The sequence below is a fragment of the Manacus vitellinus genome, unplaced genomic scaffold, assembly GCF_001715985.3.
Source record: "Manacus vitellinus isolate BGI_N305 unplaced genomic scaffold, ASM171598v3 scaffold_3_pilon, whole genome shotgun sequence".
In the NCBI taxonomy this organism is placed as follows: domain Eukaryota; kingdom Metazoa; phylum Chordata; class Aves; order Passeriformes; family Pipridae; genus Manacus; species Manacus vitellinus.
This window is the reverse complement of record NW_021940535.1, coordinates 34,698,866-34,811,446: the sequence shown is the minus strand read 5'-3', so window position 1 is coordinate 34,811,446 and position 112,581 is coordinate 34,698,866. Positions and strand designations below refer to the sequence as shown.

General features: G+C 37.8%; 1 protein-coding gene across 1 annotated transcript; it reads left to right on the top strand.

Annotated features, from left to right (window-relative positions):
• Nucleotides 1-2,139: 2,139 nt before the first annotated feature.
• Nucleotides 2,140-110,545, top strand: ITGA8 (integrin subunit alpha 8). Its single transcript, XM_018075165.3, has 30 exons — nt 2,140-2,731; nt 2,945-3,070; nt 14,198-14,298; nt 16,721-16,844; nt 18,321-18,382; nt 19,365-19,410; nt 20,372-20,497; nt 21,621-21,665; nt 23,567-23,610; nt 24,582-24,638; nt 24,825-24,877; nt 30,319-30,524; nt 32,668-32,859; nt 45,603-45,648; nt 47,563-47,670; nt 53,497-53,552; nt 54,090-54,244; nt 55,374-55,511; nt 55,975-56,042; nt 57,001-57,148; nt 62,414-62,506; nt 68,853-68,932; nt 71,967-72,047; nt 77,205-77,310; nt 79,118-79,276; nt 84,184-84,309; nt 87,552-87,665; nt 99,869-99,970; nt 108,058-108,180; nt 109,436-110,545. The coding sequence occupies exons 1-30, from the start codon at nt 2,140-2,142 to the stop codon at nt 109,520-109,522; spliced, it is 3,564 nt and encodes a 1,187-aa protein (XP_017930654.3). The 3' UTR covers nt 109,523-110,545.
• Nucleotides 110,546-112,581: the final 2,036 nt, after the last annotated feature.

Here is a 112,581-nt window from a genome sequence, read left to right as displayed (position 1 = left end):
ATAGAAGATTTGACTGATCCGTTTTTAAGATTGGAAAGATCATAATGACATATTAACTTCACCAACTGCACATAGTCTAAGCTGTAGAAATCCACACCATGAATCTTACATTTATCTGCCTAAATTATTTGGTCCCACATCTGGCTTTCCAGTTATTCTGTAAGATAGATAATGACTTTTGGACTCTTAGCTAAATGATCATAAGAAAGCTTTCTATTCTGGCTTCAGGTCTGGTCCTAGAGCCTGTTAAGACTTTTTAGTTTGATATTCAAAGCAATTAATGTATCTTTTAGGCCACAGGTATGGTGAAGTCCAAACTTCAGTAAGCAGTTGCTTACCCTTGAAGTAGTGCAGATCAGTGTCCACTCCAAAGATTTCTAAGGTCTGAGGAAACTGAAATAAAGTTCCAGTGATCAGAACAGGTCCAGGTTATTTAGAGAAACTGCAAATCCTTAAAAAACAAAAAATAATATTCTTTTTATTTCTCTCTTTGATTTAGAATATCCTACACTCATGTATCTCTTCTTTATATGAAGGGAGAGGGGGAAAAAAAAAGGAAAAAAGGGGTAAGGGGAGGGAGACTGCTCTATGTTAACATTTTAGAGGTAACAGGATCTTGAAAGAGATTTCCTTCTTTTCATTCCACGCTGCCCTCCATGTGGGTTTTAGTACTTTTAGCCACTTGAAGCACTTTTTTCCTCTTTTAGCTCAAACCAACCAGGTTAGATGCCATATTTTTCTAACTATACCCCTTTGGCTTTTCACCTGTGGGAATACCTATTTCCTATTGTGCTCGTTACTGAATTTTAACTCTGTTTTGGATATGTCTTACAAGATGGCTACAGTACCAGAATGTGCTGCCTTCTCACTCCTGAGTGCCACAGGTCTGGAGTGCAATCTGAGCAGTGCTCCAAGCCCCAGAAACTTCCTTTGTGACACTCAGCCCTGTCACGGACTGTTGTGCTGAAAAATAACAAGGCATTATTATTAGCATAAGGCAACACAACTTTTAAATGCCTTCAATTGCCTTAAAGTTGAATGATTTTTAAGAGTAGGTTTTAGTCCTACAAGTGATTGAGGTCCTTCTGAATTTATTACTGGTGCTTAGATCTCTAAGAGATACTTGTTCAATGTAAAAGAGTGAAATAGCATCAATGGTGATGTTTCGCTCCAATGGCAAAAGTAAATTTCATATAACTGTAAGGCAAGTAGAATTAAGGAATATTACAAACCTGTGAGGACAGCTAAGGGTCATACAGTTAATGCTGGAAATAAACACACAGTTCTATTTTTGTGAAAAGGAATGTTAGTCTTATCTGAACAATCTTGCCATAAAGCACTTAAAATAAAACAAACACAGAAGAAACCAGAACCTCACAACAAAACTACTCTCAGCTGCTTTCATAGGTATGCTCTACTGTAACATGTTTATAAATGGGTTCTCTGTCCTTCTGATCTTTCTCTGATATTGTTTTGGACACATCTGTGTTTTAAATTATGAAAAACAATTCTTTTTTCCTTGTAACAGTTGATTATGTGGAAAATAAAATGTTTCTCCTTTTCTTTCTAGCTTTGAGTTGGCCAGGAAAAATACAAATCATGCTGTCACCTCAATATGTGGATGTGACACCCCATTTAGCTTTGTAGGGGAAGGGAGCATTTCAGGCAGTCAGGGATTTTTTTATATATTCTTAAGCAGTTAAAACTCTATGGTGGGGCTTGCAGGGGGCAGAACAACTCAGGACGGGAGTTACACAGCCTCATCGGTTTTAATTACTTTTATGAAGAAATCACAAGAGGAGCCTTTTAAAAGTGCCATTGTATGCCCCGTGCAATGTACTAGTATTGGTTATTTCTGCGGCAGAAGAGGCAGGACACCTGCTCCTGCACGGAGCCGTGCTGAAGGCTCGCAGCAGTGCAAGGTTTTCCTCCGGTGCGAGGTGCCCCCTTCAGCTTTTGAAAGCTTTACGTAGCCAGGCGGGCACCCACGAAGAAACTTGAGAGGAATGCGTTTTCTAGTGCGTTCAAAACTGTGTGACTGGGTTGACACCTTTCCAGTGGTTAGAAGGGGTTTTTTCATTGCTGTGGTTGTTTGGGTTTTGTTTCACAACAGCCACGCCGGGCGTAACAGTCTGATGAATGTCTACGATTTTTTTCAACGCACTCCGATTTCCCAAAAGGGATTTTCAAGTGTCAGGCTCTGATACTTGTTTAAACTCAAGAGTTGAAACTCTTGAAAATGCTACAGGTCCAGAGAAACTCGACTGGAAACCACCCGCCCTCACTCGGTCGCCTGAGGGCGAAGCCCGCTGCCCGGGTCTGCCGGGTGGGCGCCTGGCGCGGGCCGCCAGGGGGCGCCGAGCGCGCGTCCCGCGGAGGGTGAGCGGGGCCGAGCGGGGCCGAGCGGGCGAGCCTCCCGCGCGCCGCGCCCGCGCACCGCGGCAGCGGGCGGCGCCGATCGCTCTGCTCCGCTCAGCTTCCGCTCTGCAGTGCTCAGCTCCGCACTCCCCAGCTCCGCTCCGCTCCGCTCTGCCAGCGGGAGCGGCGAGGATGCTGCGCCTCAGCCGCGGGCGGCCCCGCCACCGGCAGCGCCCGCTGCTCCTCTTGTCAGCGCTGCTGTGGGCGCCGGCGCTGGTGGCCTTCAACCTGGACGAGGAGAAGCGGACGGTGTACAGCGGACCGCCGGGCAGCTACTTCGGGTACTCGGTGGACTTCTACATCCCCGACCCCAGCACGTGAGTGCGCCGCCGGGCTGGGGGGAGTCCGGGCCGCCCGCCCTGCCCGGCCGGGGCCGGGGGGCTCACGGCTCGGGAAGTCGCTTTGGGAAGGAGCCTTTGGGAAGGCGGTGGGCCCAACAGTGGCGACCCGGCCACGGGGTGACAGGCGCCACCCGCCGCCGGGTCCCCCCCCCCCCCCCAGTGACCCTGCTGGTTTTGTTTGGCAGGTCAGTGCGTCTGGTGGGCCCCGCAAACAGCCAACACCACGCAGCCCGACATCGTGGAAGGAGGAGCGGTGTACTACTGCGCCTGGCCCGCCGCCCGCTGCCGGCAGATCCCCTTCGACAACACCAGTAAGTGATCGGCTGGTCCCAGCGCAGCGCTCGCTGTGCCGCGGTCCCTTCACTTGGGTCACTTTGATCCGAGGATCTGCACTTGGCCGGAGAAATCCCCCTCCTGGGGGTCCGAATGCATGTGCGCTTGTAGAGAAGGGCTTAATGGTCCCCAGGGAAATAATAGGAGTATGACCTCCAGGATCGGCACGTAGTTCATCTTAATAACTGCCCTTTCTTTTTCCTTTTTTCTTTTTCTTTAATGAAAGGTATTTGTGTCAGATTCCTCCTTTTGAAAATAGTTTTGAGTGTTCAGAAGGCAAAGCCCCAAAACCCACATCTCACACTTCTCTGAGTCTTGGAAATAACAAGATTTCTAGTCTTTGCTGTTATTTTCAGCAAGGGGCTTTCCGGCTCTTCAGATGGATGAAGGACCTCATGCGGCATGCTTATTTAATTCTTTTCAGAAAGCAGGAATTCTGTTTCAGAACATTGGAAGCTAGATGCAAACCCATTTAGGCACAGTGTGGATAGATGATATCCACTTCTAAAATCCCAAGACAGATGTTTCTTATTTAATTGGAGGGAACACACATTTTAAACAATTCAGGCTGTTTATGTTTTCTGTTGTCTCTTTATAGGTCTTGAAAATAATTTAAACCTAGTGTTTGCAGAGACTTTAAAACAAATTCCTTTATTTAGATAGACTTTGGTAGTTTGAGCATTAAGCGAGAGTTGGTATTCTTTAGGTTATATTTAATCTTAATATTTGTGGTTTATTGAAATGGAAACACAATATAACTCCGTTTTTTTCTGAGAGCACAAGTTAAATAAGAGAAGCTTACTTAAATGTAGCAAGTAAGCAGTGCAGTTCTTTACCCCTCCCAGCTCCAGCCACCCACATCCTATTACTATATTAGTGTCTAGGAACTCTGATCAGGATGACTGTCCAATCACGCTGGGAATTCTTTAAAACAGAGTAAGTGGTAGTTCCTGAATGTGTATATGGTTACTTGGGCATATGAAACTATGTACAGCATATTGTAATATATATAAATGTAAATGCACACAGACAGTATGCATGCATTATTTTTATTGTAATATGCCCTGAGTGTACGTATTTTAAATAAAACCAGGAAATAGAGAAAACATTCATGTATTTCCATCTATGATTAGATAGTTCATGTAACAAAAATGGAATGTTTTATCTATACAAACGAATTGCAGGTTTGAATAGAAAACTTACAGACCAAATGAAAACTCTGTCATGTTTTCAAAGAGGCATTTTTGAAAAATGAATGAAAACCTATTGATGAAACATACAAGGACATCTAACTTTCCTGTGGGAAACTCAGGACAACTCTATACTCTTGACAGAGATGTCCTTTTGCAGATACTGTGTTTTGAATAAAGGCACAAGCAGACTGATAAGTACATCAGTAAGGCTTTGGACTGTATCACACAACTATTCAGCTTGGAATCTCCAAAGTGTGGTTCATTCAGTCTTCCAGAGATGGCTGTTTGTGTCCTCTAGATACAATCCTGACTTGTAGGTAGCTGAAGTTAAGCCAGAAGGAGCCCATTGTGTAGATAAAAGTGCATGGTCCTTAGAGAAGGGGTAGCAGCATAGGCAGGTTTAGCAGTGTTGTCATTGGCTGTCTAATTCCAGTTCTAAGGGCAGTTAAGGTGTCATTTCACACAATTCAGCAGTGTCCAGCTGCCTTTATAGACAGGGACCCCAGGAACGTTTGCATAGCTTGTACCAACCTCTATTCTTCATTGCCAACAACAGAAAGGCCACCTCCAGTAGGCCTTAGATGACAGGTTTTGCTGATGTATGGATGTGTTTTCATGTAATTTTTTTTCTCTCCAAAATCCACTGTTTACAGGAGCAAATCTTCCTTTTTTCCACTTTTCCCTCAAGCAGACATACAGTCCACGTGAGCTCTATCCTGGATGAAACTATTTCAAATAGTCTGTGACACACAGTTCCTTTTGAAGCCTTTAACCATTTTATGCCTAGTGGGACTTAGTCCTTAGTAAATGTGGAGAGTGTTTTCAGTTCATGGCCCTTTCTTGTACAAGCGTCTTCTACTCACTATGTGTTTTCCCTACAACATCACTAATAAATATTGCTATTCCCATTTCATATTTATATTCCATTTTAATACTTATTCTAGTAAACAGAGTCATTCTGGGTTGTCAAAGATCATACAGGAAGTTGGTGATGATACTGATAACTGACCCGAGATTTTTTTCCTTCTTCCTCCTGTTCCTGAACCACAAGATAATTCTTTCTTCCAAAGCAGAAACACCCAGAAGTTGTTAGAAGACTGAAAATTCAGCTCTAGCAGCTTTAATTTTAAAGATTAATGCTTCATGCCTCATAGGAGATCTTTAAAAGTCTTTTAAAGCTTTGGGAATGTTTTCTGAAACAAAACAGAAAAACGACAGAGGCTGATACAAGGCTGGAAGATTTCACTTTGATGCATTTTTATACAAAGCTTCCATTTTTAAGTACTTTTTTCTTGACTCTAAATAATATCAGCTCTTTCAGTTAGATTCACTAAGCACAATAAAATAAACAAAACTGCTGAATAATTGGAAGCATTCTAAATTAAGTTCAGACATAAAAACTAAGTGGAACTAGAAAGAAAGGGAGAGTATAATGTAACATTTAAAGGCAGTGTGAACCAACAAGTAGATAAAGAATTTGTTAAATCAGTATTTTTCAGCCAAGAGTTCAATGGAGGACTTCTAAAGAATTTGTAAAAGTAAAGCAGATATATACTCTATCCAACGTTAGAGGTGTGAAATTGCTTCAGGTAACAGAAACTGTGAAATTTCCACTATAACATAAAAATTCAAAAGATTCAGTCCAAGAGATTGACAACCACTGGCTTAAACTGCGTATGAGCATGAGGGCTCATGTCTTCCATTTCTGCAGACTGGATGCACAAATGAAGCTCAAGTATATTACATTCAATGCAAGCTGTGTTCATACTTCTACTGCCACAAATAAGTGTGCAAGTGGGCATCTAATTGGTAAGAAATGTGTAGCTGTACAGATTATTTCACTTTTTCCACAAGACCAGTAGACCTAATTTCAAGAAAGGTTCATTTTTTTTTGCATATACTTTGATGTTATTTATATTAACACAATATCTCTGTCCTACTAACTGAAAATAGTGAGAACACTGACTAGTAACATGTGATGGTTTAAGTCAAGATTCTGGACATTTTCAAATATCATGGTGTTACAGATGTGGGGTTACTTTGTAGTAATTTATAGTTATAATGTGTTTTACAGATATTGAGGTGTTCATGTAATGAAAGGGTAGATATGCCTTGTTATGGAGGTGTAAAGTATAACAAACTAAGAAAGAGCAAAATCTCTCTTCACCAATATTTAAGGCTTGTTAAGAGGCAACAGTGAACAAGAACAAGCTCATGAGTCAGGGAAGGGAAAGAAGAAAAAAAATAATGTGTTGGGTTTCTAAAGTATATATTGCCTTAGACAGAGGGGGCATTTTTTCAAGAAGTGATATCAGGGAACCAAGTAAGTAACAGACACCTTCGTGAAAAATTTAGTTGTGCTTAGGTTAATTTTATGATGTTATGTGCTGAGATAGGATGGTCTTTGGTCCTGTAAAGGCTGTTTTGTTGAGGAGTTTTATTTATATTGTCGTTGTTGCTATTATTATTATTATAATAACTAAAGTGTTAGTTTAAAGAACCTTATTCTATATCCTATATGCCATGGAGTCCTGAAGGGAGAACACGAATGCTAAGCCTAAGTGAACATGACATTCTGATATTGGTGTGAAACAACTGCCATGTCCCAGTGTAGATCAGGGATATGACACTGCAAGGATTGCACCCAGAGTCATTGGCAAGGTGTAGCTAACCTACCTGTCACCACAAAAGACTGTGGCACTCAGTCCTAAACTTTTTTTTTCTGGCTCATGTAAGTTTTAAATGACAAAAGAAAAATCCTTATGGTTTGTGAAGCCCTCTTGCTCTTTTTTTTCTCCTCAGAAACTAAGATCACATGAGGGAGTAGACATTGCATTGAATAACATATACCCAACAGGAACACACAGTGTTCACCCACTTCACGATGAAAGATATCAAAAAAACTTTAGAAAACATGTTATTACTTCTGAGTGCCATGTTCTACCTGTCAAACACAGACTGATGAGTCTGGGCACCTTAATACCGGCAATGATATTCAAAACCAAGTGTACTCCTGAAATCATCTCTGTGGCCCTGTGCATACGTCAGGAAGCCCAAGCTAATCTGAGTGCTGTGGGCAGCTGCATAACTTGTGTTAATGTGGAAATGCATATGGGCTAAACTACTCTGATGAGAAGATGGTTTAATTGAAGTTAATAGAGGTGCAGGAGTATCTGCAGCCATTCCAAAAAATCATACCACCTAACTGAAATTGTTCTACAAGTAGTTGTCCCAGATTGTCACTAATTTCTCAGATCACAAGGAACATATCTCTGTTCTTCATAGTAGCTAATCCAGAGATTTCCAAAGCAATGAGATCATTTAATTGCATCCATAATTAGTCCTATTGCTGAAATCTAGTTCCTGAAATGCAACAGAGGGGCAGAGGAGGGAAGGAGGATAAAGTTTTGACATGCTGTAGGATTTGAGCCAACCCATCCATAAGCAAGTCATGTAACTGGACATTCCCATATGGGTTTGCCAGTGATATGGCCTCCAGCCAAGAAGGGGCTTTAGCAGGAACTCTGTGTTTCCTGCTATTGATACAGCACTGACTCTGCAGTCCCATGTTTGCAGTTCTTTAAAGCTCCATAAGTCTGTTCGCCGGGGTCAAGACCCTGGGAAGAACCTGCCCCTGAGAGCAAATGGGTGCTTTAACCTGCTCCATTGCAGCAGGTAGCTGAGGTAAAGTATAATGGAAGGGCTTTTAGTATCCACTTACTTCAGGAGATACGGATTGAAGGGCAGAGACTCTTCTCCCTTGTTTCCCTATTTTGTAAAGCTGTCTGGCTGTATTGCAGTGTACAACTGTGATACTCTTTGAAACTCAATGAGAGGACAGAGAAACAAGCTTTGGCATCATATTAAAGGCTTGTGATCTGTCTTTCCTCTCTTACCTACACAAAGCTAAGTTCTTTTGAGTTTCACCTGTATGAAGTGAGGTTTACAATGACTTTTTCTGCTTTAGCATTGAGGTAGAATTACCAAGACTTTGTTTGAGCTGTGTGCTCTTCCAGTCAGCCACCAGGAGAGGTAGCAGGAGAGCAATATGAAGGAAACTTTCTCCCCACTTGATTAACTGGGGAACTTCTGAACCATTCAAAACCTCTTGCAGCCAGAAGTAAACTTAAATAGCCCCTAAAATGCACTATTGCATTTGAAATCTGGTAAAAAGCTACTAGTTCAAATTTCAGAAACTCATTATAATGGTCACTTTTAGTTATAATACATTACAGAGTGCATCAAGTTCTTATGTTTTAAGTTAGCTCCCTAAGGCAGAATTTTAGATCCTACTTCCTCTGAGTTTCCAGAACTCACTGAGGTGTTGTCTTTGGTAACTATACCAATTTTAGTAAAATAGGTTATATTTTTCTAAACTGGCTGGAGAAAAATCTGAACAGCCTCTGAAGAGGAGCAGGGGAGGGGGATGTAAATCAGCTCTGCCCAAGCGTGCAGTTGATAAAAAACATGAGCTAATCTGGCCAGCAGTTGAGCTGATTGTAACAGAACCCAGGTACTGTATAAGGAAAAGATGTATTGTGGGACTCAAGAGGTTCAGTTACATGAAAAAATCATTAGCTGAGGAGATGGTAAGATTCTGGGGAAAACTTAGAATCCCGTTATAAAAAAAGAATTTGCATCTCAAGAGAAATTGCTGAGGGAGAACTTTGTTGTACTTCTAAACGTTGACACTTCTCAGTCCACTCTGCCAATAAGACCTTATCTGTAGCCTCATGGTGCACTTGTAGCATTCCAATTTATAATAGACTCTCATGAGTTTCTTTTGTAAGTCTCAGCCTTATCTAAAGAAGGGAAAAAAATACTCTTAGCTATGTTAGTTCAAGCCCTGAGGTCTTAATTTGGTTTTGATCAGATTTTACTTACGGGAAAAAAAATCCTATTGGGTTTGATGATTCTTTTTTTTTTTTATTCATGGAATGACAGTCCTAATAAAGCTCCCTAGATATGATCTATCAAATTAAAATAACTCATATGAATGAGTTAAGTTTACTGCAGCTAAGTTGCAGTAAAAACCAGGAATTAAATAGATGTTTGCAGAACCAGATAAATCTAAAAATGGAAGCAACTCTTGTCATCATGCAAGCATTTTGCATATCCTTACTGTCTCTAAACACCATGGAGTCCTTTTTTCCCCTCAGCATCAATTAAAAACAATTGCTTTGCTTGGTTCCCTAGACCATACATAGTGTTTGGCTTTGCATTTGAATTCTGTCCCTATGGTGAGGGTCTAATATCAATGACCCTGTGAATGTTACTGAGTTACCTTTGCTTTGTAATAGGTGGTATCATTGAACTCTTTTATTGTAGTGATATGAAAAAGATATCACTGGTAATAGGGTTGACATGATTCCCTCTTTTCCCTCACTTCTAGAATATGGGAGCATGTATGCCAGATCAAACCCTTCCCTCTCTCTCTTCCCTTCTATAAACCAGAACCCTTATGATGCTGCAGATCTGATTTCAACGTTAAATGAGGTTACTCAGAGCCTTGTGTAGTCAACGTCTGAAACCACCCAAGGGTGGAGATACCACGGCCTCCAAGCCAAGTCTTCTACTGATGTCTCAAAACTGTACATAGCATTCCAGGTGTTGACTCTGTTTCAGAGGGATATTCCTTTTCCTTTACCTATGTAAATTTATATAAATGTTTGTTGGTTTTATATGTTTGTATTCCCATTTTATATAAATATGAACAGATTGAGGTGATTATTCACCTCTACTCTGTATATATATAATTACGTAGAAATATATGAAATATATATATTTCATTTTATGGTATCTATGTTTTTGTATATATGAATGTGCATAAGTACGTACACACATATTTCAAAACAGGTATTTGAAAGGGATTTGCCATCCTGGATGTAGGTACAGATTTGAGGGAAGAGTATAACTGAGCCTGCTGCAGCTGCCTCATCAACAGCCATTTGTGTTTATCCAGCACATACAGGCAAATACACATAGAGCAAGTAAAGATAATACTTTTCAAAGTTCCTGGATGGTGAGAACTTACTTGAAAGAGTTGCAGGTTTATTGCATAGACAGATTTGTTGCTTTGATTAGAAACATTGTTTTCCTGTGTTGTTTGATTAAAATATTTTCACAGAATCATTTAGTTTGGAAAGGACCTCTGAAATCCTCAAGTTCAACCTTTGACCCATCACCACCTCGATTTGCTTTTGTTCATTTGAATATTTTCAAATTATAAAAGATGATGCATTTTTTACTTATTGTGTTCAAGATCCGAATGAATCACAATAAGCCACTACCAGCGTTCACAAATACATCTGTTTCTTATGCAGATCTTGATTAGTACAAAAAAGGGAAATGTTTGTAAGAATAATGTTTGATTCATGCTTATTAAACTGTTTATAATGTGCTGACTCAGTGACTGAGAGGAGACCAAACCCCAGAGAAAGCACCAAATTTAGTCTAATGTGTGCAAATAATGGATTTGCATTAACACTTACTCCATGTTCAGGATTTAATTCCTGCAAATGATCCCTGTACTGTTCCTCTTAACATGGGTTTGCTTTTAACTGTCTAAAGTCAAATTTTTCTACTTGTCCAGCTACTACTTTGGCAATGTAAAGGGCCCCTTTTCCCTTTGGTAGCCTTTAGGTACCTCAAGACTAAAAGACTGGGTAAAGAATCATGTTTCACTATCTCCAGAGACGCTTCTGAAGCTAGACTGTGGGGAAGTACCATGGATAGGATTCATGGCTCCTGCAGTAGAAAATAAGGTCCTTTGGGTTGCTGAGATGCAGTTTAAGGATGTCCTTGCACCTAAATTCCTATTTATAAGTCTCTCTGCTCTTTGCATGCTCCTGGTTGTCTCGGCCTTAGTCTGCAATACAGTCTTAGGCAGTACAGTCATGAGTGACTCCAGAGCTGCATTTCAAGCCAAATTTGCGAATCATCCAGACTGTTGACCATCTGGAACAGATCCTGGCTGGCTCTGAAGCAGTCCAGCTGGTACTCAGGCACTCCCTGGACCGCTTTGTGGACAGGCTCAGGCGTTGTGTGCCCAGCCCAGCTGCTGCCTTGTATTCCAGCTATCCTTGCATTAGTGTCACATATCGTGATACAAGATAGCTTGGACTCCTTCCTAAATGGGGCCAGGCGTTCTCTTCCAGAAGAGAAGATGACATTTGAACACAATCTGAATTCAAGCCAACTTTTTGCTGTTCACAGAAATATAGCTTAGTCCATGGGTAAGGTACAGTATAGACACATCCTGTAGGCCTCAGATCCCCATAAATAGCACAAGGAAAGATATCTCTCCATCATATAAAGTTGTTGTCAGGATACAGACATGCTACTTTTTGAAATGCCTAGGTAACGCTGTTTTGAGGAATGTACCAAAGACAGACTTTTTTATTTTTGTAGCTGGAGTGGGATTTATATGGGTAAATGGATAGTTTTTATCTGAGTCTAATCTAAGCTGGTCATCCACGGTTATCTACAGTTGGTTAAAAAAAAAAAAAGTACTTTTAGGCCATGATTCTTCTGACCTGCTCAGGTATTGGCTTTAGGAGAAGAACTAGCCTAGATCATGTCCTGAGATGCAAGTGGATGGCTAGCTCAGAAATGGACAATTATAGTACAGCACAGTAATGACAGCCCATGTGTATTCAGACAAGTTAGTTGTGTATATAGCTTCATTTTGATAAAATTATAGGGAAAGCAGTAAATGGTTTACAGAAATCCGAAATACTGGCTGGTGTTTACATACAAAAGACTGAACTGAATTTTAAGGCACAACCTTAGAAACTGGGAGTATGAATCCATAGCTCCAGCAAGGATGCCAAACAAAGGTGATTAGAAAATTTCTATCAGAAGAGATTATCTAGGGAAAAAACTATTTATTAATTTGTTTGTCTATGATATTTTGCTAATAATTTTATAATGAAAATCCCATGCCACGTGACAAAATATTCCTACTACACCATGGGCCACTAAACAGGGTGGGAGTGTGTGTGTATCTGTCTATAGTTCTTGCAGATTTACTGGTGAATTCAGCTGTGGTTTTATAAATCCTGTGAATGGCTGTCCTAGTTTTAAAATTTAACTTCTTTTCAAATGTTGGTATACTTTGCCAGTAGACAAGTATGTTGTTTTGATTGAAAATGTAAGCTCCTTTTAATTTAGAATACTGGTTATGACTATCCTCAGAGCCAGGGTAGGGTTGGCTGCTGTAAGCTGGCCATGGCTGATTTTCAAGCTTCAAAGCCTTTGTTTCTATCAAGACCTCATCTGTGGACATTGATCATGTTCATATCTGTTGGAGCGTTAAAAAAAGAAAAGAGAAACCTTTAAAATTTGAAAAGGTCTGACTTCACTGGAAAAATTAATCAAAAGAAGTATTGCCAACTACAAGGTAGAAGTTGGCAGCTCTTAAAAAGTGGTGTGTCAGATACACTGTCTCACACTTCACACGAGTTTAGGCCTAACTTAAATAAAATGTGTTTTTAAAATTAATACTTTTAGAGTAATTTTTAAGATCTAAATATTCCTGAAATTTCTTTCTCTTTTTTCACTAAGCATGGGCTTCCATAGTAGCTCCTGTAATTGGCACAATTACAATAAATACTTATAAGAAGGCAGATGTTTCCTCAGAGACTTTCAAACTTTAAACGATTCATTCTTACTCAACTTTCCTTCATGTTTATTAGAAAAAAATACAGAGAGAGAATACCCTTTTTTCTCCAAATATGATGCATTTTTCTTCCCAATTCAGTTTATATTTACATTTATTATACATTTATATTACATTTCAGTTCATTTTACTATGAACTGAAGTCACTTGCAATCTGATGTCCTAGAAAAGCATTCAGGTACCTCCTGTATTCCTGTTGTGGAAATCCCAATGAATGTTGGCTTTTTAAAGTGTTGGCTGCATTTTTTCTGTTATTTAAAAATGTGTGGAAATCCATAGACTATAACATGACACTACTTTTTTTTTTTTAACATTCCAAGATAGACAGTATATGGCTTTATTTTCACTTAGAGTGAATAAAAAGGATTGATTCTTCTGAAATCCCTCCTGATAAGAACCAGAAACAAACATAAGAGAATGCAGATACAAGAGGGAAGGAGTAATGCCCTGCTTATGTGTAAAGTTCATTAGGAATGACTGGTAAGGGAAGAGCATGGCTCATGAACATATGGGAAATCAGTTTACTTCAGAAAACTGAGGGCGAAAGGAAGGGATGTCTGCTTTTTATTAAAACCTGAAATGCATTATAATTGTCCTGAATCTTTGCCCAGATGGCTTCTCTTATGCTGACATCTGCAAGAGTGTATATAAAGCAACATTAAGAAGCTGTCTCTTGTGACACTGTGTACACATGTAATTCTGTTAAAAACTAAGTCGTTTGCTATCTGTAGTGTTGGATTTTGAATAAGCATGCTGAGAAATGTCATTTGTTTGACAAAAACTAATTATGGAACATGCTTTTTTCATGGAAAGTTTCTACTACATCTGAAAAACTTTTAGGGCTTTTCACCTAGTTTTGTAGATTCTTTTTCATTCTTCATCATAAATTCCAGGTAAAGTGGGGGTTTTTTGTCTCCTTTTGGTTTGTTTTTTAGTTTGTTTTGGAGTTTTTTGTTGGGGGGAAACACAGCATTTCTTATTGCAGTCCTGTGTATTTTTTCTAAAATTTAAGTGTAATTATTTTGAATGTTCACATGTGAATTTAAGCTGTTTTCCACTGACCAGTGAAAAGCTTAAATGATACTAGGATGTCCATTTCCTATTAAACAGGTTGGATGATAACAGTGGATGCAATGTAATATATCCATTAGTCTGTTCACTTATGTCTGTAACTCACAGGATAATACTTTTTTAAAAATAAGCTGTCAATATTCTGCTTCTTCCTCTGTCAGACAACAGGAAAATTAAAGTCAATGGCACCAGGGAACCTATTGAGTTTAAGACAAATCAGTGGTTTGGAGCAACAGTCAAAGCTCATAAAGAAAAAGTTGTGGTAAGTCTTATGCATTTAGTATTCATTTGGAGATAACATTTATTTTTCTCAAATATGTATCTTTAATAGCTCTCTATGTGTATATTGTGGAAATAACTTTGATTATGCATGAATTATAAAACAGATGATGTATATAATTCAGAAAATGAAAGCAACTTACAGAATCAGGTTGAACTGATCAAGTGAAGATGATTTTGTTGCCATATGAAAACAGCAGAATGCCATATTGTTATGAAAGTGAATGATGATATTTTTTAAACAGATAGTGGACATACTTTAGAGATACAAAGTTACTGATAGCTCTATGCTATAAAATGTTTTGTATTACAAAGGTATATTTGGAATGTTAAATACAGAATGTAAAGAAATTATATGTATTGGAATGTAATGAAATGTAATGAAAGCCAAGAACCTCTGCTGAAATTCAGTTAGTAAGAGAAAGCACTGATCTCTTTTGTCACATTTACATTGTTTTCAGCAGCTATGTCATAGTCATGCTAAAACAGCTGAAAAAAGTCATCAAAAAAAGCTCCAAACAAGATGGTGTCAAACTGTAATGTCTGTTTTCCAGTTTCACTGAACATTTTTCCTGTATTGATAGAGGCCTTTAGCAGTGAGCAAGTATTTTTATTGTTTAGTAAAGTGGTGGTGATGCTTCTTATACACAGAGATTTTATATTTCCAATATATGCACTCATTGAAAATGGCAGTGAAGTAATTGTGATAAGAAAAATTAGTTTGGTCATTAGTTTTATTCATTTTTACAATTACAAAACCAATAATTTGGTTTTGGATTTGCTTAAAACTCCCAATTATTACTTTAAAAAGCAGTCATAAGGGAGGAAGTATCAAAAGGAAATACTTTCCCTTGTATCGTGTGCCTTGTGGTTAACCTATGGAAGGATTTTGACATAAAATAGGTAATGAATAAAACATCACCCTATTCTGTTACAGAGCTAAGTAAACATAAAAATTCTAAAAAATTCTAGAAATAACTGGAGATATTTCGTTTTAGTACAACAATTCACCAATGGAAATCTTTACCACCATTTGCTAAGTCATAATTAAGTGAGCAGAAAACCTCATCACCTGAGACAAACTGATGTGCTGTCTCTGTACCAACAAAACTGTTTTATTTCTGATAACTCTTCGCCGACTGAAACGGAGATAGAGTCAATACTTTTCAGGCAAAAATTTGGACAGTAAAGCTCAAAAACTTTGTAGGCTGAAAGGAAAATAACATCAAACTGTCAGCAACTTCTTAAAGCTACAAATATCAAATGGACCTAAAATCACCCACGCATGACATTACTCCTCTTTCCTGCCTCCAGTTTTAATATGTAAGGTTTTCTAGGCAGGGGCGTGTTAAGAGTATCTGTTCCTTCAGCAATTGCTCCAGAAGCTCTGACTTTTATGGCAAGCTCTGAGTAGCACAGTGATTCATCTAGCTGGAATTGATTGCAAATCAAAGGCTTATACAACAATGTAAATAATAGCAATACTTTGCCAGAGACAGACGGATTTCTCGTTGAAAAAGTAGGATAAGGTAGGACATGAATGAAGAATTTATTTGTATCTTGCAGAGGCAAAGTTGTAGGGAGAGGTAGTGTCTTCACCCTCCCAGGAAGTGAAAAGTTTTAGGGCACAGGACCCACTGAAGCATGACTTGCAGACCTGACAGTTTATTATTTTTATTTTTCTAATTATCTGGATTACCTCAAAAAGAGATGCCTCTCTCTACACAACTTATATATCATTTATTCTTACACTGTCATGTTTGTAACGCCACTAGTGTAACACAGATTAAATATTAGTTCTCTAGCCAAAACTTAAGTAGCTAAAAACTGTTTGCTCAGACTTTTGAATGCATTATAGCTGTATCATATCTACAAAGATTTGAACCAGGGATTTATAGGAAGGAAGACAATCTGATGATTGTCATAGATAATATGACACAAAACCCTGACAAATCTCCTTCTGCTAAGTGGAGTAGAGTGGTTGTGCTGCAATACCTTCTATCTTAAGACATATCAGCACAAAACTGGGATTGCCTTAAGCCACATATATGTGATTTACATCTTAAGCTACAGAATCAAGTCCTGTGCAATGAGCAATAATAGAACAAAGATATTACTTGTGGAGCAGGCTTAGAGCATATTTGTAACATGCTTAAATGTGCCTTGTAGTCCCTCACAGATTTTACCTGCCAAGGGCTATAAGTAAAAATCAGTGTGCTTTTCAGGTAATAGTGAAATTCTCTGAAGCAGTGGTCCTGCATTTTCTTCTGTCAATGTCTTGTGATCGTTGCTGCATGAATGATTCAGTACCAGAGAGAGTCTTTGTACACAGTTTACTAAAAACTGCATTTGCCAGATGCATGAACATGTAAAAGGTATGTGTGACATTGTTTCTACTTTGATAGGCTTGTGCTCCTTTGTATCATTGGAGAACCCTTAAAGATAGCCCTGAGAAGGACCCTGTTGGCACCTGCTATGTAGCAATTCAGAACTTCAGTGCTTATGCAGAATATTCACCTTGTCGCAACAGTAAGTATTAATATGAACAAGCCTTTGTTGAAGGAACTGATATTGCACTTAATGTTTTCATCCTTTTAGTCTTCACACAGTCTTAGTTGAATGAATGTTGCTATATGATGTTATTGCATTGAATGAGAGTGTAAAGAAAAATCAACATTAAATTATATTCCTGTAATTGGATGCTTTATTGTATAATTAATTGAAAGAGGAGAAATCAAGTAAATTGTGTGCAGTTATAGTGATGAGCTATAATTGGTTCAATTTGAATGGCTTTAAAATGTAGCTAGATAAGACAGATCTAGATAAGAACCAGACAGCATTTTAAACCAATTATTCCTACTTATGCTGAGTATAAATCTCTCATCACAAGATCATCATTTGAAGACCAGACCCTGCACAGAAACACACAAGCCTGTATCATCATTCATGCCAATACCATCCACAATATCTCATTTGTGAAGAACGTTCAGCATGGAAGAAAGACATGCAAATTAGCACTGCTGCTGCACACTCTTCTCTGTGCTGTTCTGAGGATGCAGTAGCCATCCCTGGGCCTTGCTTCTTGGGGAATAGGGAAAAACTGCATGTATACTTAGAACCACATTCAGTTACCTAGAAATCTGGAGAAAATACCACACATTAGATTGTATCAGTCATTCATCTCATTCAGCATCCTATGTCTAAGTGTTTATGATGATTATTAATGCCCTCATTACCTCAGTGCTCCATATTATTAAAAGCAATATGAAGTATCCAATGACTTTACTGAGCTTTGGATTGAGCTGAATCTATGGCAATTTCTACAGTACAAATCAGAGAATTTTTTTTCAGTTACTTTTTCTAAAGGTGGCATGTGTAAGATACCAAATATGATGGGCTTACCTGTCCCTTCACAGCAAAGCTATGGTGGTGTTCAGTCTCACTGATGAGTAGCTGCTTCAAGTTGTGTGCACCAGCTGATAACACAGGGAGTCTAAATGCAGTTCCTTGTCATGATACCCCTTGTAAGAGACCCTGCTACTGCAGATAATGTTCTTGCTGTGTGCACATGGGCTAATTTGAAATCACACTTTTTAACTGTTCCTCTGCTGCAAACTGTGCTCCTGCTTTAAATTTTCTCATGGATTATTTTGCCAAGAATGTAACAGGCATTTTACAGAAAAATTAGGCATAATTAAAAGGTCTCTTTTTCATCTCCAACGAAATTCAAACTTATTCCCTGATAGTTGTTGCAAGGGTCCTTCCTTGGCAGTGAGGGGAGAAAGCCCCAAGCAGCAGGTCCTATTTTTCAAAATCTTCACAAGGGGCTGTGTGTTCAGGGTACTGTAGAAGGTCTTGATTTGCTCTGCCTCTTCTCAAAAAGAGTACATATTTTCACATATTTTGGCAGATTTGCATTTACAACCTTATAGCTCCAGAGGTGTGTATGCTATCTTCCACATGCACTGGGAAATCAATAAAATGCTTCTACCTTCATAATTGCAGGCAATGCGGATCCTGAAGGACAAGGCTTTTGTCAAGCAGGTTTCAGCTTAGATTTTTACAAGGTGAGATTCTGCTTCTGAAGTATTTTGATGAAATGTAGTTGTGATATATCCCTAGTGTTCAAATGCTGCCTCACTGATCATGAGTTTATCCCCATGCTGTTGCATATGGAAGGTTTCGTGACGTTATTGCAAGGTCTTTCCTGCTTTTCAAGTTCCAAATTTTTGGTTTCATTAATATAAGAAATATTCAGTCAGCACCTGTTTATCTCTTTGCAGCACTCCAATCTAACTCTGCTCAGTCTATCTTAATAGATAATTAGGCAAACAATTATATGTGCTTCGATCTCAGTCTGTCCCACTTACAGTGCTTTACAGGGACTTGACTTTCAGAAAGTAATGGGTGGGCACCAGCTAGTTTTAAAAAGTTTAAATAACTTGTATAATGATGCTTTTGGAGGCAGAGTAGTCATTAAGACCATTCATGTGGCGGTGAAAGTGCTTAAGGGAAAGAACTAGTTTTTCTTAATGCCAATATTGTGGGACAAAGGATAAACTTTGCAACTATTGTTATCATCTGTGCCATTATTACAGCACCAGGACCTCACATAACTTTGACCATTGTCATTGTTTTCAGTGTTCTGCAGCTGCATTTTTATTTACATTATTAATAGCTATGAGGCTAAGACTTCCTTGTAGGGTAGACAAAAGTATACTTCTCTATAAAATATTGCTGTTGCTTCATTAAATGTAAAGACACTCTTTTATGATAACTTTGTTTTGTTACAAATAAGCAGCAATTTTTAGAATGCTATGTTAGCAGTAAAAAAATTACAGCTTTCATTCAAGTTGCACAGGGTGATCTTAACTTTTTTTAACTCTGAATTTTTCTGTACATTCATGGACATCCTTTCCTTGAACATAACTATTCTCCTTTATCATGATTCTGATATTATTTTGGTCATTTAAATAGTTTTATCCCGTGCACGCTTACTTTTGTGATGTTCTTTCGTTGTGTAACTTTATTCAATTCTACTTTTTGTAGAATGGAGACCTGATCGTAGGCGGACCCGGTAGTTTTTATTGGCAAGGTATGTTCATCTGGATGGGTAACTTGATCTAAGAAGTGAAGCAGAAAGTATTGTTGTTCTAGATTTCCATTGTTTTGTCGGTTTAAGATAACCGGTCCGTGATCTTATTTTCAACAAATGTAAATCAGAAGAATTGCTTAACAAGCAACTGAACATAAAAATAAGTCAGGGAAAATTCAGGATGTAGGTTATATAGCAAGTGAAACAAATACAAATAACTATTTTTATGTTGGCATTTAAGCATACTTGTAATTTAATTAATAAATTGTATTTTTCCCTAGAAATAATGCAGATTTAAAAATACCTAGTATTTATACAGCAAATGTACTTTTTTTAAAGTTTTTGTTACTGTTTGTTTCTGAGCACAACCCTTTATAGTTATCTGCATATATTTGAAGTTCATTTGTGGCATCTCTGTAGTTTCCAAGATGTAGTTTCTCATGTAGATAAAACCTAAAGTTGTTTTGGTAAAGGGTTAAAAGGTTATTTTTGTTTTAACCTGTTTTGACATGTATAATATAGCTGATTCCCAGCCTCTGCCTCCCAACTTGCCCGTTGTCAGCCTCTTTGATGTGTGTTTTTGCATTGTCTTTAAAGAAGGAAGAGCTAATTGATTGTTGTAGTAGGGAATTCATAGCTCTGAATTCTCCACTGAGAAATTGCTTCCATTGGTCTACTACATTCATGCAGTGCAGTGACTTTAGTTTGAATCAACACATTGAAATGGGTCTGGAGATGTTTTTGTGATGGTTCAATAGAAATTCAATGCCTTATTGTATGGATTTATGTGTACTCTTGAGATTTTCAGGGTAATAATGGACAAAGATTGAGAGAAGGTATCTATTCTTCTCATCCATGTTGTATTATCCCTTCAACTCTGTTCTGATCTTCTGCCAACCCTATTTTATAGACTCTGGCTCTCTTCTATGCTCCTTTTATTTATGAAGCTGTTTGAATCCAGGTCAGGTAATCACTGCAAGTATTGCGGACATCATTGCAAATTATTCCTTCAAGGATATTCTGAGGAAACTGGCACGAGAGAAACAAACAGGAGTGGCACCACCCTCGTATGATGACAATTACATGGGTAAGCTAAGCTTTACATAGGATAGCAATATGTTCTAAAAGCATGAGTCATATAAATACGAAAACAAACCCTAAATTACTACTGTCACAATTGTGAGAGGGTTTGAACATGTTTTACCTTAAGCACAATAGCAAACCAGTAGTTTGCTGGTAACTTCAGTAAGATTATTAACATTCTTAAAATTATGCACAGCAACAGGGTTTGAGGGTTGAGATCTTAAATGACTCATTAGGGTTCTTATTATTTGATCTTAAATAATTAATCAGAAATACAAATTTTTTTTCATTCCAAGATGATGGATTGAACTTAAACTAATCAAAGACTATTTTAATTTTTAATAGATAAATGAAAATTCAGTTCTGTGGTATTTTGTACAGTGCTGCACAAATACCTAATTTACTCTTACTGGTATTTAAAAGATACAATTGAAGTAAGCAATAATAAAAGTCAGTTTGAAGACATTGTGTAATATATAGAAAAAAGGCTCCTTATCTACCTTATATTAGTACTGATCTGTAAGAATTTTCGTGATGTTCACATGTCTCTGCATGTAAGGCAGGTTTTTCTTCACACAGTTATAGAAAAGAGTCAGTGGAATTGGAAGGCGAAGATGCATCCTTTCACCCCTGCTCATGGATTTGAAATTACACTCTCTGATACCATCCAAAAGTCTTTACTGTGACAATAGCAACTATCTCACAGTTTTACTAAAGTTCCAAGAGGTGCTTAACTGCATCTATGGAAATCTGTCTTCCATATAAAGCTCAATCAGGACACTCATACATTATAGTACAGTAATGAAGACTTAAATTGTGTCAACAGGTGTTGAGGTAAAACACCATAGTACCTGCTGTTTTTTTCAGATAAATTATTAATGATTTAGAAGCTCATTTTTGGAGAAGAGGGATCAATTTATTATACATTCAGACCTACCATTAATTTAGTCATAATTATGTGATTAAAAATTTTCCTTTTTTTCCACACAGTTTTAGTATACTAATGATAGAAAACTTGCATTTAGATGATCAGCTAAACATACAAATTTGATTGGTCTCGTGTATTTTTTGAAAGAAATTGTTTATCAAGGATTTTATTTTTTTTTTTGTAATTTATCTTTAAACAGGATACTCAGTGGCTGCTGGGGAATTTACTGGTGATTCTGAACAAGGTAAGAAGCTATGTAGTTGAATGAAAACCATATGGCCATGCACCTAATAAATTCCTGGGTTTGGGTCTCTACACAGGAACATACCTATTATACATTTGAAACACTTATGAGACTTAAGCTGTCTGTAAGGCAAATATTTCCTTAGACAGTGTAGCACAACAAAATAGAATGTAAGTACACAAAAATCTGAATCTGTTTTTATGGTATCATGATCATGCATGTGGTCAGAAGTCAGTGCTGTGACAACATTTTAGATGGAGCCATTCAGTCTCACCTAATTTAGCCAGTTTGATGTGCTGAACTCATAACATGAAGTGTTGTGGCAGGAAAACTATAACCAAGCTGAACATGGTCTAATTTTTAAGTTGCAAAGTAAGTTTTGCTTGTGTTTTAGAAACTGAACAGTATTTTCCCTATGTCTCTGCAAGTTGGTTCCAGTTTAGAAGAAAAGCTCCTGTCAGAGCTCTCTGTTTAGTAAAGTATGTTAAAAATAACAATTTATAAATAGAAATTTGCTCATGATTTAGCTATTTTCAGATGTTCTGATATTGCAAAGGATTTAAAAACACGTAGTTAGTTAAAAATACCTGTGATCCCTGGTGTTTCATACCTGAAGAGCTGTGTTTCTTGTGTGAGGCTGACAGTCAGAAAATATTCCTTAAATATTCCTTTCCTGAGCAGGTGAGCAGCTATGTGGTCCAGACTCACAAAGCCAATAGAGACATAATACATTTCCCAAATGAACCCAGCTCTCCAGAACTACTACTGCTTAATCCCTCTAAAGCTAGAATTGCCTGTCCTGTGTTGAGAAGCATTTAAAAAAATAAGTAAAAAAAGACACAGTTTTGAGCCAAACACTATGATATGTGAAATGATATATCTCTGGTAATGGAAGGCTGTATTTTTTTTGTGGTTTTTTTAATGCATACTCAAAGTTTTATAATGGATGATTCTTGAATCAGTAAGTCATGTGAATGACTGTCACAGAAAATTGCATAGGTGGCTGACCTGAGCCAGTGTCCTGTTCGGTCCTTCTTTTTTACTTCCATTTCCCCTTGACCAAACACATTCAATCACAGGGAAATATATAAACCCAGAGAGGAACAGAGGAATGGTAGGTCAGTGCAGGAGTCTGTGGTGCTCTCTCTGAAATTCCTTTGGCTGTCTTCTGGCAAGGATATCCTAATGAGGGAAAGTTTAGACAATAAGTCTGCAGGCTGTGACTTAGCTTTTTCCTTCTGATTTTTTTACCCATTTTTTCTACTGGTTGTTTAAAATTTCACCATTGAGCAGATTTACTCGTAGAAGGCACCTTGGTCCAATGTTTCATGTTCTTGTTCAATGGATGTCTCCAGTGCTGCTCACTAAAACTTCCTTGTAACACTTTTAGACAGCCTGTGCAGAACTTGTCAAACACTTCCATGGCATCAAGCAAAATAACGGATGAGACAGATTGTTGTGTAGCCAAAACAAAAAGAAGTATTCAGCTTCTGTACTCTAGTATGGGATGCTAGGACTAATTCTGGTTCCAGCAATCCACAGCTGTCAGGTAGCAGGCTGAATTGTACCAAAAGTACAATTTTGCTAAGTAATGCTAGGCAGAAGGAGACCTATGGATGAGTGTGTTCAAAAGTCAAGGTGTAACTTTTTATGCAAGTAGATGCACTGAATGAATGTTAAAATCTTATGAATTAATGTCTTGAAGTGATTTACAGATCTGATACATATCACAAATCAAAATCCTTAGGGGTTTGAGATAGATAGATAGGTAGATAGATAGATAGATAGATAGATAGATAGATAGATAGATAGATAGAGAGGGTTTAAGTGGCACAGGATGCATGTTGCATGCACCACTCAGATAGCATAACCAGTTTACTGTCGATCATTTATCCTTTCAGAGCTGGTTGCTGGAGTCCCGAGGGGAGCGCAGAACTTTGGCTATGTATGTACTGGACCCTCATTTTATCCTTTTTATAGTGAGAAAGCAATTAGACTATTTGAAAGGTTAAAAGCTACATTATATTTTCTGTCTCTTTTATAAAACACTTCTAAATCAGAGAAAACTGCCACTGACTTTCACCCTCGGTCTTACCTGGCTGGGTTGGAATGCCTTACTGGTTTAGGCTTTGAATGGTAAGCACTTACTACCTTCCAAAGTCTGTTTTCAGTAGGCAATTACAAGAATGCTTAGAGTGTGACTAGTATCTCTATACTCACCAAGTGTTATCAGACCTAAGCTTACCTTTAGGTTAGCACATTTCATGTGCAAGGCTGTGTCTGCAGTGGAAAGGAGTCCAAGTTCAGATTATTCATACCCAATGTTTACCTTCAGTGCTGTAAGTATATACACTGAATACCAGATGCAAAGAATCATGATAGGAAGTTAGAAGCGAAGGGAGAAAACAATACACATTTGTGGATACAGCTTTTACCTCACAGGAAAAAAAGTTTTACAACTAACCTGACTGGGAAAAGAGATCCCAGCCACAGACATATTCTCTAGTTTTGTGGACCCAAAATTCCAGGTATCTCTGGAACTTATTCTTAAATTTTTTCAGAAGAAAGGTGTATATGTATATATGTATTTATGTATATGTGTATATATTTCTTTATGTTTTAAGTTCATGTTTTCATGCCTAGTTACTGATTAGCTGATAGTCTGTGATTTGCTGCTGTTCAGTGATTAATAAGGAAGGGAAGTAGTCTTTTCCTTATTTTATTCATGGGGAACCTGAGTCATAAAATCTTAGTGATTTGTTCAAGATCATACAGGCAAACCGTAGTGAGACAGAAAATAATTGTTTCTTCTTGGCCACTTGGACCATCCTGCAGCATGTCAAATTGTTTTGCATTGATGTCATGTTGTAGCATCTCCATGTGGGCTTGAAACTTTCTATATTTTTCTGTTACCAGGTCTCAATTATTAATTCTTCAGACTTGACCTTTATCCAGAACTTCACTGGTGAACAGGTAATGTCAAGCAACTACGTGATGAAATATTATATCTCTAGAGGATATAGTTTCATTAACATAGTTTCAAGAATATATAAAATAATTTTTGGTATTAATGACCATAAAAACAAAGAGGATTATCAGTAAAAACATTTTAAAATTGATATCTGATATGAAAGCCTATCTGTTGTTTTTTATTTCCAGATGGCGTCTTATTTTGGGTACACAGTTGCAGTATCTGATGTTAACAATGATGGGTAGGTTACCAAATATATTCAGCTCCACTGAACATTCATAGAAGCAATGCCTGATATTTATTAATAAATGCAGGTTTTCAGGTGCTTCATACCTCAAAATGCTTTTCTTGGCTTCTCTGCTTCTCTAGTTTTAATTGTTCACATAGGCTTATCTTTGTGTAATCATAGTGGCACGAGTATTTGCCACTATGTGTGAGTTTGTGTGAGTTTGTCTTTTGGGATATTTATTCATAGGAGTGTGTCAGAGTGGGAATGTCCAAAGTCTTAGGAAACAGATCCCGGTAGGGAAACAGTGAATAAACAGCACTAGCTACAATTGGGAAGAGATGGGTGAAAGTGAAAAGTTCATTCTCCCATTCTCAAAAGCAGGTAAGTCTTCTCACATGTGCGCCATCCATAGCTTCACTTCTCAATTTTAAATCTTTCCAATATCATCAGCTCCTCATTCCTCATTCCAGCACCTGTTGGTTGGCCATCCATTTTTATCATCCCAAGGACTAACAAGTGTCTGTGTCCCATAGCTGTTATGGCAGGCATTCTGCGTGTCTGAGGGAGAACACTGCTCAGCTCCCAGGGTCATGCCTCAGACACTTGGATATTTCAGGCCCTGTTGAACAAAACACTTGTTAACTTTCAACTCATGTAAAGTTTGATTAAATATTTCAAAATATTAGGACTTTAGTGAGGTAATATTGATAGTGGCTTTTTAGCAACGAGATAAAGATCTCTGAAGCTCAGAGTCTTGGTAGTCTGCACAAAAGGTGAGCCAGGACCGTAATTTAGAGATGTGGCATACTCTTGTCTATAGCGAAGTGTCTCAGATGTGTCTACCTCATATTTTTTTCTTGTGATCATTTCTTAATAGGTGCTTAAATGTAGAGCATTAAATAATTTTTCTGGGCTAAATCATTGCTTCCCATCATTGACTAGTGACCCTTTAAAGAGTGAGGGGTACAAGAAAAGAGAAAAGTAAAAAGGTGGTAAAATCTTATTGCAGTTACAAAACAAAACAACAAAAACCCAGAAGTTTCAGCAGCTTCAGTAGTGGCTTCATTGTACTCAGATCTTTCAAGCTGCTGAGATCAAATTTTCATAGTACCACAGCTTTTGAAAATTCATGTTTTTGTGATTGTATAGTGAGTCAGGATTAATTTTGTCCTACTAATGTATTACGAATGTGAAAGGGTGGAGAAACATTAATCTAAGTTCCAATAGACAGTCATTAGACTTCCAGGGAACTTGCTATTTAACTTCTCATTGAACCAAACTATTTCCTTGGCAGGTTATTTCCTGTTAACTGTAGGGTTACTTGGCAGGTCTCATATTTTCTGTGTACCTCTAAAACCACAGTTTAGTCAATAATATAATCAAACTGTTATTGAGGCCTGTGTGGTCTCCCAGTCTATATCTTAAAAGAAATCTAATGACTCTTCCTGAGATCCAAACATCCCACAGAAAACAAAACACAAAAAGCTCTACTTGATAAACATGTCTGATTAGATATGTAGTCTGTCTTTGCTGGTTTGCACATATTGTCAATTGAAATATTTATCTGAAGAGTAAAAGAGAGAAAAAAAAAGCAAAAGGGAAATTAACACTTCAAATGCACTTAGGCTTTTTGCAGCTAAATATAAGAAGGTAGTGATAGCCTTATCAGTATGAGAAATCTAATTATTTGCTGAAAAGATTAATAAAAGATTAATAGGAATGGCGCTTTGCTGTAGCTCAAAGATTAGGCTCATCCTAGGAAAAAAACCCTTCTGTATACCTTCTGCTCCAGCAGTTCTGCAGGTATTCCACGGTGACTCTTGCAGTTTTTTCTGTACCACATCAGGATTGCAGGCAGGACAGGGAAATTGAGGATACTGTTTGAACTAGTGTTTAGTTGTCTCCTGCTAATAATGAGAAATCCACAATGAAACTTAACAAATCAAGATTTGCCATCAACTCACAGGCTACATTCCTAGTAAAGAGAGAAAAAGAGAACACTTTCAATTTAGGCTGAAACAGTCCAATAAAAATAGTGAAATAAATTGTTTACTGGTTTTTTTTTATTTGACCTGTATCAAAGCTTTCTGTAGTTATACTTTGACCTCTTGACATTTCCCATACTCCTGCTTTTTATTACTCGGCAGGATACAAAGGAATGGCATACAGTCTCAGCAGGTGGTCAGCTTTGTGCTTTTTAAAGATTTTTTTTTTATCAGAAGGGAAGTCATACTGGCTGGTTACCTTTCTGTGTTAGAACAAAAAATAATATATAATTTATGTTAACTGTAACATCTTAATGCAGTAATGAAATAAATCCAATGAACCAGTTCAAAATACCACTGCAAACTGAACTGCACTTCGTGGTTGTCCAAGGGCTTTTGCTTTTGCTTTACTCTTATACTTTTTAAAAGGAATCACATCAACCTGAATTTGGCTCAAAACTCTCAATTTTGTAAACATAAACTCCTTCAGTTTAAAAGACCAATTGGAATACCCTCCTTCACCAACAAAAATGCATAATACTGATCACATAGGTACTTAGAACACAAGTACACACACACCCCCACACCTCCTTGGCTGCTTGTTATCGAAATAATTAAACTGTAGAATCTGAGAGGCAAAATTGACCAAAGTATGCTAAGAAGCAATTCCTTGCTCATTTTATCCACTTGGAGAGGAACGAGAAATAAGTAAATGAGGATTAGGGAGAACTGGCTAGCTGACAAATCCTTCCTTTTTAGCTATAGTACAGTTATGTGTTAGCTCAAAAAAACCCCAAACTCTGAACACAAACCCTTAAAATTGCCTGAGGGAGAATTCCATCTTGCAGAGGATTTGCTGAAGCAGCTTGCCTTGACCTACAGAGTTCAGCACTGGCAGAGAATGAAAAAATCAAGAGAGTAAGGAAAGGAAGGCTTTGGTAGGGGTGGTACATGTGAAGACCTGGAGGGAAGGCAAACCAAGTCCTGCGGGTGTTCCAGGGAGCTCTGCTGCCCATAACCAGTTTAGAAATAGGTCAGTGTATTGGATGAGTGCCTTCCTTTCATCTTTCCCTCAGTACATCAGATGATGAGCCATCTTAGCTACTGAGTTCTGGTCCCTGCTCTCTGGACTATTCATGCATTTTTTACAGTCATTGTCATTTATTTTAGCAAAGTACAGATTTTCCTAGAAAATTAACCCAGCACTGTGCCCTTCTAGCTGAGATGCTGTACTCTCTGCACAACAAGCTCCAGCTCCTGTCTCCTTGCTTTCTGTCTCAGCTGGTGGATCTTGTGTTCTGGATTAGGCTTCTGCTTAGAGAATTTTAGGCCGTGATGGATAGTCTGCCTCTCTTTTCACCATTTTAGGCACTCTGGATATTGCTCTATGAACTATAAAGTTACCTGGGTATCTATATATTTTACATCAGTGTACTGGGAACTTCCTGATTCAATTATTTGGTTCCTTACCACTTCTGAAAAAATCTTTCCTTAGTCTTACCATTGTTTATTTGTAGAATATTCATAAGAGCCCAGCTCATCTTTTACTTTATGTTTTATAAAGCACATAACTCCATGGAGTCCCAATTTACTGGGAATATGTGGACTGCAATGTAATAGAATAGTAATTGCTGATAGTGCTACTGTGTAATGCTTTCAGTTCATGGCATACATAAAATAAGTTATTTTAAAAATAGTATTTGTGATTGTTTTTTGTTATTGCTATTGTTTCATGGCAACCATTTCAGCTGATATTCTGTCCCAAGCACAAATATCTTCCATTAGTAGAGGAGGACTTTTGATGTTCGATGTAAAAGGAAAATTCCCACCACAGATGTCGAGTCAGCATCTGCTTCCTTCCTTTTTTAGTTATTCTTGCCTTAGGGTAAAAATCCAACATAAAAAACAAACAGCTGTACCAAAGTGACATGACATTTTGAAATACAATTTCCTTTATGGAAACATACTATAAAACTTAATAAGAAAATAACATTTCTAGAAGTACTTTGTCACATCTTATAAAATGTGTATGTTCTACAATGTGACTAAAAGGCTTCTAGATGAGATATTCTGTGCTAAATTCTGTGATATCTATCTTAGAATCATAATGCATACTTCTGGTAAAGTAGTAGCTGATCTAAATCATACAGATTTTTTTTCTTCCAGGATTGGGAAAAACAATGTAGTGCAATTTTACTAAATTGGTTTACTAATAGATAAAGCCTCAGGAAAATGTTGGCATTGGGAATAAGATTAATTGGGAGTAAAAGTTTTTCTATGAGTTTTACAAAGTTTGAACAAAGTTTCATATTAGAGCAAGAGAAAATGCTTTTCCAAATTAAAAATTCTGGTATCAAATAGTACTAGTTAATACAGATCATCAATGTCCACTGAATGTAATGGGAATTATTTTATTAGTTTGCATGGGCTTGAGAAGCCTTCAGCAGTTTTATACTCTCATTTAACATCTCAGCGTAATCCATTAAAAATACTTCTGCTTGCTATGTATCTATCAATCTCGCTGATTTTATTCTTCACTGTTTATATCTTGTTTTCCCACTAAATAAATATTGACAACATGTTTTGAAACATGCCTACTTAAAACAACAACATGCAAAATATTGTTTATATTTGATTAGTCTGTATTCTTTGACTGATTCTTCTTGGAGTAACAAAATGGACAGAAATTTTCTGTTATTTTACCTTTAAGTATCATATTTTTGTGATTTGATGATGTCCTTTCTCTTTAAAACTCCATATAGCAAATTATGTGAGCACTGCAACTATTGATGTGCCTAATATGGAACAGAAGTGTTTTCAGAAATAAAGCTGTGGCTTTGTCTCCCAACTTTTATTTGAATTATTGATGAGGAATTCTCTGTGAATTGATGCTCACCTTGTATTTCATGTATATTACTCAAAAATTGGCTGTAAAGTGGCAGGGGTTTTTTTCTGTTGTTCACTTACTGATGTATAAGTTGCAGAAACTAAATTTTATACTAAGATTTGTCTCTCACTAGCACTGTTGGCAGAACAGATCTACAGAATTTGTTCTAGTAACACAGATTCCCCATTAGTTAAGTTGCTGACTTCAGGATTGTTAACTGCAAAGTATAAGTTTTCAGTGTCTATTGTGAGCATAAATTGAAGTGCAAGAAATTCTGTTTAAATCTAAAAATAATTTTTTTTGCTGTGATGGTGATCAAACACTGGAAGCAGTTGCCCAGGGAGGTTGTGGAGTCTCCATCTATGGAGATATTCAGAACTGGACTGGGCATAACTGTGGGCAGCCTTCCCTAATTGACCATGCTTTTAACAAGTGTTTGGACTAGAAATCTAGAATTGCCTTCTTACCTCAGTTAGAATATGACTCTATGATAATTATCAGCTTCCTCTTTAGCAAATGCCTAAAGTGTGTTGTTTGCACTCAATCTCTCAGTGACACTGCTTTTTGTTTGACTGTTCCAGTTTAGATGATATCTTAGTTGGTGCCCCTCTCTTTATGGAACGAGAATTCGAGAGCAAGCCTAAAGAAGTTGGGCAAGTTTATCTGTACCTGCAAGAAAGTGCATTCCTCTTCAGAGATCCTCAAATTCTGACAGGCATGGAAGTGTTTGGTAGATTTGGCAGTGCAATCACACACCTTGGAGATCTTAATCAAGATGGATATAATGGTAATTTGTATTTAATGTAGTATATCTCTGTATAACATTAAAATTAAAAATAGCTAAGCAGTGAATATGAAGTGTCTGTGCAGTGGCTGAAAAAGGCTTTTTAACTTGTAACAGCCTTTGAAGGTCATGGGAATTTACACTAATGTTAATGAAATTGATATTGAGAGCCAAATCATGAAAAGCTTCCCAAGAAGAGGGCAATCATATTGACTATAGTGCTACTTTTACTAAATATTAGTATGTTCATTTGAATAAAAATATTATTCTTTGGTTTATGACTATAATTTCATTTATTTACTTAGTTAAGCTGTTTGCACTTGTTTAAAAGCAGAGTTCTCAAATGCTGGGAAGAGTTTGAGAATTGAATGAGGCTCAGCACATGAAGCATTTTGTCAACAATGAAAGAATTGGAGAAGTACAGAAATACTTTGGAATCAACCTTCCATTGGTACTTAGGCACCAAAAGAAACACTTGCATAATGGGTCCTTTTTTCAAATGCTTATAGCACATACACACAACAAAATGTTCATGTAAGTTAACTGGCAGCCTACATTGAAGAAAACAGTACAAGTAAAATAACTGCCATGGCTGGGATGCCTTGAGCACCTAGAGTTAGCCTCCTAGACATGGTCAGTAGCACCTTGGTTTTCTCTGCATGCGTTTCCTTACTTATTTTCAGGGTGTTAGGGATCTTCAAAGCAGGCATCTCTGCATCTAAAACAGCAAGAAGTTTTTCCTAGCGGAGCTATTTTGCACAGTAGCATTTAAGATAGTTGGCCCACAAAGGAAAAATTAATGGATTTTGCTCCTTCATAACTTGAGGGCTGTTTTTCACAGTGTTCTGGCCACTAGATTCTGGGGCAAGGTCTTCATTGTGTGGCTGCTGTGCAAGAAAAAAGTCATGTTGGGAGTCATAGGATTGTATTGGGGTTCAGACTGCACAAAATATGAATACCATCCTGTGGGTAGAAGCCATTGGATTGTGACTGCTGAGAATACTCTCACTGGCTTGTCCTGGAATCCCACAGTGGAGTTCAGACAGCTGAACCCCATGGTGGAGACTTCCTGTTTTCTACCTGTGGCAATAGCAGATGCCCTCAGCTACTCTGGGCACGGAATATTGGTCTGCTCTCCAGAATTCAGATAAGGCAGGCAGGAGACATTGCTGGTTTTCTCTGTCACTGTGTAAAGACTAAGAAGAGTCTTGAGCCAAAGTCTTCTGCTTCATAACTGAAGATGCCAGTTATAGAACATTGGTGCATTTCTGCCTTTAGAGAGAAGCTACAGATTCCAGGTGCTCGACTTAAGTTTAACAAAGAAATTCAGCATCAGCTTCTACATCAGAACCTAAAAATTAGAGTTGTAGATATGTATCCTCTAGTGTTTTCTATTGGCTAGCTCAGATAGTATGGCTGTTGAATCTCAGTCTAGAACATGACAGTCTCCACATCCCATGCATAGGAAGTAAGAAGAGCACTGTGAGTTCTGCTTCTTGGATGTGGCACCTCATTTTTAAGGACTGAAGTGTTTAATTGCACAGTGTCCAAACCCTCCTGTTAGATTCCTGACTTGGAAATATTCTTATTTCTCAATAAGGTGATGGCTTGGTATAAATGAAAACATGATATTCCATTGTTCTCTTTTGTATACTAGAGCACTGCATGTTTAAGGGATGGAATATTTTTGTCTATGTAGAATATTTTATCTGGAAAAAGAAAATTAGTTTTATCTAACAGCTGTTCCTTTTTAATTAGGTGATAGAGGAAATCAAGGAAAATTTGTGCCTGTTTAAAAATATTAAAGTAGAAGCAGGCATTCATTAGTTCTTGGTTTATTAAAGCTAGTTAATTGCCCTGGAAATATGTAGAGGAATCCAGTGTGGACTGGCTATTTAGTATAATTCAATAACATTTTCAAAGGATTATTTTATAAGCTTTTGTCATGAAACTTTGACACAGAAAAGACACTGCAAACATTTTTGTATATTTGCCTTAAAACTAGAAGTATAGAATGTTGAAGATCTTGCATGTTTGTAGCAGGAACCACTTGTGTCAGTTTTCCTGCAGGGAGTTAATTTTTAATTGTGCCCATTCTTTTTTTCTTTTTTTTTCTTTTTTTCTTTTTTTTTTTCCTTCACTGCAGACATTGCTATTGGTGCACCATTTGCAGGAGAAGACAGAAGAGGGAAAGTTCTCATTTACAATGGATACAGTAATGGGTTAAACACTAACCCTTCCCAGGTTCTCAATGGAGCCTGGGCCTCACAGTCCATGCCTTCGGGATTTGGCTTCACTCTAAGGGGAGACTCAGATGTAGACAAGAATGATTATCCAGGTAAGATTTTTCCATTAGAAATGGAATTTCATACTTCCATTCTCTGGAAAATGCATCATGCCTACACTGCTCCTTTTGGAAGGCAGAGGTCAGAATAAAGAACAGACATTTTTGGATAGTTCTTGTTCACTTTCCTGAGAGTTAAAATCAGACAAAAACAAATACTCCCTTTCCTGTCAAAAGACATGATCAGAAAGTCAAGAAAGGGCTTAAATAGTTGTATTAACATAAAACATGTGAAGTTTACAATAAAAAGCTTAACCCTTTCCCCCCACTTCCAAAAATTGAAAGCTCTCAGCTTATTCAACTTGTAAGGTCTCCTTCATCCTGGCATTCTTTCTTAATTAAAAACATGTTGTATTGTAAATAAGGGATTGACTTGGTTGTGTTGCTAAGTTATTTTTTGCTGTCGGAAGAGACACAGCTATATATAGTTAATGGCTTTCATTGCACTACAAAAAAGCAGAGAGAATACAAATTACTTAAAGGTAAATACTTTATTTGGACCTTTCTGTCTCTGTTTTCGTTTTGCTACATGGACTCCTCATTTTTAGGGTAGCTTTGATTCTTCCTTATTAGCTTATCTAATAAAGTAGGTATTTACATTTATCAAGTTTGTAACACAAGTTTCACAGGGAAGTATTTATTTTTTAAAGAAATTTTTTTCCAGCATCTAAGTAGTGTGAGTGTACTTGTATTTACTCTCTCTCCTCTGGAAGCAAATATATTCTGTTTCTTTTCTTCACAGTCCAGAAGCCTTAACAAGGGCATGCAGTAAAACGTCGTATTTTGTTATTGTGAAAGGTTCATCCACAGTAAAATGCTAATAGTCTGCACTTCCCTGACTTACTACGAAATCACTTTTGTTATCCTGGGTTATTTCAAGGCTAAAGTTCTTAAAAGTTGTATTATTTCAAAAGTAAAAATTTTTCAAAAGGACAAAAATGGGATCTCTTTTACCTTTTTGTGATGAATTGTAAAAACCTTGAAAAGGGTGCCTTTCAAAACGCAGAAGGGAATTTCTGGGAAGGGGTGTTTACAATAGAAATCACAGTTTTACAAACAGAAAAGCTGACCACAGAGTAATAAAGTGAGGCTATCACAAGACTGCAGAAGAGGATCTTTAGCATTTGAGAGAAGAAAGGGCTTTTAAATGCTGTTTTGACTTTTTGTATGCATATTGTTGATGTTGCTATTAATAGTCTTTCATTGTCCATGACTAATGAGGTTCTTTTGGACAACAGAGCTCTTTATTAAAGTTTCAACATTTAAACATCTCCTCAAGCACCCACAAGGCCCCCCACCAAAACCAAAGAAAACAGGATATGGCATTCCTGACATTTCTAAGATTGAAAAGATAGAGGGAAGGGAGAGATTCTTTGACTCACATAGGGAAGAAAGTGGAGTAGAAATCTCACTACCGTATTAGCATACTTTATATGGAGCATCTTTTCAGCTAACTTGTGGAAAGTTTGGGTAATGAGTCTTGATCTTCCTAATATGTACTGAGGAACTACTATAGTTGTGAGATTTCTTGGAATTATTCTACTTGTCATTGTTGGCTCCACCATGCATTCTACTACCAGAATTTGACATTGTGGTGTTAACTCACTATGTGTTAGATGGTTCGGTTTTATTACATGAATTACTAATTTAAAAAGAAAAAAAAAAAAAGGTAAAAATCCACCACCCTGCATTTACTGTAACTAGCTTTTCCCTCCATCCCTCAGCTGAATATCTGGATGAGCAGTGCAGAGTACTGGGGAGGATCTTTCAGAAAATGAGAAGAAAAAGCCCTTACTGTCAGTCAACCACCTCTTCCTTAATTCACGAAGTCTTGAAGCACCAAAACAGAGCTGTAAAAATAACACAAACATGGCACAGTACTAGCACAGAAATAACCTTCCTATGGGAAAAAGGGATAAAAAAGAAAGGAAATAATATGGGGAAATGGGAGCACAGAACAAATATGCTAGGCGATGAAATAAGTAATCCTTCTTGTGTCAAAGAGCTTTTCTTCTTTGCCTCCTGACGGAAGTGCTGAAGGGCAATCCTTGTACAAGGAGGAAGTGAGGTACTGAAGTTGGAAGGAATAAGAAGTAAGTTTTATTTTAGATAAACTGAGTCTTGCTGACTATAGAAGGTCTGGAAAACTAACCTTTAATTCCATGCTTCCCAAACTACCTACAGTTTGTGCCTGTAATTCAAAGAGGATTGTGAAAGATTAGGGAAAAAATATAATAAAAATTTTAATTAAAGCTTTTTAATGTTTTTATTTTATAAGAAGAAAAATGTAATAAAACCAAATTATGCTGACACATCACTCTCAGAAGTTCTGACCCTATAGACTGAGAAATGAGAGCCAGCTGTAATGTCTGGCTGCAGGCATAAACATGTATTGCCACTGTCTAAGGTGAGATTCTCCAAGCAATTAGCTCTTCCATGGCTAGAGTTCAAGTGTTCAGGACTGACTTGTATAACTGTAACTGTTCTTGTATAATTTACTCTAGCCCTTGTGCCTAACATTGTTCATAAGTCAGGCATACGCCTGCTAGGAAGTGAGAGGCTGAGAGATGGGAGTTAATCTTCCATTTCATTTTTAATGCACTGTGTAACATTTTCAGAGCTTTTAGAGGTTTAGACCTTCATTAGTTCAGATCATGTATTCATGGTTTTGGACCAGGTCACTGACCTGGAGGCCGGAAAATACCATGTGTTTATATGGCTTCTTGTCACAACTACTTAGATTCATCCTGGGATCACTGTATTGAGCCCATGAACCAGTGCTCTTTGATTACAAGTTGAGGAATAAATACAGTTCCTAAAAAGTGAGGGTGGACCACAGTCTTAATTTTTCTCCCATTGGAGAAAGGTTAAAGCCCCTCTTGGCTTGGAGTTCAATTCAGTCTGAATTTAACCTGTTAGCCTTCTGGAGAACAGCAGCCATTTGGCACAGGAAGTGATATCTTTCTCTCTTCACCCAAATGCCAGTATAAGCTCAGGGACAGAGAAGAAAAGAGGGAGCAGATGAAGGGTCTCTAGTACACAGTCCTGTTCATATCCTCCAGCTTTCCTGTGGATGGAGTGGTTTCTCCTTCCTTCTCTTCCTGTAACTCTGGCCAGCGAGAGAAGAGAGTCCCCTTCCTACTTCTTACTCTTATTTAGGAAAAGAAGAGGAAGAGCCTCTTGTCCCCCGTGAGCCCAGTTGTATAATAAATATGGGATAAAACAGATCACGGATGGGTTTAATGGTGGAGTAGGAGAGCAGGCAGGAAAGAACACAATACAGCCATATTTATACAGATGAAAGATCTGTCTAGCACTGTAGCATGTTTCCAGCGGTGGCCAACAACAGATATCCAGGGAAACATACAGTTATTGTAATATTTCCCAGAATATTCATCCAGCACTAATCAACCAGAGGAGTAAGGTGGCTCCAAATCAGAGGTGGTATATCCAAATTTAGTAGCCCTTGACAGGCTTTTCTTCCATTAATTTGACCAATCAGCTGCAGAACTCATGTAAACTTATGACACATGCAGCATGTGTCAAAGGACCCCACCCCTTGCTGAATGTTTTGTGAAGAAATAATTCTTTCCACTGTGTCCCATTCAAGTCTTGAACGTTCCATTGGACAGTTTCTGTGGATGTGCCCTAGTTCTGATAGTGAAGAGATAGTAAACAATTCTTTAGTGCACTGTTATTTTACATACTTCTACCATACTCCCTCCGTCAGCCATGTGTTTTACCAATCCTGTGAAAGGAACCCTAATTTACTTAATTGTTCCTTGTGCAATGGAAAATGGCACACCCGTCCTACTGTACCGGGTGATGGTTCAGTCTTGCCACCACTGCTGCCTCTTCTCCATATGTAAAGAGCAGTTAGTAATATGGGACTTATATCTGGGTAAAATATTGCTTCTAATAAAGATTTTACCATTGACCTGGATTTCAGACTTAACCGACATTTAAAAAAAGGTTGTATCTTCCCAACTGAGAAGAAAATCAGAATTAACACTTGACAAAACAGCAGTCCCAAATATTTTTCCTTGGTATCAGTAATTATGTTTGTACAAGAAAATTAAGTGAGTCGAGAACTGTGGTCTGGCCTTGAAGTTACATGGCACAGCACAGCTCAGTATTCAGATGAAATCTCCTGCCCACTGGAACAGGATGACCATACCCAAACTGCCTTTTTGGAAAGGTCTTTGGCCCAGGCTATTCCTCAGACCTTTCTTGGCTACTATCTGGAAGAGTACTAGCTTGCACATGCTAAAATCACAGCTGAATCTGTACTAAGAATACAAAAATATGGACAGTACCAACACAGTGCTCAAGTTCATACCCTGACTTTAATTTCACTGTGTAGCCACTCACTGCACAAAGCACAGGATACAGAGAGTTGAATGACTACCTGTTCAACATCGTACCTAAAAATGGAACTTTCTCTGGTAGGGTCAGCATGCAGACAGGGCTGCTTTTCCCTCTCATTTGCAGTCCTGTCAGTGTAATGACCATCTGTCTTTAGTTGTCCTGGCACAGATGTCACCACTGCAACAGTAACAGACCTCTACTCTCAGCATTGTGAAAACACGGAGATTTTTCTAGCCTTTCAACAGGGAAGACTGAGTTTTTGTTACTAAGCACAACCGTTGGTTTACATCTCCACAGCTTTCCAGGAGAGGAGTTCTGTAAATTCTGTCATACTTACAAACATTCCAGATGTTATGTGCACAAATCTGTTCCTTTATCAACACAGACAGGGGTGATAACATGGTAGTCGCTGCTTTGCAGGCTTTGGAGGTAGTGGGAAACTTTCAACCCTGGGAAGCAGCAGAGGCAGAAAGCTGTGCTGGTCATCCTAACAGTTCTAAAGATATGCAGCTGCAGCTGCCCTCTCTCTGTGTTGGTATTCATCACCTTCAGCCCCAAATAGAGTATTCTTCCTCACCTAGAAGGATTGCAGCGCCAAACAGTGGTGATGGTGGCAATGAATGGATGGATGCTCCCATCTTTGTAGTCATGTAAGAGTTAGAAGGTAAAGACCAATTAATCCTCTTAAGCTACATCTACACTAGTAAATGAAATATGCTGTCTTTGGTTCTGAACTGTCACTGAACACTCCTTGTCCATACTATCAAACTCACTTTTTTGCCAAAACAAGGTTACTGCGTTCTCCCTTTTGGAGACTAATAATTGGCATAGGCCAACTGCTTTAGGGACATTCTAATGATACCACTGCAGACAGTAAAGGTACAGCACACAGGCACATTCTCTGCCACTAATTTACTAACACTGACATAATTGTAACATCTTTCAACAGATGATCCATTTTACTGTTTTCTGACAGCTCATGTCTAAGGTCATATTCAAAGAAGGGGATCTGATCTCACTTCTGCTTCCATAGTAAATACTAGCTTAACACCGTTACTCTGGATTGTCAGTCATATGAAAAGAATAAATGGGATTAAAGAAAAAAGGAGGTGAATGGAGTGAAAAAGTGCAAAAGATTGGCTTTTTCCATCAGTTAAGTGCAAATACAGTGGTAGTTGGAATTCTGCATGAGATTCTGTGCTGCTGTTTTCAGTGCTGAGGTTAGGATATGGCAAAGCATCACTGTGCTGTGTCTGAGATCGTACTGGTGAGGCCCGTAACACAGTTTATATAACCATGGGATTCCCTGTGACAGAGCTCTTCAAGGTTTGCATAAAGGTATTATGAAATTCCTGCCTCAGCACAGTCTTCCTTGCTCCCTTCTCCTCTGGGACATCTGAACCCCATGATGGTAATTTTCCAAGACAGCTTCCACTCTCCTGTAATTCTGGGACTTTTAGGGCCCCTTTGCTCCATCCTGAGCTTCATGTGTGTCATCAAGGCCTGGAGCAGGGAATGAAGCAAAGGCATGCATTTTGCATTATAGTTTATTTTATTTATAATTTTATTTGTCTTTTTCTATTAGCATAGTTCAATTTTCATAGAAACCAAAGAAATCCATAAATCTCTTTAATGGGAAAGAAATTTGTTTTTTTTGGCTTCTGGGCATCCGTTCAAAGCTAGTCCCCACTGAGTGCTTGGAGCCTGTGATTGTCTAGGTGATGGTGCCGCACTTCCAGCTGGTTCATCTATCTGTGCACAGCTCAGGCATTTGGAGGCTGTAAGGTTTCCACCCTCACATTTCAGCATATGTTCAGTCACTTGGTGGCTGATTATAGCTAAGCAAATAGTTTATAATGAAAAACTTACTCATTAAAGTTACTTTCTTCTTGTGGCATATCCTCCCACAGACTGTGGTTTCTTCAAATGTGTTTGTGAACCAGGATGATTTATCCAGTTTCTTTTAACCGTGTGGGTGGATTCAGAACAATGCTCTAGATGAAATCATTGTTCAAAGACTGTTGATTAGTTAATTAGTTAATTGCTCAAATAAATTATGCACTGTTTTTTCTTCTCCCTAGCTGTTTACATGCTTGTGTAACTCTTCCTTAGTAATTTAGAGAGTCATTCTGGAGTCAGTGCCACTGAAGCTTCATCTTCAAGATATTCTGCTTTAGTTCAAATACAGTTGTTGGCCTGTTCTTTTGTTTGTTCTTTTTAGTCAAGCCTTTGTCAGCAAAGGGAAATGGGTAAGGCATCTTCATGCCTTCTTATTTTGGATTCCATTATTAGCTTAAGAATATCATGTAGTTAATATAAACAGATTACTCTAGAAACATTTTAAGAAGGAAAGAAGTGTGATAATCAGACAAAATTTCCTCAGAACTTCAGTAATCCAGTCTAATCTTATTAAAATAGGAGTATTTAACAGCTCCATCTGCTGAGTACGTTAACTCAAACAGCAGGAAGAAAATCCTCAAGTTTCTTTCTTAGAGGCAAGGGTTCTTCAGATTCATAAATTTTTTTGTGAACAATAGGCATTGTGCCAAAAATATCACAAATCGGAATCTAGTCATGATTAAATTATGAAGTTGGTCCAGGAGCTTTGTGGAAGACAAACAAATTAAATCAATGAGAAGCTGCATCTGCTCTGCCAAGAGCAGACTGCTGTGTGTGGGAGCCAGAACAACGGCTTGGGTTTTGCCAGCAAATGCAGAAAAGCTGAACTGCTTCTACCAGTTAATTACGTTTTCACATGAGTAATCGATCAAAACTGTAGAGAGAACCTCATATTTGCTTACAAATTTGTTCATTTTATGGCAAATTAATATCCATGTAATTTATAGGTGTGCTTTTCTAAAATTCTTCAACATGCTTAATGAAATCACCATATTGGGCCCAATACAATATAAGAGTAAAGCCATTGATCCCAATAAACAGTGTTTTACTGAAGTGATGATACACTAACTACCCTCTTTGGGATTTATCTGTAATATAATAAATAATATAGTTGTATTATAAAAGAGACTCATTCAGACAAAAGGGAGAAGTGTTGATATGAATTAGCCTTAGGTGGTATACTTAACAGACCTGCTACCAGAATGATTGAAAAACAGAGTAGGATCAAGGCAGTTGAGAATAGTAGGATTGGAAGAAAGTGTCTCTGTTTTGTTTGGTGGCTGTTTGTAGTATTTAACTAAAATTCTTGAGTAAAGCTGGCTAAACTGGATGGTCCTGTGTTTTTTACTATGGTCAAGCCTGAAGTGATGGCCATTTAAAGGAAATTTTATTTTGGACCCTTCCTACTGAGATTTGGGATCATAATGGATGTTGAAATCCTAGAAAACAAATAGAAATATGATCATTGGCCTTTTTGGCAGCTGATCTGCTGAGGAAAATAAAAAGCAAAAAGGCTCACAAAGATTTTTTTTAACGGGGTTTGCAGCTAGGCAGTTTTCTCACTTGCTTTTATGAAATTTCTATTAGCACCTGTACTCAGATAGAATATAATCCTAATTATTTTCCAGTCCCTTTTTATACTGTCCAATTAAACTGACAGACTACATAAAGTTATATCTAAAGCTGTCGGCAAATCATTCTGATTCCCCGAAGTTAATGTTTTCCTGCCTATCCTGATAGAGTTGCATTGGTGAGATGACCCAGCTGTCATTTCATTTTTATGTTTCTCATAAGTGAGGTGAGTGACAGTTGTTCGTGGCTGTTTTCCTTGGTCACTGTCCCCCATGAAGCAAGATGAGATACCATGCCTTGGCAATTTCTTTTAGGGTTACTGGACGAACTCAACCCAAATCTAAGGTGCTGAACACGATGCATGTTCCTCCCTGAGCCTGTGTCTCTCACAGGTAATGGAGATGTCCTTTAAAAATACCAGGGTATCAAAGAATTTTCTCAAGTTAATAAATGAATATATTAATTGAGACTGGAAGTAAGACCTTGTTGATCTTCCTATTTCATTTGGTTGAAGATCTAGGTAGGGAGCATCATGGCAAGTTTCTGCCCTTTATCATATGGTGTTTCAGGTCTGGAAAAGCCACATGGCAGAAGGTGCAGGTAAACAGACCAGCTTGCAAATTCCAGTGTGCCTTTCAGTGCCATCTCCTTAACTTTTTATGATAATTTTATCTCGGAAAATGGATTCACCAGAGGGCATCTTGGAACCCTTCTCTTCAGAGCAAAGTAAAATTTGAAATAAGCATTAGGATTGCTTGGCTTTGTGCCCCTTGACATCAGTTAAATACATGCCAAAGACACTTGTTTCAGGATTAAGCTCTGTGAACTCTACCAGTTGGGACATTAATGCATGCAACCCGTAAGCTGTGTTGAAATGGAAGATAAGAATTCCTGTGGAGTCACTCCATGCTTGTTTTCTTAGTTTTTGCAGTGTGGCTGTGACCCCACAGCTCATTTATCCCACAACAGCAATGAGGCAGAAGCTCACGGCTGCTGCCACCAGTTCCCTCTTCCAGATCTCGGCTTCTCTGAAGGGGAGCAGCTGATAAAAAATCTTCTGAAAGAGACAACATAGGCAAAGTGGTCATTTACCTAAACTGATGAGGCCCCTCATCATCCTGAAAACATGAAATATGAGAAAAGAAGAAGTTAAGGAGATTTCATGATTCTGATACTTCTCCTTCGTTGTTTCTCTCTTTATATATATATACATTTTAATCTGAACTTGAAAAAAACCCCTCACTAATGCAAAGGAGTAAAGGTTTTCATATGCTTTTCTTCAGGCTCTGTTTGGAAGGGTTATAAGGAGTTAAGCTGCTTTTTTAAAGCTGGCCTTTTTTTTTTTTGCTGTGTAATTGGTTGTTAAAGCCTTGTTTTTAAGCAAGTGACCTTTGCATCAGTGATGTTACATGCATAGCATTAACAAGTATTAATAAAGACAACTTCTCTCTATTTTTAGGAGGGGAAAGTTGCCAAACTTCAGATAATTTAGACGTCTCATGCATTTTTTTGTAAAAATGATTAGTAACATTCTTCTACAGAACACACAACAAATTCAAAACTTCTGCTTATAAAAGTACTCTGATTGGATGTATTTTCAAATCTCATGCATTTGTATCAACATCAAAAATGTTTTTTCCAGTGATAGGTATAGCAGTTGCACCCCACAAAGCAATGAAAGAAAGAAGAATAAAACTGCTGCTCTGTAATAGAACAAGAAGCAAAGAAAACTCCCTAATGAATTTTCCAGCAAATACTTTGCTTGAATATATAATCACTTTGTCCTTGCATTAGATCGTAGATGTCACTACTGGGTATAAATATGTTTTATTGTTTGCATATTCATTCTTAATTCCACTTTCTCTACTGAGTGGTTTCACTCATTCAAGATCTTTGGATGAAGAATAAGCATGGTTTAGAACAGAGAACAAAGGACACATCAGGGTAAAAGTAAGAACTTCCAAAAAAGAAAGATAAGCACAGTCCTGACTGCCCTTAGAGTGTGCTCAAACAGGGCCTTTGTGGTGGTGCTATGATTGAAGGTCCTCATCTTTTTTACCGTGTCACCAAACCTGGCTGAAGTGGCAGTGCAGAAACACTGCTCATGGAAAACCAGAAAGAAGTTTGCCAACGACACTAAATTGAGAGGAGCTATTGACTCCCTCAAAGGCAGGGAGGCCCTGCAGAGAGACCTTGATAAGTTAGAAAGCTAGACAATCACCAAATCTATGAAGTTTAATAAGGGCAAGTACTGGATTCTGCACCTGGGATGGGGCAACCCTGGTTCTGTGAATACAGTGGGGAGCAAGGGGCTGGAAAGCAGTGCCACTGAAAGGGATCTTGGGGTCCTGGTCGATAGCAAGTTGAACATGAGTCAGCAGTGCCCTGGCAACCAGGAGGGCCAACCATGTCCTGGGGGCCATCAGGCAAAGCCAGCTGAGTGAGGGAGGGGATTGTCCCTCTCTGCTCTGCACTGGGGCAGCCTCACCTTGAATATTGTGGTCGTTTTGGGCACTGCAATGTAAGAAAGGTATTAAACTGTTAGAGAGTGCCCAAAGGAGACAACAAAGATGGTGAAGGGCCTTGAGGGGAAGCCGTATGAGGAGCAGCTGAGGGCACTTGGTCTGTTCAGCCTGGAGAAGAGGAGACTGAGGGGAGACCTCATTGCAGTTACAACTTCCTTATGAGAGGAGGAGGAGGGGCAAGCACTGATCTCTTCTGTATGGTGACCAGTGACAGGATTTGAAGAAACATCATGAAGCTGAGTTGGGGGAGACTTAGATTAGATATCAGGAAAAGTTTTTTCACTCAGAGAATGGTTGGGCACTGGAACAGGCTCCTCAGGGAAGTGGTCACAGCACCAAGCCTGACAGAGTTCAAGAAGCATTTTGACAATGCTCTCAGGCACATGGTGTGATTCTTGAGGTATTCTGTGCAGGGCCAGGAGCTGGACTTCAATGATCCTGGTGGGTCCCTTCCAACTCAACATATTCTGTGATTTTTTAATGAAAGATTGGATTATGAAATCATCCCAAGACCAGGGTCCGGATAAGTCTTGTATGTCTACCTGTTTTGTCTCTGCCGTAACATAGCCCTGAAACTTTTTGCTTTATCAAGTCTAGTATAAAACAGTACATGCTGTAAGTCAAGTCTGTTGCAGAATTCATAAAGAGTATCCACCTGGGAACAACAGAACAGAAACCCCTTCCTTCTTGTCTTTCACTTTCTGTTAATAACATAACATTTCTTTTTCATTAAAAAAAAAAAACAAGCAGGGAAAAAAACCTAACACAAAACCCACAGAAAACATCAAACACAAAAAAAATCAACAAACTATTAAATGTTTCTGGAGGGTTCCTGTGGGTGCTGCTATCAGTGAGCTTCCAGGAAAAGTTTTGCCTCGTGTGCGGTGTAGCCTTTATGATGATGGCTTTGTCTCAAATAGTTATTTATTTAAACATCTTTAGATTTGGTACTGTGTGCAAGTTGTCTAAAAAAGCTACTAATTAAAAGTACACATAAATGTCCCAAAAAGGAGTTAAAAACAACACTCATTTTCTTCTGCTATTTAAAGTGTTCCTGACCCTGAAGCATATTTCTCTAAGGCCAATGAAACTAGAAAAATGTAAATGTTGTACAAAAAGAGGATCAGACCCGTAAACTGTCCATGCCTTCTCCTATTAGTATGTTAGTCAGTGGAATTCAGTGTAGGACCAGCTGATGCCCATGTGAAGTACTTGTTTAAACTTGTGAAATCCTGGCCATCTGAAAGACAAAGGAGCACTAGAAAACAGGCTGCCAGCCCTGGATCAAACCGATCCAGCTAATGAACATCAAAGCTTTGTATTTGCATCATGCTCGATTACTTCTGGGCTTCTTAAGCAAACCAGTGCTAAAACTATAAAAGCAGCAAGTAAGGCTTTGTTTACAACCCTGAGTACTGGTTTAATTAACTTATTTAAATCCATTTAGGTTGCCAGTCTGTACCACTGCAAGGTCTGTTGTAAGGCTCAGTGTACTGAATCGGACACGTGTCAATTAAATCGTATAGTAACAACAGTGGAGTGAAAGGAGTGCCCAGATGGACATTTGGGGGCTTTGAAAATGAAACAAAGCTCTTTCCAAAGTCAGAGGCAGCAGGAAACTTGATCTTTTTTCATCACTGCTTGGCTCCAGTTTTTCTCCAGCAGGCCTGAATGGATCCAGCAAACCAGTCTGGATCTTTCTGGGGAGCTTTGTGTGAGGGCTCGAGACAAAAAGAGGAAATATTTGGTCCTGTAGATTCCCAAACCCAAGCTGACGACCACTAACAAAGAAGTGCCCAAGTCCCAGTATAGCATTTGTGTTGTTGACTCCATCTGTTTGGAATGGTGAGTGTTGGGGAAAAAGACGGCTTTAGATGGACAACTGTTGTAAGCCTTAGTACATGCTGCTGCAATACTGGAAATATTAGAAGCTCTGAAAACAGCCATCCTCTGCCCTTGCATTGTCTTTATGTGCACAGAGATGTAATGCTTAAATTAATGACCAAATTACTTAAAACACAAAGCAGGACGGAAGAGACTGTGAGGAAGGAACATCATAAATTTTCAACATGGCTTGTATGAAAGTGGCAAGAACTTGATTTGCATCTCTTTGAGATACAAGTTGGAGAGAAGTGAGATTGTGGATTGGGTGACCTTGTGTTAAATAGGTTGGCACTTACTGGGTACAACTGAGACAGTCTCTGACAATGTGAAGTGTTTTCTTTCAGGTACACTTTTGAAAAAAATTGCTTATAAAGGAATATTGTATTTGTTTTATGTTACTGCATTTTTAATGTAAATAATCTAATTTAGGCAGGAAAAAACGTGTGAGAGATATCTATATATCTCTTCTGAAGCCATTGTTTTTTCCAGATTTAATTGTGGGTGCATTTGGAGCTGGGAAAGCCGTTGTTTACAGGTATGTGGCAAATACAATGGATTTTATATTTTACAGCTTTGGTCAGAGATTTACAAATAAACAAATTTCAGATTCCCGTGTTACTCTGTTTCAATGCGTAAAAACAGATCACCAGCGATGATAAATTAAACATCTTGTGAGAAACAAATGCTTTTTCCCATGCTCAGAACTTGTAATTTTTAGTGAAAATTTCCATACTTAGTCATAGCTTAAGAAGCTTCTGGAATGTTTGACTCCTCAGTCAATTTTAAATAAAAAAATTAGAAGGCATAGAATTGAAAATTAATTTCTTTTCACAGGGAATGGTGCTAGTAAGAAATTTCAAAGTGACTCTGGTTCTTCAGAGGTCGTATATGTTAAGATGAACTATTTATTGAGAATAAAGACTGCTCCTTTTAGCCTCAGTTTAAAAAAAATGCACAAGATCCCATTTTACAAAACAGAAAGTTCTTGCTGACTATGGAATTCCACTAAATGCATTTTTTAATTAGAGTTGTAATTTAAAACTAAACCAAGTACATAAACAAAAATCTGTTACTGCTCTCTTTGTCCAGCCAGGCTGACAGTTGTTCACATTTGAATATTCACCATCCATTGCTACAACCAAATAGTCATGTTTCTTGATTCCTGTCTGTCTTCCCAGCAGCACCTGATGGAGAGAAGGCATGTTCTACTTCTCAACTGAATGCTTGTGAAAGCATAAGAATTTTGTAAAACAGGAATGTTAGCTCATTTCAACTAACACTGTAGAATGCAGTGAATAGACCCAATTTTCCTACTTCCCTGTTAAAGAATCATTCAAATACTTTGCAATGCATCACTTTGCAGTGCCATGAATGACTGCACAGGATGTGAAATGTTGGAGAATTAGATCCACTGTGTATTTTCAATAACAATAAAATCTGTTCTATTTAGTTTAAGACAGTGAGTAGCAGGTGGCCATTTCCTGACCAGAACGTACCAAATATGCAATCTGTCATTTTGGTGAAATAGAATATTTTTAACCAAAATTTACTAGAAAAAAAGGGTTTCCCTGTTGCACAAAAATGAAGAGAGTAATTTTATTTTTCAATGTCTTGCTGAAGTAATATAGATAAGTAATCATAAAAGCTCAAATGTGTATTAAAATATGAAGAAAGTAATTTTGTAATAAGCTGAGTTAGCCAGAATTATGTAAGTTACTGTAAAATAGTACTTCTACCTTAAAAACAATAGAATCTGGATACTTACTTGTTTTCATTTCTCTTCTAAATTACTCATGGCTATAGATTATCTCATTACTTAATAACAGTTTCAGAGGGGTGGTCCCCATTACCACAACTATATATCCATGTACTCAGCAGAATTTACTGATGATTATTCCTGATTTACAAAGTCAATTTTCTCAATATATATCAGACAGAATTTACTTCATTGTTTACTAAGGATACCCTACATCAACTTCTACTTTAACCAAATTATTTTTATTTTTTAAGAATCTTAAACAGAGCTAGCAAGTGTGAATATGTTACTGTTAATGGAGACAGTACAAAACAAATGTCCAAAGGACTGCTGTAAATCCCAAAAAGGCAGGCTCTGTCCCTTTGTGAAAACTCAGTGTGATGAAATGTATCTGATATGCTTTAGTCCTGGGACTCATCTACTGGTTAACTATAGGATACTGTTTCAGTGATGTGTTAACCTGTGCTTTTTTTCATGAAGAACTGTCAAAATCTCAGTAGGACGTATCACAGCTTCTGAGCCAAAAAAAAAAAAATTCTTTTGGGTAGGAGCAGCATTATAATAGTGTGTTCTCCTAAGTAACCCTGCATCTCTGGCTTCTTTGTGGCCATCTCAGTTAAGTGTTTTCTCTGCTTCAACTTGGGTACTCTTGTGCTCTTTCTATGTGCAGTGAACCTTATTTCTGTCCCCCAGAGCCAGACCTGTTGTTACAGTGAATGCTCATCTTATTCTGAACCCTATGATTGTGAATCCAGACAACAAAACTTGTCAGCTCCCTGACTCTCAGCTTTTAGTGGCCTGGTAAGTTCATGATTACTCAGAAACCATCCTTATCCTCTTTCTCAAATAACTTCTTATTAATAACTTTTATTGCAGCTTTTTTTGAACATGTTCGAAGTTCAAAATGTTCAAACATGCTCTGAGCACAACAAAAAAACTCCTATGTAGAGTTCTTTTTTATAATTCCAGTACTTCACAGATTGTCAAACTGTGTCATAGCTATAAGTTGAGTCCTTTGATATACTGAGTCTACTTCTGCTTAGGAGGATGCTCAGTGTCTCTTACGGTCAAGCTGCAAAATTATATGCAATGTTTGGATGAATGAAAGATAAAACAGCTAAAACAGATGAAACACATAAGCATTGATCTGTCAAAAAACATACCTTTGTTGAGAAAATGCAACAGTGAAAATGACGCAGAACTTGTGGGCCCACCATTTTCTGTTGGAGAAAGACGGATCTTGGTCCTTTGTGGAAGAGAGAATATATCTGGTTGACAATTCCGAGAGAAGTTCACAGGATGTTGTTTCTGGTTGTCTTTGGTCAGAGGAAAGGTTTTTTTTAGTGCACCACACAGGACACCTTTAAAAGAGAAACCCTTCACCACAGTAGCATTTAACTTTGAAAACAAAAAGAACATTAAGAAACTCAAAGCTAATTAAAATAATTTAAGATCAGTTACAAATATAAAATGCTTGCAGGACAGTTGGAGGCTATCTAATAGCACATAATGCCACAGAAAGGCACGTTTACTGCACTAGAAAAAGGTCGCTTAGAAAGGACCTCAGAACAGTTGATAAAAGAGGTTATTACAAATACAAATACAGAAAAAAGATACTGCTTGAAAGTGGAAACCATAACAAATGAGGAAGCTAAAATCAAAACAGAACATAAACATGTGCACGTTGAATATAAAATAGTAGTATGTCTTGCCAAAGAGACTGTGAGGAACAGATTTCTCAGACATAGAAACATTAGAAACAGAAAGTCTGCCAGGACATGGGCTGGATGAAAACAATATTAAAGTGTAAAGGAGGACTCCAGAAGATACATGACTGCAGAAATTTTTCACTGCTTTTAAACTAGAGATGGTCAGAGGGATTCCTCACACTGGCGATGTTCTTTATAGGAGATGAGTTCTGAAAATTATCTCAAATGTAAAAGTCAGCAAAAGAATCTTTAGAATACATTGATAAATATGAACCGTAGAAAATAATCATGACCAGAAGCAGTTCATTTAAAAGCCATAAAGGAACTAAATTCTGGTACACTTAAACCCCTCTATATGTGGGCTCTCAATGTATATGGGATGGGGCTGCCAGGAGATTTTCACTCTTGCACTTTTCTTTTACACTTTTTAGGACTTCTCGTATTTGTCATAATGTTCTTCATTTCTACACCCAGTGTAGAAAATTGCCCATCTACAGAGCAATGTAGAAGGCACTTGGTAGAACTACACAGTCCTAAAACTCCACAAAGCTTTGATTGGAATAGGATCAAGATTAAGGACAAGACATGGAATAGGAGAGATCAAGATCCACTCTAATTTTTTAAGTACATTTTGTGTTAATAGTTAATACAGAATTTAAAATATCAACTCTTGGCTGAAGCACGTTCATTGATCAAAATTATGTTTTTCTCACAACTTCAGGTTTTAAGACTTTTAAAAAATGCTTAATGTCATACTGAAAAAGATTTTGGAACCATAACATTTACCAAGAGAGTATTGAAAGAAAAAAGGTGGTTTTTTGCACAAGAGAAATAAATAAAAATATCTCTTAAAAAATACTCCTGCTGTGAGGTATTTTTTAAAAAAGGGAGTAAAAAACAAATACTCCTGTAGCATATTTTTTTCATTACTTTTAATTTCTCTGCTACAGTAAGCCAGAAGATGTTTGGTTCATATCTACAAGAGCTTTAATAGGAGCATAATTTAATTTCTGTCTGCTTAATTCTAAAATATTGTTCCCTAAAGATTTAGTTTGTATTACAAAATGACTGAAGAGCAGCTGCTATTTTCCATGCTGTAATTTTTCTCCTTAGTTGATATAAGCTTGTATTGTACATATTAAAACAATGAGTAGGGAAACTCCAATAAGCAAAGAATTCCTCAGTCCCATGGGATGAATCTGTGTATCTCTTAGTCAGCTGCTCAACTTGTATAAAAAGTCTACTGACTGACACAGCAAAGTTAGAATGAAAGGAAACCTCCTACCAGAAAAGTTCCAGGAAGTGTGTTTGTGAATAATGTGGATTATTGTACATCTCCAAGTATTAGGAAAATATTATTTTTGCCATAATTGAAAAGCTGAAGCACAGAGGAAACATGCACAAAAAGTCATTTCTATACACAGCCCTAAGGGAATTGTCCTGAACTTGTAGAAGCATATAATTCATTCTCTGCTGTGTGTAAAGTGGGGCTGTTTCTATGTTCCCAAAACTAGCAAATCTGGAACAAATTCTGCAACTTTGAAGCTATTAAAGAATATGGGGGAAAGACTTTTTTTTCCCTAAGTGTGAAAGATGCAAGTTAATATCTGTAAAAAGGGGTAAATAAATCAAACATTTTAAATTTTCAAAAGCTGTTTCCACATCATGTGATTTATTATGTCCAAGATTGGGTTCTAGCTATTGAGATGTCTAGTTTACCCATGCATTGGTATTTTTATTACTATTTGAGGTCAGATAATTTCCTGGCTACCTTATTGCTACTTTGTGCTTAAATTGTATCTGAAAGTGTTATTTACTCACTTTGCACTAATTTAAGGTAAATATTGTTATTTCCAATTCCTAAAGGAGCAAGAGGTCGGAGAAGTTACCTGACTTACCAAAAGTAGTACAGAATTGTCCAATCATTATAAACAGTCAAGTTGTAGAGTATATCTCTTATTTGTAAGCACTTTTTGGGTTTGGATGTCTGATTTAAGATGTGCTTTGCAGGCTTCTTTAGGCAACCCAGCTATCCACCTTTTCTAAACCCATTAAACCAGAGGTAGACTTTTTAAAATTTCTGATCTTCAAGTTCCTACTATCAAAAATACTCTGAAAAAAACTGTCATTCTTTTATCTCCAAATGTACTACTATTAAAATAGTAATAAAACATTTATAATCTTGGGTCAATTAGATTCAGTAAATGAGACATTTCTACATACATTTAAAAAAAAAAAAGCTGAATACAAAATGCCTACGGAAAATGTAAAATCCAAATATAATAATATTTCAGCCTATCCTAACTGAATAGATTTTTCTAATTTGGCTCCTTTCTATTGCTAGTATTTTCTTTTCCCATTGACCTAATTTGAAACAGGATGTGATTGATACCCTATGGATATGGACCTAAGGACCATTGTTGAGATGGATTTGTGTGAGATTTTCCACAGACTGTTGGCCAGCCTGACTCCATGGGTCAGACAGCAAAGGCGTGTGGCCCAGAGTCAGAAGATGGAGAGTCAGCTCTCAGAGGGAAGGAGGCAGGTAGTGACAGTTGCTACCAACACAGCTGCATTGCTATGTGGGAGATCTCTGAGCCAGGTAGTAGTTTCAGTAGCCCTGGAGACATCCAAAAGGCAGTCTTTTGAGCTATCCAGCAGCCCTGGTGTTACCATGGCCTGTCCACACGGTGTAGCTTAGCCATGGGATGCCTTCAGCATTAAAGCTCTATGTTGGTCACTGTCTTAGACTTTGGCATAGCAAAATCTAGAAGCAAGGCAAGTATTAGAGCATCATAATAGAAATATATTGACTTGCTTTTACATATTATACCTCAAAGAGGAAACAGTTTGTTTAAAGGTTGTTTATCAGTAGACAATAACGGTCTCTGCATTCTTCTGTAGAGATTTGTGACCTTGCAGGATGGGTATCAGCCTCAAACAGAATGGAAGTCCATAGCATTAAAGCTTAAATGACCTTTCTGATAAAGCATTATCCATTCTTTCTCTCCATCTGCAAACCTGTGTGCTAAAGAAATTTTCAACAATGACAAATGATCTGGTAATTCCTTGCTTTTGTAATTACAGTCAAATACTATTCAAACCGTGAGCTTATAGTGATGATAGACTCAGCAGAGAATAAATGTGATGTGGGGATCTCTTTGGAGAGACGAGATTGATAGCACATAAAAAATTCATATGCCTTAGGATGATGGGCTATTTCCCAGCTGTTTCTTATCTGCTGAAATTTTCTTCCTTTGATTGTTAATTGCATTGTTTGGTTGATTGTTCCTATGAGAAAGCTCAAAAGCTCAGCTATTTTATTTCTTACTGTGTCTAGGAGTCAGATCTTGAATCTCCATAAATCCTTTAGACTGCTGTCCTCTTTTGTGGTCTTTGCCCCTACTTTTCTTTTTCTTGAAACTGAAGCATCCCCCAGCCTCTCCACAGCATATTCCTGTCGAAGTGATGAGCATATCTAAATTCATCTGGGTTTGTGATTGAAATCTTTGATGTCTTTAGAACAGTTTCTGAACTAAATAATAAAATCACAAATGTGTGGCAGAATTCTGCTAAAGCCATAGCGTTGCCTCTTGTGTGGCCAGAATCTGGGAGATTATTCACTTCACATATTTGCTCTTTGGCACTGCCATTCCCTTTTTGACGTGCTCTGCCTGGAGCAGAAGGAGTAAATCTTGACTCTTACAGTAATACTTAAGAACGTGACTTCAGTTTTCAAGTATGTATGATGAACTATTCTGTTCATCATAGTAAATAAAATGTACACTGAAATTGTTCTGTTGAACAAGTAAAGCATTCCAAGCTGGATGTTTTAACCCAACCTTTTTTCAGACATGGTAGTGTAAAAATTATTTGCTTTCTCCAAATCAAGATCACTGAGTATATTTTTCTTGAGTTTGCATTTGAGAAAATACACTTATGCTCTGACATACAAGACTGGCCTGTGAAGCCTGATTTCTAAATTTTATTTGTGCAATTGCACAAGCTTTCCTCAATTTCATTGTTTCATCCTTATGTATTAGGAAATAATTGGTTCTTCATGTGTTAATTCAGCCTTCTGTAAAGAAGTAGGAATATGACTGAATTTGCAATTTCTACATGGACTGGATTGTCATTTGAAAGCTACAGTTTAGTAGTTTAGTGGCATAGTGACATTTTTGTCCTCAAGAATAAATGCCTTTTTTTACCCCCATGATAAAGAAGTGTTTATTAAGATCATGAGAGTGACATGTATCCCAGATGTGGCACAGTTCCATTACGTTGGTCAGAGGAAGCAAACATGCAAATAGAATGTGATTACAGGTTGTTTTAAAGGTTATGTTACTGGCTTTGCATCCACTGCATGGGGACACTAGTATATAGCATAACAATGGTGAGAAGATGAAGAGCAATGGCTAATGCAATTTTTTTTTATTTAACCTCTTGAAATAGTAACGATATTATAATAATGCCAGTGGAACACATTGTTATCCTGTGTATTTTTTGATTTGCTAGAAAACAGCTTGAGTATTGACTACATGCTCAAAGATTTTTGTGATTTGACCATGATAAACCAGAAGGACTTCTGCAGACAGCCTCTTACAAAGGTGGTTTGCTGATGGTCAGCATTAACTTTCGTGATAGTATTAGAAGGGTAATCTCTGTAGGATGACTCAAGAAATACTGGTAACAGAGCCTCTTCTCCATACTTTTGCCAGGAAGATAGTCAGAGACTCTTCTGTGAATACTGAAGCCTAGGAGACTTGCTAACTTAATTAATGTAATAGGTAGCTAAATACAGATCTTAATTACAGCTTTTTAAGAAAATTAAAATAACTTAAAGATACAACTTGGGAACTGCTGATTCCCAGGGGAGTTTTCTTTCTGCTAATAATCACTTTTACTCTTTTATATGTAGCTTTACTGTAAGAGTCTGCGCAGACTTTGAAGGTCAAAGTATTTCAGATGAGATAGGTAAGAAATGTTTTCTATTCATATAATTTACTGTTTCCTGCTACATTTCAGGCGTAGTTTTTTCTTACACTTTGAAAGATGATAAGAGTGAGGTCCTCCCAAGGCAAGAAAATGCAGTTAAAAAAAATGTATATGTATATATATGGCACAAAACTTCTGTAACTGAGTTAAAGGATTTTTGATTCAGATTAAGCCATTTTCCAAATAAAACCAAGAATGTACCTTGTTGGAGAATGTTCTGTTTTGAAAAAAAAAACAACTTTAAAGCAACAGAAGTCCTGTACATGTATGATCTGTCAGTGAAATCAGAAAGCTTAAGTTACACATCTTCCATACTTTGCATCAAAAACTAGTGGGCTGCTAAAGAGACAGGTACTTAAAGCATGGATTAGTTTTCCTTGGAAGACTTTGTTAGATTAATCAATTGTAATACTATGTTATAATACTATAATATTATAATACAATAATAACTAATTGATTAGTATTTTCTCTTTCTATATTCAATCATTAAATGTTTGATTTATTTGTATCCTTTAGTGCTGAAAGGTGAATTGCAATTAGATTCATTGAAACAGAAAGGAGCTGTTAAGAGGACCCTTTTCTTTGACTACCATCAGTCACATCATTACTTCCCCATTGTGATAGAAAGACAGAAGCAGCTCCATTGCCAGGACTTCCTTGTTTATCTCAGAGTAAGTAGTTTAAAATATTTTGGACTGTCATCATCTTTTGAGTAATACGAGGGATCTAAAGATAGTAGTAAAAAAGTAGCCACCAGAAAAGGAAGAACAATTTCCAAAATTACAGAAATGTGAGATAAGATAGGCCTTATCTGTATGTCTAGAATGTCCAGAACATATTGCTACCTTGAAAAAAAATCCCTATATAAATCTTTGGCTGATCTTTTGTCAATATAAGTATAAAATAAAGACTTCTTTTGAAGAATGTACAGTTTTTCTGTGTAAAAATACGTTAATTTCATGATCTTCTGGAAATTTTGATCAAATACTGCATCTCCTGATACAAAAATGCGAGATTACTTTCCATTTTCAGTATCCCTTTATTTTTTAGCAATCACAGTGGGATAATCAGCTAGTCATGTCAATGCCAATTCAGTTGCAACAGATATTTCAAAGAAACCTCACTAGAAATATTGACCTAAAATTAATATATTTTAAAAAATACTTTGAAGGTATTTAAAAATGCTTTTAGAAAAAATAAAACCATGGATCTGAAGTTGTAAAGAAGAAAGGGTCAATAGCTACTCAGTTGCAGCTGGAATTACCTCATGCAATTGAAGTAGATTCCAAGTCTGGTCCAAGAAATGCAGTGGGAGTTGAAGTGGAGAAGTTTCAAGCACTATGTAAGGAAGTACCTAGGCAAGAAAGTTTTACCATTGCTAACTCACATAAGTTCTTGGTTATAGTACAAACCACCTGTATTACCTCCACAAATCCACACATGTCCTACCTCCAGTTAAAAAGGAAGGTGGGCAGCAGCTGATAGGAGTTGGTTCTGTGTGTCTCTTTTAAACAGCTTCATTTTAGGCTAATGACTTTGAAAAATTTCTGAGTCTACTAAGCTAAGCTGGCTTCTTCCAGAAGGGGCTGTGGAGGCAATGTGTTCTGGTCATTCCAGTCACTGCTGAGTCACTTTACTTTCCTAATAACACTACATGCAGCCAGAATTTGACCAGCAGCTGTCAAAGAACCATGTCTTTACATTCAATAAAGACTGAAGTCTGAAACTGTTGACATACCATACTAATCTGAAATAATTGTATTAAACTACTGTTTTTTATTGTGTGATTGTCACTCACAGGATGAAACAGAATTTAGAGATAAATTATCTCCCATTAATATAAACTTCAATTATAGTTTGGATGAATCCGGTTTTGAAGATAGTTTGACTGTGAAGCCAATACTGAACTATTACCAGAAAAGCTCATTAACAGAGCAGGTACGAATTTTGCATGCCACATTTTCTGTATATAAACATGAAAGCATTTACAAAATGCTATGTGTCATTTTCCTTAAAACAGAGAATTATGGCCAGAAATTACACAACAAGGATTTAATTAATTCAAAATGTAAATTGAATATAAATATAGAACCGACAGGCCTTTAAAGTATTTCCCAAACTTTGTTGTGCTCTTAGTTTTGATTGCCTTCTAGAATATGTAAGCCAAGTTTGTGTGGGAAAGGGCCTGAAAGATGATACTGTTCTGCTAAGGATGTAGTTGACAGTCTAGTCTCCAACTACCATGTGGAAAGGAACTTACAGAAAGGAGACAGAGAATTAACTCATGAAGTCAGTGCTAGTGATATTTAAGACACTTAGATTAGTGATTTTTAAGGAAGTGATTTGGACTTTGAGGCATGTACTAACTGTATTACCATTTTTTCACTTTGCAATAATACAGGCTTACATTCTAGTTGACTGTGGAGAGGACAACTTGTGCATTCCTGACTTGCAGCTCTCTGCTATACCGTAAGTTAAATAAAATAAATGATGCTGTGAATAAGTCCAAACATTACTGACTGTTGTAACAGAATGAAGTATGGAGAACACAGTTCTGTTGTTTACTAGAGATAATAATTTTCCAGATTTTAATTTGTGCATCCATTTCATCTAGAAAACCCAGAAATGGAGAAATATACACTTATAAATCACGGTTTATGATGTTTAATGGTTGTCACAGAAAACAGACTTTGCAGGTGTTCATTAGAGGTGGTTCTAGTTCTCTGAATGCCAAGAGATAATGCAAATTTTTGTTCATAGGAGGTTTCAAATTTTTTTATTTCAGTGTGCCAGTGACTTTGAACTTGGGACACAATCCTCCTGACCTCAGTATACAGCCAGAGTATAAAGTGAAGTAAATGAATTTCAGACTAAAAATATTTCAAAACTTGGAAACAATATCTCGTGTGGGGAGGGGAAGTGGGCTAAGCAGGAAAAATGGGAACCTCTGACTCTGTGCCATCAAAATCAGTCTATCATTCCTGTGAAAGGAAAGGGCACAGCACTGTTGCAGATCTCAGGAGAATTTTTGTCATTGTTCATTTTACAATGGACATGAGAGAAAAACTACCACCTTTGTACCCTGCCAAAACAATGCTGATGGCACCCTTGTGGCAAGTAATTCCTCCACTAAATACTTCTTACTGGTTAGAAACTAGTCAGACTCTGAAATTTTATACCAGTAACTGAGAAGTTCTGTGGTAGTCTGCTTTGATTGTCCGTGGTGCTGTTTTCTCTTTACCTCTTTTCTACACAGGTGCTGGCATACTTTTCCATGGGGTCATTTCTTTCGGAAAATCTTTTATTATGTTTCACAGAATATTTTCCAGAACAGATGTTGGGAGAGCAAAATGGCCTTCTGCTTTATTCATATGTAAATAAAAATTGTGCATGTTCTAACTCCTGACAAGTAGTATTTTCTATACAGAGATACAGATCAGTTAATAATTGGAGAAGAAAACTGTGTCATGCTCATAATAAATCCAAGGAATGATGGGGAAGGAGCCTATGAAGCTGAGTTACACATAAAGATTCCACCTGAAGCAGATTACACTGGGGTTGAACGCAACAATAAGGTAAATGAAAATCAAAATATTAGCAATAATAAAGCAGAAAATTGGACACTGCTGTCTCATCCTCCCAGCACAGCAGTGTTTTACCATAATTAAGGGTGTCCCAGTCTGATATCCTCAACAGTTGAACATTAACTGCAGTATAAACTTGACAAAGTTGTTTTCCTTTGTCATCAATTATTCTATGTTATGGATGGGCCAAAAACTCAGTCATAATGTAAAATGTGCCAGTGTTCACAGGAGAACTAATGTTGACTGAAGTCCTGCTGAGCTGTACTGAACATGCAGTGTTTCCTTTTGGGGTCTGTTTGTTTTTTAAGAGCAAAGATGAAACACTATCCTGCAAACAAGCAGAGTGTTCATGTATTCTCTGTTGGACAGCAAGTCTGAATCACCTCATCTGCACATAAATCTCCCAAGCTGTTGCAACATGAGCCTGCTTTTTTCTGTTAGTGCCTGGAATGTTCAGAAGGGCCTCAAGGGTGAGAGTGGGAGAAAGCAAGTTAATTTCCTTTCTAAAGGTAAATGTTTTTAAGGCTGAAAGTAACTTACAAGGTATTTCCTTATTCTCCTTCTGTCAGTGACTTTATTAATGGGCTTTTAACCTAATTTGAAAAAAAATTACAAGAGGTAATGATGTCATCGAAGATGACAATATGGAAATTCTCTGCAACTTCACATCTCAGAAGCATACATTAAAGAAACCAGCCTTTTTCTATTGCCTATTCTTTTGTTCTCTTAGCAAAGCCTCTGGTTCTTTTGACTGTGATTTACAAAAGTTCTCTTTGATATACTACACATGGTTACATTTTTCATTTGTTGCTCTTTAGGAATATTCAGCTGCTCTTTTGGACATTACAAAGGATGTCAGGGGAGGCACTTAATCCAAAACTCACAGCACATATTGGCACATGTCTATCATTTGAGGGACTTGGGGGTGGTGGTGGATGAGAGGCTAGACATGAGCCAGCAACACGCACTTGCAGTCAGAGCCAACCATGTCCTGGGCTACGTCAAAAGCAGTGTGGGCAGCAGATCGAGGGAGGTGACTCTGCCCCTCTACTCTGCTCTGGTGAGATCCCACCTGGAGAACTGCATCCAGCTCTGAGGTCCTCAGCACTGGAAGGACATTGACCTGTTGGAGCAAGTCCAGAGAAGAGCCACTATCTGATTAGAGGGATGGAACACCTCTCCTGTGAGGAAAGGCTGAGAGAACTGGAAAAGAGAAGGGTGACCTAATTGTAGCTTTCCAGTACCAAGAGGGAGTCTACTAGAAAGATAGAGAGTTTTTACAAGAGCACGTAGTGACAGGACAAGGATGAATGATTTTAAACTGAGAGTAGGTTTAGATTAGATATTGGGAAAAAAATTCTTTACTGTGCGGGTCGTGAGACACTGGAACAGGTTGCCTGGAGAAGTTGTGGATGACCCATCCCTAGAAGTGTTTAAGGTCAGGATGGATGGAGCAACCTGGTCTAGTGGAAGGTATCCCTGTCCATGGCAGAGTAGTTGAAACTAGGTGATCTTTAAGACCCCTTCCAAATGAAACCATTCTATGATTCAGACTGGAGAGAGATAATTAAGGACTTTATATTATTTTAGGAAAATTTAAATTTTACAGCATCTGCAGGATGGACTTGCGGAGAAAGAAAGGAAAAAGACATGAAATATTCTGGTGCTTTGGAAGACTAAAGAGAAACTAGAATGGGTTAGGAAAGAGTGCTAACATTCTTTTTCTTTTGAATAGAAAATTGTAAAAGCCCAGGCATTAGGCAAAGCATTGCCAGCCAGTGAGGGAAGTGATTGGTCCTCTCTGCTCTGCACTTAATTTAATACAGAGTAATTTCAGCAGACAGGTGGATTTGTGGTAGAACCTGTTGCAATGATGCTCTTAAAGCTCTTCCTCTAACATTTCATTGACTTTTGGTTCTACTGTGTTTACAGTCCTCTGTGTAGCTGTTTTTCTCTGAACTGCAGATTCCTGGTGTTAAGGTAGAGATAGTATTCACCTCAGCCAGCAACACAGAAAGATTGAGACCAGAATATATGAAATGTAATCAGCTGAATAAATAATTTGATACATTTCTGATGAACTGAAAAATCTTTAGAATCAAATAATTTCCTCTATGATACTCATAGAGGATATTTATCTACTTTATTGTGGGGCTACTCTGGATTTAGTCTACCTAATAGAGAAACACATTTATCCCTGAAGTGTTTCCTGTCCAACCTGCTTTTTTTTTTTTTTATTTTAACTACTTTTTGGGCTATTCTATATCATTTGAATTACACTCAGAAGCTGTTGAAGTCAACAACTTAACTGAAAATTCACTTGCCTTCTATCTCCTGCATTCAGCTTTATGCAATGCAGTGTTTGACCTGCCTCGGTTGTCATTATCTTGTTATCTCAGGACTGATTCTGTAGAATATTGTACACGGACTGTGCAACTGTACCAAAATGAGTAACATTTTGCAGGGATATATGTGATCATATGAAGGTGGAGTGGGAAGTGAATGTGCATAATCTTAAAGTTTGAGGTCAAGGATGTGATTTTGGAGCTTCATTGTTTCCTGAAGATGCTGACACTTCCTTCAGGCAGAAGCTGATTATTGAAGTAGAATGACTTAAAATGAAATCAAATGTGTTGTTTTTTAGTTGTATTGTGGAAACACTTAGAAGGTCCAGAGACCAGGTAAATGAATAAATTACTACAGCTTTAGTAGAAACCTGTAATTGGTTTGTAATAACTGTTCATATGGATAAGGTGTAGAGTTACTAGAATTAGCTGCAATGAAAAACATATAACTACATTATATTACCTCATATAACTAGAAGTAAATTAGGCAAATGCAAAGCCCTAATAGATATTTGTTCCAAACCAAAAAACATTATGTATTTTGGCAGAACTGTCTCTGCTCAGGCTGGAAACTGTGGAATGGTGAGTTCACATCCAGATACATATTGCAATGGATAAGGTCTGAGCCACTTTCTTTCTGAACTAAAGCATGACACTCATAAAATAATAATAATAATAAAAAAAAACCAACAAAAAAAACCAAACCTGAAACCTTCTTGTATTATCTGAAAATTCCTAGAATAAGTACATAATGGCTGGCTGGATGAGATGTGATTTGAGCCTTATGAGGACAAACACTACTTCTTTATACATCAACTAGAAGAGAAGCTAAATTCTGGCACCTGGTACCTAATCCATCCACTTCTTCTCAGAAAATAAAATTGGAATGTGATGATCAAGGAAGGAGAGGAGGTGTTTTACTCTTCAGCCTATTGTGCTTAACTATTCTGGCATCAATTAGTAACTCATCACTACGACCACCAAAAAGTTTCAAGTTTGTAGACTGCCTGGATTACTTAAAGCATCCACTCATTTTCTAGTTAAAATGCACCCTGGGAGCACATGTGTTAATTGTTGGGGTTTTATTTCTGCTCAAGACTGCCAAAAAGACCATGTGTTGCTATAAAAATATAAATTGCTACCAGTGGCAGGTAGAAGAGTTTTGTGGCAAACACTTCCATGTGGCTGAGTTACATATGAACCCACTGATACTGACAATAGTAGGTGTACAAGTCTCTGAGCTTGTTTGCTTCCTGCCTGGTTTTAATTTTCCTATTTTGTATTTAGCCACCTCAAAAAGGTGATCAGTGCAAAAATGAAGGCAGTAAATCTCATTACTGAAAGAATTCTACCAAACTTGACCCTTTGTCACATCTTTATGCTGCACAAATTAGGTTTTGTGTTGCTGGTCATATAAATTCTGTACCATTAATCATTTTCTGTCTTAAGAGCATGCCATGCAAACTACAGAAAACCTACTCACAAAACTTCCCTATTTTCTCAGCCTTAGAAGGACAAAAAAATGTGTGATAAGGGCTAATTTACTCTGTGCAGGTCTATGATACAGCATTTTAAAAGAAACTGCCAAATGTCCTATAACGATGAATATTTATTTTATAACATTTAGACCTCAATTTCAACCCTTCTTGCCTAACAAAAGCAAAACTATAAACCCACACATCAAGCTAAAATTATTAGTTTTCCAGACAAGTTTCATTTCAACTGTGTTAACATCCTCTCTTCTCCCGTGTGTTGCTTCCCACCTCTAATTAACCAGCTGGAAAGAGTGTAAAAATCCTTCCCTCCCAACCCTAGAGAGGCTTGGGAAGGCTGTTAGTGAACTGGACATGCTGTGTAACCAACTTTGTTTCTTCCTAGCAAACTGTAAAAGTGTCAGTGTACAATGAGGTGTGTGCTGAGGGCATGCTTCATATCGGCTCTGTTTAGGACTTGTCCTATCTTTTCATTTAAATTCAGGAAATGATGAGGATAGCATGTCCGTGCTGGCTTTTACAGATAAGACAAATTGGTAGTCAGTAGTCTGGAGATTTCCCAGGTCTTTTTATATAACTCACACATGCTGCTTCATCCATGAAAATCACAGATGAGAGGAAAGGTAGTGCAACTTGCTGCATCCTGCTTTTACAAAGCTTGTTTACTTCTGCACATATATGGAAATACCTTCTTTTATTGAATATGTCAAAGAGGAAAACAGAAAAAAAACCACCCGCATTTTGTTGCTTTATCTTTTTCTGTATCTCCTAATTTGCACTATTCTATAGCTGTCCCTCCTTTTATACAGTCTGTTTTGTTTACAGATGACACTACTAGTGATAAAGATTGCTATAAACAACAAAAACCTTAATTTCTGATAATGTGAAAACCTATCTCCTTTGTTGCCAATTTATAAACACAGATAACAGTTTATGTTTTTACAGTAATATTTAATGTTCTAAGTATTTTAACATAGATTGGAAAATAAGGGCCTAGACTTGATCCATTATAAAGTTCTGCCAATGCCAGAAATTCACTATAGAGACTTCTGGTGGTGGACAACACAACCATTTCAATTAGCATGAGACCTTTTTCCTCACCCAGGTTTACCTACTCATTTTTCTCTGTTGAGTCATTATGGCTATAGGAATGATTCACAAAAACAGAGCAGTATGTTAAAACTAGACATAGAGTGATCTCATCCTGATTCTTAAGGTTCTGGGAAACTATCCTCTTCGGTTTTCCCTGGCATCAGTTTTCCCCTGTTTTCTGACAATAAGCAAGTAAATGTTTTGATAGTGCACTGAGCAGGTGTCCGAAATCAAAAGAAATGTCACAGTCAAAAAGGCATCACTTTCCCAACTGGATACATTTCACTGTGATCTCTGACCTCCATATTGGTGTCCTTTTGTTGCAGGCACTGCGTGTATTGAGCTGTGATTACAAGATGGAAAATGAAACTAGAATGGTGGTTTGTGATCTTGGGAACCCCATGGTGGCTGGCGCAAATGTAAGGGAAAACCAGATGCATTTACTGATTTTTATCTAATTGAATTTTAAAGGGGAACAAATGGAAATCTATTCAATTAGCAGAAGGAGTCCCAATAAGCAGCATATAAACCAAATTATTTAGTTGGACAGGAAATTGTTTGTGTAATAAGAGGCAGAACTGTGCTTCTAAAGACTAACAATTTCTTTTTCTAAAAGATTAATTATGCTAGAACCTGTGTTTTATTTCATTTATTGTAAAGAAAATGAGTGACTCAGTTTAAGTCACAGAAGTTACACTACTATAATGAGAAGAGAATCCCAGTCTGCAATGTGATCTGTTTAATTTTTCTTTTTTAGTACTACCTTTACTTAAGACATGTATAGTAAATGACAACTTCTTTAGTCTGATTCTTATCTTCAGTGCATAAGGATTGTCTTATCTGTTTATATCACAATTTATATCCAGGAAAATGGGGTTGGAATAAAGTTTTACTTCAAGTTATTGTTATAAATCTAAAGATTTTCCTAAGACAACCTCTCATTAATCAGACTACACATTAGATGGAATGTTGGTAGCCTTGCTTTTAGGCAAAAGTGGAACTGAATAATGACTAATGATGGACAGTAGGTAAGGATTAAAAATACGTTTGGAGATAAAAAAGAGCTACCTTTTCCACAATTATCATCCTTTGTCCCTATTTCATGACAAAACAGTCTGGGAAATCCCAGAAGTGTTAAACTCAGGAATATTCAGCCATGGATGCTCTTGCAGAGGAATTTAGTGTTTCTTATAAATTTGTAAATGTTACAAATATTTAACTAAAAGCAAATAATCCAAACATTTATACGTAGATAAAAAACTATCCTAATAAAAATGAAGTGGTCAACAGCATGAACATATATCAGGAATAAACAACAGTTTTTGACTGAAAACTACCACTGCTTGAATTTCATATTGGACCTGTGGCTTTGCAAAGAAACTAAAGCAAATTTCATAAGTATTTTCAAAATTCCTACAAAGTTAAGGTTTGTCCTACAGAAGATCAGTATTTCACTCTTCAGACTCTCTACAGAGGGGATCTTTCCTGGTCTCTTATGATCTTGAAGTGGTTCATGTCTGACCCTCGATAAAAGAACCAAAAGAGTCATACTCCCCATGGGAGACTGGGACTAGAACAAGTTTGTTTGGATCCTAGGGATAGCCTCAGATCAGCCACAGAACTGAAAGTGAATGCGAACAGGTGTTTCATACAGTCATCTGCTTGCATGGTCACAAACAGTCCCAGGGACTCTTTGGGATTACAAGGAGCTGGAAACCACTGAAAATTGGATTCTCGGTAATGGACCTCCTGGGAAGAAGAATCTTCCTGGTGAGTTTCTTTCTCCATAGAACCACTGTGAACCAGAAGTCTGAAGAGAATACTGCAAACATTTTCTGGGAAGGACATAGACAAGAGGGATAAAAGATTTTGAAGGTTTTGTTTTATTCTACTAAATGAAACTCCTAAAAGGTAAGAATAGTTGAAAACATTTCTGAGGAATGGAATTTTCATAATGGGATTATGGGAGGCAATGATGGGCAAAAGCACTGGATAAATTCCAAGTCAAGTCAAATAAAAATGAGGATTCTTCCAAGAATCCTCAAAGAGCTGCTGATGTCATCACAAACCTCTCTCAAGGACTTTTGAGCAGTATTTGGAAGCTGGAGAGGTCCCAGCTGACTGGAAGGTGGAGAATGTTATCTTGATTTCCAAGAAGGGGAAGAAGAAGAACCCCAGTAACTACAGACCTGTCAGTTTCCCTTCAGCACCTGGTAAAGTTATGGAGAAGATTATTTTGGGAAGTATGAAAGACAGTGCAGTCACTGGTCACAGCCAGCACGGCTTCATGAAAGGAAAGTCCTGCTAGTCGAACCTGATTTCCTTCTACAACGAGGTAACCCACCCAGCTGACCAAGGGAAGACAGTTAATGTAACCTTTTTGGATTTCAGTAAAGCTTTTGATATTGTCTCTCACAGGATCCTTCTGGACAAAATGTCCAGCACACAGCTGGATAAACACATCATGTGATGGGTGAGCAATTGGCTCACAGGTTGAACACAGAGGGTAATAGTGAATGGGGTAACATCAGACTGCTGACCTGGCATAGTGGAGTTCTGCAGGGCTCCATCTTGGGCCCTGTGCTCTTCAACATCTGCATAAATTACTTGGATGCAGGACTGAAAGGGATACTAAGCAAGTTTGCAGATGACACAAAACTGGGAGGACCTGTTGTCTCCCTCAAAGGCAGGGAGGCCCTGCAGAAAGACCTCAACAAATTAGAGGACTGGGCAATCACCAACCATAGGAAGTTCAACAAGGGAAAGTGCTGGATTCTGCACCTGGGATGGGACAACCCCAGGTGTACGTACAGACTGGGGAATGAGATGCTGGAAGGCAGTGCCATGGAAAGGGACCTGGGGATCCTGGTCAATGGCAAGTTGAACATGAGTCAGCAGTGCCCTGGCAGCCAGGAGAGCCAACCATGTCCTGGGGGCATCAGGTAAAGCATCGCCAGCCGGTCAAGGGAGGGGATTGTCCTGCTCTGCTCTGCACTGCTGTGGCCTCACCTTGAATATTGTGTGCAGTTTTGGTCTCTGCAATATAAAAAAGACATTAAGCTGTTAGAGAGTGTCCAAAGGAGGGCCTTTGGATGAAGATGGTGAAAGGTCTGGAGGGGAAGCTGTATAAGGAGCAGCTGAGGACACTTGGTCTGTTCAGCCTGGAGAAGAGGAGACTGAGGGGAGACCTCATTGCAGTTACAGCTTCCTCATGAGGGGAAGAGAAGGGGCAGGCACTGATCTCTCCTCTGTGGTGACCAGTGACAGGACCTAAGGGAATGACCTGAAGTTGTGTTAAGGGAGGTTTAGGTTGAATATAAGAAAGAGGTTCTTCACCTAGAGGATGTTTGGGCACTGGAACAGGCTCCCCAGGAAAGTGGTTCACAGCACCAAGCCTGACAGAGTTGAAGAAGTGTTTGGACAATACTTTCAGGCACACAGTGTGAATCTTGGGTTTGACTCCTGTGCAGGGCTAGGAGTTGGATTTGATGATCCTTGTGGGTCCCTTCCAACTCAGCATACTCTGTAATTCCGATTCTGCAGTCTTTTGTATTGAGAAACCAGCAATTTTAGTTACCTGCTTAGTGGTTTCCCAGTTAGTCTCAAGGCAGAAGCAAATTCTCAAGATACAAATGGAAGTAGACAAGAATCTTGTGGATGATCAGGATGCAGTGAAGGAGGGCAGGAGAGCATAAAACCCCTTGGGTTTGGAAGAGAAAAGGAAGACTAAACACGAGAGACTCTCGCATGTTAGACTGCAGACCCTCAGACTCCTCTCTTTGAATCCAAGGCCATGTTTCCACATCATCCTTGACTCAAAATGCTAGCAGGGTGAAGACTTCAGGAATGCCCTTTGGTGGCTATTAAAGCAGTACTACTCTCACCTGTGTCCTTATGAATTTTCACAATGTAACTGATCCTTCTTTTCTTCAGAATCAGTTCTAGGGTTGCCATTTATGGTTTGCTGTTACCAAATATTCCTAAGCAAAATACTTTGTAAAGAGTGACTTAGAAGTAGCAGAATAAAACAACAGAGTTTATAACATATTTAAGGATGTTCTGGTTTATAACAAAGTAATCCAACCCTTTAAAATTGAGGCATGCAAAGATAGAGTATTACAAAGACAGATGGCTAAATTATTTGATTAGAGTGAGTGAAATCTTAAATCCAAAATTTGTCTTTGAAACCAGCTCTCCTGGACACTCAGGAAAGGTGAAAGGACTTTTGCTTTTTCAGTCCAAACATATTTATGATGGCAAATGTACTTCCAAAAGCAAAATACCAGCCCTTTGCACAAATTGCATAAATCACAAAAGGTTGCTCTGATCTATTTCCAATTTTGCAAAACAATTCTGCACTGGCAGGAGATCAGTTATTCTCAAAATACTCAGTCAGAAAGGAACTCTTTGTGAAAGTTGTGAGTGGAAAGGAAGGGTTAGGTCAAAATCGAACATTGCTGAAGTTCTTAACTATTGAGTCACTGTCATGGCTTTTCAGCACCCTGAAATCCTAGAATTCTTGAACTCTTTAAGATCAACTTTTGGGTATGAGGGTTATGTTGGGATTTTGTGATGTAACCCATGGGATATTACTGTAGTGGACTACAGGGTTGACTGACATTTCGCATCTTCAAAATGCATTATTGTCATCTGTGTCCTTAAAACTCTTTACTGACCACAAAAAAATACTTAACCTTTTCAGTAATATCTTTGAGGTTAAAAAAAGAAGAAAAAGTGAAAAATAATATAGAAAGGTAAGGAAAATCAGAATACCACATGACCCAGAATGCAAATTAAATGGCTGATACCATCTCACTGACAAAGAGTGCTCAATGTACTTATTTATGACTCTTAAATGGATCAGACCAACAAGCTTCCTAATGCCTGTTCAGTGGCGTTAGCAAGTGAAATATAGGTTTTATTAAAAATTCTGCTAGATTTTTCTAGCAGGGAGTTAATAGGAAATAAGAGTAATAAGATTATAAGACTGGAGGATTGGAAGATCTTGCCTGTTTCTTGATATGTACCAAACTAATTCTTCAAGAGCACAGAGGTTTTATCTTTCTTATGCACTGTAAGACACTTTAAAAAAAGCTTTCCCTCTGCCTCCCAGCATACTTCTAAATCCTGTTAAACATGGTAACAGATTAAGGCTGATCACTAATAGCAGGAATGTCATATATTTCAAAGACACATGATGTTACAAACATGGAAAAATTGCAATTTTAATGAAACTAACTTCACTTGGAAAATTTTAAATAAAATTAAACTATTCTGATAAAATTTATGTCCTAGTAAAATAAGGAGGTTGAGTGATTGCTAAGCTACAAGTTCAAGCAAATTAAACTTCTTAGGCCTCAGTGGGTTTTCAGCAAGGGCAAGTGAGCATCTTTGCCCCATTATTAGTAACAGTGTCAAGGGTTACTTGACATTAACAAAGTCATGCAACTATACAAAGGCAACATCTGCAGCTTATTAGAGTTGTACAGTAGGAGTGTGTTTCACCATTAAATAGGGGATTAAGCCTCAGGGGAGTAATAAATCATCAAAACTACAGTTCATGTCTGCTCTGTCTGATGAAAATTTTATCTTTGGTTCACCACATCTTTTTTCTTCTATAAGTGGAAATAAATTTATTTAGACTGGTTAGTAAAAACAGTGAGAGAAATGGTGAATTGAATATTTGGAATTTTTTGTCTAAAAGACTAAAGAAAGTCATTATATTTTTAAAGGTGAATGGAATTTCAATACTATTGTTAACATCATCTCCAAAAAGAGACCTTATAAAGAGCTTACATCTCTATTCCATCTCTATTACTGTTTTCAACTTCTGAGTAATTTAACGAGCACTGTCTTTTCATCTGAAAGATTCTGCTTCCAAAGAGAGAGATCAACTATAACTGTGACATTAAAATAATCAGAATTCAAAGATTTGAACTTGCCATTTCCTTTATGATGACAATATTGCTTTCAGCATTGGCCAGATGAAAGTAGTAGTTGAAACATGTTAGGTAAGTCTTGTTCTGGAGATGGATTAAGACTCAGCCATAGGAGAGGTAGACAGGGAGTGAGAAGCAAATGGAAATTGTCAAAGGGAGGAAACCACATCTGCAGAAACACAGGGGAGCACCAGTGGAAGCACTCGTCTCCTTCAGTTTTGGGAGCTGTGTGTTTTACCCTCTATCTCCTCTGCTCACACACTGCAAGCTGTGGCAAACTAAATTGCAAATATAACTTTGAATCTGTATTCCTCTTAACAGAACTGCAATAAAACCAAATCAAATTAAACTAAAACTGCTACTAATTTAGCCTTAGGTGATCAGTCAGCCCCACAACACCTAAAGCATGCATCTCATAGGTCACAGGTGCCGAAACAAGGTGGGGAGCAGGAAGCCCTGGAGACCTGGACAAAGGCGTGCATAGATGGAGGCAGGGATGAGAGGTGCCAGACAACCATTATTTTCTTTTGGCTTAGCAAAGTAAAGCAAAGACTGTCTGAATGAAGAAGGACCCACCACTGTTTTCTTGGGAGTATGCATCTCTGTTCCTCTGATCTTTCCTCTGTCCAACCAAGTTTTCCATCTGGTGACATACACAGGCAGGATGGTATTTTTTCTTAAGAAAAACTAGATGATGTTATTTCATACTAATTTTAAAAAACCACAGCATCCAGTATGTCTGTGAAATGCAATGTTGAACAGTTCTGCTTTATTGATCTGGGAGATCAACCATTTTTAATAACCTGCTGTTTTGTTTCTTTCTCAGTTCTCCACAGGCATTCGATTTTCTGTTCAGCATTTTGAAAATGCAGAGTCCAGCATCAGTTTTGAACTGCAAATAAAAAGGTTAGATATTTTATCAAGAGCATGGTTATTTAAATTATTAATTTCTATTGATATATAAACTTTAATATATAAGAAGGTCACTCTAACTCTTGAGTGTCAGTAATAATTTCATGGGCTTTCCTATGGTAGCTTACTTCAGGAGGATTTGTGATATTGGAACCTTCCTAGCTTTTAGCCAAATCATTTCTTTAAAATTCAGATTAACTGACTTTGGTCAGTAATCCAAGGATCTTCTACAGTTTTGCCAAAATTTTACCTTGTTTTCCACTTCCCAATTAATGAACAGTGATAACTTTGTAACAAAGTTGCATATGTGCAAACATATCAGCTATGAAATTCAGAAAAAAGACATACCTCTTCTTCACAGCAATTTAGAAAATAAAAGGAGAGCAGTTAAAATCTACTCAACAGATTTGCAAGCATGAAGAGAAAGAACTGCTTCAGTTTGATGCAGGTGAACTTCTGTCATTTTTCCATTAGTTTCCTCCCTCAGGTCCCTTGTGGGCCTCACATACTACTGCTGGAGAATCTTCTGGTTTATGCTGAGCAGTACTTCTTCCACAGGGACAAAAAGCACAGGGCAGGCTGGGTTAGGATAAAAGCAAGAACAAGCCTGGGACTTTTTCTGAAGGTGGCAGGGCTTCTGCTTCATCTGTCCTCATCAAATACACGCTGGAGTTCCTGCCCTCTCTGCCCTGCGCACAGAGACTTAAATGCTCATGTCTGGCCTTTAATGAGGGCCTTGATCATGTTCATTATGGTAAATAACTGAGACATTTAAAATATCTAAGTCATGTTTCCCTAATGTAACCCTTGAAGGAAAGGGCATGTAGAAATTTGGAAGGGCACAGCAATGCCACAGAAGTCAGTGAGGTGCTCGGTCAGGCCTCAGGCCTCTCCCAGAGATCCAACTGGTGAGCTGGAGGTCATGCAAACCTGGACATGGGCTACTCCAGAGACAGATACAGCGAGTAACTTGTAGGTCCCCTGTCCCTGCCACTGGTCACTTCTTAGTGCAAGCAATACAGTTTTAGATGGCTATGTTTAGAGGCTCATGGCTCTAAACCCTTTTCATGCTATGAAATTGTGGAGGCTCAGAGCTTTTTTGGATAGCTAAATCTGTCTAGGTGATAAGAGTTGAGGGTAGGTCACTGTTTTAGAAAAAGTGACATGAATTTACTGAGGAATAAGTCTGAACCTCAGGAGAAGACAGGATCTCATGCTTCCTCCATGAGTGTGGCTCACTAAAATGAAAAGGGAGGAAATCTGCTGGGCTACCAAAACCAAAGATTTTCAGAAACTGGTATGATAGTGCTGAAGAGCACCCAGCTACTTTAAAACCAAAAGAAAGAGTAAAACATCTTGCATGGGGAATGTACCCTACACTTAAAACTCACTGCTTGGTACATTCTTTCTCAAGTAGCACTACAGTTTGAGCATTTCTGTGTCCTTAGTGAACAGGCAAAAGAATCTTGAAAGGAAAAGAGAACAGAAATTCATGAGGCAGAAAGAGGAAATTACCTAAAGGGAAGGAAAAGGAAGAACACAGCTGAATTTGTGTTGTAGTCTAATTTATTCAAAAGAGAGACCTTTCATTTACTTCAAAACATCAAGTGGAAAATAAATATTTATTACTTATAGTAAAAAAGCAACAGTCTGAGTAGTGTCTTGAAATCTGATTCCTTTTCTGATGTGGACTTTGCTAGGCAATTATATACTCCTTAGAAAGGGAGATGTCCTGGCACTTTTATTTAAACTATTTTCTTCTCTAAAAAATACCATAAATTATGACCAAGATTTAAATACCATATATATATATATATATGCTCAAAATTTGTATTCTAGCTCCATGGAAAGTGAGACCACTGTACAAATTGGAGAGCAGCTTATTCTAACAAAGTAGTGGTTTAGTAATTTTTATACTTTAAACAATTTCTTTACTTTTGTACTCAAAACAATAGCTATAGAGGATCACATTAAAAGTTCAAATAATGTTTGGGGTGAATCTGCATTAGTTTACAAACAAATTAGAGCTGCTCTTAATTTTAGAAATCTGTAAGCAGAAAGCCTGGATCAAAGCAGTACTGCACTTTAATTCTCAAGAGTCAGTCACTGGGAATGCTGGCCTCCCCCGAATGTTTCCATTTGACTGATGCTACCCAGATGTGATAACAGCAAATTGTGACAGCAATAGAAACTTAGTCTTCATGAAGCAAGAAAGTACACACTTGCTTGAAAAAAACCATCCAAACTTAGTATTAAATAAATTCTAAGTCTGTCATTACTTATTTTCTCTTTCTTTATGAGTTTGAACCTGAAAACCTTCCTTTACATAAGTGGGCTATAGTCATAGGAATGGTCTTTGGAAGTAAGAGTAACTACCTTTATTACTAAAGATTTGCAATAAGGAAAGACAATCAAGTGAGTGAGAGCACTAGACTTTAAACACAGGGATCTATTTTCACTGGTTAGTGGGATTAAGAGTGTAAACACTCTCTGGATAGGGGAGGGGAGGGAAGAAAATAAGAAAAGTAAAGAAACAGTTGAGCTGTGTTCTTTTTCCTCAAAGACTCTGTCATTCAGAAGTCACAAGTTTGGAGAGCCATAAAACCAATTTTTTTTTTATAAAAACCTGTCTTGTTCATTAACACTACCTTTCTCCAGTGCATGAAACAAACTTGGATTTTATTAAGATACTTCAGACAGATAGCCAAGTTGAACAAGGGAATTTACATGATATTCTGAGCTGCATAAGTTTGTATCATCATATTCATCATAGGATTCTCTAAAGGAAGCTTGACCTGATTATATTATTAAGCATGTGATGAGATCAAGTAATATCAGACTTAAATACCAGTGTCCTGCAAGACTAAAGAGTGGCAATGGGAAGCCCATGCTGTAACATGTCCAATGGCATTGCATCCTAACTGGGGCCTTGTGGTATTCAGTGCTGTATCTATAACAATTTCATCATCATAACAATCTAGACTTCTGATAAATAACCTTTGTTAACACTTGTACATATCTTTTCCAGCTCTAACAAGATAAATCCCACTAGCAATTTAGTTAACCTCCATATCAACGTCAGTGCTGTGGCTCAAGTACAGATCAGAGGGTAAGTATTCAACTATTTCAACTCATTAAGATAAGTACTTTCTTACTGAATCTTTCTGCATAATCCCATGTAGTGAATCTTTTGCCATGTTATAATTGCAAATACCTTGTCCACCTAGTATACCTGAGTCTCACCCCTGCAAGCCTTGCAGGATAGAGCTACTAAGGACTTCCTTAGTTTCTGTGCAAATACAGCAACCTGTACAATCTCACATTGTAGTAACACAACTCAGAGCCAACATTTTAGTTGGGCATTCAAATTGTGCATGGATGTTACTAGTACAAAATGCCTCTTCATATGCTTAGGTCTGCTTGTGCAACCTCTTGGACACTTAATGCTGAATACTAAAACAGAATCTACTGCTTTTGCGACTGGAAATGTGAAACACATTATGGCAAGGCATATACTAATAGGGAGCAGAGTGAGGCCTTTGGAGAAAGGATGAGTAAGGAATGAGTTATGACAAAAAGTCAACCAGCTACTATTGCAGGATTCTTTCATTTCTGCCCGAAGCAAGTGCAAATCCACTGACACAAAGGATACCAAAACTAAACAGGCACAGGATATGAAAAAGATGATTATTTCTATTTTCAGATACAACTTGGTTTTGGAAACTATAAAATGCAATTAGTTGATAATTGCCAGTTGACCAAGAAAGCCAGTGGCATCCTGGCCTGTATCAGACATATCATGACCAGCAAGACCAGGGCATTAATTTTCCTCCTATACTTGGCACTGGTCAGGCCACACCTCAAATACTGGGATCCTTTTTTGGGCCCCTCACTACCAGAAGGACATTGAGATACAGGGGCGTGTCCAGAGAAGGGCAACAAAGCATGTGAAGGATCCGGAGCACAAGTCTTGTGATGAATGGATAGGGGAGCTGAAGTTGTTTAGTCTGAGAAAAGGAGGCTCAGGGAGACAACTATCTGAAAGGAGGTTGTGGCCATGTGGGGGTCAGTCTCCTCTTCCAAGTAATAAGAGATCAGATGAGATGAAACAGCTTCAGGTTGCACCAGGGGAGGTTTAGGTTGGATATTAAGAAAATGTTGTTCACCGAAAGGGTTGTCGAGCATTGGAAGAGGCTGCCAAGGGAAGCGGTTCAATCACCATCCCTAGAGGTATTGAAAAGCTGTGTAGATGTTGCACTGAGGGACATGATTTAGTGGTGGACATGATAGTACTAATTTTATGGTTGGACCTGATGATCTTCAAGATTTTTTTTCAACCTAAATTATGTAATTCTATAAGAATATCAGACTACCCTGTAAAATCTTGGAACTAGACTTCTATCCTGGCATCCTAGAGGAATTTGGCAGGATACTCTATTAAAGCACGTAATTGCCCCAAATGCTTTTTGGCTGAGATATTACATCTCCTATATCTCCTCTTCCAAAGTACAGCTCAAGACCTTAACCATTATCAGCTCTGCAAGGGGAAAATAGGAAGGTCATGGCCAGCTTCATTTCCATAGTCAGGCCATGAGGCTTGGCTGATGCAAGAGGGCTAGATGTCTCTTATACAACGCACCTCAAGGGACTACCTTAGGTGCAAACAAATAAAAATGTATGTATTTATAAAAACTATTTATTGTTATCTCTTTTAAGGCAATATAACTACATAGTGCCAGCAATAAGTCAAATAATTGTGCAGATCACAGAGACCATGTTTTCTTCTCTAATATTCAAGCTAAATCAGTGAGATTTTAAAAGTATTTTTCATCATATTTTGTAAGTGTATTCCAGGTAAAGACGACTAATCCTAAAACTAGAGTTAGGTGGAAAAAAGGACTAGCACTCAAAGACTGTGTGGATATATGTTAATGATTGAACTTCTGAAAAGGAGCAGTTGAAAAACAACCTGTTTAATAAGAACAGAAGTGAGAATATTATTTCATTTTCTGTATTTAGTAGTGACCTAGGAAAATGAGCTGGATAGGAAGAGAGGTGAAAAATACAAAATGAGGATAACACAGAAACAGAAGTAGAAGCTGAGGAAATAAAAATCAAAGGTGTTATTTAATGGGCTACAGATGTGTGAGAAAATGTTGGGAGCCAGCAGCTCAGATGTTGCCATGGGTGAACACCCAGGTTACAGGCTGGCTGGAGTCTCAGTGTATCAGCGGAAGAGTTGTGGTTACACACACAGGACTTCTCAGTAAGGGCTGCTTCCAGTGCTGTGGATTCTGCTCTTTTAGTGAGGTTTCTTGTCACTTTCACAGAAAAATTTTGCAAACCATTTTTCCTTTGCAAACTTTTTGGAAACTTTTTGTCTCCAACATGTTCTCTCTGTACCATAGTGTGTTCCTTTTAATGAAAAGTTCTGTAACAGGTAAATAGATAGACTGAAAATGACCAAAACATCATCACTTTTTAAGAGCTTGGCAACAAGCAGAAAGAGTCTTGAATTACTGCCTATAATGCTAAGAAACAAGTCATTAAATACAGAGGAATTACTTAATTGAATGACTTCCAGTTTCTTTCCTCTTAAGTCTTTTCATTTTCTTAGTTATAACATGCATGTACAAAGTGCTTTGTTCACGGATTTTGCTAATTACTCAGAGATGCTAAAACATGCAGTTCCAGGGGAATTTCTCACTATTTCCTAGATAAAAATAAAACAGACTATGTCCACATTTGGACAGGAAAATATTCTGCATTGGTTTCTCTACTGCTCTGCACAAAGTTCCATGAAGTGGAACTGGATATGTTGTACATTTTACTGAGGAAAAGTAAGGCGTTAGGAAGTTTTGAATATGCATACATGCATGTATACCTGTACAGTGGAACCATGCAAATATTTCCTCTCTGAAAAAGGAAGAAATCTTCTCCAATATTGTCTTCTAAAGAAAATTAAGAGAACTCCTTAGATAGTTCAATGAGCAGTTGCTTTGACAAGTGAGATTTGATTATTTTGCTTATCTTTTTTTTCTATAAAAATGTAAGAGTTTTAGTGTTGTAATTGTTATCTACCACTTCTGAAAAAAGCACCAGAGGAATGAGGAATTCAGGAAGGAAGTCATTTGGATTAGGAGAATTTGCAGCTGGCAGAATTCTTATTGTATATCCCACATAAGCCTTTTCTGTAGACCATACTTTGTTTATCTTATTTTTCAGTGCTCTTGTTTGACTGCTAATTGTCACATAAAAGTCTAGGAAAAATCCTTGCCTAACAAATCATTCAAATGTTAAAAATATTCTCAGTTAAATGCAAAATAAAATAGTCAAAAGAAAGGATTTCTTTTTCATTTGACCTGGTGTTTCTACTTTTATGTCAATAGCAGAAGTCCTCAAAATAACTCTGAAATCTGTTAAAATAAATGTCCTTTTATATTTTAGAATAATTTTAATTGAATGTCTACATTTACACTCTGAATTTTATAATTCTGTGGATAAGAAAAACACTTCCCAGGGAATGCAATAGAAACCACTAGTTTTTGAAACCATACCTGCTTCTTTTTGTCTGTGTAGAGTTTCTGATTTGCAAATTTTTGCTGTAGCTTGGGGGTCTATGTGCCTTGGCTGTTGTATCAACACAGGAAATTTCCTATTCTCCAACAACAATCAATAATTAAAATTTGTATTGGAAACAGGACCATTTGTGAAATGTCTTTTTTAATAAATATGTTTAATTTCCTTTATTATTTGGGTTAGCTTGCGAATTTGTCCTTTGGCATACTTGTTAGTACAAACTACTGGCCTTTTGAAGTCTGAGGAACTACTTAGGATACCCTAAATTTCACAAAGAGTTGTACTTTAACTGGATGATATTAAATTGTTCTCTGGGATTCCTTGGTGCTTTGAGAAACTGTATGCTGTAGGAAACTTTCTTTCAGACATTTCATTCTTTGTATGTGACATAAGAACTGTAAGCAAGACCAGTTTGTTTCCTCCTGAAGTATTTTGTCGGCATTTGCAACAGAACCATCCAATATTCTCTTCTTCAAGGGGCAATCTGCAGCAGTGCAAAGTGATTAACATCAGTGCCTAGAAGTCCATCATTTTATTCAAATGTTATATTCTAAAAAAAGTCCTTAGTGATTTTTTTTTTTAACAGTTTTCTGTCAGCAAACTTCCTGTTTTGGCAGAACAAGCATTGAAATTGTATGGCTTTTAAGCTAAAGCCTGGAGAAAAGGAGGCTCAGGGGAGACCTCATCACTCTCTACAACTCCCTGAAAGGAGGTTGTAGCCAGGTGGGGGTTGGTCTCTTCTCCCAGACAGCTATCAGTAAGACAAGAGGGCATGGGCTTAAGCTGTGCCAGGGGAGGTTTGGGTTAGATATTAGGAAGAAATTCTTTACAGGGAGGGTAATCAGGTGTTGGAATGGGCTGCCCAGGAAGGTGGTGGATTCTCCATCCCTGGAGGCTTTTAAGATGAGACTGGATGGGGCACTTAGTGCCATGGTCTAGTAACCATGGTAGTAGTGGATCAAGGGTGGGACATAATGATCTTGGAGGTCTTTTCCAACCCGGCTGATTCTATAATTCTATGATTCTATGATTCTATGACTCTGTAAACCAGCAAAACTGAGTGAGATTTCACCCTTGCAAAGAAAGGGTAATACCATTTTAGCACCAAGATCTACTTGCAGTACTAGCAGATGACAGATGTCTGTGCCAAAACTCACCTACCATGCTGAAAGAAATTCTTGGGTTCTGATACCCCAACTTCTGAACACCTGAGTGAGGTTCGGTTAGAAATTTATAATCAGAACAGTTAAATACCTAAAAATGTTATGCAGGGAAGAAAGATGCATAGCTTTAAACAGCTACAGGCTTTAAATGGGAATGGGAAAATACATTTATTTATGTATCATTACTCCAGTTTTTTGGATAATATATTCAGATATCCGAGTATCAGTGAGAATGATGTAAATGCCCAAGAGACTGGTGTCCTCTCTACCAACAGAGTTACTCTCTTGTCTGGAAAGGACCATCCATCAGAGGAAGTATGAAAATAAATGCACACCCCCAGTCATCTGTAAGGACTGGATAGTACTTTATGAAAGCAATGTAGTGTTCACCTCACGTAATTCAAATTACTGTGCCTAAATAACAAGCCCTTGAGAGCTCAGTTTTGGTCTTAGTTTTTTTTCTAAAAGTGATGCAGTCAGTCACTGGTAACAATTACTCTTTTAACCTGTTTTGTATATTACAGAGTGTCTCACCCCCCAACAATTATTTTGCCACTTCACAACTGGGAACCCAAAGATGAACCTACAAAAGAAGAAGAAGTTGGTCCTTTAGTAGAACACATCTATGAGGTAAAAATTATATATGTTGCCACAGGACCCCACACTGCCCCCATTGAAATCCTGATGAATTTGGTTTAATTTCTTTATCTGCAGCTAGATAAAGCCACAAATGTAAATATTCTGACTTTAGCACATGACCTAAATTTAATCTGGGAATTCACAACCCCATTATCTGTTCATGTGAGTGGAGGAGATGTTGATTTATGTTAGGAGTCTGTCTTTGATATTTAAAGGATTTATAAACATTTTGGGTGTTAGACAAGAAGTAAAAACAGTGCTTAAAAGTTCATTCTAATCGATGTCAAATACCTTCTCATTAGAAGCTGTGAGTGCTGTGCACAGGAAAAAAATTTTCCTTTGACATTTAGCTAACTGAGAAAAAATTGTGGACATACATGTAACTTGTTACCTCATTGCTCAGAAAATGATCTGCTGAAAATAACCCTCAATATTTGAAGAACACATGTTTCTACCTTTTATTGTTGTTGGTCTTTTCCTATGGATGATTTGTCAATTAAAAGAGAAGAGTTCAGCATAGAAAAAGGGCATTGAGTAAACTACATGGAATACAGGCCATCCTTAGAATCTAATAGATGACCTTTATTCTAGAGGGTAAAACAGAGTGCTTCACATATGGTTATAATTCACAAACTAGCCCTCAAGAAAACATAAGCAACAGAGCTTAATCAGCAATGTAAGATTACAATTTGCATGCATACTAAACTGTAATGAATCAGACTGAAAAATACAAGTTATCATTTGTGAATTCCTCATCTTAAAACATTTCTCTAAACTGAAAAATCCCTAAAAAATCTTTCTGTCTCAAACATTTGGATTGTTTGTGAAACTATATATGTGACTTCAAATTTATTAAAATAGTTACAGTGATTAGTTACACTTATTAAGGAAACCATTTTCATGGTTTATATCAGCAAACCATAAAAAAGGCCAAACACCCTCCCAGAAGATGTAAGATTGAAAATGGGTTTTATATAGTTCTAAATAAAGTTCATCAGTCACAAAAGTTCTACACATTTAAAAAAAGGAGGTTGTCACATCTCTAGAAACTGTGCCTAAATCTCCATGGTGTTCAGCTTCTTTAGATTTTCATGCCCAGTTATAACACATATCCAGACTTCCTATGGTCATTAGATATTTTCATATTGTAAACTGGTATAAGGAAACTATTTTAATAGCCCAGATTTTTAAAATGTTATTATTTCTATCTTTGCTCTTTTTTCCAAGAAATAATAATGTTCTGGGATGTTACCTTAGGAAAACTGGTTCTTTTTTCTTCTTTGGAGGAAATCTGAATTGGCAAGTATTGAAAATAGAGTTCTTAACCAGAGAAGCTAAAGTTCTGCTATACCTTCTATTCCTGTGCCCTGAAGTATGATTCTTTTGTATTCTGAAGTTTTGACTACTATTTTCAAGTATGATCTGTTATGGTTCATTGTTCATAGTTCTTTAGCGGTTTTTTGCTAGTGTGTTTTGTGTTGGGGTTTTTTTTTTAGGTAATTTCAACTCTTCATATGTAGGAAAAAATGAGAAAGGGGTCGGATTTCTTGAATACAGACTGACAGAAAATGCTGTTCTCCCAGATTTACCACTGGCTTTATGACTAATGTACAGAGGTCCTCGTCTCCTACCTGCCAGAGATTCTCCACCAATAAAGTGATGTTAATAATCTATACATTCTTTCCAAAATACTCCAAGGCTGTGAACACTAAGAATTTGAAAATACCTAAGTGGTTGTTGCTGTGTCTTTTGTTGTTATTTACTGCCTTGGAAAGTACTGATGATATTTCTTTGACAGCTGCACAATATAGGACCAAGTGCCATCAACAATACAGTTCTCCATGTCGGTTGGCCTGTGTCCAGTCGAGAAGAATTTCTTCTTTATATTCTTCACGTTCAGACACATGGACCATTGCACTGTCAAACAAGCTCTCCCATTAATACAATGCAAATAAAGGTAAGTATTTTATTTCTATCTCTGTCTGTAATATGCTTGATTTTTTTTTTTTTTGCCTACACTTCACAATGGGATGGAGCTTTGGGGGAATTTTTAACAGAGACCCTAAGATCGTTTTCCTGGGTAAAAAGCAAGAGTCTATAATATTTCTAGTATGACAGTTGTGTTGCATGGTACATGTTTGGTTTCCTTTTTTCCCTTTCTATAAAAGGGGGTTATGTTTCCCCTTTTCCAGTCAGTGAGAACATCACCAGACTGCCACAACTTCTTAAACATGTATAATTGCTTAGCTAATGAATCCGCCAATTCCCTCAGGATCTGTGGATGTGTCTCATCAGGTCTCATGGACTTCTGCACTTTCAGGCTTCTTAGATGTTCTCAAACCTGGCCTTCTCCTACAGCAGGCAGTTCTTACTCTCCCAGTCCCTGCCTTTCCCTTCTGTCACTTGGGCAGCGTGGCTGGAGCACTTGCCAGTGAAAACTGGGACTGAAAGGCATTGATTGCCTAAGTGTCCTCCCCATCCTGGGTAACCAGGTCTCATGTTTCTTTCCAAAGAGGGCCTAAATTTTTCCCTATCTTCCTTTGCTCACCAATGTACGCTTAGAAGGTTTTCTTATTGCACTTGATGTCCCTTGTCAGATTTAATTCTGTCAGGGCTTTAGTTTTCTAACCTGATCCCTGGCTGCTTGGACAATTTCCTATTTTGTGATTTATGTTTGTGATGGCAGATCCCCCCAAAAGAGCTTGGTTTGGCTCAAAGTCAGAAGATTAAGCAAAACACAGCTCTACATATTATCCCATCAAAAACAAGGTATCCAATTTATTAAGCATAACTGATGCCAGACATTTCTGAAGTAAATAACACTTTTCAAGTTTAACCAGTAGCCTATTAAACATCTTACAGAGAGACCTGCATTCTAAGTGCTAAAAGTGCTTTACCTCTTTTGCATACCAGGAGGGTTTTCATTTCAGTATAGTGGATGAAAGTGGAGACATCTTTCTAGTGATGGGGATTGCTCATAACCACAGCAGCTACAAGTCAAATCTTTAGCTTAAGAAGAGAGAACAACAATAAATACTTAAAAGAATAAAGAAAAATGTATGTATACCAAATACATTATGGCTAGCGTTTTGTGTTTCATCCAGGAAACCAGAGAGGGATTAGGATTCCCCCATTTTATTTAGCTCTCTAGAGGAGATATGAGTGATAGGAAACAGAGGACAGGAAATGTTTGCCTTTTATACCCTGAGCACAAGAAGTTTGGAAACGGAATTTTTTTTAATTTATCTTTTCCACCTCATTTCCACATGTTTTTCAAAAGGGGCAAGAAGGAAGAAGCTGAGGTGCTGCATTTGTACTTGCAAGCGTAGCATCTCAATCTCACTGCTCAGATCAGGTTGCAAGCACAAGAAAAGGAGTAAAGAAGTTCAGCATCCTCCCTCCCTAGCCGCTGTGTTCTGTTTTAGTTTTGAATTAAGAAGCTGAGTAGAATACTGCCACAGTTCTTAAGGACATTTTCAGGCAATGTTTTTTTGGTGGGTTTTTTTTGGTTTGGTTTGGTTGGTTGGTTTTTTGTTTGTTTTTTAGTTTGCTCTTGCTTCTCCTACTTGATAATGATTGCATATGTTACATAAACAAGACTAAATTCTTGTGAAGCTTGTGAGAAATTTTCCTATAATAATGGTCCATCTGTTTTAGCAGAATATGGCTTTAGATTCACAATTATTATTTCAAGAATTTAAATACCCTTTTGTTACTTCAGTTTTTCAAAGCACTGAACAGGATGAATACACCAATCAGGTTTTAAATATGTAATGCTTATCTATTACTTCGTATGGGAAGAGGATGCAGAGATAGCTTCCTTCAGGTTTTGTATAAACAGCAAGATGCTTGGCTCAAATTTCCAAATAAGGCCGAGGATGTTATTTGCCTGGTTTCTCTTGGATTTCTGAACTCAGCTCTCTTAGGGCACTCGGTCATTTCCCCTTTGAAATTACTTAGACTGTTCAGTTTCAGTCAAAGAAGTGTATTCCTCCCCATTGCTGATTTTCCTATCTTGTAAAAAAGCTTCCTTCGTGCTTTTTTGTTTCATCCACAAAAATGAATCAAACCTGTGCACACATGGGAAGACTCTTTTCTGGGGACTTTTCCTTTCTGTAGCTTAGCTTTCTCTGAAGGCAGCGAGGGATTTGAAAGGATAATAAAATTATGAATCCTGAAAAAGGTGTAAAGAGGAGCAAAAGTACTTATCAAAGATACGGAATGAATTCCATTGCAGAAGAACTCAGTACAGTAGGATGCATCAATCTAGAAAGGAGGTGACTATGCATAAATATGATCCACAAAATGAGTAGTGGTGGGAAGAGCATGGCTGTGGATTTACTGTCCTCTGCCTATTCCTGCACAGGAACTGGAATACTTACTGAAGCCTGGAGAGCTACATTCAAAACAAGCAAAAGGAAGTGGTGGTTCATGATGACAGGTCTTAAGTGTCTGGAACTTGTGGACAGAAGAAAGTAGTCATGGTTAAAAGTTTACATGACTTTAAGAGGAAACTGAACAAATTCACAAAAGAGAAGTCCAGTGAAGATTAGTAAATGAATAAAAACTTCATACTAATAAGTAAGCCCCCAAGCAGAAAACATTTGGGAGCTGAAAGTTATTAGGAGAGCATTGTTATGTATGCCCTGTTCTTGCTTTTCCTAAAGGTAGCTGAGGTGAGAAGAGGGCTCAGCTAGATGGCCTGAGCCAGTATTCCTGATGAGTTGGTTTTTTAGTCCCAGACTGATGGCAAAAAGCAATTTTATGAAACCTATACCTATTAATACCACAAGTATAGGCTTCCAGCTTCCATGGTAGACTATACAAGGTGACACACATGGCACATTCTCAATAGCTGAGAACTGAAGTACCATGAGTGAGGCACCTGTCAGGGAAGCAGTGAAGTAGCAGCTAAAATCCACCACATGGGCAAGGTATATCCACCAGCATGACTGGCAGGAGCTAACGTCTCTCAGATCCAGTCTCCTCACGCTGCAAAACTGTTATTATAATGTGTAAGTCTTGGTCTTGGAACAAAATAATACCATCCAGTGCATTGCTCTTCAATGGTCACTGACACCTCTTGTACAGTAGCTTTTATTTAAAGTCTTCTTCCAGAACATTTCTGATGGAGTTCCCCATTGCAGCAGAGGGTATTGCCTGGCTAGAAAAAGAGAAAAACTAAAAAGTGTTTTGAAATGAAAAGTGAAAAACTGGGGAGATCTGTAAACCTGCTCACAGTCATAAGGCTCAGGAGAAGAAAGCAGTACAGTTTTCCATGGTGGGGAAGCTGAGACAGTCTGTTGTAGTTAAAGGGAGGGAGCGACAGTCCATTTAAGATATAGTGTGCTAAGTATGTGGCATATAAAATATCTATAGAGTTGTACAATTCCATACTATTGGCTCAAGAAGGATAAAATAATATCTTTAAACTGAACATCTAGGCCACTGTAGAAATTCTAATTTTAAATTGTTTCAGGGGACAGGTATGTTTTCTCTTAACCATAGAGAGCTGTTTTCAAACCTTTGCTGTAATAATTCATTACTGAAGATGATAACACTCTAGGATATATGAAAAAAAAAGTAAATATGAAAATCATCTTGTGTTCAAATGGATCTACATATACATCAGTTCTGATCATATATTGCCAGCTTCTATATAGGCGTATCATTATACTGTGTTTTTTTAATTTTTCATCATTAAAGAAGCCTATATATGCTGGTGAAAGAATTCTGGAAGGAGAATTCCAATGTTACCACATTGAAAAGGAGAGATGTACTAGCTACTTAAGTGTTCCCTTATTGCAAGTAGACAATGTTAACCTCATTAAACAACAGAAAAAAGAGGATTCTTGCTTTTGTTAATGGGTTTTCATCTGTTAATGAATTACAGTATCTTTCACTTTTTAGAATGCTTTTGACTGAAGATCTCAGACTGTCAAAGGGTACAAATTTTCCAAATCTAGTACTACACAGCATTAACGTGTGGAAGATTTTGTGTGTTTACAGCTATTCTCTTCCCTTTAGTGCTACAACATTTATTACAATTACAAACATTTTCTTTAGGAATTTGTTTAAGATATTTTGTGTTCCAAGGTTAAAGGAACTGATAAGAAGGATCTGATGTAACTCTTGATAATCTGAGATCCTTAAGAAACAGTCTTGGCTATGTTTAGGGGAGTTCCTATTGAAATCTTACTGGAAACTTCCACATCTATCTTATTCTGATTTTATATGATTAGATTGTCATGAATTAAAATTTATCTTTCCATCTGTTTCCCAGGAGTTCTTTGAGGCTTCATAATAGAAACCATAAATGCTCTGTGTAGAAATTAAAGATAAATTTCCAAAAAAAAAAAAAAGTAGGTTTTAATTGGAGAATAAAAATCTGTAAATATAAAGCTGAAGAAAAGAAATCTGTAACAAATAATGATCAAAAATTGTGTTGTTTGAATTCAGATTTCCCTTTTTTTTCTACTTTCTGAAACTGGTAAAATCATTATATTTCAATAGGTAGGTTGTGATCTGAACTAATGATCAGATTTCTGTGTGACAACTCGGAATTTATCCTGTCATATATATCAGAATCTGACCCCAAGAGTCTAATAAAATTCAGTAAAACAATGAAATTGACATCAGTAAAAAGTGGAAAAAAATATTATCTACTGTAATTCCTATAAATGAGCAATATCTTGCTGTGCTATTACTCATTGTGCTCCTAGTTGAAGATAGTATATTCTCATGGTTGTACTGTTAAATTGAAAAAACAGTGTTAATCCAAAATTCAAGACCTCTGAGAGGGAATAAATCTGTTAGAATCATTCCTAAGCATGTCATTATTATTCACATTTTTTGTCTTTGCAGTTTGCTATTCCACAAGACACTCCTGAACTTGCTGCTTTTTTGTATAATTCCACAATTTCTCATTACATCAGGAGAAGGGATGTTGCAGTGGCAGAACCTCACAGGAAAAACTCTGCAAAAATATTGGTGAGCTGTCTAAAAACTATAAACTGAGACTGTGCATGCAGTGTATCAAGGTGGCTGTTGATTTGATTGCAATTTATTTACAAACTTTTAAATATTTTTCTAAGTAATTTTAACCCCTCAATTTAAAATGCTGTTTATTACATATCACCATTCCCCAGGTTAGAGAATTTGACAGATTTTTACGTCAGAGATCATGCATGCCAAATTCCTGGCTGTTTGACTCCAGGCTGTTTGCAGACAAACCTCTGTGGTCATGCACACTTATCACAGGGAATTTAATCACTGATTTAGAGAATGAGGCTCTCATCCACAAAATAAATTTCAAGTTCTTATTTCTGAAAACTAGGTCTCTTCTTAACTTGACTCCTAGCATTCTGGCTCTTTCTTAAGGAGTAGCTCACGCTTTAACATTTTCATGTAGAATAACAGTTCTGACAGACAAATAGTTTGCAGGATATTTGTTCCCCCCAGTAAGTACTTATATACACATGGGAAAGTGAGACTCTCTCTCTCCCTTTACAGTACCACAAGCAAGGCAAATGGGACAGGTCACTGCATTTTTAAAAATCCAGACAATGCTGGAGCAAGAGGAATGATTTCTCTCCCAGCTAAATAGCTTTAATTAGTCAGTATTTAGACTTAGCTGTATTTTGAGAAGTTGTTTTTTCCCATTCCTCTATTCAAAGTCCCATCCTTAGCATACTTCAGCATCGTAGGTATCAGCTCCCCTTGCCTAGAGGCAGCATTCAAACTTGGTGACCTTGAGGTCAGTCGAAGGATTCATGCAGTCAGTGCTTTCCATCTATTTTTATGAATCGCAGGCAGAGTTTCTTTCATGTTTTCCAGTCTCTTATTAAGCTGTTTACTGCAAGCTCATGTTTGAATTCCTTGACATGACTAGAATTTTGGTAGGAAGAAAAGAACCTCACAGACCTAAGTCTTCTGGAGTAATAGAATAATTAGAGTGCTTCTGAAAGTTAATTTGGCAATTTTTGTAACAGGAAGAAGATAGAATCTGAAAGTAATGAATACCATAATGTTGTTAAGAACAAAATCACAGATGAACTCATTTTAAACAGTAATAACTCTTGATTCCTATGTCATTCTTTCATCAACCCAATACCCTGGAAAGAATCTGATTCCATTGGGGCTGAAGGAAAAATGCCTGGGCTCTCAAAGACTTGCCAGTCAATATCACAGAACACATAATCTATTCTTCAATAATACCTTAATTATCTGTTATCTTTCTTAGTGATTAGGCCCATAGGCTGCAAACATAAAAATTACTGAAGCAACTGGAAGTGGTTAACAAAGTTCTGAAGTATGAACTGTGCCTGCAACTTAAAATATGAAGCAGAGAATTTTCAGCCGCTTGATGTAGACAGATCAAATATATTTAGCTGAGAATTTAATAATGTGAAATTGGCACTTTGATGAGCAGTCTTCTACTACAATATGCTTTTGATCAGCACAAATTAGGATAGGATTGGGTATAGTGCTTACCACTGGATATATAATAGGACTTTTTCAGATGAGCATAGAAAAGCAATGTTATTAGTTCAGTTAGAAGGTGTCCCAGTTCTGTGTGCCTTCAACATTATGTGCTACAGATGCAAAAAATTTTTTTTTATTTGACACCGTAGAAGTATACATGAAAAATGAATGCTGCTCTAGGAAAAGGCTGATTGGCCAAAGATAATTATTTGTTAAAATTTGTATTTTTCTTCAGAAGAAGTTCTGTTATTTTCATCAAAGCATTTTCACAGAGAGACAAAATGTTCCGAGAACCTCTTACTCTATTCATACTGTTTATTAAACATTTGGTTTCTCTTCTATTAGTTCTAATGTTACATTGTTCTGAAAATCACTACAGGCTAAATGCATTACTTAAAAAAACAGAAATATGTATTCAGGTCTTGAAATGTCAGCCAAAAGTAGACTTTTTGCATACTAATGATTTATTTTGTTAGTATGTGATTTTGGCCACTATATTAATGAAAACAGCTCTTCTTCATCCTGCAACATAAATAAATCTGGTTGGAGGATATTTAAGGCCAAAGAAACAGATACTTTAAATTATTCATTTTAAAAAAAAAGTTTATAGCTGCAAGTTCCAGAGTTTACAGTTTCATTTTCAGGCAGATATAGAAAACAGCAATTAAGCATACAGCTTCTGCTTATCCTGCAATAAGATAGAGATTTGTGGGAAAACTGTCTATAAAGATAGAGGATTCCTTAGGGGTGTTTTCAGATCGGTTCCATACATCATCATCTCATTTCCTGAAATATGGGCACTGGTAGTGCATTCTCACTCTCACTAGGGAATATACTTACTTGTGAAAACTTAGCTTTGCATTTGAGGTCACAAGGCCTTCTGTCATGGGAGGGATTCTCTGCTTTGTTATAAAAATAGGAATCAATTAAAACCTCAGCCTTCCTCCTGAATTAAACAAAAACTTTTCAGATAAAACCCATTTGTATATATAAAATTTTTTTTTTTGTACACACATTTAAACATTTTTCTTTGAGATCCTTCTCCCATTCTATGCACTAAACAACCACATAATTTCTGTGGTTACCCCACAAGACTCTGCTCATTCCCTTCAGTGGCTTCCAGTCAGCTTTTAACCTTTTTTGTAACATTTTTCTGGCAGACTTTAAGAGTATATAGTTTTGAGTTGCATTGCTTGGCTTTTGCTTTCCAACCTGTATATGAGCCAGAATCACTGCTCATCAGGAATGTTTCATGGACAATAAGTTTGAAGTAAAGCAACTAATGAATCTCAGCAAATGTTCTGGCTGCTATAATGTAAATATCAGTGGGAAAATCAGGAGAGTTAGAAAAGATTTAGGAACATAAATAAACACTTTTCCATGCATAAGGGCAGAAAAAAAAGTGTTGAAATCATAAAATTACTGATAGGTGAAGACAAAGCACATGATTCAAAAGATTGGTAAATACCTAGACATCTTAAGAGTTCTTTGGAGCAGATATTATTGAAAATTTTTACTTTTATCTTCATTATTACAGATAGGTGGTTGTACCCATTGGTGACACAAAAAGGATCTCCCCTTTGGTTTATAGTTCTCACAATGACTCATGGGGTACCTCATGTATATTACATGAAATTAATGATTTCAGACTGCTTAGCTCTTTAAGGGAAAGTTGATTTGGTTTTACTTACTTATGATTTTATACATTTTCAAAGCATGAGTATGACTTCCCTTTGTTTTGTGCACAGAACTGTACAAACGTGAAGTGTGTCCTAATTTCATGCACTGTGGGACAACTGGAAAGAGGAAAGAGTGCCGCGCTAAAAATCAGGTCCCGGCTCTGGGCACAAACATTCCTGGAGGTAATACACACAAAGCTCTCTGTCTATACACAAAGACCCCTGTATATTTTATTTAACCAGATATTTAAAAATATAAATTATTAAATTAAATGGGTCAAATGCAAATGCTTTTTGCTACTATTTTCTTTGAAGGTGACATCTCACTGGTTCCTGTCCAGGTTGTATGCATGCTGCTTCCTTTTCTTTTTTTCCCTAGCACTCCCTCTCAAATTTATGTCCTAAATCCTACCTGGAAATTCCAAGGTTATTTTTAAACATCTTTCCTGGACTGGCCCAGATCAATAATCTCTTAGGTCCCCATGATGTGCTCCGTATTCGTAACGTCTTTCCCAATGGAAGTTTTTTCTTGGAGCCAAACAGCATACACTATGTCCATCTTAAAAAGTCATTGTTATTCATTCTCTGTTAATCTAGGGAAGAGTAACATGTATCAAACTCATATGATATACAACACTCACACAGTGACAATCTGTGTCTTGCTACTAAAGGGAAGGGACAGTGCAGACCACGGAAAAAGTGTGGAAAAAGGGCATATTCTGGTTCAAATACAAAAAATGACAGCTTGAATGTCTCTCTGTCCTACCAAATCTGAGAACTGGGATGGACATCTTCTGGTGCAAGCTTTTGCAAAGGTCTCACAAAATTTTGCATGGAAAATGCCAGTATGCAAGCATCTCTGCAGTGATAGGAGAAATACATCTGTTGGAAAACAGGACAGGAATTTTATTCCAGTTTTTTCTAATTCCGCTAAGAGACTGACAGTCCCACACTGGCTAGTCCTTGTTAAGTTCAGGTAAGAACTTAACTGCACTAGTTCACTGTTCCTAACACATGGAGACAAGCAGAGATGCAGAGATATTATCTTTGACTGGAACAATGTGTGACAATTTTGAGCACTGCAGTGTGCAAGCAATAACACAGCAAGCGTTCATAATTTTGTTACCAAGGAAAAGATAAAGCTTAGCTCCTTTAGCTAGCTACCTTATTGGGAACTGAACCCAACCTATTCCCAATCCAGTCAAGTCTTTCTCTTCATCATTCTGCTGGTGAAATCTAATTAACTCCATAAGGGGCAAAAACAAGGTCTTGTGAAAAAACAAACTCATAAATGAGACCTTGTGCACGGATCCTTAGATGCCAATTTTCTAGGCTATTTACAGCTATTTCAGTGGGAATTAGCCTCATAAAGATTTTTCTAAGTCCAGTTTAGTATATAACAAGAAATAACTGTAAGAGATTAAAGCTAAACAATTGTAATGAGAAACAGAGTTTTCTCTGAGTTTTTGGCTGTGACAGGAGATGTGTAACAGTTGGATCAAGCTAGCTACAGAAGACATGAAATCTCCTTTTCTTAATGATTCCTACTAAAACCAGAATCTTTTTCTTGGATGTAACCTTCGTTAGCTTGACTTTGGTTCAGAACAAGGATAACTGCATGAAATTCAGTAGCACATTTAAAACAGGAGCAGTGGGACTCACCATGTAATTTTAGTAATCTGAAAGTTAGATGCCAAAAGTGGTTGCCTGACTGTAGACAGTGACAAGACAGAAAGGTATCTTCAGAACATGCATTATCCAGCTGATTTGAAATGTCTTTTCTGCTCTCCTTCTGATATGTGTAGGGGAGAAGGGTCAGAGCTGGGCCTTGGGATATGGGTGTGTGCAAACACACCAGACAGTGCCAGCACTGCAGTCCCTTTAGCTTCTCCTCGCTCCTTAATAAATCCTGCTTGCTATGCCTGCACCTCCCTTCACTCAGTGAGCTCCAGGCAGAGGTGGAACCTTACACCAGCCTGTGGGCAGAGGCAAGGAGGAGCCATCCTGTACACTCCCTGGGTGCAGAGACCTCATGGGAAACACTCCTACAAGAACATCATCTGCTTACTCCACTGGCCTTACATACCCTTGGTATCAAACAAGGCTTTTATGGGCCATGATTTTACCTTTTCTCTGCAAACATTTCTGTTTCCTTTGAATAGTAACTTGCAAGTCTTATAAAGACTCAGAAAACTTCACTTAAAGCAACAGGATTTTTTCCTAAGTAGGAAAAGGTAGTCCCCAGAGAATTGTTGTATCCTCCCATTTATGTCTAAATAGCTGCTGGAATAACATGATCCCTGCTTCACGTGCAAGCTGAGAGAGAGACAGTAAATAGTGTCCTAGGGTCTGGTTGCCTTCCTCCCACTCACCTCAAAACAGTTCCCATTTTCACAGCCCCTTTTAAAATTAACAGTCATACAGCCATCACCATAAAAGACTGTAGAGCACAGTTTCCTAAAAAGGACACAATCTGCTCCTAGTAAGTCTGCAAACTTGTAGTTCCTGAAGTTATTCCAGAAGTAAACTGAAGTATATTTAAAAAACAACTGTTGTTACTTAGGCTGAAATCTGCAAATTCAAACTGAGGATTAAAATGCAGTCAAAATAATCAGGATGTGGTGATTGTGAACCAGGAAGGTTTTGTGAAGAAGCTTAGGGGAAAGTCTCTACAGCAACATCCCAACCTCTTTTGCACATGCAATTAATGTACAAAATTTTCATATGCCAAAGAAAGCAGGATAATGGTGACATACAACATTCCTGAACTGTGTTATAATGTAAATGAAGACATGATGATCTGCAGAAGAAATTGTTTGTGCTCATTAAAGCCAAGAACACACTGTCATGATGTATTTTCTTCTTATAGATATGTTAATGCAAACCTGAGAAGGATTTTATTGAAAATGATTGATTTATGCTAGGATGAAATAATTCATGTTTTTCATCAAAGTTATACGGATCAGCCTGTATATTTTGTTGCCACAAAATATCTGTCATGTATTGAGTGACTCCTTCCTCTTCCACTTAGTTTAACTGACAACAGCTGACCCCTTGTCTCTTGACAGTTGTAATCTGTCACCTTAAAACTCAAACTCCCATAACAAATAACAGTTAAATGACGTGCAATGATTAGACATGTTTGAGTAAATAAAGCAGCCCAAATTTCCCAACCGGCCAGCAAAGATAGAGACAGACATTGTGCAAAGGGCAAGAAGAATCACAGATTTTCTGGATTAACTTCAAAGCCTGGCTGTAAATATGAACCCTCTAGTAAAGCTGACTTTTGGATTCAGACTTGCTGATCAAGCAAATAATAGCCTGATTCGTGCAAAAGAGAAACAACCTTACATGGTTATGTTACGTTGTGTTCTGATGGGGCTCCATTATGTCCCCATTTGTCTAATCATGATATTTCTGAGTCATCAGAGGGAGACCTGAGGGGATCTAGCCCAGCGTTCTTTGAACTCTGGTGGGTATCTTTTAATATAAGACTTGGGAGTTGTCTAGTAAAACATCTGTTTGGAAAATGAATTTCTAAGGGATGAATCTGTACCATCTGTCTGATTTTTGACATCCTTCAGGCTCCAAGCGCTTTGGAACTTTTATAACACTGTGGGATTTGGAACTCAGCTCATTTTTAGCTATTATTTCAGCCTGTACTGAAAATTCCTCACAATGATACAAATCTCTTTCTGGGAGAGCTTGGGGAGGCAGTTATGTAAAAAGACCACAGAGGGTGTGTGAAGTTCCCAAGAGGTTTGAAGTTTATTTTATCTTCTTTTAATGTTATTGAATATAATTGTATTGTTTCTCTCTTGACTTTTAGACAGTTCTAGATATGTGAATTTGGCTCTCCTAACTGCATGAACTTTAATAGCTAGAAGGGAGGAAAATCTAGTTTATATCAGAAAAAGTTGAAAAGCAAGAGAAACACAGCAGCCACACTGCAGTAGGGTGCTCTTAGTACCCAAAGTCATGTTTTGGCTTCTCTCTTAAATATTGATTATTTCAGTGTGCACTGATCCTGTTTCTTTTAAGTGCCTAAAAATGGAAATATATGCTTGACAAAATAAAGGTGGTGTGTGCTGCAACAGCTGTACCTTAAGTGCCTGGCCTCAGACTGGTATCCAAAACCTGGAACTAAATACCTAGGCTCCCTATTCAACACACGGAGACAATGAGGTACCTCAGACAGATTGACTTGCTCTAATCATCGGGGTGGTGGATGAGGGCTATCCCTTATCAGGGGGATAGGCACCCAAATCAGGATTAAGTGGGAATATGCCCACCCTCTCAGAACGCAGAATCCAAAGACTACTTGGGAGATACCTGTGGAACTAGTTGAAAGACTTAAGGAGGACTTTTTTTATTCAATATTCAGTGTGAGAAGCTAGAGCTGGCAGTCTAGTGATTAGAGAATTCGTGACTAGAAGACTCAAAATTAATTTCTCTTCAGCTTGAGAGGCCTGCTTTAAAAAATGATGGGGTTCCCTTCTGCTGAAGTTGCACTTTTGCAGGAACATAAAAAGAAATTGAGACATCTGGAAAGGTATAGAAAATAAGGAAAAGCCTGATATAATGCCTTGTTATTTTGGACCATCAGCTACAAGTCCTTCCAGTCCTCTCATCTGCCTTTGCCTTCATTGCCTGGACCTGGAGCTGTCGTCGCTGTTAGAGTGAATGCTCTAATTGTATTTCCTTGATGAGAAATCTTGTTGAGAATCTCCATATTTTATTACTGGTGAACTCAGAGATTCTTTAGTGTGATAGAAGTTCTTTAGCCCAGGCAATGTTTGTGGGACAAGGATTCAGTTTAGTGCACAAAGGCCATTGGAGGCAGAATGCACACAGCCTGTGCAGTGGGGCCACACAGACTGTGCAGCACACGTTGTTAGCAGAGACTTGGAACTCAGAACAGAACTGAATTGGTGAAGGTGGTCTGAGAGATCTAACTCTTGTATGACCCTTTATTCAATCACTTCTCTTCCTCTCATCTTTACTATGGGAGCAATTATTCCACCTATAAGTGGGATATGACCCCAAGGAACAATAATTCTATCCTCAGTATCCCCCAGCACAGAACCTATTTCTGTTCCCAGTGGAAAACATCTCAGTCAAAGGAAGATTGCTTAGTGTTTTCAAAGAATAATTCTGCCGCCAACCTAAATTCCCTGTCCATGGATGGAAGTGGGGAAGCAGAGAAGTTGGTGAGAGAGACATCTTGTTCCCTCATTCATTGACATATATAAACCATATATGGGAGTTTAAGTAGATTGTTTTAATTCAGACTGAGAATTAAAAGCCAAAACTTTGATGAACTGCCCTTCGAGCTGTATAAAAACAAAAGGAGGAAGTCGTCAACAAAATTTGCCTTTACGTCAAACAACTGTTGTTATTTGAAAAAACAAAATAAGTAAGAAATAAAATTGTGTGTGGCCAAAAATACTATATTATACTAGATTTCATTGTTTATGTGGAATGAAGGCTACAAAGAAAGAGATATTTGCATGGGGCTGAACTAACGAGGTTTTTTGGGTGTGGGCTGTTTTTTTTTCAATCATTGTTATTTAAAATATTTTAATTGTTAACAAGAGCAGAACATGAGACTTTTGCTAGTTGTGCTAAAGTATAGGTAATGTTAGGTTTATGAAGAAATAAGCATCTTAAATAAATAACCATTATAATCTGTATACCAAAGTCTTCTGGAATCACAAGAAAATATCTGTCTCTATTATAATTTAACATAATCTGTTTAAATGAATATAAAAGATATAATATGTGAAGTGTAAAAAGTTAATGATAGAGAGGAGGATGTGTTGATTTTCAGAATTTTGTCTTTGGTCACAGGTACATTTGTGTGGGCATACCCTCTTGTTTCAAATAGCACAAATACTTTTTGACCATGTGCAGAGTCATATACACATTTTTAAACAGATTAATACAAGAACAAGTAGTTATATGACCTCTACTCTCAGCATTTATGTAAGCTACTCTATTGGCAGTAGTTCAGGTTTTAGGAGGTATCAGTCAAAGAAAGCAAGCTAATGAATTCCCAAGGCATATATTTAAAAGCTATTGCTTACTCCTTTAAGTGTGCCAGATTCCAGCAGACACAAAGGGAAACAAGTTTTAATCAAGTATGGCCAATATTGTTATAACAGCACTGAACTCCATATGCAGTAGACATAAATTCTTGGGGGGAAGATTCCACCACAGCATGCAGCCTGCCATAGAGAAAGTGTGTGTCCTTCTGTTAGGGGTGCTTCACTGGACTACATCTAACCAGAAAAAAAATTCTGTGAAGTTGAACAATTCTCCATAGAGGAAATGGAACAGAATCATTCTGGGGAGTCTCTCCAGAACTCTTCAAACCCGCAGAACAGTAATGATCTGTCAGACTTTAAGCTGCTAAAGGTTTTGTTCCTTCTTCCCTCAGTCCAGCTCCCTGTGAGCCAGATTTGTCCCTGCATTTCAGTCTACTCTCTGACCAGGATGACCACATGCCTTAAAGATACTTTGGGGGAAATTCGGGTCTGTACTTGAGCTTCCTGCAGAAAGCACCAGCATTCCACTGGAATCTGGAAAACTGTCCTTCGATTTGTCGAAGATTTTCCAGCACTTCTCATGTAATTTCTGTCCCAATTGTACTTAGGGAAACACTAAACCGAATATTTATTGGGAACATTTTCCTTCATTTCTGGCTGCTTTTTTGTCTCACAACTTTTAAGAAAACAAAGGCTTCAGTTCAAAAATCTATTTGTAAAACAAAAGTATGCAGGGAGAGAGAAGCCTTAATAGATACACCAGCAGGATCTACCACCCAGGCAACACAGGGGATGGCTGTGCCTTGCCTGCTTCCCAGATTATTGCAAACTACTGTCTCGGCTACATGTACAAGAGCAGGCTCTGCTTGTTCTAACACAAGGGGAACCTCAAAAGGTCAGTGTACTAGGGCTGGGCTCCCTACTGTTGGTCATTAGACACAGACACAAATACCAAATTCTTTCTTCCCCTTCCTCTGAGCCATAAGTCCTCAGCTTGAATTTCAAACCACAGGTCCTGCTGCTTCCAGTAAACACTGAATATTTAAACATATGCTATTTAAAAAATGATATGGTAAAGAAATGCTGTTTCTTACAATTGGCTTGAGAATTATAAACAAGGCTGTAGGAGAGACAGCTGCCTGTATCTCCAAGGTGTTGGTATAAGTAAGAATCCTGTTTGCAACTGATGTTGACCACAGTCATTGTTTGGAAGCCCTTTGCACAAATGCATAAGTCTTTAAATGCAGGAAAATGCTCTTTAGTCTGTTATATTCTTCATTCCTGTATTCCAGCATTTCCAGGAGCCTAATCAAGGATTGAGCCGAGTTGATAGCTGTGGTCACAACCCAAGCTTATTAACCCCAGCCAAGCATTAATCCACAGGAAGTACCTTACTCTGATGTTCTTATTGGGATATAAGCTGAAAATTAAATAAGCCATGTCTAGTAGGTGAAAGGATTTATTTTTCCACGAATGCTATGTTTCCTTTATATGAAGTTTCAAGAGAGTTAATGCCTTTACTGTACCTTAGCCAATCAGGCTGAATATCTAATGCCTTCTTCTTTAATAATATAACATATCCTGCTCTCCCCATTACAGATTACATTTATAAACCATAAAAATCATATCCAGAATCCTGCTTAATATCTGTTGCTTAGAATTGAGGCTTTATTCGCACTTTTTTCTGAATGCAAATTGTTGCACAACCACAGAAACATGCTGGAACTTTGTGTGAGAAGTCTAGTGCTGAAGAATAAGAGATGAAAAATGGCCTGAGTCTGAAAACAGAAAATAATTAATGTGATAAGGAAAAATTATTTTTCTAAATATCATCTCATAAATGTTCAGCGTCATGAAAGCGTATAAAACTATTTATTTACAAAGTCTATTTTTTTATTTCAAACAATGTTGATAGAAAAAGTAGTTCCCTTTCATTAGATGCCATCTGTGTTAAAGAGCTGATTTGACTATCCCTATGTAGTCATTTAAGATGGTTTTTTTCATGTTACTCTTTCCTAGTTTAAGCCCCGAGGAGAGGTTGAATATTCTGATAGTAACCATTCAGCTGCTCTCAATATTTTAAAAGAACAAAATTATGGCATAGCCAAATGAGTTCCAGAAGGCAATAAATGTGCTGGCTTTATATCACCAGTAAACACTCACATATTTGCAGAGAAAAGTAGTTTTTAAAAAGAAGACAGAATGGACAAGGCAAATACCAGACCCTGGACCTCAGGAGAGCAGCCTGCAGCCTTTTCAGGGATCTACTTGGAAGAACTCTGTGGGAGATGATCCTGGAAAAAAAAGAGGAGTCCAGAAGAACTAGTGATTCTCCAGGATCACCATCACCTCCTTTAACTCATGAACTGTCCATCCTGACATGGTAAAAATCAAACATAAAAAGGTGATGATTGGCTAAAGGTTTGACTCAGTCTTGGAGGTCTTTTCCAATCTTTATGATTCTGTGAAACATAAAGGAGGTGCAAGAAGAGTCAGTTAACCCGGTGCAGGGGCTGGATAAGGAATATAGATGCAGTGTCTGAGCATGCAGGGACAGAGTTAAGAAGGTAAATGCCCACCAGGAGCTGAGCCTAGCAAGGGGCTTAAAGGGCATTAGGGAGGCTTCTATATTAAAGGCCAAAAGAAGACTAGGGAAAATATGGGTCTTCTGCTGAATAGGATATGGAAAAGGCTGAGTTACTTAATGCCTCCATTGCTTTGGTCTTTACTGGTAAAATCTGCATACGGTAATTTGAGGCCTCTGCAATCAGAGAGGAAACCTGTAGCCATCAACATTTACCTTCAATGGAGGAATATAAAGTCAGGGGGACATTTAAACAAATTGGACATACAAAATTCCAAGAAACCTGATGGAAGATACCTACAAGTGCTGAAGGAGGTATCATGGCAATGTGAGACCTCTCTCAATTATCTTTGAAAAATCATAGTGATGGGGGAAGTTCCTGAGGACTGGAAGAAAGCAAATGTCACATATATCTTCAAGAAGGAGGATTCAGAGGACTATAGGCCAGTCAGCTTCCAGCCTTGGGAAGGGGATGGAGAAAAAAGCCCTGGAAGCCATTTGCAGACATCTGAAGGACAAAAAGGTGATTGGGAATTGTCAGTGTGGATTTACGAAAGGGCAGTCATGCTTGACAAACCTGATAGTCTTCAATCAGAAAAATGAGGTTCATCTTGGTGAACAAGGCAAGAGAAGTCACTGGGTTTTATCTTGAATTTAGCAAGGTTTTTGACACTGTCAAAATGAATGAAGAGAGGTGGATTCAAAACTGACTGAGCTTCAAGTGTTTGATCAGCAGCATGAAGTCCAGCTGTCAGTCTGTCAATAGTGGTATACCCCAGGGATCAATACTGGGGCCAATACTGTTTAACATCATTAATGACTTGGATAATGGGACAGAGTACACTTTCAGCAAGTTTGGAGATGATAGAAAAGTGCAAAGAGTCTTTGATACAGCAGTTGTTTGTATTGCCCTTCAGAGGAACCTCAACAGGTGGGAGAACTGAGTCAGCAGGAATTTCGTGAAGAGTGACGAAGGGAAATGCAAAGTGCTATACCACAGGAGGAGTAACCCTATGCACCAGTGCAGGCTGGGGGCCAACCTGCTGGAAGGCTGTGTTCTAACAAAGGATCTCAGAGTCCTGCTAGACACAAAGTTGAACATGTGTGGCCCATTATGTGTGCCCTTGCAGCAAAGTAAGTCAACAGCCTCTTGGACTACATCAGAAAGAGCATTGCCAGCAGGTCAAGGGAGGTGATTCTTTCTCTCAGCACTGGTGAGACACATCTGGAGTCCCATCCTGGGCTCCCTGGGACAAGTGAAACATGGGCATACTGGAGCCAATGACCACAAAGATGGTTAAGGGCTTCGAGCTTTTGATATATAAGGAAAGGCTGAGAGAGATGGGAGTGTTCAGTCTGGAGAAAAGAAGGCTCAGGTAGGATCTCATCAGTGTGTATAAGCATCTGATAGGAAGGAGTGAGGAAGGCAGAGCAGGCTCTTCCCAATGATATCCAGTAACAGGAAAGAAGCACAAACTGAAATACAGGAAATTCCATTTAAACATAAGAAAAAACACTTTTTACTGCGAGGGTAGTCAAACATTGGAAAAAGTTACTTCTTGTGTTTGTGGAGTCTCCATTTGTGGAAATATTCAGAACCCAACTGGATGTAGTCCTGAGTATATTGCTCTAGTTGACTCTGCTCTAAGCTTGTACTTGGAGTAGACAATCTCCAGATGTTCTTTCAAACTACAGGAGTTCTGTGAAAACTTTGAGTTGGGCCATGGTCATCCAACTTCATCCAAGTGGGCTCCCAGGTTTAGATTATGCTTCTTTCAGGTCATTTTCACAAACAAACCTTCCTCCATCAGTGAAGGAAAGGAATAGTAGCCCAGATTATCACGGGATCTTCTCACCTCAGTCTTTTTTCAGCAAGACAGCTGAAAGGGGAAAAGCAATTCTTAGAGAGGGTTTATGCCTTTGATGCAAGAAGGAATGCCAGAGAAAACACCAGGGAGGAAAAGATGTTGAGTAATCATATAGAAACCAAATCTTCTCAATGAAGCAGAACTCCTAAGTGTGTGAGAAATAGAAGGAAGGACAAAGAGTTTCGCAGAAGGGCATTTAGGAAGTGACAGCAATGTTCCAAATATGATAAGAACCTGGTGACAACATGAGAGACTGCTTTACTAACAAGGCTCTGTCTTCCTGTTCAAATCTGGTCATCGTATTTAAGAAAGAATTGATACAGGTAGCAAAAATGGAACATAATAATTTTAATAATAATAATAATAATGAGATAGAAAAGAGATATATTAACAGCCATAATTCCTAACCATCTGGATTCCATTGGCCATATTAGCACTTAACAGTCTAATGCTTTTCAGTGAATATCAAAGCACTTTCAAAGGAGAACCGTATCAGTACCCCAACTTTACATGGGAAGGGATATACAAGATAGTAGTGCCACCCAAAAAATCAGTTGCAGAGATGAAATTAGATTTGTTGACTACCAGAAGAGAATGGTTAACTATTCAGCCATCCTTCCTTGGGATAAAAACAAAGAAGAAGAGAATGTTCTAAGTTCAGGATCTTCTCTCTGAAAGATTTACTTGATACCTGATGGATTTAGCCTTCAAAACTAGCTCCAGTTAGATATTGATGATGCCAAGAGCTCAACAGGATTCAAAATATGGGTGTGGAAAATATTTGTATCCGTTGTAGTAAATGTTGTAACCATTCCTTTAAGGGATATGCACTTTCCACGTATCAGAGCTTAAGTCAGTTCCTAACAAATATCGGCAGGTATTCTTCCAGCAGACATAACAGCACTTAACTATCATTTAAGGCGGTTTTCACAGAGTGGGAGGTTATTCTCAAGGTCAGAACAGCACAATGAGACTTACAATTGGTAAAGTGTAGTGTGTCACTGCCTACCTGGCACCAAATGAGATGAAAGCATTAATTAAGTCACTGCATGAGATACGTGATGTAACAGTTTTTAGTAATTCTAAACTAGGTAAAGTAATGCCTAATCTAATCTAATCTAATCTAATAATGTTTTATAAATATAAGCAATCATAAATGAAGCACAGCGAACTGACAGAGAGATGCATTTTGTTCTGTCTTTGCATCTTTGGGTTTGTTGAAATGCTTAATGACAGCTAATAAATATTTTATTAGGCAACCAGTTAAACAATGGCTGCTATACATTCCTCTCACAGTGGCACAATTTAGTAAACAAGCAAGGTGAGTGGGCAGGGAATTTGGACTAGATGATCTCCAGAGGTCCCTTCCAACCCAAACTATTCTGTGATTCTGTGATCCTGTGTAAATGAGGTGCAAAGACGCTTGTTCCTATTGTTCTTTGATGGGAAGGCACAGCCATTTCTTTGGTGCTATCAGGAAACTCTACCAACCTGGTCTCAACGTAGACCAGGAAATTTTCTCAAGATACCCATGTTGGTTGTCAGGCTTGGTGAACAGAGCCAAGGTTTTAAAACATGGACACCCCATCAACTGGGCCCATGCTTCTAACTCACCTATTTCAGAGAGAAATAAGAGAAACAACTGTATGTGTCTTTCTGCATATCTAACCCTTCTTCCCCATTTGAACATGTGGCCTTTGTATTGCAGCCTTATGCTGTATTTATCCCATGGACATGTACAGGTCCCAGTGTTCCTACATTCTTTACCAAAAGAAACCATCTTTGCCTTAGGAAATCAGTGCACTGTATTTTTCCTCTGCTTATTTTTTATAATGCTTTTAAATATAAACGTGGTTTTTAATAATTTCTTTTGTTCTGTAATTCCAGAGAAAGAATGATCTCTATAGTCTTTCTTCCAATGTTTCCTTCGAAGTTAAGAGCATGCCATATAAGGTGCAACCAGCAAAGCTCCCCACAGGAAGCATAGCAGTAAGTAACTGAAAATTATATCTTTGTGTGAAGTATATGTATTTGGTCATTCTGATCACAGCTGTGAAAGTTTTTGTAGATGAAAATATTGAGATTGGCCTTTCCTGTGTTTCTAGTGTAAATTCCTGAAATAATACCTAAAGGAAATACCTTTATTGCTTCCTGTGGAAGGTGGTGATATATGATACTGATTACATTTTTAAATAACTTCTTGCTGCACTAATGTGCAGACTGCTTTATTGCAATCAGGATGGATTTTTCACCCAGAAGAAAACAACAGAACTGTGAAAGCAAGTGTCTAGTTACTTTGTTTGGGGTAAAAATAAGTCTGGAGGAAATTTTTGTGCAAAATCCAAAATCATGTTTCTGTCAGGTTTAGAGATCTCACTCTTCTCCCAGCCAGCAGTTTTCTCACACAAGCATATGGATTATCTAAGCAATTCCTCTCTTATCTGTATTAAGCTTCTTTGATACCCTCTGATTTTCAGAAAGGTTTGCATACCTCTCTAGGCTTTCAACCTCACAGCACATCAAGTGCAAGATATAAGTTTACCAACTGATGTGATAGATAGATGCTAAAGTACTTGCCTTATTTGCAGACTGAGATTTGTATGGCTCTCAATTACTATATGAAAAATAAACCTTGGAGGCATAAGTTTGATTTACTTGTTTTCTTGTGACAAAGCATTGACTTTTGGGAGAACCTTAAAGGAATTTGCTCCTTATGATATCTAATACCATGGTTAAAATTCACTCTATTTTGTCATTACTGGTAGAAATAAGTAAAATATGAGTGCAAAAATTGGATCTATTATAAGTAATCTGAAATTTTATGGCTTATTGTTCTTATCTTTTTGAAGATTTATCAGTTACAGTCCTTCTTTTTGAAGCTCTTTTCAAACTTTTCCAAGTTAAATCATGGTGAAAATACATCATACTGGTCTGTTGAGATGCGGTGGTAGGGGCAAAATATTTTCTTATATGGAAAACAGATAAAACATTTTATGGCTTACTTTGAGTGTATTTTAGAGGATACAAGGTATAAAGTTGTGTTTTGAATATGCACAGATTACATGGTTGATACGTGCTCGGGGGAGACCCAAGGTAAAATCTTGGTCCTGTATGCACAGTGACTCCAACCTCCATCATCAGGAGAACCATGATTTCACCACAGAGATTTGGTGCTTAATGCAGTATTCATCCAGAAAGGTTCAAAGGCTCCAAGCTGACAGATATACTCAGGCTCTTTTTATTTTCTTGCAGCATGTGTTCCATACCAGAAACGCATGTTGTGCAGAGTTCTGTTGGTAGTGGTGCCTTCATCTGGACTGAAGTGCTTTATCCCAGGTGATAGCCTGCTGTTCTCAACAAGTGTCAGATGATCTACCAAATGATCAGATAAGCATTTTATTCTCTTATTCCAGCCAGTATAATGCTTGTTATTTGCTGCAGATGATTTACAGCAAAATGCCAGTAATGGCAACTGTAAAATGTTGAAAAATGATAGTGCTTTTATGTCGTTTCATATGTGGACATGGCAGTGGACACTTGCCAGCTCTACAGCTTGATGTGTTATATGCACCAGTTCTTTGATGTTCCACTTGCAAAAAGAAATATTTGCTTGAAGTTGGGCAAAGCTTAATATTTTTGCTCCTTCTGAAAAAGATCACTAGTTGTGTTTTAAAAGTTTCTAAAGATTTATTTGGAAGTTTATGGTTTTCTTTTAGACAGTGAAAGGATGGAAGAGGAATAAAGATTTTAATATTTTAAAATTAATTGTCAAAAGTATGTATCTCATAATCAGCTAACGCTTTAAAGTTTATATAGAGAAGATAATATCGTTAAAAGAACAGAGCATATGTCCTTCATTTAACTCATACAATGCTGTGTTCCAATTATGCAAGTTGATATTTATGTTTAGTTTTAATGGCATGAATAATCCCATACTCAGTAATCAACAGTCATGCAGTCATATTTGCAGCACTGAAGTCTTTATTTCCATCATCATGGAATGTAGGTCTTTATCTTGAACAGAGAGAGGGCCATGATAACAAAGGTGTGTGAAAAGTTATATAAATGTAAGAAAATCTTAATCTTTTATAGTAAAACATTAGAGTAAAAATGCATCAAATGGAAAATTAGCATGAAATTTAGTGGAGCTTAAACCAGAATCCACTGACATCAATAATAGTATTTCTATTAATTTTCATATGCTGGGAATTGCAGCTATATATTATACAACTGAATGGATTTCCTTGCTAACAGCTCTATCATTCAAGAGAAATTTGTCATTTTTTCTTAGAAGTATCATTATGGTAAATGATACTATCTTATTTGATGAATTCCATGTGAAACTTGAAACTACTTTTTATTACAAAAAGTACAGAGTTACAATAAGCAGCAATTTGTTCTATTTTATTTTATGATTCTTGAGCCAGTTTGGGAGTTTAATAAATTATAATTGCTTTTCTTAAATGTTTGATAGGATCTTCGGGGGGATACTTTAATGTAAACTGTTTGACCAGTGTCCTACAGTGAGTAAAACTTGTTTCAGACTAAGGCTTATACCTCCTTTTTTAGCTATTACATGGTGATAGTACTTTCATTTTAGACATGCTTATATTCCTTATGACATATATTTGCATAAACATTTGTAAAGTGTAAGCATAAATTTCAATATTAATTATGACTCCAAGCTCAAGGGAGCTTTTACATTCTATTTTGATAATTTTTTCAGAGCACATAAGAACATCATGCTTCAAAGGCTGGAATTCCTGTTTCTCACCCTCTGTAACCAAAATTGCTGAAGACTAGAGAAAGGTCATCATAGGCAGTAAAAGTAGTAGCATTAGAATAATAATCAATTTAGCTACTGTTTCTTGAAGTAGCAGAATAAATTACGGAGAAGTTATTTTTATATTTTAAAGTGTGTCTTTTAAAGGACCAGAGAGAAAAAAATAGCTTTGTGACAATCCCACTAGCTTGCGCTGAATTCTGACTATAGATGCTGGATGTTTGCACCAGTGAAACCTAATTCCTATCTTTCCACAAGGGACTGCCATTAAACCAGCAGCTTACCATATATGTTCTTCTCTGCCTTGTACTGCCTTCCAAAGGAATCAAAGACAATTTTGAGGACACACTGAGTAGCACCAAAATCAGGAGCAGAATTCAAAATGTACAAAAACCAGCAGCAAAAAAATTAATAGCTCTTTTATCTACTTACAATGTGCTTAAGCATGTCACATTTTAAAAAAAGGAAAATAAAAGCCCCTATAGAAACACTTTCACGATTAACAAGTGACTTTCATGGAACCACAACAGGGATTCTGAAGTTAAGACTATCAGAGAGCATCTGTGTGTGGATTTTATTTCCAGTTGCAAACAAAGGCTCTGTCCATAACTCTTGGGTTGGCTTCACCCTCATCTCAGTGCCTGAGCCAGATGGCATTCTTTGGCACCCTTTCCATACAAAAAGGTGTGAGACATTCAGCAGTATGGAAGACCAAAAGTCAGATGGCTCCTCTGAAGTCTGTGAGCTGTGCTTTTCATCCTCCTGACAGAGAAGCACAGTGTTTCCAGTGTTCAGCATAAGAAAATCTTGTCCTGAACAGAGAGGAAAGCCAACACGCATCTGAAGTACGACCAATATGCAACACTTGTGTAAAAATTCCACTTCTTCACATTGGCCACCTTAGATGAAAACAGATAAATCTCCCCCAAAAAATTCTCTGGCTCTGATCCTGCAGTACTAAACCTACCACATGGAGAAGAACTTCAGAAATCCAGGCTGAATAATGCAGACTTGTCTTTAATCAAAATCATATGTAATACTGTTGTGGACAGTATGGGGTGGAGGAGGGACAGTCTTCTGTGGAAATAGTGAAACACGGCAGGCAAAACTGAAGGGATGCTTTGTTTTTTAATTCCCCTCCAGCTTCTGCCTCAACTCTGTGGGTGTTCAGGACTTGTCCTGTCAAACTGTTCACCAGCAATTGCATTAGTAGCCTTGCAAGTCTTTGTGTAGAGTTTAAAGGGGGCAGCCCAGGGGCTGCGTATTCTACTGGTATATAGGCAGGAGTGAGACTGATGTCTACAAATAATCCACTGCTCAGGAAATAAATCTCGAGCACTTAGCACAACCCTTCCTTACTTTCAAAACCTAAGACAAAGAAGGATTCATGAAAAAGGGTATGGGTGTGACAGGATGGTTTCAAGATTTTAGCAGGCAAATACTTCATTAGCATAGGCCCCACTCAGGCTAAAAGAGGAGAGAGATGTGGCAGCTTTGCAGCAGCATTCTACCTCATACAAGGCAGACCTAATTTCTGCCGTCTGTTTGGCTCATTGCTGATAATCTAAGGATTATAAACATGATGCTCTGCACTTCTATAAGATTACAGTTTCTTGTTTATGTTTCAACATTTGTCAGGCTCCAGCTGAGCTACTGAAATTACACTGCAAATTTCACTCGACTGTCTGCAAAGGCAGAGCAATAGAAGGAAGAGGGGAGAAGGGAGAAAGAATTCAGAACGCAGGCGGGACAAGCAAGGCTGAGTGTTACTGCAGCACTCATAATTGATTAGGATCCTCAGGAAGATCCACATGTTCTTATCTGGATCCATGCTGATAGGTGCTCTATAGCTATCATAAGAGCTAACTTGCCTTATTGTTTTCGTAGCCTGAGGAAAGAAAACAACACACAAATACAGCAAACCTCTAGGATGTGGCACATAAAAGAACACATGGAATGGCAGCAGAGATACTTGTAGCTGCATACACAGCTATCAGCTTTGTCCAAAACCTGATGAAATCCACTGACCCTGATGAAATAGACTGTTTCCATTGATTTCAGCAGGATCTCAATAAGGCTTTGAAGTCTGGATTGACTGTACCAAATTTTGAACAGTGAACTGGTGCACATGAGTCTTGTTGCTGTGCTACCAGTAAGTGGTCGTGTGAAATATTCGAACACCAGGCAGCACTTCACTTCTGTCTGAGAGCACCTGTGGAGCTGAAGTAGTTCCCCAAACTGGATGAGAATAGCCCAAGGAGACAGGAGTGACTCAGTCAAATACCATCTGAAGAAATATGTAAAAGAAAACCCCTTCCACGAAGTAGTTGCCCATTCTGATAATTTCCACATTCAGGATGAACAATTTCAGAAGACTTTGGCTGAAGCTATCAGTACCAGAAATGATGAAATAAAATCTTTACATCTTCCCTCAGGTTTGATCTTGCTTTAAAATTGAGTCATTTTGTCAAATTCGAGAGGACAGAAAGTACTGCTGGGGTTTGCTTTTTGCTGTTGTTTTACAAATATTTGTTAAGATGGTTTTGGTAACTGGTCTATTGCTTTACTGTTCCAGCTTCACAACAACGTTAATATATGTAATCTGTATGTTGACAGTGTCAGGTTCCTTCCAAACCATAATTAAAATTTGTATCTTCCTCCATGTGGTACCTCAGAGTTTGTCCAACAGAGGAAGTGCACAGCATGGATGAGCTGGGGTTTTTTAATCAATCTGGTTTTGCTGTCTTGGAGCCCATAAATTTTCATCAGCAGTTCCCAGCTCTTGTGCTGTATGTGATCAGATCTTCAAGGCTTGCTTCAGGACAGCATTCATGAGGATTTTCAAGCAGTAGAAGGGAGATGCTTTCTTCCTGGTACAGCTGAGCTCATTACTTTCTATAGGCTTCATGTATCCCATCATAACTGCATCCCTTCTGTTTTCCCTGGCCAGTTAACCTCTTACTTGCATTCATCTTTTTCCTTAACTGGCTTTTCTGTGGGAGGAATCTCTGCAGACAATTCAGATGACCTTTTTCTCATTTTCTCTGCCCTTATGTTTAAATGCCACTCTGAACCACAAGTAGAGCTATTCAAAAACATTTTATCCTTACTAAATGAGCACTGCTCTTGCTGAATCTAATGATACAGAGAGCCTATGAAATTCTGCAGTGGTTAAGAAGTGACCCAAAGAGCAGGCTGGGGAAGGGAACTGTATTCTTACAGTGGCATAGTTGATCACTTGATCACACCAGCACAATACCTGTTGGGACACAGGGGTGGGATTTCATGTGTTGAAATATTTTTTTCTTAGTTTAATTAGCCAACATATTTATTCTTTGTATATGCTATTCTTTTGAAACATTTTATACTAATAAGTATTTACAGCTGGTCCAGAGATGCATATTAGGTGAATGTGTTTGTTACATCAATGGTGGTATGGCCAGCACTGCAAGCACTTCATCCTCAGGGTACAGGTCAATGTTAAAATGCTGACAGCAGAAGGACTCAGCAGTGTCCTGGAATTTTCTGCATAACTCTCAGGGTAAGCTGTGGTAGAAGGCAAGTGGTATACTACATATAAAGTTGTCACCAATTTCTGTTCCCCATAACAATGAGGAATACTACAAAAAAACATGTACATCAGTAACACTCACCAGACTGCCATCTTTGCAAATACCATGTCAGAGGATGGAGCAGTTGGTTGTAGAGTGCAAAGGACTATTCCAAAGTGTCTTCCAATTAAGCATGGCAGTAGCTTGGAGACGGATCCACTGGTGCTTGCAGAACGAAAAGTCTAGCAAAAGAAAGAGGGAGAGAGGAAAGGGCTGGATGTCACTGAAAAACTGAAATTGGCCATCTACAGGGAGAGGAGTGAGAGGCACGGGAATGAAATCAGTTTTGAGCTAAATTAGAGAGTTGTGTCCAGTCTTCAAACTTAAGCTGCTGTTCCATGAATGAACAAATTAGAAAACAGTGTTGTGTTAAATTTTGGGTGCATCAAGCGGTAAGTTAATAGCAATAGAAAAAAAAAGGTTAGAAAAGAATTTGCGATGAGTGCAGCTCGGGGACTGGACAATAGCCAAGAAATTTAAGAGTAGATTTCCTAACTGTACCTTGAGCACTAAAGAGGAAGACCATTTAAGAGTTTGTGTAATCAGTTGCTTTGCAAACTAATTTCATCATGTCATAAAGAAAATAACTTCCATCTGTCACATACTTACTCTGTTTAAGGGAGACTAGGAGTAGATGAGAGAAGTCCAACAGAAAACCTGAGAGAGAAATAACTTCCTAGGCTAACAACAAAGAGGAAAATTTGAGAAAATAAACTGACATTGAAGAGACATATTCATGACTAAAGAGCTAAGGAAAGCTCAAATTCATTCCTTCCCCCTTGGGAGAAGAGACAGAGCAAACATTCAGTGAGGTTGACAAGGAACCTTCCAAGCAGAGTCTGAGAGCATAAAATAAATTTGTTAAAAGATATGGAAGGGAGAGTGAGGAGGACAGCATGGATGGTCCCAGAAGGTCAAAACAGGAGGATTATTATTACTCTGTCCACATGAAGGTCTAAAGAGAGAATTTTGCCAAGTCAGTTAAAACCTTTGATAACTCATGTTAACACCTGCTGCTTTCTAGAGCCTCCTACAAGGAAAGAGTGCATTTCATGCTTATTTCCCACTTAGGTAATAGTCTGTATGCTTGACTTCTTTTAAGGAACATCATATCATACTGTGCATTAGGCTTTATCACAAAGACAATAAACTGCTACTTGAGTTTCATTTTTGGACTGCTTAGCTGAAATGCAAATCATCAGATAAAATGTATACTGATATATCAGCAGAAATTAAAATAAAAAAATGCAACTCATATCTACTGTGGTTTGAATTAAGAGTTTGGGCTGAAGTCAACCATTGTTTCAGAGCAGTTCAGTGTAATTCAGTTATACTGGCCTAGGCTGTGTCAGTATGGATGTGAGCAGAACTTTGCTCCTTGAATATTCTTGAAGCATCTACTCAGAAGGGTATTTTTTACTACGCTGTATTAAGGGAAAATGGTTTGTTTGTCTGATTTGACATGAATTTGGTGTATGTGTGAATTCCATTTCTAAAAGTTACCATGAACAAGTGGAAAGGAACTTACAGTAAAAGAAGCCAACGTGGGAGAATTTCGGGGAATGTGCATTTCTAATCTGCAAAATGCTGTTGAAGTGAATGCTTCTAACCTTTGTATTCTACTGTCAGATTTGCTTTCCTTGCTTCACTTTTTTTCATTTAATGTATTCTTTTCATTTCAGATCAGAACATCTGTTATTTGGTCCACCCCAAATGTCTCCTTTGAAATCCCTTTATGGGTTATAATACTAGCCATACTTCTTGGACTACTAGTACTAGCTCTGCTGACCCTAGCTCTATGGAAGGTATGCTGTATTATTACTGTTACTGTTGCCTAAAAAAAAACCTGAAAGATACTGAAAGATACTAGAAGAGAAGATAAAGAAAGGCTGGAATTTTGTGGTCTTTAGCAGCTTGGAGCAAAAGCAACAGTACACGTGTTTTTTTTGTTTTGGCATTTCTGACATGCTAGTGTCACTGACCTTTTTGCAGGGAACTTGTTTTCAAAGTCCTCCTTTATTACTGAAGTCTAGTTATAAATGGGCATACAGAGTTTGGCTCTGTTTCCCAAGACCTATGATCCTCTTTCTCAGGATGTTTAGGTTCAAAAAGAAGTTACTCTAACTTTTGTTTTCTCTGAATAATTCAGGGATTTCCAGTTTTTGTCAGCATGGAACAACATTCCCAGCTCTGAGAATTAATTTTTAGATTTCCTTTTATGTTAGTATATCATATCTTCTGGTTTTAAAGTTTTCTACTTCTCTGTTAGTTGTTACACTCCCTTCACAAGTTTTAAGATAAGTTACTGGAAACTGCTATATTACAGGGAGCAAGTGTAGCTTTTGGCCATCCTCTCATTTCAAATTAAAAATAACTTCAAAATAATTCCTTAACTTAGAATATGGCTCATCTGTCTTTAGCAGGCTAAAGGTTATGGTTAGGTGTGCAGTCTCTGCTAACTTCCCAAATTCATCTAGTCAGGTAACAGCAGCAAAAAGCTATGTGTAAAACATGCAAGGATGAGAGGAATTTTAGCGGTACCTTTCTTTCACCTCATGTGAACATTCAACCTCGTGACTGGAAGGGTAACTTTTTGGCACTTAATTTTAGGTGAGAGGATCTCATCTTTAGTGATCTTTAGTCTAGCTTACAACACTGTCCTGTACACATTTCCCAACACACATTCCACCTCTGTTATTGTTACTGCTTGTCAATCTAAATACCTTTTCTGAATGAGCATCTTGCTGAACTGAAATTAGCAGTTTTCTCATTAGCATCACTCCGTATCAGCATTCAGACCAACTTTACATCTCCTGCAAAGACATCTTTCATATGATTTGAATTTTTAAAGCTATATTTTGGAAGTCAATGCCTTGTACATAGAACTAATTTTTCATAGGGAATGATTTGAATAGAAAAGCAATATCTTCACAGTCTATCTGCCTGCCATAGGTTGTATCTGACCTTTCAGGTTGACTGAGTGAAGAATCAAACTGCAGCTGAATCTTCCTGTGGTTGTCTTACCATGACACCTTTGTTTCTGTTGATTGTTTTCTGCAGTGTGGCTTCTTTGACAGAGCTAGACCTCCTCAAGATGACATGGCTGACAGGCAACAGCTGACAAATAACAAGACTACTGATGCATAAAGGAAGAGAGCGACAGTTAAAGTCAGAATCCTACCTGAGACTAGAAACACAATGAGGATTAAATGAAGGATTCCTTCCACCAGCCTTCCTTTGTACCTGCAACTGACATGGTGTCTTAATCTGATCTATGCAATGTTCTGATAACATGCCACATGACGGCCATCCCTGCCAAAGAAAGCAGCTTTTTCACTGCCTTACAAAGATATTCACCGCTGAACAGAATGTTTATCCCAATTCCAGTCAGTCTACGTTTCAGCAGGTGCCTGTGAACGTGTGGTATACTGAGATGGTTCCAGAACAAACCCAGATCTCTCAAGGAGAGAATGCCTTCATTGCTGTTTTGTCTAGAAGATGGACCAGGACAAACCTTCTGAATGCTACTGTATCATACAGAATACCTTTGAAACCTCCCTAAGAATAAGAACTTTTATGAAATTATTGCTCAGGGAGACAAGTAAAATATCAGTACTGTGACAGTACTTCTGAAAAACAAAGGTAGTCTGTAAAAAACTTTATAGATGGGGCACAATTATTTATTTTTCCACCTTTTTGGAATAAGTATCTGTAATAATAATCAACATAGATTTTGAGAGAAGAAAGTAAAAAAAAATAGAAATCATGTCCTTACTTTACATGTAAATAGAAAAGTACACCCATTGTACACGCAGAACACAACTTTCTTGGCTACAAGGAGTTTTGCAAAGCAGAAGATCTATGCAACGCTTTACAAGATGAGACATATGACAAACAAGTACATGTTGTATCTCTTTCAGCCCAGAGCTGGCAGTATCCCGACCAGATAACTAAATCCATGCACAGCATAGAGCAGGGGATAAGGTACCCCGTTCTTCTCTTGCTGTACAGCCGACACAGGATACAGTCATTTCTGAAAGACTGTTTTAACTTATCACAGCCACACTGGTGATATTGTGAAGTCTTAGGGGGTTTGGGGTTGGGGTAAATCTTCTTTTCCATTTCTCTGTTACTTTGTTGAAATTGCCTCAAAATGGCTATTTACAATTGTAACTTGAAATATTTGCCTTTTTTTATGTTACAGTCTACAAGCTGACAACTCTAAAGTGTTGACTTCAGCAAAGTTTAGGGCTGAATATAATTATTTCTTAAGCAAAATCTTGCAGCGAAGGTGGGCAGAATTTGTATTTATGCAGAAAAATAGGATGCCAGCCAACCAAACATGAACATAAAAAAGGAAAAATATTTTGAGTTAAAGAGTAAAAAAACACACTTAGAATTGATTATTTTTTTCCAGGTTAAGGGTTCTGAAGAAGAGATGTTTCATTATTTCTGTTCTATCGGCAAATGGTCCGTATCTCAATAGGGGCTTTAAGCTCTGATATGTGCAAATTTGTACCTGAAAGCTTGAGTCTTCCAGTGCTACCTGTGAGTGTGAAATTAGCTACATTGTGTAAACTTCATGAGGAATTGTTCATTTTCTGAAATCTACACCACACTTGCCTTCTCCTGAGCTCCTCTTCTTTCCTTTCCATCTCAGCTTCTTGATTGGCAAATGGCCTCATCCATTCTGTCACTTTTAGAAAACTGCCCTTCTGCTTCCTAATACTTCAGGACAGGAGTAGCCATGAGGCATTGTCACTTCTGTCAGTCTGACACAAGATTTTACAATTTTACCATCTCCTGCATGCAGACTAACCTGTGCAATCCAAGCAGGAGATGTGTTATGTCTTTATTTCCAAGGCAAATTTGCAAGAAGGTCTTTATGGGGTCTTTAGCTTCTCAGATGCAGAGTACCCATGAGATTAAATGAGAGGAGGAGACATATGCCTCCAAAAATGGAGGTGAAGCATCTGTGTGCTTCACACGAGCAAGAACCTCCGTTTTCTAAGGCTGGGGAGGCTTGACCACTTCCCAGTCCTCCAGAAAACCATTAACAGACTCCTTCACCCAGATGGGTTTGAGCTGACCCCTTGTAGGTTAGAGAGATCAACTGACAAATATCACCACAAAGCAAGCCTATCCCATATTTGCACACCTCTGTATCCCATGCATTCCAGGCAAAATTGTCCTTCCATGAAAGACAGTGCGCTTCTAGCTTTTGTAAATATTTAATTGTTGTGTGTAGCAGCTTCTGAAACAAGATTAGCTAGCTCATTGCAATCACATCATCTGCACAACTCTTACTCTGATGAGATAGCACCATAAGGAGATACCAAACATAGGACTTTTGTATGTGCAATACTTTATATTACTTATATACCTGAAGCATGTTTACACTGGCATTTGTGTTTGTTTTTTAAACTTTTGAATATAGTGATAATGATTACAATAAAGAAAAAAGGATTGGAACAAAAATGAAAACAAACACAGCTCTGTTCAGTATTTGTTGCAATGTGTTTTCAATCCTACATTGCTCTGAGGATGGGACTAGGTGACCTAATAAGTTCTTTGCATTTGTAACATCTATAGTTCACTTTTGAGCAATTACTCTCCATTTTAATGATGGACAAAACATGTTCAGATACTAAATTTAAACAATAAAGAACCTCAGTGACTGTTGAGCCTGGCTGGAATCCATTGGCTGCAGCTGTGTAATGTCACTGGAAACCAAATTAGAGGCACATGATCTGACAAACAGTTACTTTGAGCAATACTTTGTTTTATATTTCTACATCCTTGTAGATTAAACTTCCCCCATGGAAATGTCTGGAGCTGTGTGCTGTCAAGGACTGTAGTCTTTATTCCCAGCATTTGTGGATAGCTTTGGCTGCAAATTGCAAACAGCTTTGTGAAGATTTCTGGGTTTCAGTGCTTGCCAAGAGTGTTTATTCCCTGGGGAGATTGCATCCTGGATGTGGACACTAGCAAGCAGTTGACATAATCTTCCCCCCCAGTATATCAGTAATGTGCTGCATGATAACCTCTGCCATATCCCTACGTGACTGAACTTTTGTTTCAGTGACATCAGCCTTGTAATGAGTTACTAAATGCAGCTTTGTGTACTGGTAATTCAGCCTTATGCTTCCCAATGTATGTGGTGAGCTGCTGATGGCTGGGAACACAGCAGTAGTCCAGAGAGCAGG

Coding starts and splice junctions, on each gene's coding strand:
- ITGA8 (XM_018075165.3), top strand. CDS start 2,140: ATGTCTACGATTTTTTTCAACGCACTCCGATTTCCCAAAAGGGATTTT. Junction 23,611..24,581: donor GAGCGCAGAACTTTGGCTAT/GTATGTACTGGA, acceptor TTCTGTTACCAG/GTCTCAATTATTAATTCTTC. Junction 84,310..87,551: donor AAAACTCTGCAAAAATATTG/GTGAGCTGTCTA, acceptor TTTTGTGCACAG/AACTGTACAAACGTGAAGTG.